Below are 144179 nucleotides of genomic sequence, written 5' to 3'. Positions count from 1 at the left end.
TGATGAATTCACCTACTTTCATGACGATGCAAATGTAACGAGATTTCGAACTGTTCTGTTGCACACGTTGGGACTCATTTTATTTTTCTACAAAAATCATTTGCCATGACGGGAATCGAACCCGGGCCGCCCTGCGTTACAAGGCAGATTCCTATCCGCTAGACCATTTGGGAAGACTTGATATGTACACCCTAAGATATCTAAGTGTCATTTCGATGAGGTCTGTAGCAGAGGCCACAGAGCACAGCAAACAAATAATCATGTGTTTAAATATCCTTGTCGTTTTGAAAAATTACCATTGTCACCTGCACAGGAATGCCATGCGGCCAACATTGAAGAAATGTGCTTCTCAAATCTGTCATTAACACTGTTTTCCACACGCTTTTTTCATTGCATTGCCATATAATCAATTGGTCATTGATGCGTCACGAATAACGACAATGCGTCGAAAATTAAAGAAATGTAAACATGAATTATGTTATTACTGTCTAAGCATCGCAAAGCTGTATGCGTAAAGGCGTCTGACGTCACAGTGGCTTGCCTGAAACAAAGGAATTAGAGAAACATGTGCTTACAGGGGCGTCGAACCGACTTCTCCCGCTGATGGAGCAAAGTTGCTACAGTGACAAAGACAAGCTCCGCGCTCAGGGGCAATTTATATGGGGCAACTGTGCTGCGAGTATCTAAGCAGTCGTCGTGCATGGATAAAATGCAATGTTTCAAACAGATCTGATGAATTCACCTACTTTGAAAAAGTGTGCGTTAGGGAGTTCTTTTGACACAAAGCGAGAATCTACAGTCAAGCGTCAATCAGCAGACAGCCGTGTGTTCTTTAGTCATGAGCCTGTTGTCAAAACGGCAGAAAAAAATGGTCACAAACGAAATATTGTTTCTACACTTAAAATGAACAAAGAAAAAATGAGCTAGCCTGATATAAGTCATGTTCATGATGATGCAAATGTAACGAGATTTCGAACTGTTCTGTTGCACACGTTGGGACTCATTTTATTTTTCTACAAAAATCATTTGCCATGACGGGAATCGAACCCGGGCCGCCCTGCATTACAAGGCAGATTCCTATCCGCTAGACCATTTGGGAAGACTTCATATGTACACCCTAAGATATCTAAGTGTCATTTCGATGAGGTCTGTAGCAGAGGCCATAGAGCACAGCAAACAAATAATCATGTCGTTTTGAAAAATTACCATTGTCACCTGCACAGGAATGCCATGCGGCCAACATTGAAGAAATGTGCTTCTCAAATCTGTCATTAACACTGTTTTCCACACGCTTTTTTCATTGCATTGCCATATAATCAATTGGTCATTGATGCGTCACGAATAACGACAATGCGTCGAAAATTAAAGAAATGTAAACATGAATTATGTTATTACTGTCTAAGCATCGCAAAGCTGTATGCGTAAAGGCGTCTGACGTCACAGTGGCTTGCCTGAAACAAAGGAATTAGAGAAACATGTGCTTACAGGGGCGTCGAAGCGGCTTCTCCCGCTGATGGAGCAAAGTTGCTCCAGTGACAAAGACAAGCTCCGCGCTCATGGGCAATTTATATGGGGCAACTGTGCTGCGAGTATCTAAGCAGTCGTCGTGCATGGATAAAATGCAATGTTTCAAACAGATCTGATGAATTCACCTACTTTGAAAAAGTGTGCGTTAGGGAGTTCTTTTGACACAAAGCGAAAATCTACAGTCAAGCGTCAATCAGCAGACAGCCGTGTGTTCTTTAGTCATGAGCCTGTTGTCAAAACGGCAGAAAAAAATGGTCACAAACGAAATATTGTTTCTACACTTAAAATGAACAAAGAAAAAATGAGCTAGCCTGATATAAGTCATGTTCATGACAATGCAAATGTAACGAGATTTCGAACTGTTCTGTTGCACACGTTGGGACTCATTTTATTTTTCTACAAAAATCATTTGCCATGACGGGAATCGAACCCGGGCCGCCCTGCGTTACAAGGCAGATGCCTATCCGCTAGACCATTTGGGAAGACTTGACATGTACACCCTAAGATATCTAAGTGTCATTTCGATGAGGTCTGTAGCAGAGGCCATAGAGCACAGCAAACAAATAATCATGTGTTTAAATATCCTTGTCGTTTTGAAAAATTACCATTGTCACCTGCACAGGAATGCCATGCGGCCAACATTGAAGAAATGTGCTTCTCAAATGTGTCATTAACACTGTTTTCCACACGCTTTTTTCATTGCATTGCCATATAATCAATTGGTCATTGATGCGTCACGAATAACGACAATGCGTCGAAAATTAAAGAAATGTAAACATGAATTATGTTATTACTGTCTAAGCATCGCAAAGCTGTATGCGTAAAGGCGTCTGACGTCACAGTGGCTTGCCTGAAACAAAGGAATCAGAGAAACATGTGCTTACAGGGGCGTCGAAGCGCCTTCTCCCGCTGATGGAGCAAAGTTGCTACAGTGACAAAGACAAGCTCCGCGCTCATGGGCAATGTATATGGGTCAACTGTGCTGCGAGTATCTAAGCAGTCGTCGTGCATGGATAAAATGCAATGTTTCAAACAGATCTGATGAATTCACCTACTTTCATGACGATGCAAATGTAACGAGATTTCGAACTGTTCTGTTGCACACGTTGGGACTCATTTTATTTTTCTACAAAAATCATTTGCCATGACGGGAATCGAACCCGGGCCGCCCTGCGTTACAAGGCAGATTCCTATCCGCTAGACCATTTGGGAAGACTTGATATGTACACCCTAAGATATCTAAGTGTCATTTCGATGAGGTCTGTAGCAGAGGCCACAGAGCACAGCAAACAAATAATCATGTGTTTAAATATCCTTGTCGTTTTGAAAAATTACCATTGTCACCTGCACAGGAATGCCATGCGGCCAACATTGAAGAAATGTGCTTCTCAAATCTGTCATTAACACTGTTTTCCACACGCTTTTTTCATTGCATTGCCATATAATCAATTGGTCATTGATGCGTCACGAATAACGACAATGCGTCGAAAATTAAAGAAATGTAAACATGAATTATGTTATTACTGTCTAAGCATCGCAAAGCTGTATGCGTAAAGGCGTCTGACGTCACAGTGGCTTGCCTGAAACAAAGGAATTAGAGAAACATGTGCTTACAGGGGCGTCGAACCGACTTCTCCCGCTGATGGAGCAAAGTTGCTACAGTGACAAAGACAAGCTCCGCGCTCAGGGGCAATTTATATGGGGCAACTGTGCTGCGAGTATCTAAGCAGTCGTCGTGCATGGATAAAATGCAATGTTTCAAACAGATCTGATGAATTCACCTACTTTGAAAAAGTGTGCGTTAGGGAGTTCTTTTGACACAAAGCGAGAATCTACAGTCAAGCGTCAATCAGCAGACAGCCGTGTGTTCTTTAGTCATGAGCCTGTTGTCAAAACGGCAGAAAAAAATGGTCACAAACGAAATATTGTTTCTACACTTAAAATGAACAAAGAAAAAATGAGCTAGCCTGATATAAGTCATGTTCATGATGATGCAAATGTAACGAGATTTCGAACTGTTCTGTTGCACACGTTGGGACTCATTTTATTTTTCTACAAAAATCATTTGCCATGACGGGAATCGAACCCGGGCCGCCCTGCATTACAAGGCAGATTCCTATCCGCTAGACCATTTGGGAAGACTTCATATGTACACCCTAAGATATCTAAGTGTCATTTCGATGAGGTCTGTAGCAGAGGCCATAGAGCACAGCAAACAAATAATCATGTCGTTTTGAAAAATTACCATTGTCACCTGCACAGGAATGCCATGCGGCCAACATTGAAGAAATGTGCTTCTCAAATCTGTCATTAACACTGTTTTCCACACGCTTTTTTCATTGCATTGCCATATAATCAATTGGTCATTGATGCGTCACGAATAACGACAATGCGTCGAAAATTAAAGAAATGTAAACATGAATTATGTTATTACTGTCTAAGCATCGCAAAGCTGTATGCGTAAAGGCGTCTGACGTCACAGTGGCTTGCCTGAAACAAAGGAATTAGAGAAACATGTGCTTACAGGGGCGTCGAAGCGGCTTCTCCCGCTGATGGAGCAAAGTTGCTCCAGTGACAAAGACAAGCTCCGCGCTCATGGGCAATTTATATGGGGCAACTGTGCTGCGAGTATCTAAGCAGTCGTCGTGCATGGATAAAATGCAATGTTTCAAACAGATCTGATGAATTCACCTACTTTGAAAAAGTGTGCGTTAGGGAGTTCTTTTGACACAAAGCGAAAATCTACAGTCAAGCGTCAATCAGCAGACAGCCGTGTGTTCTTTAGTCATGAGCCTGTTGTCAAAACGGCAGAAAAAAATGGTCACAAACGAAATATTGTTTCTACACTTAAAATGAACAAAGAAAAAATGAGCTAGCCTGATATAAGTCATGTTCATGACAATGCAAATGTAACGAGATTTCGAACTGTTCTGTTGCACACGTTGGGACTCATTTTATTTTTCTACAAAAATCATTTGCCATGACGGGAATCGAACCCGGGCCGCCCTGCGTTACAAGGCAGATGCCTATCCGCTAGACCATTTGGGAAGACTTGACATGTACACCCTAAGATATCTAAGTGTCATTTCGATGAGGTCTGTAGCAGAGGCCATAGAGCACAGCAAACAAATAATCATGTGTTTAAATATCCTTGTCGTTTTGAAAAATTACCATTGTCACCTGCACAGGAATGCCATGCGGCCAACATTGAAGAAATGTGCTTCTCAAATGTGTCATTAACACTGTTTTCCACACGCTTTTTTCATTGCATTGCCATATAATCAATTGGTCATTGATGCGTCACGAATAACGACAATGCGTCGAAAATTAAAGAAATGTAAACATGAATTATGTTATTACTGTCTAAGCATCGCAAAGCTGTATGCGTAAAGGCGTCTGACGTCACAGTGGCTTGCCTGAAACAAAGGAATTAGAGAAACATGTGCTTACAGGGGCGTCGAAGCGGCTTCTCCCGCTGATGGAGCAAAGTTGCTACAGTGACAAAGACAAGCTCCGCGCTCATGGGCAATTTATATGGGGCAACTGTGCTGCGAGTATCTAAGCAGTCGTCGTGCATGGATAAAATGCAATGTTTCAAACAGATCTGATGAATTCACCTACTTTGAAAAAGTGTGCGTTAGGGAGTTCTTTTGACACAAAGCGAAAATCTACAGTCAAGCGTCAATCAGCAGACAGCCGTGTGTTCTTTAGTCATGAGCCTGTTGTCAAAACGGCAGAAAAAAATGGTCACAAACGAAATATTGTTTCTACACTTAAAATGAACAAAGAAAAAATGAGCTAGCCTGATATAAGTCATGTTCATGACGATGCAAATGTAACGAGATTTCGAACTGTTCTGTTGCACACGTTGGGACTCATTTTATTTTTCTACAAAAATCATTTGCCATGACGGGAATCGAACCCGGGCCGCCCTGCGTTACAAGGCAGATTCACCGCAGCCGCAACAGCAGCCCAGCGTCGATCCGGGGGTCTGTTCAGCACAAGTCTGAAGAGACGATTATCAGGGTTGCCTTTTATACAGTTTAAACATAATGGTAGTCGCTGCCAAGGCTATCGGCTGATGGGCTTGTGCTTACATGAGAGAGGGCGGGAGAGAATGAACAATGGGGAGACTTTCTTACTGATCAATCAGCGCTTTCTTACTGATCAATCGGCATTCAACATTTCACACCTATCGGCAAGATATGTCTGTTCCCCCATTACTGTGCTCCCTCACCACTCCCTCCGAAATCACCGCTGTTCATATGGTAAATTATACAGTGCTTCTCAGAACAATGGCTATAGAACTTTAGAGGTGTGGCAAGAGAAAATGTAATCACAGTATTTACACAAGTTGTATCATATGAAAGTGTATAACCTGAAAACAGTTAAATCAATGTATTTGGTAAAAAAAAAAGTTCCTTCTTCGAGCCGGATTTGAACCAGCGACCAAAGGATTACTGTTATTGAACATACAGTCCTGTGCTTTACCAACTGCACCAGGGCTGGGGAAGACAAGTTTGTCTGTTAAGGGGGGGTAAGAAGGTGTGAAAAAGAGGGAAAGAAAGAGAGAGAGAGAAATTGAGGCTTCTTTTCCATTATCTACTAGTTTATTTGTCAGTATGTATTCTAAACGATTAAAGAAAAAGAAAAAATGACGCCTTTTCCGTTTTTTGAATAGGGGGAAGAGTGGATTCGAAGGTCACCGGTTCGAATCCCACCAGCGCCAGAAATAAAAACAGGCAAAGTTTCCCAAAGTGTTGTTTTGTGTAAATTCAAGATCCCTTGAGCCAATATGTTGCTTCTTGTGACATAACAAACAGACGTTTATGTACACTCGCTGTTGTTTGACTGCTATGGGCCTACAGGTCTGTTACTTGTGTGTGTGTGTAACTTTGTTTATGCATCTGAAATTATCAGTTATAAAATTATCAGACCTCTGTTTCTTTCTCTTATGGACTGCATCACTCGCTATTAGCAATGTGTCAAATTGATTGAATAAAACTCAGATAAAAGATTTATATTTGAAAATAGAATTTTTTTTATTGAAATAAACACAAAAAACCTGTGAGCTGCCTCCTACACATTGGGCAGCACACCCTGACCTTCCACAGATGGTAGGGCATCCTCGCCAGGAGCCTGTGGGTGAAGAAGTGCTCTGGTGTTGGGGCCTGGTTGTAAATGAGCACTGGTATCGGTGCTCGTACCAGAGCTTCAAGTTTGGCCGCAGCCTCTGGTTCTCCCACAGAGTGGAGGCAATCATTGGCTGGCTGCTGAAGACATACAGATACAACAACAATCGATACCACTGATAATGGGATCCTTTTTCAGCATGACAAATATGCTCAATGTCATGGCATATACAACCTACCTTATATCTGTTTAATCTGTTGGTGTATTTCTCAGACAAACTTCACCTTCTGGTAGAGAGCATACCACCTCTTCTGACTGGGGGCTGGCCTGTCCTCTACATCAGAGGGCCAAACCCCAGTGGTGGCAGAGGTCTTGAGGCGAGACAGCCACTCACTGTCCTGTCCCCCATGGCCCTGTGCTTCTTGGTCGCCATCTGAGGCCAACAAGAGGAAGAATGTCAATCTAACTGTCAAAGTCTGTCATGGGACGAGGAGCAATATATCTAACTGTGAAAGTCTGTCATGGGACTAGTATAATCAATGAAATCTGTCTACCTGTCATCAATCATAAGCCTTTATCACCATACACTTAATTGTCAATAGAAATGGTTATGAATCAAATCAATCTGTCTAGAATGGATCACTCTCTGCACTTAACGGTAAAATGAAAAGACACAGCGGACAGTTTCAACATTTCGGCAGCAAACAAGTGACAAAACACATATTTCATCATCGGAGATCTTATCTTAGTGATTCAACTAATATAAGGAAGTTATTCAAGTTGGTTTTAGTGACTTGACACAGATTTTCAGCAATCGTACAGCTAGCTTACCTTAGGTAGCACTCGAACTCGCTCGTATCCGTCTCTCGTTAACAGCGAACTCATAGTGTGTTGTTATAAACTGATTAAAGTATTAATTCAGCATAACATTTCCATTGATCAAATCAATATATCATTCAATCAAGTTTTCAGCGAACGTAGAACTAGCGTCTGTCTCTCGTCAACAAACAACGAGAAGTGCTGCAAGTGTGTTGTTATGAACTGATAAGACAAGAAAGTATTAATATATATAAACAATTCCATTGATCAAATCAATATATCAAGCCAGGTTACCGTTGTGATCTGAGCAGTGTGACAAAAGCCCACAGTTAGCCAAACGTCACCCGCCCACAAAATGGCGCACAAATGGAATGGAGCGCTGCGATTGGCTCTGCTAATGGGCAGTAATGGCGCACTAACGGAATGCGGCGTTGCGATTGGCTCTGCTAATGGACACTAATGGCGCACTAATGGAATGGGGCACTGCGATTGGCTCTGCTAATGGAGCTAATAGAAAATTTATCAGCCTTACGTGCTCTGTTTAGCGCCAGCCGGGCCACTTGGTATTGTCGAGAGCCTCCTTGAGACCGAGGATTAATCCCCCTTCTGAAGCTCTGAGTGACATTCCCAGGTGGAAATGCAGGTCGGGAGAGGGCCAGACTTTCGACAGGGGACATAGCAGAGAGGGAGAGAATAGAGATTAGTGTTGGCATGCCAGAGACCACTCAGTACACCAGATGAATTAGTCTGACCCTCTGGTGTCTTTAAACTCAGGATGCCACTACCTACCAGTCAATTAAAAAATAATAAAAAAACATCAAATCAAATCAAATCAAATCTACTTAACCACAGAGTTGGAGAGCAGTGTTGGGATTCATTTATTTTTTAAAACATGCACAACGTTAAATTAGCGCCAATAGGCGGGCAAAAATATTTTCGGTTGAGTGGAGATAACGATCATCAGCTAGCAATAGCAAAACATCTTTTCATATACATTTACATTCATGTTTTTAAAATGCTTTTTAACAGCCAATTAGAAGGCTTGATATTAACAGCCAATAAGAGGGCTGTATTTAACAGCCAATCAGAAGGCTCGATATTAACAGCCAATCAGGGGGCTGTATTTAACAGCCAATCAGAGGGCTCTATTTAACAGCCAATCAGAGGGCTCTATTTAACAGCCAATCAGAAGGCTCGATATTAACAGCCAATCAGGGGGCTCTATTTAACAGCCAATCAGAGGGCTGTATTGAATAGCCAATCAGAGGGCTCGATATTACAGCCAATCAGAGGGCTGTATTTAACAGCCAATCAGAAGGCTCGATATTCACAGCCAATCAGGGAGCTGTATTTAACAGGGCTCTATTTAACAGACAATCAGAGGGCTGTATTTAACAACCAATCAGAAGGCTCGATATTAACAGCCAATCAGGGGGCTCTATTTAACAGCCAATCAGGGGGCTCTATTTAACAGACAATAAAGCTATTATACTGTATTTAACAGCCAATCAGAGGGCTCGATATTAACAGCCAATCAGGGGGCTGTATTTAACAGCCAATCAGAGGGCTGTATTTAACAGCCAATCAGAAGGCTCGATATTAACAGCCAATCAGGGGGCTCTATTTAACAGCCAATCAGAATGCTCGATATTACAGCCAATCAGGGAGCTGTATTTAACAACCAATCAGAAGGCTTGATATTAACAGCCAATCAGGGGGCTCTATTTAACAGCCAATCAGAAGGCTCGATATTAAAAGACAATCAGGGGGCTGTATTTAACAGCCAATCAGGGGGCTCTATTTAACAGACAATCAGAGGGCTCTATTTAACAGACAATAAAGCTATTATACTGTATTTAACAGCCAATCAGAAGGCTCGATATTACAGCCAATCAGAGGGCTCGATATTAACAGCCAATCAGGGGGCTCTATTTAACAGCCAATCAGAAGGCTCGATATTAAAAGCCAATCAGAGGGCTGTATTTAACAGCCAATCAGAAGGCTCGATATAATATATACCTTACAAAGGACCACCACTGGAACAACTCCAGATGGAACTAAAGCAGTACATGAAACAACTAACTGAGATACATAAAGTTATATATTCACAGGAAAAAGACAAGCAGCCGGAGCCAGAGCCACCCCTGCCCAATCCGATAACTCCAGGAGACCAGGTGTACATCAAAGTCTTCCGGAGGAAGTGGAACGAGCCAAGGAGAGAGGGACCGTACGAGGTAGTGCGAGCCACCCCCACTGCAATACAAGTCCGAGGGAGTCTAACCTGGTACCACTTGAACCACTGCACCAGGGTCCCGAGGCAAGAAGAAAAAGCAAACCAGAGAAGAAGACGAAGGAACGGGTAAGATCGTACAGGAGCACAGAGGAAATGAAGGAACAGGTACAGAGGCTGAACAGGGGCCGGAAATCCAGCCCCCAGCCGAACGGGAAGGACAGTAGAGCCTGGGGGATCCTGGGGAAGTGACTAGTGATATATAAAGTAATAATACTAATCTATATGCTGTCCCAAATAGAACAGGCCCTGCCTAGAGAATTGAGTCAGGAAGTGAAGCAAACACAGGTTGAAACCAAAAGAGATAGGGACAGAGAATATAAGGTAAATACATTATGGGAACAGGCAAAGCAAACTTATTGGTATAAATGGGGAGAGTTTACAGCCCAGTCAGTAACAGAAGGAGATTGCCTCATGTGTAGTCCATCACCACTTAAAAAACTACGAGTTGTACCTAACCCACACACATACCAGGCATGTGCACAGTTATATAAAAAGTCCTGTCCCATAGAAGAATCAAAACGACCATATTGTCCAGCCGAATGTTTGGGTATCTTAAGCAACACCAGATACCAACCGTTTTATGATCAAACTTTTAGAGACCAATGCAGAAAAATAGATGTGAGAATAGATGAGAAAAAGAGGGAGATCCCCGGATTCAATTGATTGGAAGCAAAAGTTTGAATGCTTCGACAAACCACTTAACACAACATATGGCACCGCAAACCTGGGGAAATTTAAAGGGGACTGTCACGTCACGTGGCGTATTGTACCTTGGAATATGGAACAACCTAGGCCAAAAGTACCTTATAACCAAGCAATATACCAATGCGACCCGTAAGGTAGTACTTCCCCCTAACATGTTTGAGACAGAAGAAGAAGTATCCAATGAGAGGCGCAGGATAAAACAAGATAGGCAAAGAAACTGTTCTGGACCACTGGTACTGAGATTAGGGGCTCCTGGGGCACCAGGAGGCATACCTCTAATCGATATATATCTTAGCCAGAATGAGCCAGTGGCAGATTACTAGTGGGTATGTGGAGAAGGAAGGCTAATGGCGGCATTACCCGCTGATTGGTCAGGAATATGTGCTAGGGTTCGGAATCGGAATAAATATCATGACTTTAAAATACCTCTCCGCACGTTTTAAAGTTTGATTAGTCTAAATAGCTTGAACGCTGTAGGAGGAGTAGCATACCAAAAAATCGGAAGAATTGGAATAATAATGATAAGAAAAAGAAGAATAAGTATGAGCAATAACAATAGTTAGACTCTCTCTGAACCACTCAATATTTGTTGTGAAACAACACAGCACAAGTCCAAAATGCATGTAGGTGACTAGCAAGCTAGCTAGTTCAAGCTAAAGCTAACAATGCTACCATTGCTACTAACTGACAAATAGTCATGCCATTACCCAGATACATTTGTTGACTGTGTCTACTACTGTAAAATGTAATTAAACGTCACATACCCGCTTCGAAGTCGCTCTCGCTGTCCTCCCAACGGGAGCCCTGCAAAAAAGAAAAACAACAACAACAACCTGTCGTAGAAACGGCTGCCCCAGTCCACGCACAGCCAATCCTGAAAAACACGAAGGCATTTTTCAGGCCTTCCTTGCTAATGCTAATGTAGTAGATTTTAAGTTATAATACTTTGAAATAAAATACCGTTAAACAGAGCTGTTGATTCATTCAAAGACTTTATTCCCGCAGAACATGTAGCCGACCCCGTTATCTCCTCAGTCACCTGTCTTTATAGATTTCACACAGGTTAACGCCTTCTATTCAACGTGTTTCTGATTCCTGTCTACATACACCAATAACATTCAAGAACTACATTTCGTCATCAAGTTGTCTAATCAGGCCTTTTGCCTTTTGACTTTGTTTATTACTTAATAGTCTTAGTCTTGAATGTTAGTCTTGGTTGCGATAAAAGTTTCCTCTGCACAGCCTCAGCTTTTAACCCACTAACAAAACGGTCACGGAGTGCATCATTAAGATGTGCACCAAACTCACAATGAGTTGAAAGTTGCTTCAAAGCTACTATGTAATCAGACAGACTCACCGTCTTGTTGATTTTTTTTTTGGAAAACGGAAACGTTCCGCGATGACAAGCGGTTTCGACTTGTAATGCTCACTGAGCGACTCGCTTAGCTCCTCGTAGGTTTGTGTGCTAGGTTTTTCAGGACTGACTAAATTCTTTGCTAAGTCTGTAGGCATCCGCTCCGATTACCGACAGAAACACGCTGACCTTTTTGTCAGTGTCCACCTCGTTTGCGATCATCCACTGTTCCATTCTTTCCAAGTAAGATTCGAAATCTTCCTGTCCTTCTTTGTATTCAGCTAACGCACCGATTTGGAAACTAGTAGCCTTTAGCTACTTAGCTTCCGTTTGCTAGCCTCTTTCTTTCGAGCTACAAAGTTCGTTTATTGCGTTCTACTTGCTGCAAAGTTGTCTCTCGTCACTGGGATCATCTTTCATTAGATATCCCATCCTCGTCGCCAAATTGTAATATATTTAGAGTTATATATATTCACGGTTTCAATAACGGAGACCGAACATTAGGTGGATGCTCGTTTACTGATCAATTTTAAGACAGAGTACAGCGCATGTGCACAACAGCTAAGGACTCTTACACAGCCAATAGGGAAAGCCCTTATTAATACATTGGAAACACAAAGTTGTAATAATGCCAATACATTAGTGACGTATTTTTGTGTTGAAAATACATGTCATGCATCATTATTACAGAATAATTAGTGCTACTGACAATTGTTGTTGCTAGGATTGCGTCTTTCTTGTGCCATTTCCCCAGCAACGTGTGTGTAAGACTAGAGTGGTAGGTTAGAACAGAGCCAAATAAGGTGTAATTAAGCCATTACAACAACAACAATCAAATGACCACACAAACCTGACATCACTGTCCTGCCCTCCCATCAGGCAGAATATCTAGCATGTGTGTGTGTGAGTGTTGTACATAGTCAGAAGGTAATCCTTAGATGATGTACCAGGAAGAACGAAACCCAGATAACAATTCCCAAACCTATCACTAGGTAACATAGAGTAGGCCATTAGAACACAAATCCAATAAGTGTTGTTCAATATGCTTCAGCTGGGTAGTTGAGACCTAGTGACTTTGGAGTCTGCTATTGATGTCTGTCAACATGAAATCTGTCAAGAAATCTGCCTTATTTCACTCTATGGGAAATCCCATACGAATGATTTTTGTCCAGTGGAGAGATAGAAATAGAAATGTAGTAAAGTGTCTTATTGGTCAATAATGGTCTGTAATGACAGTTGGTGTCATTACAGATTCACACAAAACAAACTCAAGCAGTAGTCAGTCACCATTTCAAGTTATATTTAATAGACTAGGACAGTTCAGATTAAAATACATGTTCATCTGGGTTTAAAGATGAGAGCATAAAACCTCTTCTGATAGAAAGGGACTTCAAAAATGTAATTGGATATAGGGCCATCGCAGATTTTGTCCACAGCCACTCCCATGGCAGTCATTAAAAAACAATTTAAAAAAACATTGCTAATTATGTGAAACACCAAATTTCCTGATTCATGGCTCATTCTGAGAATTGGAATCATATACCAGCTATATACTAACTATGTATAACTTTGGTTTGTAGTCTCACTGAGGTCCAGCTCTCCACCAAGGGCACTGCAGAAGGACACAGCATGCCTCACCGCCCCCCTCTCACCTCCCACAGGGACCAGGTACAGGAGCTGCAGGAGGAGGGCTTTGCTGGAGCTGAGGGGAGACAGAGGAGGGAACGTACATTGTACAATGAGAAATCCTCCTCCCTCCTCCTCATCAGAGATCAGTGTGTCTGTCCTTACCCCAGACGGACTGTGTCTAAGTGGGATGAGCTCTGTACTGTGTCCCTCTGCTCCTATGCTGACAGGTCCACAAAGGAGGAGCAGGAGAAATCCAGCCTGTGCTGCAGAGCCCTGAGCTGCTCTGCTGCTGCCCCCCAGCAGGATGTGTGAGGCAGTGCAGCAGTGGAGGAACCTCAGCAGCAGCCTCCTGTCAACACTGCAGCAGGGGATACAGGGTCAGCTGTACCTGGTGGAAGACCTCGTTGACGAAGATGATGTTGTCCCGCCAGTCGGAGAGCGTGCTGCTGTTGGAGTGGCTCTTCTCTGGCTCGGCAGGCCCGTTGGGCTCCCCCTCCTCTCCAGTCCTTCTCCTTCCCCTGGAGAATTGCACAACTTTTTTTTTATAGATTGGAGTGTTACAAATTCTTTAGCTGAGTAGTTTTACTGAGTTAATACCTATGTCTGATCTAAATTTCATGTGAATGGATGCAATGGAAATATGTTGAATTAAACATTTGTTGATGTGTTGAATACTTATTTCCCCCACTGTATATACACACTCACCGAGCACGTTATTAGGAACACTATATTATACTGGGTAGGGCCTCCCTTTGCTCTGAAAACAGCCTCAATTCTTTGTGGCATTGATTCCACAAAATGTTTATAACATTTCTTTGACATTCTGGTCCATGATGACATGATTGCATCACGCGATTGCTGTAGATTTTTCAGGTGCACTTTCAAGCTGTGAATCTCCTGTTCTACCACATCCCAAAGGTGTTCTATTTGATTCAGATCTGGTGGCTGGGAAGGCCACTGAAGAACACAGAACTCATTGTTATGTTTCTGAAACCAGTTTGAGACGACTTTTGCTTTGCAACATGGTGCATTATCATGCTGGAAGTAGCCATTAGAAGATGGGTAAATTGTGGCCATGAAGGCGTGCACATGGTCAGCAACAATACTCAAATAGGCTGTGGCATTCAAGCAATATGATTGATAGGTATTAACAGGCCCAAAGTGTGCCAAAAAAATATTCCCCACACCATTATACCACCTCCACCATGAGAATGTGTACAGGTGTTCCTAATAAAGTGTTTGTTGAGTGTATATATAAAATATATATATATATATATATATATATATACAGTGGGGGAAATAATTATTTGATCCCCTGCTGATTTTGTTAGTTTGCCCGATTACAAAGAAATGAGCGGCCTATAATTTTTATGGTACTTTTATTTTAACAAATGGAGACAGAATATCAACAAAGAAGTCCAGAAAAAACACATTCTATAAAGTTATAAATTCATTTGCATTTGATCGAAGGAAATAAGTATTTGATCCCCAAGCAAAACATGACTTAGTACTTGGTGGAGAAACCCTTGCTGGCAAGCACAGAAGTCAGACGTTTCTTATAGTTGGTCACCAGGTTTGCATACATCTCAGGAGGGATTTTGGTCCACTCCTCTTTCCAAATCCTGAAGGTTTCAAGGCTTTTGCTTGGCAACTCGAAGCTTCAGCTCCCTCCACAAATTTTCGATAGGATTAAGGTCTGGAGACTAGCTAGGCCACTCCATGACCTTAGTGTGCGTCTTCTTGAGCCACTCCTTTGTTGCCTTGGCGGTATGTTTTGGGTCATTGTCATGCTGGAAGACCCATCCACGACCCATCCTCAGTGCTCTGGCTGAGGGAAGGAGGTTCTCGTCCAAGATCTTATGGTACATGGCCCCGTCCATTGGCCCCTCAATGCAGTGAAGTCGTCCTGTACCCTTAGCAGAGAAACAACCCCAAAGCATAATGTTTCCACCTCCGTGTTTGACGGTGGGGATGGTGTTCTTGGGATTGTAGCATTCAGCATTTCTCTCCCTCCAAACACGAAGAGTCGAATTTATGCCAAAGAGTTCAATTTTGGTCTCATCTGACCACATCACCTTCTCCCAAGCCTTCTCTGAATCATTTAGGCGTTCATTGGCAAACTTCAGATGGGCCTGTACATGTGCCTTCTTGAGCAGGGGGACCTTGCGGGCACTGCAGGATTTCAATCCGTTACGGTGTAGTGTGTTACCAATGGTTTTCCTGGTGACTGTGGTCCCAGCTGCCTTGAGATCATTACCAAGCTCCTCCCGTGTAGTTCTGGGCTGATCCCTCACCCTTCTCATGATCATCCTTACCCCACGAGGCAAGATCTTGCATGGAGCTCCAGGCCGAGGGCGATTGATGGTTATTTTGTATTTCTTCCATTTTCTAATAATTGCACCGACAGTTGTCTCCTTCTCACCAAGCTTCTTGCTGATGGTCTTGTAGCCCATTCCAGCCTTGTGCAGGTCTACAACTCTTACCCTGATGTCCTTTGAATGTTCTTTGGTCTTGCCCATGGTGGTGGAGAGGTTGGAATGGAAGAGATTGATTCTATTGACAGGTGTCTTTTATACCCATAACAAGCAGAGATTAGGAGTACTTTTCCTAAAGTGACAGGACTAATCTGTGTCTCATGGGCATATAACCGGTCTGTATGAGCCAGAATTCTTGCTGGTTTGTAGGGGATCAAATACTTATTTCCTTCGATCAAATGCAAATTAATTTATAACTTTATATAATGTGTTTTTTCTGGACTTCTTTGTTGATATTCTGTCTCTATTTGTTCAACTAAAAGTACCATAAAAATTATAGACCGCTCATTTCTTTGTAATCGGGCAAACTAACAAAATCAGCAGGGGATCAAATAATTATTTCCCCCACTGTATATATGTATTTATTATACTACAGCATGTATTATACTCCAGCACTTTCATATTTATTTGTGTCTCTGTGTGTGGTTTACATATGTATGTATATATAGTGTGTGAATTTCTCGAATTGTAGGACATCAGCACTTATTACCGTCTACCTTTTTCTAAAATGTTTGTTAATATATCACAGCACTTACGCATGCCCAGTTTATTATGGGGGTTTTACCTCCTTTTATGTATAATTGTCTTTTCACTATGCTTATTACCAATTTATTACATGTCCCCAGCATTTTTTTTTATCTTATACTTGTTATTATCTATTTATATAGGCAGGCCTGCTATGATTTTAAAATCAACACCTCACTTTGCACTTTCATGCACTTAGCACTTCTTCTCCTAAAGCATTCACACTCTGATGGCTCAATAGCGTTCCAACAAATTCCTCTTGATTGCCCTCTAGTGGCCATTTTTTTTGCAGCAGCACACAGTCCACCCTTCAGACCCACTCAGGCCTAAATGAATGCACCACAATAACATAAAATAAAATAAAAGGATGAATGGTCGTTGTAGTGGCCAAAGGAAGAATAGAGGGGGGGGGGCTCTGAGGGACTAGCTCTGATGGGGGTGGGTGTGTCCAGGCTGTGGGCTACTGTAAATGTAGCTGTGCACACCAGTTCGTGAATATGTTGTCTGCTGTGGTGCTGGTCCAGTGCGTGTTGTCTGGTGCAGTGAAGAATGTGTCATGGGGTATTTCTAATAGGTTGGGGAGGTGTGTAGTGATGTAGCTGTTTAGGATCCTGAGGTTGTGCTGTCCTTCCTGGCGTTGGGGTATGTTTCTGTGGCCTGTCTGTGCATGGTTGCTAATTGTTTCAGTGATGTCTGCCATGGGTCATGGCCTCTGTTATTGATGAACGACTATGCGGGCATGGGGGTGGATGGGGGCCTTTTCCAAAACTTTAGTGAAATGGTAGAAGCAGGTCCCAGGGTAACTGTCAATTTAAATGTTGGGGTTGGTGAAAGGGAGAATTCGGTTCAGGTTATAATCCTCCTATATCAGTGTTGGTTTGTGGCCCTCAAAATTCCAATCCGTCACCTTGTGTTATGGTCTGGCCTTGTGATACCAGGGAGTGTATTGCACGGAGGTGTATGTGGACGCTGTGATGCCAGCCTGAGGGGAATCTCGACTGGGCAAGTCCCTGATGGTGTAAGTAGAGGGTTCAGAATGGGCCTGTTTGGGAAGTTTAGCTTTGTTTGTCCCTTTCTGCCCAGTTTTAGATTTTTCACTCACACTGGCGTCACCTGTGGATGAAAGGGAGAGAGGTGAGATGACATCATCAGTGTGTATGGGGATGTTACTCTATCTGTGTAGCTGAAGGGTGCACATGGTTGTTAGAGGGATAGAGATAGCTGCTACAGAAGCCCTAGGTTGGCTGCAGTCTCTGTGGTGGACCTCCACAGCAGCCTCTATGGTCCGGTGTCTTGTTTGAGACAACATCATCTGTGTGTGTGTGTGTGTGTGGTGTGTGGCGTGTGTTCGGTCCTCACCTGTACATGCGTGCTGTCCATCTCCGTGGTGAGCAGCTGCTCTGGGTCTCTTCCACCTCGTCCTAGCTGCTCTTCTCCGGCTCCATTATGAAGGTGGGCTTCTCCTGCAGGATCAACTTCCTGTACACCTTGATCACCTTGCGGGTCGCTGATGCCTCACAGGACGGCAACAGGAAGGCCTGCAGGGGGAAGACATCAGGAGATTTACTAGAATATACGTTATGTATTATAATGTATTATGATAATACATTAGAATTATAATTATTATAAGGAGGTTGTTCCTCACCTTCTCCTGACTGCACACACACATGATCTCTATTTTCATCCTGAGAATGAGTGTGTTCGAGTCAAATTTCTAAGAATGTGTCTTCGATGGAGTGATACAGTCAGTCCACTAGAGGACAGTCCAATAGAACTCATCTCATCGGGTCATTCAGATCAATACTGCATTCAAAAGCAAGTGGTGACCGTGAGGAAATCAAATGAGCATTAAACCTACAGTAATGCTAACATATTTCTGTCGTATCATATCTTTCTACAGTGAAAATACGAGATGTGAATTGTAGGTTTGTTTCATTTGTTTAATCTGGTAACTCTTCTAAAACGTCTAAAAACGTTACTCTTCATATTTTTAGATAACATTAAACGATAACAACTTGAGCCCATGGTACTTCTGCACATCTGTACCTGGTGGAAGAACTTGTTGACGAATGTTGACGAACTTGTTGACAATGTTGTCCCGCCAGTGGGACAGCGTGCTGCTGTTGGAGTGGCTCTTCTCTGGCTCGGCGGGCCCGTTGGGCTTCCCCTCCTCCCCAGTCCTTCTCCTTCCCCTGGAGAATTGCACATAACTTAGTCAAGTCTCACCCTCCTCCTCCTTTCCCCTCACCTAGTCAAGTCTCACCCTCCTCCTCTCTCCTCACCTCGTCAAGTCTCACCCTCCTCCTCTCCCCTTACCCAGTCAAGTCTCACCCTCCTCCTCCTCCTCCTCTCCCCTGAACTCAAGTCTCACCCTCCTCCTCTCCCCTCACCTCATCAAGTCTGGAGTTGGTTTCTTATTGGCGAGTCCCGTTCCATCCTAAATGGCCATCATGACAAAGATTATTTTAGATTTTAAAATGAGCAGTTGGCCTACATGTGTCCAGCAATATGATCATGAAGTGTCATTGAGTTGGTCAATAATGGTCTTGAGAGTTGAGATTCACACAAAACAAACTCAAGTCGTAGTCAGTCACCATTTAAAGTTAAACATCTACGTTATATTTAATAGTCTAGGACAGTTCAGATTAAAATACATGTTCATCTGGGTTTAGAGATGAGAGCATAAAACCTCTTCTGATACAGAGGGACTTCAAAAATGTAACTGGATGTAGGGCCATCGCAGATTTTGTTGCCGTCATTTAAAAAAAGAAAAGAAAAAAGCATCGCAAATGATGGTTAAAACTGTTTGTAAAACACCACATTTCCTGACTCATGGCTCATTCTGAGAACTGGAATCATATACTTGAGGGCAGTCTAATGACAGTGGAAGTTTGTTTTTACTATACCTGAAAACTTTGTTTTGATTATGTCATTGATTTTATTATAACATGTGAAAAAGAGCTACTTTGAACATACATCCATCAAATGCAGCCCTTACATTACTAATTAGAGAGACAATCTACACAACACAACTCCATAGGCTCAAACACATGTGTTACAGCTTGATATGATATCACAATTATGTGATGTTCCATACGATGACATCATACATGGGTTGCCATAGGGTAGTATTGGGTATGTGAACTTCCCGGGCATCAGGTAGATGGAGAAAGACTCAGCATTGGTAAGTCCTCTGTACAACATTTTACAAACATTTCAGTCAAAAGGCCTTAATTGTTATAAAAATGTTGTCTTTGGTGTGAATTTCCAGAAGTAATTAATGGTGAGCAACATGTATTTCTCTTGTTTTTGGGGTTATGGTAATATGCATGAATTTGAAAACAAAACCAAAAAGACACTATTCAACCTTCTCTATCCTACTAATTCAATCAAAAGCAATCAAAGGATCAACACGTCTAGGTTTGAGATAGCACTAAATCAGGACAAGTGGTATATTTTACGAGTGGTGTATTTCCTTGGTGTATATATCACTTGTACAAATTATGAGAACTGAAATCATCAACCTGTGAGGTGGTCTTATGGCAGTGGTAAATGGTTTCTACAGTACCCCAAACTACTTTTGGATTTAATTTGCTAATGTAATAAAAGAGCTTTTGCATAAATACTGCAATGTGAGTTCCACCAATCTCAGCCCTTGGATTAATACAGTTACAGTAACTACAGAGAAAATACCCAAACTGCATCTTTACAGGCACAAGTACAGTTTGATGTGATGTCACAATGATATGATGTCACAAACAATGCCATAGGGATAGTCTTGGGTATGTGAACATTCTGGTAGTCAGGTAGTTGGAGAAAGACTGACCATTGACCAAATGTTCCAAATGTTTCATTGAAAAAGCAATGATTGTTATCAAAATGATATAATGTCCTGCTAAGTTGTACAGTATTGTGCACAGAAAATATTCAAGTTTTGTCTTGGTGTGCATTAACATGAATAAATCAATTAATTGGTAAGGAGCATGTATTTAACCATTGTTAGATTTGATGCAATCTGGAATTTGTAATCATTGTTTCTGAACAACTTGCGTTAATATGCTTTTTTGAAAAGAATATCTCTAAAAAGACTTACGAGTGTTCCATGAACATTTTGTTTGCTATTTAATACATTGGTAGTACAAAGAGAAAGCTGGAAAAGTGTTTGCTAACAGATAGTTGTCGATAGGGTGTGTATTTGTTTTGGGCTGACTTATGGTAAGATCTATCAATATGTGTTTGCCACTAAAATGTCAGCATTACTGAGGGCATTGGAGATGGTTTTATTGAAGGCCGATGCAGGCCTAGCCTAGTGCATGGTTGTATACATGGCTATAGTAATTTAAAATGTTCAGCGTGGAATGAACCTGCGTGCCACTGTTACATTTCATGATGTCACAGTGACATCATCAGAGGTGCCATGGTTATTATTGCTAGGAGATGCGAGATACAGTACAACAAATATGACAGAATATGTTGTAACACAGTGATATCACACAAGTGGTAACCATTTGACGCCGGCTACCATGGTAACCTACTGTAGGTAAAATTTTAAATGGCATTACACATATAGCACACTGCTTTTACACATGCAGTTCACTATAATACTGTAGGGAATAAGCTGTTATTGGAGATGTAAATTGTTACATTGAAAGTCATATTTTCATACCTAATATTAGAGAAAAGGTACTGGGCAAATGCATGGAATGTAGACCTACACATTTTCCATTCACATTCTGAGCTGATCATCAGTTCAATGGTGCTCGTAGAGTGAGTTGCAGGTCAAACTCTTTATTATTTAGCTACTTTATTGTAGTGGGTTGATGTAAATGTAATGCTTTTGACTATGTACTGTATTTTGGAGATGTAATGTACCGTTACTTTATGCAATGTTAATGTGCTTAAATGTGTCTGATTAATATTGCCTTTATGCACCTAACACCATAAACAAAGTACCTTCTGGAAAAATAAACTTCTTCTAATCCAAGCCAGCTCTGCGATATTCTAGAAGGTCAGAGTTTAGCAGTTAGCACAGCAACATTGTTGCGAAGAGGTTAGATGAGTAAGTAAGATATCTTTGAATGTTTTCATATGTATCAGGCCAAAAAAAAAGTATAAATATGATCAGTCTTTTTTCTGATAAAATAGTTGTTGTTTTTTTGTTTAACAGTACCACTTTGTCTGTTTTTCCATTTTCTTGAAGCATCTGCACTCGATTTCCAGCCAGCATCATAGTCATGACAGTGAAAGTGTCCAAACAGGTGACATGAAAAAATATCAAAAGGGGGATGAGGAGAAGAAAGCGGATCTCCACACTGATGAAACATGGGCAGATGAAGAAGATACTAGCGAAAGAAAACAAAAACATGGAGAGGAAAAACTGTCTGTGGAGTATAAGGCAGCTATTAAAGAGATTGACAACATTTGGATGAACTTTCGTTCATCTTGGTCTAATAATGGAAATAGTCTAGTCGTGGTGTGGGCCAGGAGTGACTGCAACCTATAATAAGCCTTCTTTACTTTGCTACAGCCATCGCTGGCTGACATTGTCATTCACTGCCATCAACGGAAATCAATGTTTCCCACGTTATATTTCATGCCAACGTCAATCAAAAGTAACCTCAAACCAAGTACTGTAACAAAGTGATGAAGGCTTATCAAAGGTTACAGATGCATAGTCTTGAACCAAAATAAGAAAAACATACAATAATGATTGAATGGGTGGACTATGGCTTTAAAAGACCCAGAAAACAACCAAAATATCGTATGATGAAAAGAAAGAGATTCCCCAGACTGATGAAGAATAATGGACAGATGCCAAAAATAGAAATGAGACTTTTTTTTTTTATATATTCACTTTCTTACCTCTGTATCTATCTACAGTTTTCCCGTCTTTTCCAAGGGTAAACAGACCCGAGTTCAATACCCAACAGCCACACTTGGCAGAGTAGACAGCGAACACAATAAAAAGGTGGGCTAATGGAAAACTGTTTTGATAGATTCAACAGTTTAGATTGTAGATTCATTGATAGGTTGGTTGATCGATTTACATTGAGCAGGACCTCTCTCTTTATGTTCCTTCCTCAGATGTCTATCCACAGCTGGACAATGGTAATTTGCTGAAATGAACTGTGTATTAACAGTCAGGAGAATTCAAAAGGTAAGAGGAGACTAACAGCAAAAATATGTATAAAAAGTAGCTTGAGTAGAAAAAATGTGAAACAATAAGCCTACAACAAAAACCAAGTCACCAGCGTGGCTGAAGCCATATTTATTTTGAATGGCCATACCTGAATAAAGTATTCATTCAGTAAGTTATGGTTTATAATGTTTGTAGAGCGCACACATACACTCACCGGCCACTTTATTAGGTACACCTTGCTAGTACCGGGTTGGAATCCCTTTTGCCTTCAGAACTGCCTTAATTCTTTGTGGCATAGATTCAACAAGGTGCTGGAAACATTGCTCAGAGATTTTGGTCCATATTGACATGATAGCATCACGCAGTTGCTGCAGATTTGTAGGCTGCACCTCCATGATGTGAATCTCCCGTTCCATCACATCCCAAAGGTGCTCGATTGAAATGAGATCTGGTGGCTGTGGAGGCCATTGGAGTACAGTGTCACTCATTGTCATGTTCAAGAAACCAGTTTAAGATGATTTGAGCTTTGTGACATGGCACATTATCCTGCTGGAAGTAGCCATCAGAAGATGGGTACACTGTGGTCATAAAGGGATGGACATGGTCAGCAGCAATACTCAGGTAGGCTGTGGCGACAAAGAAACAAACATCTGTTTATACTTATAGACACCTGCTCTGTCCTCATACATAGCTGAACACCTCTAAACACCTCCCAAGAGTCTGGAGACAGAATGTCAGTCTGACTTCAGGTTTATTGACTTAGAAAGAGTGAAACTGAGAAAGAGAAACAATAATCAATGATATGGTTTCACATCCACACATTGCCTTGCCATACATCACAGAGATGATCTAACAAAGAAATAGCGACATATAGCTACAATGTGTTGTATTAACATTGAAATATAGTATCCTCTCTTAGCTAACATAACCAAGAATACCCAATGTGTTCTTATATAATGCTAGTATGGTCTCACATGAAGAAATAAAAGGTAAGTTTACATAATCACCATGAAAGCCAATAGTACAAGCTAAACTAGCATCTTCCACAACACAAACACTTGTCTACAGTGGGATATTACTGATATCCTCGCCACAGATGTTGTATGATGCAACAATACACAGGTAAAGATCATTTTATGCCACGTCCTACACATTTGGGGGAGTCAATGGTCCGAGGAGAAGCACACCTGTTAACCATCTCAATGCCTCTCCTTTCAGTCATAGGGTGAGGGTTAGGGTAGGAGTTTCTCATAGAAGTCTGTCTGTGTGTGGTAATGCTGATCTGCACTGTGACTGCAGCCTTTTAGGAAGTGAATAGGTTGGTTTCACATACACTAAAATATGTATACTTAAAGTAATCTTGTCTGTCTACAAGAGGGCAGCATATCATCATTTCAGATCTGCGATCAATGAAGGGGCTCAACAGTTTAAATAAATCATATTAATATCTATTGTTAAAGTTGAAGGGTTCTCCCTCGACAGACTCTCTCTCAATGTGAAGAATTACTTTGATGTATTTGAAAATAATGTTCTACATGCAGATGCATCATTTACTACTATGTAGTAGTTGTCATTCACTCATGGCCTGTCTGAAGGTGTTGAGCAGGACAGGTCTCAGCACTCATCCACTCAAGATCTCTGATCCAGCACTCCTTCCTTTCTTTCTCTCTATCTTTAGGATCGATCCCCATTAGCTGCCGCCATTAACAACCACATATACACTCACTGAACACTTTATTAGGAACACTATATTAATACTGGGTAGGGCCTCCCTTTGCTCTTAAAACAGCCTCAATTCTTCGTGGCATTGATTCCACAAGATGTTTGAAACATTCCTTTGAGATTCTGGTCCATGACGACATGATTGCATCACGCAATACCTATAGATTTTTCAGGTGCACGTTCAAGCTGTGAATCTCCCGTTCTACCACATCCCAAAGGTGTTCTATTGGATTCAGATCCAGTGACTGGGAAGGCCACTGAAGAAAACTGAAGTCATTGTCACGTTCATGAAACCAGTTTGAGACGACTTTTGCTTTGCAACATTGTGCATTATCATGCTGTAAGTAGCCATAAGAAGATAGGTAAATTGTGGCCATGAAGGGATGCACATGGTCAGCAACAATACTCAATACAATAGGCTGTGGCATTCAAGCAATGATTGATTGGTATTAATGGGCCCAAAGTGTGCCAAGAGAACATTCCCCATACCATTACACCACCTCCACCATCAGAACGTGTACAGTGTGTGTGTGTGTGTGTGTGTATGCATATGTGTGTGTGTATATATATATATATATATATATATATATATTAGGGCTGTCAAATGATTAAAATTTTTAATCAGATTAATCACAGCTTAAAAATTAATTAATCATGATTAATCACCATTTGATTCGGTCCAAAATATGCCATTTACTTCTGTATATTGTTGCGGGAATTGAAAGATAAATGACAGAAGGCGGATATATACATTTAACATACAATATGTATGTATGCATGTTTATTATAATAACATCCACAGTGTGGTATTAATATTGAAAAATATACACCAAACTGCTGTACAATGACAACATTGTTATTGCTATTCCTCGAAACAAAGTAGGATGGTGTTAAGAACATTCTTTTTGTAACACACTTACTTGGCCATTAGCCAAGCCATTTCTCTTATTTGAATGAAACCTTTTTCTTTTCTTTTTTACAATAACAAACTCTTTCTTGCAGTATGTACACATTACTATTTGTTTATTCATTGTTCCATCTTTGTTTTTTTTTAACTCAAACCCATCCAGAGGGCCAACCTGTTCGTCTTGCTCCATGCTGTGACTTGTTAGCATCCGCTCGCCGCTCAGCTGCACACTGGAGCGACATCGGGTGGAATTATGGGATGTATGGGTGGGGGGTTCTGCGCATGCGTTAAATGCGTCAAATATTTTAACGTGATTAATTACAAAATTTAATTACCGACGTTAACGCGTTAATTTTGACAGCCCTAATATATATATATACACACACACACACATACTGTTTTATATATTTGTATTCATTATACTACAGCATTTATTATACTCCAGCACTTTCATATTAATATTTGTCTCTGTGTGTGGTTTACATAAATGTGTATATATTGTGTGGTTTTCTCGAATTGTAGGACATCAGCACTTATTACCTTCTATCTTTTTTCTAAAATGTTAGTTAATATATCACAGCACTTACGCATGCCCACTTTATTATGGGGGTTTTCCGTCCTGTTATCTATAATTGTCACTATCACTATGCTTATTACTAATTTATTACTATCCCCAGCATTTTCTTTTTATCTTATAATTGTTATTATCTATTTATATAGGCAGGCCTGCAATGATTTTAAAATCAACACCTCACTTTGCACTTTCGTCCACTTAGCACTTCTTCTCCGAAAGCATTCACACCCTGTTGTGGGCTACTATTGTGGGCTACTGTCCAGGCTGTGGGCTACTGTAAATTTAGCTGTGCACACCAGTTCTTGAATATGTTGTCTGCTGTGGTGCTGGTCCAGTGTGTGTTGTCTGGTGCAGTGAAGAATGTGTCATGGGGTATTTCTAATAGGTTGGAAAGGTGTGTAGTGATGTAGCTGTTTAGGATCCTGAGGTTGTGCTGTCCTTCCTGGCTAAGTTGGCGTGAAAAAATTGATAACTGGAATGTAAATGTTTGCATTGGGGTATGTCTCTGTGGCCTGTTTGTGAATGGTTGCTAATTGTTTCAGTGATGTCTGTGGCATGGGTCATGGTCTCTGTTATTGATGTCCACTGAGAGAACCACTATGCGGGCATGGGGTGGATGGGGGGCCTTTTCCAAAACTTTGGTGAAATGGTAGAAGCAGGCCCCAGGGTAACTGTCAATTTATATGTTGGGGTTGGTGAAAGGGGGAATTTGGTTCAGGTTACAATCCCCCAATATCAGTGTCGGTTTGTGGCCCTCAAAATTCCAATCTGTCAACTTATGTTGTAGTCTGGCTTTGTGATACCAGGGAGTTTTAGATTTTTCCTTCACATTGGCGTCACCTGTTGATGAAAGGGGGAAAGGTGAGATGACATCATCAGTGTGTATGGAGATGTGACTATCTGTGTAGCTGAAGGGTGCACATGGTTGTTAAAGGGATAGAGATGGCTGCTACAGAGGCCCGAGGTTGACGCCTCGCAGGACGGCAACAGGAAGGACTGCAGGGGGAAGATAAAGACATCAGGAGATTTACTAGAATATGTGTTATGTATTATAATATATTAAGATAATACATCATAATTATCATTATTATAGAATTATAATTATATAATATAATTCCAGGAGATTGTCCCTCTCCTTCTCCTGACTGCACACACACAATCTCTATTTTCATCCTGAGAATGAGTGTGTTCAGTCAAATTTCTAAGAATGTGTCTTCGATGGAGTGATACTGTCCGTCCACTAGAGGGCAGTCCAATGCAACTCATCTCATCTCATAGGGTCATTCAGATCAACACTGCATTCAAAAGCAAGTGGTGACCGTGAGGAAATCAAATAAGCATTACACTATGTATGAATATGTATTTCTATCATATCTTTCTCCAGTGAAAATACAACATATGAATTGTAGGTTTGTTTCGTTTGTTTAATCTGGTCCGGGTCCTTATCGTGTAAAAACGTACTTTTAGACAACATTAAACAATAACACCGAGCCCATGGTACTTCTGCACCTGGTGGAAGACCTTGTTGACGAAGATGATGTTGTCCCGCCAGTTGGACAGCGTGCTGCTGTTAGAATGGCTCTTCTCTGTCCCCCTCCTCCCCAGTCCTTCTCCTTGAGAATGGCACATAACTTGATTTATAGATTGGAGTGTTACAATTTCTATTGTGGCTTCTTTTAACAACATAACGAAATAACAAAAACACTCCTTTCAAATAGCCACTGTCGAAGCTGGAGCGGGGTTAATAACACACAATCCAAGATAGAGCAAACGCGGAGATCAAGAGTTAGAATTCAAACCAAAATAGCATTTATTATGCATTAACGTTCAACAAATAATATCTGTGGCTCTTCAATGCCATAAACAAAATATATTGATCCCGAATTGTTTCTTTCAATTTGTGACAATAACTTTTGTTAGTTTGCAGTAGCTTGTGGTGATTGTTTGTGGTCAAAAAGCTGTTCCACTTCCCCGTCTAACTCGGATTCTCTCCAAAAACAGGTGCCGCGGCTTTCCACCAATTAAATAGACACCTCCCATAGCAGACCCAGAATCGAAGAAAAAATAATAATAATAGAAAAAATAATTCACAGGTTCTTGACAGAACAAAAGCAAAGATGTAGAGTAGTAGACCGTACATGAAGAGTTTGACTGTAAGACATGGTTATGGTACAGTATAGCACCATGCTTTGTTAGTCTACTGGGGTAGGCCAGGGCAGTGAACTCACAGGTCCTCAGGGCCTCCTCGGCTTTAGACGGGGGGATTCCAAAGGCGTCAGGTTCCTGGTGGTTGACGGCGATGCCCTGGTGTGACCTCTCCTGGAGGAAGGGTAGTCTGTCTACCAGCTCACCCTCTAGGAAGGCTCCTTCTTCCACCTCCTGCTTCTCCTTTTCCTCCTCTCCCCTATCTGGCAATGGCAACTCTTCCTCCTCCTCTGATTTTGGAATGGATTGGACCCTGTGGGCGGGGCTTGCAGACCCAGAGAGGAAGTGACTTCTTTTTCTAAGGGACACAAAGATGTTGGTGGAATCTATGTTCTTTCAGAAGTCAGAATTAAAGCTCATACCTACAGAGAGGGGTTCACAACTTTAAAATATTGTAAAATGTAAAAATCAAAATGAGAAGTGTACGGTACAATGAATTAATTCAAATGCAGTATTTTCTCTCTGCGCTAAAACACATTTCATTCATGTCAACGTACCGATTGGCTTGTCTTTGTTGACCTTCCAGGAGAGAGGTCCCTCATGCACCATCTTCCTCTTGGTGAGATCCATATTCGACAGGAGAATGTGAATCATCAAATCACCATCAAAACTTTAGTTTCTTCTTTTCTTTTTCTGAACATTTTTGGCTTTTACAGAGTAGAAAACAATCATAATGCCAAACAAGAATACAAGGCTACGGATAACAGACGCAAGGGAATAACTTACAGAAATTCAAAATAATCAAACAGGAACCTTAAAGGGAAACTTTCTGATTAGAAGTGAATGGGAGAGTAGTGGAGCGCCTCCTCACCTTGAACTATGAGATCATTCTCACTCTGCTTCAGTAAGGACAGGTCTAACCGTCTCTGGTAGTGCACACACACACACACACACACACACACACACACACACACACACACACACACACACAATCACACATGTTGTCCTGTGGTAAATCATTAATCATTATATTACTAACCAAAACATTGAACATACCACATAAATAATGACAGGTGCTTGCTAATATGCATTCTGACCAACTTGTGCAGCTCAGTGGCATTCTAAACGACCTGCTCCTTCATTTTAAGCATTTAAATCACAGTCCTGGTTGTCCGATCACAAGTATTATCCGATTACCAGTATCAAGTCCTAATTTACGGAAACAAGTAATATGAGATCGGCACACCCCTCATCAGCATGTGACCACCAATGTTGGGTCTAATCAATGGCGTCTATTCACACGGTCCTGGTTACCTGTTTGTTCTCTGCCTCTTTGACGGCCTGGTTAACATAGTTGAGTATCTTCCTGCAGCAGTCTCCTGTCCTCTTCACCTTGTCCCTCTCCATCTCCTCTAGGGGTCAAAAACAACAACCAAACGTCAACCAGTCATCCATCAACTCATCATCTCATTGTTAATGTGGGCCGATAAGTGCACTACACCAGAAAGTGAACAAGTGTTTTGAGCTGGAGGGGGTGCGTTGGGGGGTGTTAGGTAAAGGGGGCGGAGGTGCAAAAAAGGGAGGTGAAAGAGAAAGCAGTTTTAAAAAAAGGCTTGTAGGAGAACCTCACCACAGGAACATACATGAATTGTATTCGTTGTGAAATCGTAGTAGTATATGGTACATGTGTACTTGGCTATGCTCTCAAGCAGTAGAGGATACTTGGTCAGCCTCTGCATCTCCACAGGAATGATGTCCTTCAGCTGCAGTCGGCGACACTGGCGGTTACTCTCGGTTATTCTCCGCCGTACCATGGTGGGCGGACAGAGAGGCGGTCGAAATCCACATCAACCTGCTCAGACAATAAAACTATAGGACACTGGTTAGAAGACCCTAGCCTACCTAACTTGCGGTTACTTTCCTGATTCAACTTTGTGTCTACCTTCTTGATTCAACTTGCTTTACCTTCCCTGGCTCCCCCTTCCCCCTTCCTCTTTCATCGTTAGCTGCTCCGCCTTTTTCTTGTTGTGACCGTCTAATTGTCACCTCCGATTTCCATCCCCAAACCTTCCAATCTACCTTCCGCGACCCGTTCCGTAACTTCTTTATCTTACCAGCAGCATGGTGCAAACAGTCGACCTAGCCCGGTTAGGATTTTCACCTGCTGACCTGGTCCAACCAGGTACAAACAGTCGACCTAAGCCCGGTTTAGGATTTTCAACCGTACGAAACAGTCGACCTAGCCCAGCTAGGACTTTTCAACTGCCGACCCGGTCCAACCAGGGATTTACAAACAGTCGACCTAAGCCCGGCTTAGAATTTTCGCGAGCACCTAGTCCTACACAGATTTTTAATTCACAAATATTGTGGACTCACCTCTTCTGAGTTCAATGTCTTTATGGACTCGCCGTGCCTGAGAACTCCGTCCCTCTCCTTTCAGGCGCCTTTCTCTCAACCTTTGCGTTCTGAACTTTCAAAGGGAGGATTTCGGATCCAGGAATATATCCTGTCCGTATACGAGTTTTGACCTTCTTGGCAGAGAGACGACGAACTCAGGGCGGTCCCGTACGAGCTCCCAAATTGTGGTGAAAGTCTAGGATTTACCACTCTGTACTTCAGCTCTTCGGAGGTAAGAATCAAGAAACAAGTCCTGAGTAGCCACAATATCTGAGTCCGGTATTTATTGCTTGCAAACAAGAGACAAGAGCGTAACAGCAGCCCAGCGTAGATCCGGGGGTCTGTTTAGATTAGATTCAAGATTAGATTAGATTCAACTTTATTGTCATTGTGCAGAGTACAAGTACAGAGACAACGAAATGCAGTTAGCGTCTAACCAGAAGTGCAAAATAGCAGAAAGTGCAATGAACAGTATTTACAGGTAGTGCAATATATGATCAGTAGTAGTGCAGTATAATATAGCAGTGCAGTATAGCAGTATATGAGTAACAGTATGAACAGTGTAGCAGCATATGAGCTGTATGGGTAGTGCAGTCTAGCAGTATATATGTATTAACAGTAGCATGAGGTAGATAGCAGAATAAATATAAATATGGAATGCCTTATAAACAGTATAAACAGGTATGTACAGTATGTGCAGTAGTATTAAAGAAAATATAAGGATATGTGCATTATGTGCAGTATGAACAGTATGGACAGGTATGTACAGAAGCAGTGGTATGAGTAAGAGCAGGGGAGGGGAGTGGAGTAATAGTGCAATAGTGCAATTGTCCGGGGGGGGGGGGGGGGGGTTGCAGGGGTAGTAGGTTGTCAGGTCGGTGCAGTGTTCAAGTTCAGTAGGGTGACAGCCGCAGGGAAGAAGCTGCCTCTGAACCTACTGGTTCGGGTGCGGAGAGACCTGTAGCGCCTCCCGGAGGGGAGTGGGGTGAAAAGTCTATGGTTGGGGTGAGAAATGTCCTTGACGATGCTGCGTGCCTTACGCAAGCATCGTTTGCCCTGGACAGCCTCGATGGAGGGGAGTGAGGAACCGGTGATGCGTTGGGCAGTTTTCACCACCCTCTGCAGTGCTTTCCGGTCCGATGCCGAGCAGTTGCCATACCATACTGTGACACAGTTGGTAAGGATACTCTCGATGGTGCAGCGGTAGAAATTCACCAGGATCTGAGGAGACAGATGGACCTTCTTTAGTCTCCTCAGGAAGAAGAGACGCTGGTGAGCCTTCTTTATCAGGGTGGAGGTGTTGAGGGTCCAGGAGAGGTCCTCAGAGATGTGGACACCCAGAAACTTGAAGCTGGTGACTCGCTCCACCTCAGTCTCGTTGATGAGGATGGGGGTGTGTGCGCCAGCTTTAGACTTCCTGAAGTCCACAATGAGTTCTTTGGTCTTCTTGGTGTTGAGAGCCAGGTTATTGTCGTTGCACCACACTGTTAGGTGCTGGACCTCCTCCCTGTAGGCCGACTCATCGTTGTTGCTGATGAGACCGATCACCGTTGTGTCGTCTGCAAACTTAACAATGGTGTTTGAGCCATGTACAGGTGTGCAGTCGTAGGTGAAGAGGGAGTAAAGGAGGGGGCTCAGCACACAGCCTTGTGGAACGCCGGTGTTCAGGATGAGGGTTGAGGAGGTGTGGTTGTGAAGCCTAACAGACTGCGGCCTGTTGGTCAGGAAGTCTAGAATCCAGTTGCAGAGGGAGGGGTTGATGCCCAGTTGCCTGAGTTTGGAGATCAGTTTGGAGGGGATGATGGTGTTGAATGCTGAGCTGAAGTCAATAAACAGCATTCTCACATAAGAGTTAGTCTTGTCGAGGTGGGACAGGGCGGAGTGAAGTGCCGTTGAAATGGCATCCTCTGTACTCCTGTTCTGCCGGTAGGCGAATTGAAAGGGGTCCAGTGTGGGTGGTAGGCAGGTCTTGAGTTGAGCTAAGACCAGCCTTTCGAAGCACTTCATGATGATGGGCGTGAGTGCCACTGGTCGCAAGTCATTTAAGCTCGTTGCAGTGGAGTGTTTTGGCACCGGCACGATGGAGGTGGTTTTGAAGCACGCGGGGACAGCTGCTTGGGCTAGGGACAGGTTGAATATGTCAGTCCAAACCTTAGTCAGCTGCACAGCGCAGGCCCTGAGGATGCGTCCGGGAATCCCATCAGGACCAGCAGCCTTGCGTGCGTTAGTCCTGCTCAGTGCCGCACACACGTCGGTGGGAGATAGAGTGAGGGGCTGGTGATCCGCAGGGAGCACAGCCTTGATGGCCACCTCCTTGTTGTCCCTGTCAAAGCGGCCGTAGAAGTGGTTCAGCTCATCAGGGAGGGAGGCGTCAACGGAGAGGGGTGAGGTGTTAGTTGTTTTGTAGTCTGTGATGGCCTGGATGCCCTGCCACATGCGTCGGGGGTCAGAGTTGTTTCTGAAGTGATCCTCTATCCTCAGCTTGTGGTTGTGCTTGGCCTTTTTGATGCCCCTCTGCAGATTAGCCCTGGATGAGCTATAGGCCCGAGCATCCCCTGATCTGAAGGCAATGTCGCGTGCCTTCAGCAGGAGTCGGACCTCACTGTTCATCCAAGGCTTCTGATTAGGGAAAGTGGTGATCCGCTTGAGTGTGGTGACACTGCTGATGTGGAATTGATGTAGTCCAAAACAGATGAGGCATATGAATCAATGTCTGTGTGGGAGTCATGGGTGGCCTGAGTGGCAAACACACCCCAGTCAGTGTTTCCAAAGCGCTGCTGGAGCGCTGAGTCAGCTCCCTCTGGCCAGACCTTGACTGTCCTCACTGTAGGTTTCACTCGTTTGATGAGTGCTGAGTACTTGGGCAGTACAAGTCTGAAGAGACGATTATCAGGGTTGCCTTTTATACAGTTTAAACATAATGGTAGGCGCCGCCAAGGCTATCGGCTGATGGGCTTGTGCTTACATGAGAGAGGGCGGGAGAGAATGAACAATGGGGAGACTTTCTTACTGATCAATCAGCGCTTTCTTACTGATCAATCGGCATTCAACTTTTCACACCTATCGGCAAGATATGTCTGTTCCCCCATTACTGCGCTCCCTCACCACTCCCTCCGAAATCACTGCTGTTCATATGGTAAATGATGCAGTGCTTCTCAGAACAATGGCTATAGAACTTTAGAGGTGTGGCAAGAGAAAATGTAATCACAGTATTTACACAAGTTGTATCAGTCATATGAAAGTGTATCACCTGAAAACTTCGAAATGGAACTTAGATCTTAGGGTGCAGATATCACGTCTTACCAAATAGTCTAGCGGGTAGGAATCTGCCTTTTTACCCTGGCGACCCTGGTTCGATTCCTGTCATGGCAAATGATTCTTCTAGAAAAATAAAATATGTCCGTACAACGTGTGCAACAGAACAGCTCGAAATCTCTTTAGATTTGCATCGCCATGAACATTAGTTATATCAGGCTAGCTCTTTTTATTTCTTTGTTCATTTTAATGTGTAGGAAAAATATTTCGTTTGTGACCATTTCTTTTGCCGTTTTGACAACATTCTCATGACTATAAAGAACACAAGGCTGTCTGCTGAAAGACGCTTGACAGTAGATTTTCGCTTCGTGTCAAAAGGACTCCCTGATGCACACTTTTTCAAAGTAAGTGAATTCATCAGATCTGTTTGAAACATTGCATTTTATCCATTCACGATGACTATTTAGATATTGTCAGCATGTTCATGTAAATTGCTCATGAGCGCAGAACTTATCTTTGTAAAAGTAACAACTTTGCTCCATCAGGGGGAGACGCCGGTTCGAGTTCCCTGTAGGCACATGTTTCTCCAATTCTTTTGTGTTTCAGGCATGCCACTGTGACACTAGCTTCACCATACACGTCACAATTTTGAAGACCATAAGAAGGTCTTTGACTTACAATGAGCAACATAAAGCACCTTACAGAATATAGAATTGTAAAATATACCAGTAACATTGAAACACACTTGGGTGCATACAGTGAAACATACTGTACATGTAATAACTACCCAGTAATGAGGGAACGGTATGCTGACCGATGTCTTATGACACAGGTGAGACTGAACCTGCCTCACCTGACCGCCCAGGTGCTAAAACAGCCAAGACAGAAACAGAATGTCACACACTCATACTCCCATACTGAATCTGCTGCAAGACCTAAAACTCAGCTTCCTTCTCATCTCAAGAGGTTGAAATCTCACCTGAATGCCAGTAACAGATACCACTGTTGTGCTAGTGTATGGGTAACCCTTCAGAAACAAACAGAAGAGTGAGATCATCATTCATTGAGAGATGTGGGTTACAGGACAGATCTGGGATGTCTAACTATCTCTATGTATGTTTGCCACTTCCACCAGAACTTTCTGATTTCACTTATCCCAACTAGAGTAAATCATCTTTCTTCCTACCTCTGGCGTTAGCCTTGACCTCTCCACAGACATCACCCACCACAGTCGGCCCCTCGCACCACACACACGGTGCATCGTAGTCTCCACCTTCTGGGGAGTGAGAATGGAAACAAGGACATGTGTAGTAAGTGTGATCCTAGAGGAGGTCAGTGATAGAGCTACATGGAGACCTGACATGAGAATATTCACCAACACAGAGCAAATTGAATGGTCATACTGTATACAGTAGAACAACCATGCTCTAAGATGGTACTACAAGGGCTTATTAGATTGGTTGTTGAAGGTTGTTCTACGGTACCTTGGACCCAGTGACATGAGACCATGAAGTCTGGAACTGGAAAATCCTCTCTGAGCTCATCAGCACTGTCCGTGCATGTGTCCGTCTGAGAACGAGAGGAGAGGAGACATCAAGAAATGTTCCAGGACGATTATCACTTCAGTTAAAATAGGGAAACATTAAATATAACAGATGTCAGTCTACAACCCCTATGTTATTTCTGTGACTGAAACATAGTAAAATAGTATTTCTTTTTTCCACCTAAATCAAGCATAGCTAAGTATTTATAATGTGAACCCAGGTCTGCTGTGAAATCAATTGGATTTTTCACCATTTGGACATTCCCTTTTCAAAGTCCAACTAGGGACTGATGGTGAAAGTTAGCACAAGCTAAACCTAATCAAGCTCTAGAGCAGGGGTGTCCAAACTACGGCCCGCGGGCCCGTGATCCATTTTTAATTGGCCCGCAGCAAATTCTAAAAATATACTGGAATATGGTCCACACATGAAACTTGGCTTAGCGGTATTGCATTTCTTAGTTTTAATACTAGGTGGAGCTACTGGGTTGAACAAGGCAGCTCCTCCACAAAACAAAATTAAGAAAAGAAAGATTTTGCCACGAGGTACCAAAAATGGCAGAACCAAAGAAACGCAAAATAGCAAGTGAGTGCAGAAAATTCCAGACACGGTGGCTGTTAGGGCTGAGAGGTAGTGTGGTGGACCCAAAAGCGGAGAGATACTCAGACCACAGCGCGAAGTGTATGAGAACGGATATCTTTAATAGTAACGGGTAGGGACAACGGGAACAAACAAACACTGGGTCAAAACGATAAAACAAAGGCGGAGAAACCAGCTCCGTAATAAAAGCACTCACTTAGAAAGTGGAATAATATAATCACAGGAACAGGCGATAATAGCTGGGCTACGAACAGACAGACGGGCACTATGCACAAACGGGGAGGACACGGAGAGAATCTCGGACAGGGACAAGAGGGAACAAACAGGCTAAATAGCAACCGGGACAGAACACACAGGTGAAGCGGATGAGGGTGATCCCGGCAGATTGGGAGGCCCTGACCCGTGTGGCCGGAGGGGGGCGCCAGAGTCACCAGACAGAACCCTCAGGCGTGACAGGTGGCAAAATGAATACTTCTTTATGGAAGTCAAGGGGAAGTGTGTCTGTTTGATTTGCAATGAAAGTGTTGCAGTGATGAAAGAGTATAATCTACGACGACACTATGAAACCAAACATCAGACCTACACGTCCTACACTGGTGTGGAACGAGAACAGAAGGTTAAGCAAATGGCAACTAGCTTGCTAGCTTAACAACAGTATTTTTTCCGTGCTAAAAAAACTCCACAATATGCCACAATAGCCAGCTATGAGGTAGCTCAACTCATTGCCCAACATGGGAAACCTTTCTCAGATGGCGACTTCATAAAACAGTGCCTCACTTAAGTCGCAGGAATAATGTGCCCAGAAATAAGTCAGGAATGCGACAGCGTTAGCCTGTCAAGAAACACAGTTGTGCAGCGAATCGAAGACTTGTCAGCTAACGTAAAACATCAACTGTCAGATAAAGCGTGTGCTTTTGATTTCTTCTCGATTGCATGTGATGAGAGCAGACACCACAGACACCGCACAGCTGTTAATTTTTTTGCGGGGAGTTGACAATAACTTTTGCATTACGGAGGAGCTGCTTGATCTTAGCAGTCTAAAGACCACAACAACGGGTAAAGACATGTTTGAAGCTGTGTCAGATGCAATTGACAAGAGATGGGACTTAAATGGGACAAGCTGTGTGGAGTTACGACGGATGGGGCTCCAGCTATGACAGGCGAGTGCAAAGGAATGGCCTCTATGGTGTGCGCCAAGGTGCGGGAGAGTGGAGGTGAGGCTGTTAAAATGCACGGCATCATCCACCAAGAAGCACTCTGTGCCAAGACAGTCCAGCTTGGCGATGTGATGAACACTGTTGTGAAAACGGTCAACATAATTCGAGCACGAGGACTCTACCACAGAGAATTTAAAACTTTCTTAAGTGATGTTGATGCTGAATACGGGGACCTGCTCTACCATTCAGAAGTGCGCTGGCTAAGTCGCGGCTCTGTGCTTCGGCGGTTTTATTCTCTGAGATCAGAGATTGACCAGTTTTTGAAAGAGAAGGACCGACCTCTTTACCAGCTGAGTGACCCTCTATGGTTGGCTGACCTGGCGTTTTTAGTTGATCTTACTGATCACCTTAACACATACTGAACAAGAGTCTACAAGGCAAAGACCAACTTGTACCGCAGCTTTACGCGCACATGAAAGCATTCTGTGTGAAGCTCAGACTCTTTGAGACACAATTACGCACCTTCAATGTTGTGCACTTCCCCACACTGTCTGAAATCAAATTTGCTTTTCCAAAGGCCGATCTCTCTGATAAAAAGGGGAAATATGTGTCTGTGATCACATCTCTCATGACAGAATTTTCTCAGCGCTTCCAATATTTTTCTGTCATTGAGAAAGAAATCAAGCTGTTCGCGACTCCCTTCCTGTGTTCTGCAGGTCTCCTGTTGTTTCTATTAACCCTCCTGTGGTGTTCGGGTCAAATCTGGCCGATTTACAACTTTAGCTAATCATAAATATTGTGTTTTTCATTTGATTGCCTCAAGATCTTATGATATCCTCCACACTAGGCATTTGAACATATAAAATTGCTTATCACCACATTCATTGAATTTTGAGTGGTTTAGTCAACTTTGTTACACTATGGTAAATTTAAAGACAATATAAGGGTTTGCAATCCCACACCTAGGGAAGAAATCACAGGAAAACAGATGGTCCTAGAACATTTGGAGAAGGCAGTAAAGAGGGGTAAGGTCAGATTGAGGGGTTGCTATAGGTGAAGAAAACAAAGGATCAAAGTGGGAGGAAACAGGATAAAATAATTAAAGATAGGGGAATTAAGTAATAAACAAAGTTGAAAACAAACAAAACAAAAGGCTTTTGAAAAGAGCCGGGGTGTTAGAAAGGCCGGATTAGACAAACGGACGCCAGCCAGGTGGGCGGCGCACACCTTGATGACGAAATGTAGTTCTTGAATGTTATCGGTATGTAGACAGGAATCAGAAATACGTTGAATAGAAGGCGTTAACCTGTGTGAAATCTATAAAGACAGGTGACTGAGGAGATAACGGGGTCGGCTACATGTTCTGCGGGAATAAAGTCTTTGAATGAATCAACAGCTCTGGTTAACGGTATTTTATTTCAAAGTATTGTAACGAACGGCGGGGTAGAGTAGCTTGCCTTAAGCGGGTATCGAACTCGCAACCTTCCGCTTACAAACCGGCCGCGCTAGCCACAACACCAAGAGAGTTAACTCTCTTGGTGTTGTGGCTAGCGCGGCCGGTTTGTAAGCGGAAGGTTGCGAGTTTGATACCCGCTTAAGGCAAGCTGCTCTACCCCGCCGTTCGCTACATTGGTGTCAGAAGTGGGATGGCGCCCGTGAGGCCATCGGAGAGGCGTGTCCACATGAGAGACTTGTATAGTGAAGCGTGAGGGCACGCTCTCCCGAACGGAGGGGATAGTGTAACGACCCTGTGTAAGGCCCGTTAGCAGCTCCGCCAAGAGAGTTAACTCTCTTGGTGTTGTGGCTAGCGCGGCCGCTTTGTAAGCGAGAGGTTGCGAGTTCGATACCCGCTTAAGGCAAGCTGCTCTGCCCCGCCGTTCGCTTCATTGGTGTCAGAAGTGGGATGGCGCCCGTGAGGCCATCGGAGAGGCGTGTCCACGTGAGAGACTTGTATAGTGAAGCGTGAGGGCACGCTCTCCCGAACGGAGGGGATAGTGTAACGACCCTGTGTAAGGCCCGTTAGCAGCTCCGCCAAGAGAGTTAGCTCTCTTGGTGTTGTGGCTAGCGCGGCCGGTTTGTAAGCGGAAGGTTGCGAGTTCGATACCCGCTTAAGGCAAGCTACTCTACCCCGCCATTCGCTACATTGGTGTCAGAAGTGGGATGGTGCCCGTGAGGCCATCGGAGAGGCGTGTCCACGTGAGAGACTTGTATAGTGAAGCGTGAGGGCACGCTCTCCCGAACGGAGGGGATAGTGTAACGACCCTGTGTAAGGCCCGTTAGCAGCTCCGCCAAGTGAGTTAACTCTCTTGGTGTTGTGGCTAGCGCGGCCGGTTTGTAAGCGGAAGGTTGCGAGTTCGATACCCGCTTAAGGCAAGCTACTCTGCCCCGCCGTTCGTTACATTGGTGTCAGAAGTGGGATGGCGCCCGTGAGGCCATCGGAGAGGCGTGTCCACGTGAGAGACTTGTATAGTGAAGCGTGAGGGCACGCTCTCCCGAACGGAGGGGATAGTGTAACGACCCTGTGTAAGGCCCGTTAGCAGCTCCGCCAAGTGAGTTAACTCTCTTGGTGTTGTGGCTAGCGCGGCCGGTTTGTAAGCGGAAGGTTGCGAGTTCGATACCCGCTTAAGGCAAGCTACTCTACCCCGCCGTTCGCTACAGTATTATAACTTAAATTCTACGACATACTTGGCGTCACAAACAGGATTGATGTCAAAGACTCGCATTAAGACCGGCCGTTGAGAAAGCGCCCTGGACGGATTGCAAATTAAATGGCCATATTTACGAGGTAAGCAGCGTTACTGCCTTATAATAGGAAATTTGTGTAGTCCGTTCTGGGTCTCCCAACTCAGCGGTAGGTAAATGCATGAGTTTTATCAATAAAGAAACCAAATTTAGGATCTGACCTAGAGCTGTTGGGGATTTCAGAAAATGTGCATGCACTAACTGTAAATAAGTTAAAGATTAGAAAGCCCAATGTTGGGTCACATGTGCAAGTCCCGTGGATAAACGCAAATATAATCTGGGCAGGACGGATGGGCACGTTTCAGGGCTGTACGGATGAGTACTAATCTGTGGGTAGCGCTATAGTATTAAATAAATATTATAGGGCTGAATGGACAGATTGCTGCATGGTTACCGCTGAAATATCGCTGTGTAGTGAATCGTCATATTAGTACTGTGACGTAGGCGGACGTAGATAGCAGAAGGGCTTGAGAGCGCTGTGTTATGAAAGAAAACCGCCGCCTGTAGTTTTAGTGAAATATTGCTGATGTGTAGTGAAGCGTCATATTAGTACTGTGACGTAGGCGGACGTAGGTAGCAGAAGTGATTGAGAGCGCTGTGTTATGAAAGAAAACTGCCGCCTGGAGTTTTAGTGTAAAAATTGCTGTGTCGTGTTGTGAAACGCTTGTAAAAGTCGCTGTGTTGTGAGTGTTTGTAAAAGTCGCTGTGTTGTGAGTGTTTGTAAAAGTCGCTGTGTTGTGAGTGTTCGTAAAGGTCGCTGTGTTGTGAGTGTTTGTAAAAGTCGCTGTGTTGTGTTGAGAGAGTGGATATATTGTTGTGCTGTGTGGAAGTAGAGCGACAAAAGGCTCGAAACAGAGAGAGATATTGTGTATAACACTGTTGGTCGAGAATTGAGGACGACAGTTAGTATATAAAATAAGTGAGAGGACAAACGTCTAATCTAATAGATATATTGTAGACATTAGGTACAGAAGAATAAAGAGTATACATTTTTAGAGAACGGGTCAATGTGTGAACTTATTTTGCCTCCCAGAGTACAGAATAATGAGAATATAGTATGATATATAGTATATCTGTGTATACGGATTTGGAAGAAAGCCATCGTTTCCTCTTAAAGGAAACGTAAGATACTTTTTGTAAAAACCAAATAATCAAAAGTAGGACTAGTTGAGTGAGTTGTATATTGTGTTTCACAATGTACTGACACCATAGCATGTTCTTTGTCTGTGTGCTCTGATCATCTACTATGCTACATCTATACTGTTCAGTCATCAGCTTGATCCATATTTGGTAGTCTTGTACTATATTTGGCAATAATAAATATTTGTGTTACTTTATATTGCATTGACAGCAGACTAGATGTCTGTGTTGCTCAAGCAGATGTAACCTCACAAACAAACATGAAAAGTAAAAGGTTGACAATTGTGAGCGAGCGATTAATTGAATTGATATCTGGTTATTGTGATAACATTTAATTATATCGTTTGTTTATGTGACTAATCTGAATACATAAGAATTGTATCATCAGTAGATCATTCTTATGTTTCCAGCACTGTATGTGTATGCCTTAATATGCTTGAATACAAATTAAGGGACATGCTTGTCATCATAGGTTTCTTGTGTGCTTTTTTTGTCTATATCTTTGTCTTAATACACACGTTTACTTTGAACGTTACTTTGTTAATCCTTCTGGCATTTGTATTGGTACACATATGCATAGTCAAGGACACCAGCATAGTGCTTTTCACAAGTTTGAATTCATACCCAGCAATGACTTTCATGTAAATGTCTATAATTTAAAAAATTAAAATGAAAACATCAATAGTTATGTTGTCTCAATATTTGTTGTTATGTAATTTGTTGGACAAAAGAATCACTCACTTTTCAGGTAGTTTATTTTAGTACCATCATAATTGACAAGAACAACAGTAAACAGCATTGAAACTTTATCATATAATCATATATATCATTTATTTGTCATATAATTGGTGTAAATATCATAAAAGGCGTATTTCAAACAGTACAAGTGATTTAATTCAAGACATTACAGTCATTACAAATCTTAACCAACAACATTTAGAACACACACACAAAAACAAAATCTAAAATGTTAATCATTTAAATTAATTGGTTTATATATGCATACATTCAAGCATTTCATACAGTAGATTGCTAATGTTTGATGACCATGTTTCCCTGAGAGTCCTGAGTGAAGAGCATCTCCTCTTCCTCCTCATACAGGGTAGCAGCAGGAGTTCTGTTGTTTCTAACACCAGCAGAGTTAGACAGGTCCTTTAGGGGACTCCTGGACAAAGGACCACGATGTGCTATCACCCTGAAGCCTTCAGAGTCCTGAGTGAACAGCATTGCAAGAGTGTCTCCCTCAGCCTCTTTTAGAGGTTGTTCTAGAACATGTTCCTGTCTTGAATTACAGGATGGTTCTGTCCAGCTATGCAGGTGAACAGGGCTGACAGGAGGACTCTTTTTGGGGGATGAAAAAGAGGCTGGTGGGTCATTCTCTTTCCTTTCACCCTCCTGTGACATCCAGGGGTTCAGGATAGGCCTCCTCTGGGTGGAGGTTTGTCCTTCTAAAATCAGCCGAGACCTAAATCCCCCCTCACTCTGCAGGCTCTCAGGAAAATGGGTGCCTGAGTCACTAGCCAGCTTCACTTTCAGGAGTTCCTGGTGTGTCAGTGCATATTGACGCTTGGAATATTGGGTAGCGTTGTCCCAGGGCATCTGATCATCTGTCTCAGTAAAATCCTGACTATACTGAGGGCTGCTACGGGCACTCCTTGGGTCCTGGGTGCACTGCTCTACCACGGCATCAGTCTCCACTGGGGGTGAGAAGTTTGCAGAGAGCCTCCTCTTTCTGTCTGGTTCTTCCATCTCCTCGTCCACCTCAAATTCGTGGTTAATATATAGAAGGTGGCTATGTGACTCCCAGTCTGCACTCTCATTCTCCCTGACAGTCTCTCTGCTCCACCCACAGCCGGCGCCCTCTCCCTTAGGGCTCAACTGTAGGGTGCTGGTTTGGGCTCCTGTTTTCTGTGACCATAATGTTTCTGAGACAATCACACGTTTTCGTTTTGTCCCAACATTCATAGGTTTGGGTGAAGTTGAAGCACATCTTGTGGAGGTGGAAGGTGGATCCATACTTGGGTCAGGAGATTTGACCACTGTTGGGAAAATTACAGGGGAAGCCTTTGAATCATCTGGAAAAAGGACACTATGCATACTACCGGTATACTGTAATAATGGAGTATAACATATGTAGATCACAGTTTGCAAACTAGAGGGATTAATTCAAGACAAGCATGATAGCAGAAACATTGCGTGATTCATCTGTGCAGCAGAACTTACCTTTGCACTGTGGAGCAAAGAATGAGGATATGGAGCTCTGTTTGGTGACAGGCATCTGTATTTTGGTCTGTGTGAAGTTCAGTGCCACTGCAAGACTGTAACCTCCAGATCGTGCCAAAGGATTCAGTAGTTTGGATATGGGCCTGAACGGTCGTCTCTGGAATAAACAATGAAGTGTATTTTCTAATCTTAATTAAAAATGTTCCTAACACTGTTAAAGCTGTATCAGAGACATTGTCTACTACTATTGGGCCACTACCACTGTGCCAGGACATTTCCAAGCTACATTACTGAACCATACCTGTTTTGCCTTTTCTTTTAGGTCCACAGTGTCCAGCCAAACCCCGCAGTCCTCCTGCCTGGAAGCTTGTGGTGCTGGTTTAGAGTTCTTCATGACAGAAGAACAAGCTATACAGCCCTGATGGTGGTTCGTTTTTGGAAGGCAAATTTAGGTAAAAATGTTGGTTAATAAGTTATCAAACTAACAATGGGATAGCGTATCTTGCCATTACATTACTGTTTTTCCTGGCAACACTCAACACCAACTGTTCATTATTTGTAAAGATAGCCACATTGGCTCATTTCTCTCTATCAAAACGTAACCTAAACAGTTACCTAAACTTTACTGTTAAGATAGTAGCTGTATTCGCACGTTTCTGTAAAGGAACAAAAGGATACTATGTTATAATATAAATAATACGGTGCGATAACACGGAATTTTGATCATTATTATTGCCATACCGTTGTTGAATGTTGTGTCTGTATTTCAAGAATCGCGCGCCACAATGACGTGGCCAACAATATTGGAACGCCCACATACTTCGGCTGTATGGAATAAGGATTTCTTCATAATAAAAGCACCCACGATAAATTTGTTGAATGATTTACAAATAGTAAATATATATAAACGAACCACACATTATATTTGACTTATCTGTGGAATTAAACATTTAATCCTCTCAAGGAATTATTTTGTTTTTAATTATTTGTATTCTTCTAATATCCTAATTACTCTGATGAAAGACTGCTGGACTGCATATGGCACATATAATGGTTGTACACAAATATTTTTCCAAGGCGAAACTTGATATTTAGTACCAATCTACTCAACAACACTTGAATATGGAACAAGTGAATTTCAACCATGAGTGGTGTCATACAAAGTGTTGATGGCTTTTTACTGTGGCCGAACAGAAGTGTTGAAAATACTATGATCCGATCATTTTCCATTTTGACTTGCGCCATCATTTTCAGTTGCTTTTATTTTGAAGTCGCGAAAACGAAATCGGAAGTCTTAATGTTGGAGCTTTGAGTCAAGGGAAATTTGATTAAACATTTTTTTTACTGATCCATGATAATAATCTTATTACAGTCTATGACTGTACTAGCAAATAGGGTACATTTCATCGTCTTTGTTACTCGTGATCCATTCGTCTTAAATTCGATTCCATCATCTGCAGTAAGGCACCTTACGTTCTGACGTTTCTGGGTCATTCCTCACGAGGGGTGTGTTTATGCCGACGTCACTCTCCAGTTTGCTTAGGGAGGTGAGTGAAATATTTCCAACAAATGTCGATTTCTTATTGAAATGTAGATGGATTATTGTCTGTGTATCTTATTCGCATATTTGGAAGTATACCAACGATCTGCCTCACCTATCTAGCCAACAGATTGTGTCCATATTGATTGTCTCCGCTAAAATAAATCACAAAGGAAATGTTGTTAGCTAGCTGGCTGGCTAGCTAAAGTTAGCTAGTATCGAGCCAGCTGTAGCTATTTAGCTAGCTACTAAGGGAAGTAGCTAAAATGTGTCCGATGTTATGTCATATATCGCTTAATCATCAACATTGTCTCCCATTTGATAACTGAAGTAGCGAGTTTATCAACACAGTTAGCTTAACTAGGGGCTACCTCATTAACACACATTTATACTTCTCATCGTGAGTACATTGCTAGTTAGGTTTTTCCTCATGACAGTTGAACATCAGATACATGTCTTGAGTTTCATTATTTTTGGTGTTGTTAAATTTGTTGTGTAATTAAAATGTTGTGCTCTTATGGCTATTATAACCCGTGATGTAGGCTAGCTCCACCAATTTCAACAATATATGTTTTTTTCCCCACAGATCATCGCCTGAGACGACAGCTGCTGGCATCATGTTCCATGGAATACCAGTCACAGGAGGGATGGGAGGAGGTAAGTAATACTGATTTTGTATATTAACTTTCTTTGAGAAATCTTGAGATTTGTTCTGGACACAGTTGGGATTTTTCATACAGTCATGAGAAGTACCCTTAACTGTTGTCTTACCTGTTTCTGCATCATAGCCCCTGCCAATAAACCTGAATTGTATGAGGTAAGTGCATCTTTCTTTTAGTGTTTGTGTCATTGTACATTATGGTGTATTTGGTGGAGTTACACACTTTTGTGAGAATACTATTTCACAAATTATAAGTGGTGCAACATTGTTTAACAGTGTTATGTGACTGTTACCCCTTTGTCATCTGTATTTTCTATTATCCACCAGGAAGAATATTTGTTGTGTAATGCTGTGTTGTCTCTGTTTTAAGGAAGTAAAGTTGTACAAAAATGCAAGAGAAAGAGAGAAGTAAGTGCTCTTTAAGTGCCCATTATGTCACAGAACTGGGCTACCACCTACAGTGCAAACATTTGAATTAATAACAATGTGGAGTGTTTCGCAATCTATGCATGTAAGCTTATTTTGTACTTCTCTTTATGAAGGTATGACAACATGGCAGAGCTGTTTGCTGTGGTGAAGACACTGCAAGCTTTGGAGAAAGCTTACATCAAAGACTGTGTAACCCCAAATGAGTGAGTTTTTAATCTTTGAACCATGCGTGCCTATCTACATCTGTCTCTCTGTCACAGAATAGGGAAAGTCTTAACCCCTAGACTCGAGTATGAGTCTGATTACTGTCTTCCATTCAGGTACACAGCTGCTTGCTCCAGACTGCTTGTGCAGTACAAAGCTGCTTTCAAACAGGTCCAGGGATCAGATGTGGGATCCATCGATGACTTCTGCAGGAAGTACAGAGTAAGTCATTCCTTATTGAGTAATGTTCAGAATGCTGTAACCCACTCAAAGTAATAGTGGTTGGCAGTGGACACTAGTTCAATTTCTGAATATGAATGTTTATATGTCATACGTTTATGATGTAACAATACTCCTCTTCCCTCTGGTTTCTGGCAGCTGGACTGTCCGCTAGCTATGGAGAGAATCAAGGAGGACCGACCAATCACCATCAAGGATGACAAGGGCAACTTGAATCGCTGCATTGCAGATATAGTATCTGTATGTCTCTTCAGCATACCCACGACATAAACACTGAGATAGTGATTTGATTTAGGGCTTTAGTTTGGGCTGTATGCCAGTAGAGAAGCCATTACGAGTCCCCTAGTGATTGATTTATAAAGTGTGTTCTGTTCCAGCACTTCAACTAAGTAATTTACTTAATTTGATTCATGCTCTGGTCTGTCCCAGAGCATTGGATGGGGGGGGGGTGGGGGGGGTGAGTGCTAGAGCAAATTGCATCCAGTTTAAAACCTGCCAAGATCCAACAGGATCACTGAACAGAGAAGAGCTACTTAATATGCTGCATGCGTAGTAGAGATGCGTCGTCTTATAAAAGAGCTATTTTATAAGACTGGTAAAACTCTATGTTTGAAAGAGTTGGCCTGTACTACAGGACATCTGAGGTCGCAGACGGTGACACATGTAGACAACGTACATGCTGTTATGTCCAGACGGACACTGTGCAACTTTTATAATCGCAGACCAGCCCGACCAGCCCATGATATTATCTCATAATGCAAGATACATTCTCTATGGCTGTCTATTATTTGAATGGGAATGGGAATTTGTAACGTTCACAATATTTTTCTCTGGAAATACCAACAAGGTAGCCGTGCTCCTACCAGAGTTCTAGAATTAGAATGTATTGTGTATTAGGAAGTATTGTATTTGTATTGTGCACCTTGCAGTTTTGTACAGCACCCTAGATTCCCATTGGTTGAAGCTCTCATCGCTTTGCAGAACTTCTCACACTGCACAAGTAGAAAGGAGCCACGACCCAAACATTCTGATGTCAGAATTCCAATTGGACATGATCATGCCTTCACTTTGTGTTGTTGACCAACTCACACAGCGAGTAAATGTGTCAAGTTCCCTGCAGATGACCTGCGTTTACAGCTGATATGAACATTGTGTCGTGGCTCTTAAAAGTGGCTCTTGGCAAAATCCTGGCTGAAACCGTGATGTCCGCCTGGCTCTATGTTTTTTTTTTCTTCTTCTGTTATCTCCAGCTCTTTATCACTGTGATGGACAAGCTGCGACTGGAGATCCGGGCGATGGATGAGGTAAATATATGGACACCTCAGTGTTGACGCGAGGACTTAGACAAGTGACAGTTCTTTAACTTCAAAATTGTATCATTGTTTGATGGATTGATTGATTGATTGATTGATTGATTGTTTGACCAGATCCAACCAGACCTGAGAGAGCTCATGGAGACCATGAACAGAATGAGCAACATGCCATCAGACTCTGAGGCCAAGGACAAAGTCAACCTCTGGTAAAGTTATATGTCACACATTTTCCGTCTATGCAATTCAGGGTTGACTTAATGGCAAAACTAGTAGAGTAATTAACAACGTGGTGTCATGCTTTCAAGCACTGTAAACAAATGCTAATTAAACCGTTGGGTCACATTTGATATTACATTTCTCTGTGCCTACAGTAGCCGGTTTTGAGAGCCTTCTCAACTCACCCGTCACAGTTGTACTTTGATCAGATGTTTGACATTTGAAAAAAGATACAGATGAACGGCTGTATGGTGAAGTTTACTCTTCAACCCATAAATGGCCAGATATGGTAACTGTACAGTGAAAACGTGAAGACAGGGATTTATTCAAGTGTCTAGAGTAAAACCTGATCAAAGTTTAACTGTAATGGGTGTTTTGAGAAGGCTCTCCAACTCCGTGGCAAGGGCCATGGAGTCGGATAATCCAGCTATACCAATAGAGAGCAGCATTCATTCAGTTGCTCTTATACCTGAGTAGTAACACTGTTATTACTATATTTACAACATTGAGTGAACATTATCATGCATAACTTGTAGATGTATGTTCATTTTTACTTTCCATGTATCCATCTGTATTTCTCCACCAAACATTCATAGCATTGTCTCTTAACTTGTGTTCTCTCTCTGTAGGTTGACAACTCTCAGCAGCATGTCCGCCTCTGATGAGCTGGACGATTCCCAGGTTCGCCAGATGCTGTTTGACCTGGAGTCTGCCTACAATGCCTTCAGCCGCTTCTTACACTCCTCCTAAACCACCCAACACCCGGGACTGTGCTGACCTTTCAAATACCATGTATCATATCCTACCTACCGTATCTCCCCTCTCTGTACACATCCAATATCAGCCCTTATATTTGTGTTCTGTGTCACTCCAATGAATACTCCTCTTCCACCATCTCTGGTGCAATGCCTGTCCTCTCCTACGTTCCCCAGCCAGACATCAGTGCTCTGGCCTTGTCCAGGGGGGGGGGGGGTACTGCTGTTTAGTGAGAAGCCTCGTTCAGATTTGAGTGACAAAACCCCTTGTGAAGGCTGGTCAGCCTGTGTTCCAAGACAACTGTTTACATCTGATTTTGTAACTTCACTCTTTTATAAGTTAGTTTAGCAGGAGACAAGACACTTGAAAAGTGATCGGACAAAGTGGCCCACGGTGTCTTTAACACGTTAGATTGGCCAAAGTTTCAATATGATTGAAAATATTATCTTGAGAGAAGAAAATGAACTGTAGTCTTCTGTGAAATATGTGGGTGCTTCCTATCCACCCTTTCAAATCACAAATATTTTGGGATGAGATGTATTTTTAAGTAAATCTAAGAGCATCACTGTGATTTGAGAAATAATCTGTAAACTATCTGTAATTCTTTTGTCAATTGATTTTTCCATTCAGATATTTCACTTAGATACCTTCTCCACCCCTCAGATATAGATCAGTGTAGTGTCTCTACTGGCGATGAATATTAATTTAATTCCATATCTTAGCTGTTGGACAGGTAGGCCTTTAAGAGCATTGGAGTGCACAAATTGGTGATTATGTTGAAACATTCTGGTGACGGATATGTGTTGCTGTTGTCTATGGTTTGTTTTCATGTTATTTGAGTACATTTTAAATGATAGTATTTCAGTTAACATGCATAATTCAACTTCTCGTTAGACATGTGGCTTTTGGCCTCATTAGATGGGCCATGGAAAGAGGAGGATGTAGAATCGCCCTATCCTTTTTGAATGCTGACTAAGATGTGTTTCACCCCTCTCTTTTAATTAGGGCGAGCATATTTATTAAGATTTATCATTGTAAATAATGCAGTTTTGAATAAAAGCATGTAACACCTTTTTAGAAATAAAAAAATAAATCTACCTCCAACTGTGTGTCTGCAGTTTTCGTATGACATATTAAACCTGAACCTGAATCAGTTAAAAGAGAAAGTTTGATAGCTTCTGAAATCAGCTGTGAGTGTCTTAATGTAAATGTACTTACATGTCTCTCGGCGGTTCCTTTAAGAGCGGATATGGCAGCAGTTGCGTCTCCAGGACGACGAACAATTACAAAACGAACCGAAACGCTAGTTTATTGTATCCAGCAGCCAACACCAGTCTAGTATAACACGCAGCAAGGATTTATCAAACCTTTTTCAGTGCTTTAAAATGGGACAGCCAAATCGCTGGGATATCGTACAATGGATTTATGATGTAGAAATGTTTCCGCGACCATCGACACACTGATTGATCTCTATCGGTCGGAGTAACCAACATTTGCTCAGTTCAAGGAGTTCTAAGTTCAAGGAGGTTAGCTAGGTGTATCAAAACACAGAATTATATATATATAGATTTATATATGTATATGTTTTTATAGATGTTGATTTTAAAAATGGGATTCAAACAAAATAATATTTGTAGTATTTTAAGGGTGGGCATGTGAAGATTCCATATTTACAAGAAGTTGATACAGTGTTGCCGTTAATCACCTGTGTTGAGAACGCGTTCATGATCAAATGTTTCTTTGCAAATATTATCGACACACGGGACTGTGATTGTTATTGTGAACAGTAGATGAAAATTATTGGATTCTCTCAAAGTCTCCAGGCAAAGAATAAAAATGAACATTACTGAAGTGGAGGATCATATTTCCTTGAAATATGAAATAAAAAGAAGACTTGGGAAGGGGGTAAGTAGAGTTTTTCCATTAATTCAGCATTTCCTGGTAAAGTCCTGGACTAGCAGTAATGACAGCACACTTTGCTGTCAAGGTGGTGGAGCGTCATGCCTAAATGGTACGCTGTAATGATTTGTTTGACACTTGACACCAGACGAAATGGTACTATTCTGCAATGAAAATGGCTCGGACATCTGCCTGTAGTCTCGAGATAGGCCTAGTTATATCCTAGTAATTTGATGATTCAGATATAGGCCTACCACTCTCATTTGCACACATTGCTGCTTCTGAGTTGACTCAACTTTTAAACATAAATAGAAATTATTTTTATTCATCAGACATTCATCAGATTTACTTGGTCCCTGTGCATACCAGTGCATACACAAAGCTGTAAGCTGCAAGCTGTTTTTAGCAAGCTCAACTGGACTTTGAGGACAGAAGTGTGTGTGTGTGCCCCCCCCCCGCCCCCCCCACCCCCCCACCCCCACCCCCCAGTGAAAATGAGCAACAACAAAAAATCACTAGGAAAGTCTCACCTTGGAGTAGGGAGGCCTGGTCCAACTCCGAAAAGTGGCCAGGTGGCAAACCAGGCACTCTGTTGAGTCATCACACAATACCTTAGGGAGGGAGATGACATGGGTCCTCTTACACAGGTGTTTCACCTGTTTCAGTTAGTTACATTACATTCTCTTTTATTGCCCTCTGTGACACATGTGTGTGTGTGTGTGTGAGAAAGACAGCTTTCTATTTCACTATTGGTCTGAATTGCTTGGGTTTTACTTGAATAGTGCTTAAGTGCTGTAGTGAGTGCATATATTTCAGTATATATGGTCCTAGCAGGAATCAAACCCACAACAAAGCGTTGTTAGCACCATGCTCTACCAACTGAGCCACAGAGGACCACACCTATTATTATTATTATTATTATTATTATTATTATGCCTATTATTTAACTTTTCTTCTATTGTTTCTTTGATTTTTATGTACAGCACTTCAAGCTGCAGTCTCTGTATGAAAATGTGCTCTATAAATAAATGTATTATTTATTATTACATTTTGTCCAGGGAGCATGAAAAAAATTTGCTGCCCACGGAAATTATGTATAAAACGTTTTGGCACTACACTTAATGACATGTGCACAGTACAGAGGAGTTCCATCGTCATCATAAGGATACATGTTAATTAATCATAAGGATACATGTTATATGACAGATTTATCATAACAGTTCACTAATCTACACTCATCCAAAATTCTGTCTCTGTTTAAGACTCAGTTTGTCTTATAAATGCAAGCCTTGTTTGGTAAGCAGGAAGTCAGTAACGCCAGGTGGGGACCAGCCACAGAGGGACCAGTGTTAAGTGAACCTGATCTGTGTCTCACTCAGCTCAGCACTGCACAGCCTGTCATGGGACCCATTGTCATAACCAGTTCGCTCTAGTCCACTGACTCTCACTGCTTTGTGATGTTGGCCTTACCGCCTGCTCCACCTCTCCCTCCAGTGTTTTATTTTCCCCTCTCTACCTCTCTACCCTTTATTTGCTAATTTTCCAGACACGTTTTTCTTATGGCAGTTTGTTTTCCCTCCACCAATGATTTGATAAAAGTGTATCTCTATTCACTCTGTGTCTAGGCCTATGGTATTGTATGGAAGGCTGTGGACAGACAGACAGGAGAAGTGGTGGCTGTGAAGAAGATATTTGATGCGTTTAGGAACAGGACTGATGCCCAGGTTTGTGCTTGGTTCAATGTGCTGTCTTGCACTATACTCCAGTAGGTACAACTACAGATGTAAGGATGTTCTACAGTAAATAGTTGGACCAATGTACAAAAAGATGTGTTGATGTCCAACCTGGCTTATACCTGACCAGTATGCACAAATGATAGCCAGGGACTCTGTGACAACTTGCCTATTTTTTTCCAATGAAAGAGAGGAGTTGTTTGTTTGAATACACCGTCAATGAAGATTACATTTGCCCTTCCTAACTGTGCGCAATGCCTTGTTTCCACAGCGGACATTTAGAGAAATTATGTTTCTTCAGGTAAGGATGATAAGAATGTGTTTGTGAGGATGAAAATGCTTGAGTGGTCTGGGTCTCTGGTTTGGCATTGCATTCTGGGAATGGGATAGGCCTACTGTGTTCACAGTGTAGCCCAGAGGTTATATACAGCTCTACCTCGACGACCTCTACTACCGTCTTTCCTTAAGTTGGGGCTCAGAAAAAGAATGAATTAACTCTCATGGTCATTACTTGTATGCAATTGAATGGATTTCCTCGGGTGAACACATTTAAAGATAACCTTCAGGTTGTTTGAATGTAGTGCACCGTGGTCTCAGCTCCATAGCAATAGTGTTATGCCCTTTTTGCCGAGGACATTGAAAGGAGGTGAATGTTTGCATACCGTAATGTAAACAGTAGATGGCGGCTCCTGTTCTCTCAGAGATGGTGGTGCTGTTTGGGCCCTGCTGAATGTTAAACTGGCTCATGTATTGAAAGCAGGAGCGCAGCCTGTCCCACTGCAATGGTCATGGACATATTTGTGCCGTTCAGGATTGTGTACTAAATGCATGATTTAGCAATTCTTGGTCAGTGTACTCGTGGTCTGAATTTTTTATTCAGACAGAGCTCAGTTTTTCTTTAACTGCACAGAAGCCGCAGTCCAGTTCACTTAAGCCCTTTAGCCCTTAATACACAGTCAGAGCACTGATTGCCAGGTATTCTGTTTTTGGTGCTTAGCTTATAATTGAGAGGATTTCTTGGTGCCAAGTGTACCTATTAAAATACACGGAACTGGTGACATAGGGACAAGCAAATAATGTGGTCAGCATTTTCTCTCTCTCTCTCTCTCTCTCTCTCTCTCTCTCTCTCTCTCTCCCTCTCTCTCTCTCTCTTTCTCTCTCTCTGTGTCTCTCTCTACACCTTCCCCTTTAGCCAGGGTATCAGGGCGGTCCCTCTAATCAGCTGTTTCCATCTCCCACACAAACACTGGCACCCTATCCAGAGATTTACACAACAAAGCATCCAAACATAACCCCACACAGACAACCACTGACTGTTATGGAACTATTGCTAAGAAGATTCTCTTCATTGTATTCATAACATGGATATCATTCAATTAATATGTTTTAAGAAGTTTGTGTGTGAGACCCCCTTGCCTGTGTGTCTGTGTGTGTGTGTGTGTGTGTGTGTGTGTGTGTGTGTGTGTGTGTGTGTGTGTGTGTGTGTGTGTCTCTCTCTCTGTTCTTCCACCAGTAATCTCTCCTGTATGTATTTGTCCCTGCAGGAGTTTGGAGATCATGCCAACATTGTTAAACTGCTGAATGTCATCAGAGCTCAAAATGACAAAGATATCTACCTGGTCTTTGAATATATGGGTGAGACCTCTTTACTATGTGGATTTTGTTTTGACATCCATACAGCTGACATACAATATCCTGTTGGCTTTTCTTGTAGACATTGAAAATACACAAGACATTGTGATGTGAGAGGTGATAGTAGCACCCTGCACCATATAGCATGCCATAACACACACATGCCTCATGTTTAGCATAATCAGTTGTGTAGCTCAAATTTGCTGTTCATTCATCTCTAGGATACTCTTGATCTTGGGTTCAACTACACAGAATTAGCACACTGCACACTACACTTTTTGCACACAGTCACTTTCATGGCATGATATTATTGGCCACCAACCCCTTGGGTAATTGAATGGAGCCATTATGAAATAACAACACAAAAAGAAATGTGGACCGCGAGTGGCAAGGTTATTCAGCAGCTGGCACCAGAGTGGAGGGCTCCTCTTGGCTGCCTGCAATGCCTGCTGAGTCCACAGATTGGACTCTCTGCAGTCTAATCTCTGACTGTAGGCCAGCATCATTGCACACGGTGCCCCAGGCACGTCCTCGCAGTCACACGTGCCAATGCCTCCTTTGTCCTCCTCCCTGGCTAATTTTGGGGGCACTGCAGGAGTGGGTGAATTGAAACATTATGTGGTTTGTTGTTCGACTGTGGTCAACTGAACAGCTCTCAACCAATCTTGTGTTTCTAGTTCATTGTTGGTTTATGGGATAGTCTTTTTCATGTGTCATGATCTTGAATGGTTTTCGATCGAGATGATTCAGCCCAGTCATTTGTCTGATTAGTTGTGTTTTTGTGATGGTAATCACAGACACTGACCTGCATGCTGTCATAAAGAAAGGGAACCTACTGAAGGACATCCATAAGCGCTACGTCATGTATCAGCTCCTTAAGGCCACCAAATACCTGCACTCAGGCAACGTCATCCACAGAGATCAGAAGGTACAGCTTATTTTTGGAACTGTCAATGGACAACATTTAAGGGAGATGAGTATGACATGAATTTTCATGGAGCATTGTTTTTCCCGGTCCTGCAGCCCTCCAATATTTTGCTGGACACAGACTGCTTTGTCAAGCTGTGTGACTTTGGCTTGGCGAGATCGCTCTACCAGATCCAAGAGGATGCTGGGAACCCAGCTCTGACAGAATATGTGGCGACGAGGTGGTACCGAGCTCCTGAGATCCTGCTGGGCTCTGCAAGGTACCCTGGTTAAACACCTGGAAATCTGGCCTACCTTTCTCATTTAACTAAACTAAATCTTGAGTCCTGAATACATTTCTGACGCAACTGTTGTCATGTAAGCACATGTTCCTGTCTTGATGTGAAAGCACTGAAGTAGCCATGCATATTGGATGTGAATGCCTGTAAAACTGCTTTGATCTCTTCTGCAGGTACACTAAGGGTGTGGACATGTGGAGCATAGGTTGCATTCTGGGAGAGATGTTACTAGGGAAGCCTCTTTTCCCAGGAACCTCCACCATTAACCAGATTGAGAAAATCATGAGTGCCATACCACACCCCAGCCCAGAGGGTTAGTACAAACCCTGCCCAGTTAACACTAAAGATGTCATTTTTATGGAGGGATAAAGCTATCATGGCATGTGCTAACTGAGGATGTGCTTTTGTTTTAGACATACTCTCCATTAAATCAGAGTATGGTGCCTCTGTGATTCAGAGAATGTTACTGAGGTAAGTCATTCTTATGTCGATTGTTTGGTATGTTTTAGCAGTGATGTCTGTCAGACTGCCTTAGCTTAGTGTTTCACTGTGATTCTCTCACTTTGAACTCCCCCCCCCTCTCCTTCTGCTTGTTCAGGCCCCAGGTGCCATTAGAGGACCTGCTGCAACCGGCTGTGCCTCCTGATGCCCTGGATCTGGTGTGTCGCCTGCTGGTCTTTAACCCAGACAAGAGACTGACCGCAGAGCAGGCCCTCCAGCACCCCTATGTGTCCAGGTATAAAGGGAGCTGTTGTTAAGTGAATTAATTGTTCTGAAGTTCACCAGGGAAGAGTACATGTATTCTATCATATTCTGTTCTGTTCTGTTCTGTTCTGATGACAAACCGTTGTCATCCTTTAATGCTACCAATAGTCTGATTTAAAGTGTATGTCTTTCTTTGTGTTATCTGTCAATGTTGTAGCCAGTCATGGTCTTTGTGTTCTCTGTTCATGCCATTGGAGATTCCATAACCCAGTTAAGGAGCCAGGTCTGGATTATGATGTGATTCTGCCTGTGGATGATGATGTACAACTGTCTGTGGTTCAGTACCGCAACAAACTGTATGAGGTGAGGGGAGTTAGCATGTTTATTTATGTTGTGTTATGCATGTACTGTATGGTTTGCTAAGTGGGGACTATTGTTGGCAATAATTAGGTAAGAGTGTTACAGAGTCTGATAGAGTGTTAAACTAATTATGTATTCAATGGCATTATGGCAGTATCGAAGAGTCTTTTTCACCAATTTCTTTTCTCTTTCCCACTGTGAAAAAGATGATTCTGGAGAAGAGGACCAGCAGGAGGATGCCACGACAGCTCCAGCTGAAGCAGAAAGAAGGGACCGGCTCTGGGGCTGGGGCTGGGGCTGGGGCTGGGGCTGGGGCTGGGGCTGGTTCTGTGTGTGACAATGGGGACAATGGCAGGGAAAAGTCCAACGGAAAGGATAAAGGAGGGCAGGACCCTGCAGCGAATGGTCATGGTGGAGGGGACCGTGCGGGGGAATCACCTCATGATAAGAATGACCAACAGAAAGCTTGCATAGTTATCACCAAACACACCCCAGCACCCATGCCCACCACCCAGCCTGTTCTGGAAAAGACGAGCCCTGCAGCCAGCCCCATCATGGGGAAGACCACCTATAACCCCATCACACACGTTCCCAGTGAGTCTCTTTATACACATATGCCAACCTGTGCACATTCCACTAAACACACACACACACACACACACACACACACACACACACACACACACACACACACACACACACACACACACACACACATGCCACCTATGCACCTATGCACACACACTCACACATCCATACCAACTCCCCCATTCACATCACCATTTACTCATACACCACTCCCATAATCTCAACATCATCTTTTTACTTTTGTCATTCAGATGGTTTTGCTAGGAGTCCAGCTGGGCCACCTCACTATTTTCGCTCTGGTACTGCCGGCAGGAAACTGGTGCGAGAGACGAGTACTGAAAATGTAACTGTATCTCCAACAGAGGGCGCTAACGGCACTGTTGTAAGTACCACAGGTCCCAGCCAGCATGTTCTATCATCATATTAGGTTACATTAGGTACACATTATTATCTTACATGGGTAACAGGACATGAAGGGTGGATCCATACATGCGACACAGAGCAATTCAACAGCACGATAGTACAATCCAGAACAATATATAATACAATGCATTATATAAAACAGCCTACAGGCCTACAGTGAAGATCATTCCTATAGCAACTACTGGTCATAAATAAATGAATAAATATGGTATTTAAGTGAATGAGACAGATCATCCATTATACAGTTTCATTGCTGTGGTAGCAAACACTTTCTTGTAACTTGTGATCTTGCATTAAAGAAGTCTACCCCTTGTCAGGCTGCGACTACTTCAACAGAACCGTCAACCTGTTAACCTGCAGCCTATCAACTACTACCAACACCCTACCTCTCACTTCTTCAGTATACTGATTGAATAATGCTTGAGTGTTAGCTGCAAAATATGAATGAAAATAGTTAATATGATGATTTTTTTCTCTTAATCTTACCAGTTGTTCCCTTGTTTACCATCCCCCTCTCTCTCTTTCATTCCCTCCCTTCCCCTCTCTCTACCGTCTCTCTTCTTGCTTGCTCCCTCTTCCCTCTTTATCAGTCTATGGAGCAAATTCTGCAGCGTGGTCGCTCAGCTCCGGTTTCCCGTACCCGTTCTTGCTCCCTGACCCTCTCACACCCACAGAACAACCTGTTGGTCCGAAGGGACGAGCCCCCTGTGTCCTCAGGGATGTGTGTCACGTCTGCGCGCCTGGTGAGTGTGGCATGCCACTGTAGGCCTTGTAAACGCCCCCCAATAATGTGCATTTTATCACCCTGTTTCTAAGTTTTCACAGCATTTCCACCCTCATAACATTGAGAGTTCACCCTCTAACTGTCTGTTTTGGTAACATAGAACCACCGCTCCCAGTCTCAGACACGTGAGGCACGGCCCCCACCCAGGTTCAGCAAGAAGGTCTACCAGAGCAACTCCAATGTTGCGGCTGCCGGGGACCCCCGGGCTAAACTAGGCAGTTACTCTCAGGCCTACGGCACCATCAACAAGACAGAGCTAGACAACCTGCTCCGGAGTCGCCAACACCAGTAACCACAGCATGGTGGAGCTCTAGTGGGGATTGGATGCATACAAAGGGCCACATGGGAGAGGAAGAAACTTGAGAGGAAAATTGGCCTGTCTGAGGGACAAGTATAATGAGCTCAGCAGTACAGGATAGATTCAAGTAACCATGGAGATATGGAAATCTATGGATGGAGTGACTGTGGCTATGATCGAATGTTTATTGCATCACTGTGACTTCCTGTCACCTTAAAGCAATTCCCTTCATGAAATAATGACCTGGTACGATTTGGAACCAATAATTAATCCTTATGTCATTACAACAAATATTTAAATGGATTTACATTGAAATACATACCCGAGGGTACACGGTACCAGTGTATATAATGATTTAACATGCCAGTAGATGTTTTATATAAAACAGTGAGATACAACTTTTTTCTGAATGTAATGTGTACAAATTAGTATTTTAGCAAGCAAATTCAAGACAGACAAAATAGCGCTTTCAATGCAGAATGTTTTAAGAAGAAAGCTGAAACAAATGTTTAAATATAAAAATATTTAAATGCAACCTGGATGAGTGACAATGGATGGATGGAATATGATAAATAACTCGAGGTTTGATAATAAAAAGATGACACACAACCATTGCGACTTATTTTTGTATTAAACTTCAGTGGCCTGGACGGTGAACTAAATTTGTAGACGGCTCTCATGGTTCTTGAATCTGTTGAGCTTGAATAATGATATTGAGACACCCGGTTTTGACAGGGGACATGATTTTTGTGGAACGTTTTGGTGATTCCCTCTCAGCACATGACACCATCGTGAGCTGACGTCAGTCACTGAGACGACTGTACTGGGCTTTACACCGCCGAGGAGATATTCCAAAGCGAAACCGCAAGCGAAAACAGTTACGGGAATTTTCATTAAATAAGCGTCTAGACTAATTCTGTACGTAAGGTACAATCTAGAAAGGTAAGTACGGGTGTTTTTCACTTGGAAATTGTTAGCTAGCTACATCGATTTCGAATGTAAGCTGAATGATGTACACTGTACAGTTACATTGTTGACTCTGACATCGTTTTATCGGCAGCTAGCTCGCATAATGTCGTTGGCTTTATTCTGTCACAATCTGTCCGTCATGTTCAGCCATAACGTTAGCTTGTCATATTATATAACAAATGTAGGACAGTGTCTCACGGGTTTGACACAGTTGGCGATGAATTCTGACATTTCTCTCAACAGACCCGGGGAGGATCTACGCTCCTGAAGGCTAGCTAGCTAACGCGCTTGCTACACAGCTTAGCTAAGATAGCCAGATAACGCAGGATAGCATGGTGTGACCAAGCTCGTCCAATATTATGACTCTGCAGCTAAATTATGTATGGGATATTGGTTGACAAGCTACATCTTTATTTTTCAGTTTACCCATTTCCTTGACATTTGGATACATGTTTCTGATTATACTACACGTCAGTGGTCGCGTTGCTTGCTTTATAGCCACTGAACGATCTCGTTTGACCACAGACTGACTTGCAACCATTGTTTGCAACCCGCAATGCACGTTATTTCATCACGTCATTTTGGATGTTCAGTCTTATATGGATGAACTGTGATATTATAATCATGATTTATTTGTATTGTTTTACTGATCAGCATACTGCGATTGATAACACCTGCTTAGAGATGTTTCCTGTCACACCGCCGTCGGGGAGTAAGCGACGCTTTAAAAAAAGAAACAAGCGTCTCATCTGATAAATTTATCAGGCGGCTGTGGCTAGGTTTATCCGAGTGATGTGAGAGTCTAGGCCTTGTTGCTGGTTGTATGAAAGCACCGCGCATTTTGATAGATCTGTCAACGAATGCATCGTAGCAATTGCTGTTATCGTACATGAGAGAGGGGAAATGTTGCGAGATGATGATCACAGCGAATGTCCATTGGCTGCTTTCACTTTATTTAGCTATTATACAAATCTTCTGTTCCCCTACGTTTCAGCCAACAGCACCGGGCATGCTGCAGAGAGATGTTTTAATTATCTTGCGAAGACAGTTATGTCTATCAACATTTAAACTTAAACATAGTAAGTAATCTTCTGTGTTAGAGCAGCCTGGACAGAACAGAGATAACATTACACAAGTCTGTCATTGTCTCTGTTCTGTTCTGTCTATATACAGTCTATGCAGAATTGTGAACCAATCATCAACTTTATAGTCCTTTCCTTTTGATCCACTTGAATTTTACTCAACATTTAGAAAAAACATTTAGGCAACAATCTACTCCCAATGAATAGTTTATTTTACGGCCTGCTCCTGTTTTACAGTTCAGGCTGGATGGTTTACCCTTATGGCTTAGCTGTTGACCAGTGGAATATTCCTGGAACATAGGAGTAAAAAAAACACATGTCCATCTGATACACGGCCCCTCTGTCCTCCTGGTGTTGCCCCTGTGTTCTGGACATGCATGATGTTGTCTGATGCAAGTTGGTTTGCGCTAGCCTACCTTCTCCTCTACGTCCTGGCTGGCCTGTTGAAAGTCCTTTTCTGGGGGGGGATTTTTTATAGCCTTATCTGCCTTATCTTTGTCGCCCCCGCTATCTGTAAACACTCAGGAGGAGAAAGATGAGTTCATTGCTAATAGCCGCTCTTGGATATTTCTGGCGTTGTGACACCGTGGCTCTGTGTGATGGACATGAACCAAGCCCAGGGATTACTGAATCTCTGTAACAGGCATGGAAATATCTGTTAAGCCCGCTTCAGGTTTATATTAGTCCATCACTTTTACAATCAGAGAAAGCCAATGAATGGAGACAGGAGAGGCCTCATTCCAGTATTGTCCCTGGGTCTGCATTGTCTAGCCATTCCTAAGCACTGCACATGTCTGAGACCAAGAGGTTAGGGGTCTTCAGGTTTACATGGCTTGAATTGCTGCACTGCAGCTGCTGCACTGCATGTCTTCATGACAACATCCTGTTTGACTCTGCTGCATTGGCAGACAGTGAGGACTGACCATGAACTGAGCTCAGCTCATTGGCCACAGCCTGCCTTCTATAATGTTGAATTTCCAGGTGTTAATAATAAGTGGCATAGTTTTATGACTTGGCTGAGGGTTTTTCCCCTTTCCTACGGTGAAATGAAAATAGTAGTCTAGCTCACAATGCATTCTCAATCATATAAGACCTAGTCCGTAGGCCTAGAATATTTTCATGTGCATCTCATATTCTAGAAACAAACAACCACATGAGACGTGGGGATTCACATCCTGATCATGAACTGTTGAATTCACCATGACTTCCTTCCATTTACGCTTTTGTGCATCAAAGATAACACCCGACCTATTTGTGGTCCTCTGTCTCCTAGCAGTCGAGGGACATTGCTGACTTTCATAACTAAGCCCCAGTGCTTTGTGCTGCTGTGTCGTGTTGTTTCTATGTTGTCCTATGTTGCTCAGTCATGCACACAGCTTGTTATACATGCATTAGCCCAGTTATTGTGCTAATTGTATGTAGACAAGCTACAACAGAGAGACAGTGAGTTCCTCCCCCTAATTCCTGTGGTGAACTATACCAGCAGGAGCCAGAGATAGTGGCACTGTCTTTATCCGTGGACCGGCTCTCCTAAGAGGATTTGAGCTATCCTTTGAACCCTTATGGAACTGAACAAACAGTGCCACAAGCATTGTTCTCCTTCCTCACTCTAATTGCCGTTGTTGTTGTTGTTGTTATTGTTGTTGTTGATGATGAGGAGGAGGGGGGAAGAGATTAACGTTATTGCAATGTTGAATTGGGGAATTGCAATGGTGTGTGGCGGAACATTAGTAAGGAGAATGGATATTATTGCGATTCTGATTCTGTTGAAATTAAATGCTTTTGTGCATCCAAGATGTAGGCCTAGGTTGCACTTTGATTGTAAACATTTGCATTGGCTTGTCAAGTGTGTCTTTAAACAACTAAGTTTAGCAATCAAGCAGCAGTCTTATTTTGAATTGTTCCATTTAGGCTACTCCAGCCTGCAATGGCCTTCACCCAGGTTTTATATCAGAAAACTGTAATGGAAAGAAAATTGTTTGTTGTGACAATAAAAAAATAAAAAACCTTTTGTGCTGGCCCTTGTGATGACTGTGTCCATATATAGGCCTGTTTAACTGCTTGGTGTGTTAAAGCCTCAAATTGAACTAAGATTACATTTTAAAGCATTCACTTGACTTGCAACATATAGGCCCAGTCTTGAGATTCACTGCAAAAAGAGCCTGCTTCTTTTCCATGTTTGTCTGTAAAGATGTTTGAGGAAATGTACATAACTCCTCAATATATATATATATTTATGTTGATGATAATGGCACATGTATTATATTTAGTGTAGGCCTAGGCCTACATCATTGCAGATTCTCTTGAAAGACGTGGAAATGTTGAAAACACTTTGCATGGTAAAATATTTAACAGAAACTGAAGTGATGCTGAGTTCATCACATGGTATGGTTGTGTCACATGATGATTAGTCATGGGAGTTATTTGATCAGGCTCGGTTCTCTGCTGTTCTGCTTGATACGTGAAACAGAGTCTCCTCTACTATCAGCTGTCACTGTAGATAAGTGTTAATTGTGGCCCTGCACTAGCAGATAGGCCAGTGGTGTGTTAAGTAATCTCACATTCCCATCCATCAAAAAAAATACATTGAAATAGGCAGATAGAAATTAACTTTGACCCATGACTGAAGCTTATTCTTATGTCAGGTGGTTTGGCCTATCATATCACAGAGGTTAGGGTGTCTCTTATCTAAACACCATGCTTCTCCCTGCTGGACTAGTTAATAGAGCTGGGTTGTGGGTGTATGTGTTATGTGTGCTGAGGGGGAGGGAGTGTCTGTCTGAGTGTGTAATTTATGAAAGAGTGATGGGGGGGGAGAGGTGTGGATGGAATGCTTGGTCTGTCAGCAAAACTACTATTCAGCTGTTCTGAACTGGTCCGCAGTCATTCATTTGTCTACAGCCAGAGTTCACCCATGATGTTCTATTGATGTTTTCACAGGTGACGAACTATGGGCCAGTCCTAGAGGAATTGTACTGGTATAGGTTAGCGCTCTTGTCTCTAAGTCTTGTCACAAAAGCAAAGTTAGATTTTCAGATAGAGGTTTGCGATCCATTGTGGTCTCAATGGAGATGGTGTAAGGCAGAACGCTAAGCGTAACCAGCCAGGTCTCCTGTCATGACTGATGGACACAGACAGGAGCAGGGCACAGGATTTGGCAACCAGATGAAATGGGACAGTGTTACATAACTGTTTACAGTTATTCAAGGCCTGGGGGTGACAGAGGGAGGGATAGAGAGGAAGACGACGCCTGATGTTGTAGTGATCTGATATGCCACTCCGCTGCTTTCACTTGCTCATCCGATTGCATGTGTGATAGAGGCAGGATTAGAGCTGTGTGTGTGCGTGTGCGTGCGCACGTTGAGGGGGACCAGCCAGCCAAGTAGTAGAAGTCAGCAGTTTTGCTACCCTCCTTAGCAGAAGCATTCCTCTATGTAGCCTGAACACTCAACACATTTGAAATGGATCCTCTCCAAATCACACTGAAGGGCTAAATTGGACTTAGTTTTATGGTTCCCTAACCCTTAAACGCATGGCTCTGACCTGCATGTAGCCTAAATGTGAAGTTCCTTGGAGCATATCAAATTGGGTGTCAAATAAAAAGGAAAGGGAAAGAAGTCAGAAATAAAATGTTGGACCATTTTCCTTCATAAAAATTAGGGATAAACAAAGGCTTTGACTTCTGGTCAAACATTTGGAAAAAAGTCAAAGAAAACAACTACTATAAAAAGTATTTGAAGTATATCAATGTTCAAGTATAGACCCCAGTCAACTAATATCAACACTTATACAGTATTTAGTTTTGAGAAATGGTTGTGTAAGTGTGTAAGTCTCTTGCCAAAACAAAGCAGATGAATAATGCATTTAGTTACCAAGGCACAACCTGCATTGTGTCCATGGCAACAGTAACTTGGTGCAAGAATGCTTTTTGGAGAAACACGGTTTCCAGGAAAGTCTTTGGACGTGTGGATGATGTCTCTCTCTCCTCATTAGGTAGGCATTACGCGCTCCTGCACAGAGAGATCATGTTTCTTCTTTGTCATCAAATGATAGAGATCCTCTTGTTTCAGTCATATTGTCCAGAGCTTAGTTCAATGTTCCAGATCACCCATCCATTCTAGAACAGAATTTTTTTTCTGTCGGTGACTCCTCCGTCTCCTTAGAGGAGAGTGGTGTAAGTTTCTTAGCCGTGTTTATGGAGGATACCTGACGCCCAGGGACAACTCTGACTGGACTCGGGAAGACGGTATTGGCCTCCTGCCTCCAAACCTTTTCTCTAGTTGTCACCTTTCTAATCAGCCACACATTGTTTGAGTATTTGCCGTGGTGCCGGTGGTCAAGAAGACCGCAACATCCTGTTGTCCCTTTTTCAGAGGAAAGTGAGCAAAACAGAGATTAAATTGGTTCTGTGTTCTGATGTTGATCTAAGATGTGGATATTTTCTGTTGACTTTTAGTGATGAGAATCTTCGAGGTTCGGGAACTTGTGGTCCAGCATGCTATCTCTGATGCCATGGTCCCCACCAGGCAGTGGAATGTGCATGTGATGACATACACGTGTAACTCATAAGTTTTGTTGTCTCTCTCTCTCTCTCTCCCTCCCACAGCGCGTTCTCAGGATCGCAGTGACACAGCCAGACCATGTCTCAGGACAAGTGCAGCTACCCTATCATGGGGGAGAACAACCCCCTCCACACCAGTGTCTACGGACCCCCCCAAACCGGGTTTGGGATGCCGCCGGCCCCGCCCAACTACCCCCCCAACTACACCCAGGCCCCAGAGGCACCCCCAGCAGCTTATGGGCAGCCTGCGTTCCAGCAGGGAGGCCCTGGGTTTGGACAGGGGGCCTACCCACAGATGCCCTACCCTCAGACGCCTTACCCCCAGGGCCCATACCCTCAGGGACCCTACCAGCAGGGACAACCTCAGCCAGGGTTTGCTGTGGACCCCAACGGTGAGCAACAGGGTTGATTGTTGAGGTCCTCCTGAGAAAGTTCACTGGTTGAAATCGAGAGGGCTCACTTCCAAACCCTGGACTGACTCTGAGTGAAGATGAAAATTACAACAACAGAATAAACATGAATTGGTTACAAATTAAATCAAAGAAAAGGGGAAGAATCAATTTCCTGATTATGTCCTGGAAAAACTGTGGCTCTAAGTTAAAAAATCCAAAAGGTCTCTCATTACAGCAGATGTTTGAGTCTATCGCCTCCTTGATACAGTTTGAGGTGTTCATAATTAATAGCTAATGTCCATATATATTTTTTTTTATATAGATTATTTCACAAAAAGAGCCAGATTCGATGAAGCAAGGTGAAGAGTAGCCTTTAAAGCACACACAGCCACAGATAATAATCATTTAGCAGTTGCGGGGGTAATGCATATATTTTTGTAATTTAGAGGAATCTGCCGCACGCCCGATTTAAGCTAGTGTTAGTTCAGTCAGGGCACTCAGTCCACGTCACAGCTGTCCCTCAGCTGACGGAACAGCTGGTTCACACTGACGTACAAACACAGTCACATGTTCATGGGACAGAGGCTTAAAAACAGCCAAGTTAACGATCCTCCATAGCATCCAACAGTTACATGGTTGTGCTGACGATGAGAGGTACTGACTGAGCGCTAGTTTTGTGTGGTTACCCCGCGCCCCCCCCCCCACCACCACCACCCCCAGCCTCCACCCGACAGGTCGCTCTCTATGTGTCCTACCTACAGGGGGGGTCTGTTAAGTTATGCCTGCCATATTTTATACCTGCAAGTTGTGGTTGTTTAATTCCAGGCAGGGAGCTCTAAAGAGTGGAGCCATCCAAATACGCCAGGCATGCGTTACCATTTTTCATGCAGTGAATGGTTAAACTGGCGTGAGTGTCCTGACTACTCACTGTAGCTGAGGTGCAGGAAAGGGAGAGTAACAATTGAAGGAAGTCTCTGCACACTCGGGTTCAATGCAAAATTGTGATTTATGGGGGTCTTTCCGTCGCAAGACCTTCCTTGGAGCATACCGCTGTCATTTTGTAATGAAGATATGTTAAATGCAATTTAAGTGATTTAGAATGCGGCACTATTAATTCACTGCAGTCAGCAGCAAATTAGGGCTAAGCAGTAGGAAAACACACACAGGCTCTGGAGGGACAGAGCCAGAGAGAGGTAGCGTAGACAGCCGCAGGCAGCAGAGGATCACCAGTCTGAGGCAGAATCTGAGCCAAATGAGGGATGGGTGAGCTTGACGGTTGGAATATTAAGGGATTTATTGACATCCTGATTGATCAACATAGATAATAACATTTAAAATCTTAGCATAGGCCAGCCAACTGCTTTTTAACTTATTTTTTTATACAGTAAGGCTGGGATAGGTTATATTTCCGGTTATTAGTAATTCTAAGATGTTAAACCAGCTTCCGGAAGACCACCTTATCAGACAGTAGTATTTTGAGTGTATACCAGACAACTTCAGGTTAATGAAATTGACCTTGATTCATGATGTCCAGCATTAATTTCAAGCCACCAGAATTGACCATTTAACAGCTGTCTCCTAAAAAAAAAATCTTCTTAGGGGTGCATTCCCCTTAACCCCCGTACTGTAGCTGTCGCAACTCCGCCCCTCTACCCACGCAATGAGGGGTTGCTGCATTGTTGTAGAACACTGTTTTAAGATCTTGTTTTACCTCTCTCTCTTACACTTGGGACAAAGGCACATTTCGGCCCATAGATCTGTCCATATGAGCCTATTTCTCCTACCGTGGGATGTGCTGTTTTTTTTTTTCATTAGGGAGCTGTACTACCTTCATAATCACCAGTGCCATTGTTTTAGAGTGTGCTCAGATACGTTATAATACTGTTACACAACTCCCCTTATGTGCCATAACATTCTATAATTTTCCATGTGAAAGGCACGATTTGGAAATTCTTTCTATTTAGGTCGCTGTTTGGTTTTCCACTTAGAGGGACGTATAATTACCCAGAAAAACTGCTGGCTGTGTCTTTTTCACTGTCCCTCATTAACCCAATGTGCTGAAAAAATGCACCACTCGCTCTCTGAAGGCCAAACCGCCTCACTGACCGACCAATCAATAGTGATCAATTGAGCTCATCAAATGACCTATGTTAACCACATAACCACCGGGCTGACACACATTAATTCGCCAATAGTTTACACCCTTGTAGTTGTTAAACTCTTTGTTGCTGTTTTTGACTTGTCACTGTTATTTTCTATTCAGCTCCTATGGGCAGCCCTGGTTACCATGGAGACACGCCACCCTCCTACTATGATAACGAGGAGTTCACCAACTCAGGCTTCGAGGACAAGACCATCCGACAGGCCTTCATCAGGAAGGTGAGGGAGGGGGGAAGGACAGGAACTGAATGACTAAGGAAAAAATAAGTCTCTGTGGTATGAATGAGACCACTTTGTTATAGTAATGATGTAATGTGATGAACAAAAAAAAAAAAAAAGGTTGTAACAAAGCTGAGTGATGAGCCTGGGACCTTCAGGTCAGCTAAATGTGATGTAACAATTCTCTCTAACTCTCTCGGTCTGTCTGTGCTTCTCTCTGTCTTCTCTCAGGTGTTCATGGTCCTGACCGTGCAGCTGTTGGTCACCTTCTCCTTCGTCGCTGTCTTCACCTTCGTGAAAGATGCCAAGGTGTTTGTGCGCCATAACCCGTGGACGTACTACGTGTCCTACGCCATCTTCTTTGTGTCTCTGATCGCGCTCAGCTGCTGTGGAGACCTCCGCCGCAAACACCCCTGGAACCTGGTGGCATTGGTGCGACTCTTCACTGTCCCGTGCTTTTTTTAGCTGCACTGTCCAATATATAGGCTCCCATTGTTCATAACATACCAGGGTTGGGTTTGAGAATTAAACTTGCAATATGTCAGACTTATTAGAAATTAAAACAGAAAGTGTTATCAGTACTGTAGAAACAATCAACATGAAGATCGTGTTGATGGTGATCGAAGTGTTGCCTTTCTAAGTGTGAATGAAAGGATGAGAAGAGTGTGTCCTGAGAGTGACCCTTACAGTGCTGTGTCCTGCATGTGTCTCTCTCAGTCTATCCTGACCCTGAGCCTGTCCTACATGGTGGGAATGATTGCCAGCTTCTACGACACTGACACGGTCATCATGGCCGTGGGCATCACTGCTGTGGTCTGCTTCACCGTCGTGCTCTTCTCACTACAGGTCAGTACACACACACATACAGACACACACACACACACACACACACACACACACACACATTCTTGAGATCCCTAGATTTATATTTTGTTTCAAGTGATAAAGGTAATGTGCCACATATATTTAGTCTCCAATCCACATCAATCTGTTTTTCAGACACTCGACTATTTTCTTTCTCTCTGTCTCTCTCTCTCTTGCCCACAATCGCTCACTCTTTCTCTCTCTCACTCTCTTTTTTTTTCTTTCTGACTCACCATTTCTCCTTCACCCTAATGTGAAACTGTGCTGTGAACATGTGACTGTGACCCTTTAAACCTCAACTCTCCTCACGGCAAGATGACTCGACATATCCATCCTGTTTGTCTTTTATTCAGAGCAAGTATGACTTCACTTCCTGCCGGGGTGTCCTGTTCGTGTGCCTGATCGTCCTGCTACTCTTCTCCATCCTCTGCATCTTCATCCGCCACAGGATTCTGCACATCGTCTATGCCTCGCTGGGAGCCCTGCTCTTCACCTGTGTAAGTGGAGCAACCGGATGATTTTATACAAGGGAAACAAGCTGGCTCACAGTAGCCATATTCCAAGTGTCACAGTTATGCTCATATATATATATATATATGAGCATAACTGTGACACTTGGAATATATATATAAAAAAGGTTTCCACCGACATGGTCTTAGTGAGATAGTAGCACACAGGAAAGAAGGCTTCTTCAGTTGATCGGTATATCTGACTTGTCTTGTCTTTTATGACGCATGGTTGATATGCAAATGGTCAGGGAAAGTCTTTCTTTTTCAACTGTTGTGAAGCATTGTGGGAGCTGAGACTGAGTCTGGACGTCTGACCGGGCTATCAGTCAACAGCCAATCCTGGAATGCTGCTATTATTTGAGTTCTCTAGCTCAGATTGAGCCCAGTCTGCCCCCTGCACTTAGAATTGAGGCTAATTTCATCTGCAGAGTGGAAAAGTGAGAACGAAACAAGAGTAAAAAAACATAGATTTTGGGAACCTCATGGGAAATGTGACCCTGGTGATGTGATTAGTGAAATGGAAACAGTGTTGTGCCCAAAGCTTTCATTTACCTTGAACTAAATGCCTTAAAAAGACACAGAGGGAGCAGGAGAGGAGTGTTAGTTGCAGTTGGATAGGGGAATGGGGAATGACATCTGGAGAAGAGGCCTGGAAAACCAGGCCTGGTGTCCTGAAATTATCCCTGGAGGAGAGAGTGGAAATGGTGACATAAGACATGAGAGAGGGATGGAGAGGGAGAAGGAGATGGACAGATGAGAGGAGGGAGATGTGGAGTGAGGGATTAATTCCAGTGGTAGTGGGATGCGGTGGAGTAGTGAGGGAGGATGAGGAAGAAACAGAGACGTGAGGACATTGATACCTAACTCTTGAGTCGCTGTGATTATGTCAGCCTGATGTAGTACAGCAAAACAAACAGCATTCCAAACCTTAATCGGTTCCACCAACAACTGAATCCCAACTTTCCATACAACTCATTTTCTCCCCCATACCCCATAGATGTGTGCAATGGTCAGAGTTATGATGATGCCACATACGGTATTATATGACTGAGTATGCTTCAAGATCTGACTGACTCCATGTTTGTCTGCTTGCAGTTCTTGGCTGTGGACACCCAGCTCCTCCTCGGCAACAAGAAGCTGTCTCTGAGTCCAGAGGAGTACATCTTTGCCGCGCTCAACCTCTATACCGACATCATCAACATCTTCCTCTATATCCTGGCGATCGTAGGCCGCTCCCGCGAGTGAGGGCCCCCTCTAGCGGAAATGGGTGGAGGTCAAAAAACCTCATCAGTGTGGAATTTTGCTCTTTCCCCCTCTGTCTTTTTCTATCATTTCTCCACTTTGAGGTTCCCTATCTCACCCTTAAGTCACATTCCCCTCTCCCCTTCAGCAAACAAATTGGGTGGCAGAAGACTGTTCTGCCATCTGCAACAGCAGGTCTGTCGTAGAATGCAGCCAAGAAGGAATTTTGTTTACTTGTTTATTTAAAATCCATCAAAATGTGTTTATCACAATGACAGAAGTTACTCCGATTTTTACAGTCCTTGTGTTGACCGCTCTGCTTGCTCTATCCCCTTGAAAATCTGCCTCTTCTTCCATGGAGATGGTAGCTACAGTATTTCTCTAAATGTCCATTATATCTGAACCCAGTAGACCTCTTCTGTCTGTAAGCACTGCAGAGAGACTGAAAGCAGTGAGTGAGGGAGTTATGGTACCTGATGGTGAATGCAATGCTTTGGTGCAGGCAAGCGTTTTTAATTGAGTAAACCATTACTAAAACTAAAACAACCCCTTCCTGCCATTTCTCTCCCTCCCCCTCTTCCTCCTCTACTTGCCAATGTAAAGTAACTGCATGGCAACTTAAACACAGCTAAAAAAGACAACTTAAACACACCAGAGAGATACCTCTCCTAGCCTGCTTGTTATGTAGCTGTATATAGATCAGTGTGTTGTTGTATATGATGCTAAGTTACTGACCAGCTCTCTAGGCATGCTCAAGCGAGTGTATGGCTGTGATGCTTGATGGGAAAATACACTTCACTAGACATCACTGCATAGACAAACATTACAAATACCAAAATACTTATGAAATAAATGAAGGAAGTTTGCGTAAACTTGGATGTATGACCACAATTATACAATATTACAGATGAATATATAGTCTATATACTGTATATTCTTTGTGGATCCTTGATTGTTTATTTTTCTTTTCAAATGAAGGGGAGAGCTGGGTGATTTTAAATTATTTTGTTTATGATAACGAAGCTAATTGTGGAATGTTCTATTGGGTTCTTTTCTTTTCTTTTTTTTTTGAATCTATCTTTCTCCTTTCTTCACTAATTCCCTTATTCCTTTTGTTTTGTCTTTCTGTAGAGTTAAGTGTTGTGTTTTTTCATTATAACTAATGAAGTATTGGAATTTCTGATCATTTTTATACAGAGCTGTTAAAGATATCACTAGTTGCTTGTGACTTATGACTAACAATTAGATGGACACCGGGCTTGAAGGACTCCGTAACAAGTTATTAATGAACTATTTATTAAAGTTGCTGTAGAGTGCAGGGCTGCTTTGAAGCTGAAATTAGCAGGAAATATGCCACTCACTTTTCTGTCCTTCTGATGTGTGATGTTAAAAAGGGCCTTCTTGGCCTTATTGAGGATTTACTTTCTGTGAGGCCTGCTCAAAGATGAAGGATCAGTGTAAATACTTGAACACTCTAGTTTAAGGGGATACATAGATGGGAGCCCTAGAGAAGACAGGAACAATTCTTAACACTCCTCTACTAACAGTGATGGATTGCTAATAATATGCTGTAACCTAAAATGTGACTAAATTACCCACTACAATATGAAAGCCATATTGAAAATGACAAAGCCTTGAATCTCTGAATTTTAATTTCACTCCTGTTGCATGACCCTTCCCTATCTCTGCATGTGCTGTTATCGCACACTGCATACTGGATGTTTCTGAGAGACACATGGTGAGTATTGAGAGTATTTTATTGTGCTGCAGCCCTGTTTTGATAATTTTGATTTCACTTTTGTGTTAGTATCTAACTAAATGTGTATGTATATATACAACTCCTTAGTGGTTTGATGTGTATAGAGTAATTTTGGGCTTTGTAGTTCTGTTTGCACTGTACATTTGCATTAAATTAAAAGTGGAATTGCATTCCTCTACATTACTGTTTGCGTTCCATTAAAAGAGATACAATGAGGAAAATCATTTATTTGAGTTGTGTCTGTTAATTTTTTTCACAGTTGTTAGGCACATGCGCTGCATCAGAGATAATGATTGTAAGATTATGACAGCACAGTTGTAGTGCTTCTTCAAACAGTAGCTATTGTATAGTATAAATGGGTAAACAGACAGTGAGTATGATTTGGTATAACCAGAGCCATACAACATTTTGTTGCGTTGGAGCCTGATATTTTAATGCATTTAATTTTGATTATTTATTTTTTTTAAACTGATCTACACAGTCTACTCCACACATTCAAAGTGAAGCCATTTTTTTATAGAAGTAGTTAAATATGAATAACCAATATGTCCTGTGTGAATAAGTATATGAACCCTTAGCAATGGCAAACAAAAATTTGTACAAAGCACTGAAATAACCCTACCAAGTTACACAAGTTGGAGGGACTCCATCTGTGCACAAATACAGTGGTTTAAATTTTTTATTAATAAACATTAATCTCTGAACGTTTCCTGTGTATCATTAAAAAGTGGATAGTGCGTACTACATCAGGCCAAGTGAGCAGTCGGAGAAAAATGAAACGTTCATGTGCCGCCATGAGGCCAAAGGCGACTTAGAAAGAGTCAAATATTAAGATGGGAGAAAACTATCCATGGGTCAACAACATCCCAGTCACTCCTCAAAACTGGCCTGTATGACAGAAAATCCTGCACTGAGTTTGTCTGCAGTATATTTTTTCAGTAATGGTTATCAGGCCTCTGTCATACAGGTAACATAAGAATCAATGGAAGTACATTGATCATCAAAACTGCCCCTATGCTCAGATCAACCTGTACTTCTTTCTAGTACTTTTGCCTCCCAATTCTCCACCGTTTTCCAGAAGTGTGCACTTCTCCACATGGATTTAAAAGCATGGAATTATTTTTCTAATTCCTCTCTTACACATGTGCATTTCCTTGAATAGCCATGTGGGGGAGCGCTAGAGGGCAGATTACTCCACCACATAAACACACTCACCGGCCACTTTATTAGGTACACCTTGCTAGTACCATGTTGGACCCCCTTTTGCCTTCAGAACTGCCTTAATTCATTGTGGCATAGATTCAACAAGGTGCTGGAAACATTCCTCCGAGATTTTGGTCCATATTGACATGATAGCATCATGCAGTTGCTGCAGATATGTCGGCTGCACATCCATGATGCGAATCTCCCGTTCCATCACATCCCAAAGGTGCTCTATTGGATTGAGATCTGGTGACTGCGGAGGCCATTGGAGTACATTGTCATGTTCAAGAAACCAGTTTGAGATGATGTGAGCTTTGTGACATGGCGCGTTATCCTGCTGGAAGTAGCCATCAGAAGATGGGTACACTGTGGTCATAAAGGGATGGACATGGTCAGCAACAATACCCAGGTAGGCTGTGGTGTTTAAAAGATGCTCAATTGGTACTAAGGGGCCCAAAGTGTGCCAAGAAAATATCCCCCACACCATTACACCACCACCACCAACCTTTGAGTTACTGTTGCCTTTCTATCATCTCGAACCAGTCTGGCCATTCTCCTCTGACCTCTGGCATTAACAAGGCATTTTCACCCAGAGAACTGCCGCTCACTGGATATTTTCTCTTTTTCAGACCATACTCTGTAAACCCTAGAGATGGTTGTGTGTGAAAATCCCAGTAGATCAGCAGTTTCTGAAATACTCAGACCAGCCCATCTGGCACCAACAACCATGCCACGTTCAAGGTCACTTAAATCACCTTTCTTCCCCATTCTGATGCTCGGTTTGAACTTCAGCAGGTCGTCTTGACCATGTCTACATGCCTAAATGCATTGAGTTGCTGCCATGTGATTGGCTGATTAGATATTTGCATTAACAAGCAGTTGAACCTAATAAAGTGGCCGGTGAGTGTATGTTTCCTTTGACAATCATTGTGAAAGGGATACATTATGAGAGGTCCTTGTAGCAGAACCCATGAGCCCACTACACTTAAGGGAAGCTCAGGGGATGACTGACAATAGACTCCTGGGATTCTGGAATATTACCAGACAAAAATAATGACTTGGTTACCGTGACAACCTAATGTTGTCAACTGCCTTCAGTCTCCTATGGTCAAAGCAGCTACTGTATGCCGCAGGTGGTAGAAAGTTGAAATTGGGCAACAGAATGTGATAAATTGTGACTATTTGTTAGGATAAGAAATGCATGCATATTAGGAGGGTGAGTATCTCTAATGATTTGAACCACGGGGTTCATACATAGGCCTACTTTGATATTCCATCGGTAGCCTTTATATTAACATGTGAATGATATCAAATCCCATGACATCGGAGGAAAAAGTGACATTAGGCTATACTTTTCTTCCTCGACTTTCTCCAGTTTGCCTGTCAGCACCATGACTATAGGAATCTTTGGCACATGGGACCATCAGCTCTCCAACACGGAGCAAGCGCTCACGGACAAGATCAAGAAGAACCCCAGCTATCCATTCACTCAAGAAAAGAACTGTGAGAGATCTAGTCATTCACTCCTCTCGCTTGTATTTTACTGGTCTTTTATTTCTGCCTCAGTAGTGTCTGTGTTTGTTTTCAGTTTTCCTTCGGGCTTTGCTGTTTCATTTGTTTGTAATGTAACACAATGTGTTGCAGTGTTTGTTCTTGAATACCTGCATGAAAACATTGGAAAAGGATCACTGCTACTTATTGCCTCTACCATTGGAACGGCCACTTACATGAACATGGAGCTAGGGGTGAGTGACTGTGGGACAGAATAGCAAAAGAAACTGAAACTGAGTGACTCTTTGAGTCCAGCCCAAACGCAACATGTGGGCTATAAGCTAATACTGTAAACATGTTCTCAGTGTGTATTTATGTATCTCAGTCTGTGATTTCTCTCTTTTGAAAAACTATAAACACTTTTAAACACTTAACGTTTTCCCATTTATTCAAGTTCTCAGTCTGGGTGACCGTTGCAATTGATTCTCTCTCTCTCTCTCTCTGGTTCAGGACCATCATAAGTATGCAGGGTTTCTAGTGTTCAGTCTGTGTGTCTCTCTATGGCTGATCTGTTCTGGAGCCTTCCGCCGTCGCCTTGTGATTGATCATAAGAAGAAAGAGTATCGTTACTACATCTACACCCACCTACGCCATAGGGCCCCTCTGCATCAAATCTACATTCGAATGATCGCCCAGAAGAGTGGTGGGTTCACTGATTAAACTTTAAGTGCTGGTCAATCAAATCAAAGTTATGGTTATGGATATGATGGCATCTGAATCAGTAGACTAATGTTTAAAGTTTACAGTCAGGTACTAGGTAATACCTACAGTAGTTGTTTACCTTGGATAATGGATAATCTCAAGGAAATGCAGGCTCATGTTTATGACATAATTTCAGGGCAGGGACGTCTTATGTACAAGCTGATGCTGAATGGACACAAGATTGAAGAGAGGGAGCTTAGTGGCTTCTCTGAGAAATATGAGGTATCCTTGTGAAGTGAAATGATGAATGACTGTCTAGAATAGATTAATGCCCTTATAACAACTCCTAGGCCTGCTCTTCACTGAGGAAGCAGAGCATCTACCTGTTCACATATTTTAACTACTACAGGAGGTAGATTAATGAAAATATACATTCCTCAACTCATCCACTTGCATTAGAACAACTGTAATTTCTCTCTTCACAGTTGTTGGAGTGCCAAGGAAGGAGAATAGCGAGCAAACTGAATCTCAACTACTTTGACTATAGAGACACCTCTAAACATCACGTAGTGGTCCACAAGCCCAAAATTAATCTCTTTGCCAATGCTGATTGCAAATCACCTGTCTGAGGATGTTCTTCATGCACTCACAGGCTACTAATGAATGATCAGCCACTTGGGCCACTTCCTCTATCCAGATTCCATTGACAGCCTACGCTCAGAATTAAAATGTGATGTTGCAAGGTGTAATCCAGTCTGTGTCATGTGTCTTCTCAACAATCCTCTCCTCTGAACCTGTCCAAAATCACTAATATCTATTTGTCTCAACTATATGTAGGGGCCTGTAATGTCCCCTACACCTGTTTGAGTCAATGGTACAATTTGGCAGTCCCCAGTGATGTAATGCAACAGTTCTTGTGAATCTAATTCAACTTCGACAAATGCATACTGACAAATCTGACATAATGGCAAATGCAATCATGAATGTGAACATGTAACAACAATGTAACAACAATGAAACAATTTTTCAGATTCACTACATCCCGCCTCTTCCATTAATGTGCCAATGAAAACACAGAGACCTGCGCACGTATAAGGGCTTTGATTCGGTCTGTAAACAAACAGGGGCAAAGGCAACTGGACCGCCTCCTCTGATTTCCACCATAGACTTTGCACAAGGCAGCTTTGCACAAGGCAACAGCTAGCCTGTTAGCTGCTAACTTACGACCTACAACTGTGTGGGAGAGACATTTCTACCAGCTCTCCTCTGTGTTTCCCCGAAAACGGGTCGATATGTCGGCTTTTTCCGAGGCAGCTTTGGAGAAGAAACTATCGGAGCTCAGCAACTCCCAGCAAAGTGTTCAGACACTGTCATTGTGGCTCATCCATCATAGAAAACACTCGAAGACCATCGTTAGCGTCTGGTTCAACGAACTGAAAAAAGGTAGCTAGAATGTTAAAGCAATCGATATATTCATAAATGTAATGTTTACCTTCTAACGTTATTGAGCTGTTGAACTACATATGAATGATTGCAATCAGAAATATATCCCTGTAGCGGTGATTAGCACTAGTACTTGATAATGATGTGCGATTTCTTGTCAGCTTGACTAGCTAGATCTGGATAGTGAGTGTCGTGCTGCAACCACAACCTACCCATCAAAATGCATCATATAATATGTTGTTCGCTCATCTCTTATCGAGCTAGTTAGTATTAAAGCACTGTAACATCATCAGTCTGTGGCTATGTGAACTTGTTTTTGTGAATGGTGTTGTTTTTCTCAGCTACTATGCCAACGGGTAGGGGGGTGGGGGAAATCTACTAGCTAGGTCTTGTTTCAGAGATGTGCTAATCGACACGAGGCCCGAGTCTCGCTTCCAAGTCATTGCCATAAAGTCATAAAAGGTGGTTTGACACAAAAACACACACCATCTGCAGATACACGCCTCATCACTGTACAACGATATCCAATTGTTAGTCTAGCTTGGTCACATTTCATTGAGTAATTGTTCAGTGTCTTCAGAGAGGGGGGGCATTTGTCACAGTGAATGCTCACATCAGAATTATGACAAAAAACATAGTGCTCGACAGTTTCCTGCACATTTTCACACACAAGTCATTTGTAAGCACCTGGGGGTTCCTGTTGTATGCCACACCCATTTGTTGTGTTGTTGCTGACCGTTTTCAGCTGATTGAGCTTAAAATCGCCTGATTGTGGTGTTTTTTCATGCCAAATTGATGTTTTGATGTGCAAAGTAAGGGGGTGTTATCTGCACGGATATAGACTAAGCATTTAGAGTGTCAGGTCTATGCTTATCTTATCTACTGCTCAGTGTTAATGATGCATAATCAACAGGAGCTCATCATGTGCACAGACATCAAGTGGTATTCTGATGTTTGCAGTGTTTTCCTGTGGGTACGAGTGCCTAATGACATCCCAGGTGGTCATTGTATTTTGGGAGCTGGGATTTTTCTGGGGACTTGGAACAGCATTTGGTGCTATTTTAGCGAGGGTTCCCAGTACTTCTGATTAGCATTATTGTGTTCTCATTTTGTAGCATTCAGTGGCCTCTTCCGTTCCCCGGTTATCACTGTTGAGAACTCATGTTGAGCCTACTTCAGGAATAAATAGGTGTCGGTGTTTCATTTTCTATAATGACTAGAGTGCTTCTAGCTGGCTGTATGGGACTGATAAATCAGATGTTATTCATACCGTGTCTAGGCTATAGGCTAAGCATCCAGTAATATCTTACATTTCTGTTTTGTTACATCAAAGCTGTAAGACAATACTAGGCCTTCACATTAATGGAGTGGGGGTTTAGATGGATCTTAAAATGTGCTCTTCATCATTGGGGCTCCTGTGTAACCATGGTGAGTGTGTGTTTGCTTGAGAGATTGTCCTTTCATGTGGGGCTGATTGCTGGGGTTGAATCACTCTCTTTAGCAACATTTAGCATAGTAACCAGGGAGAGGCATGGCATGCCTTGTGTGTTTGTTCAGAGCATGAAAAACTTGTTTAATCTGTAATCAGATCACAACACAATGGTGCTTTATTAGTTTGAGTTCATTTAGCATAGGCCTATGATAATTTACAATAGCTTAGATAGCCTAATTTACCTTAAATTAGACTTATGTGAAGCTTTCTGCTCTCATTTTCAGTCAATGTAGAAATGTTTTTTTGTTTGTGCACGTGATTCAATCCCAGCAGATGGATTTGTTGACTCCTCCTCCAGGTGGCATGCTTCCTGATTGAAGTTCAATAAAGACTGTGTGTTTTGTAGCTGACTGTGATCCCTCTCTGCAGCCCAGGTGTCACGGAAGCTCACCTTCCTCTACCTAGCCAACGATGTCATCCAGAACAGCAAGAGGAAAGGACCAGAGTTCACCCAGGACTTTGCTCCTATCATCGTTGATGCCTTCAAACACGTGTCCAGGTGAGGGATGAGAAAGGCCTTAAAACAGTCCTAAACCAGAGGGTCACCAGAGTTACTTTATTATTAACATACATGTTGATTTTAATGTCATTTTTAAAGGAAATAGGCCTACATATTTCTAGCTGGCATATTTCTCTATCCTAACTCACTATTGTGAATTGAAGTAGGCTAACTACAATGGAGAAAAAAAAAAAAAAGCTACAGTCAATAGCTAGTGTAGTATCAGTTGCGTCAAATGATTGAATCCATTGAAAACTTTCAGCCACCATTTTCCCCCCCCCTCCCCATACGTAAACCTGTTGATGACTAATTGAACTCGGCTTTGCTGCCCTGTGTGTCTGCAGGGACGGGGAAGAGGGCTGTAAGAAACAGCTGGGTCGGGTTCTGTCCATCTGGCAGGAGAGAGCTGTGTACGAGAACAACCTGCTGGACAAGCTCTCGCAAGTCCTGCGTAAGTGTAACTGAAAACGCAGGTCAACTGCATCTCAATAGTTTTCTTTTCTCTCATTCTACACCTTCTACAGCCACTTCCTGTAGTTGTAAAAGGTTTCGACAGGTAGAAGCAATGTGATGATATCTGATAGGCAAGGTAGAATATCTCTCTCTTTCCATGTTCCATGCTCACCCCTTTTCTGTGTTCCACAGAGGGAGAGAAGAAGGCGAAGAAGAGGCCGTATGAGGAGATCAAACTAGATGACGAGGACTTTGCCTCCCAGAGCTCCCCAGCAGAGCCCCCACAGGTACAGGGCAACCCTACACCTACATGTGGGTGGAGGGGTGGATTGGGTGTTGTGTGGTCAGGGCTGTGAGATGCAATGGCAAGATGTTTTGAACCAAATAGAGGTCCTTTGTATTAAAGTGACATTTCACCCCTAATTTTTACTTAAGCAGTAGTTTGCAAATCTTACAAGTGGCCCCTGTGCAGGTATTACGGCATGAATTCTGTATATCCATCAAACCATTATGAGTCACATTTTCCTAACGGAATGGGAAAGTCCAGCACCATGATGGTTCCATTCAATCTGTAATCAATGTTTCTCAAAATCTGCAGTTGTTGGTGGATATATACTTATATACTTATACTTAAGTATATACTATATAAAAGGTGATACACCAAGCAAACTAAATGTGACAAGTTGTCCATCCTAAACACAGTATTTCAGTCAAATGGTGTTGTTAGCATTGGTAGATTGCCCTAGCCAGCTGACTCCACATCGTGGTCACCACACACAAAAGTATACAACTTTCAGCCGATAGAAGGGAAGAACATTCAGAATGCAACTTTGAGAAACATTTATTACGGATTGAATTAAACTAACCTAGTGCTGGCCTTCTATTTGGAAAATGTGACTTGTGACAGTTTGATTTACAGAATACATGCTGCAATACCTGCACACAGGCCAACGACCAGGCCGAGGTATGCAAACGATTGTTAAAGTAAAAATTAAGGTTGAAATGTCAACTTTAACCTCTTGTTTCCACCCATCCCAATTGTTTTGATGGAACCTTTTCTTGTTTTGAGGACTGATTCTACCTAATTTCTAACTGCTGTATGGGCCTCTCTCTCCACTCCTATTCTGCCAATTCTTTCCCCTATGCCTTTCTTCCCCGTTTCCTCCTCCTCCTCTCCTCTCCTTCCCTCCCTCTTATCCTCTCTCATCCTTTCTCCCCTTCTGTCCTCCCTGCTCAGACGGCAGAGTTAATCCGGGCCCTGCAGGAGCTGGAGAATGCAGCGTCTGGAGACTCAGCGCTGCGTCAGCGGATCTCCTCCCTGCCCGCTGAGGTGCAGGACACGTCACTGCTGCACAGGATAACAGGTAAGCAGGCACAACCCACCTTCCGCCATGTAGCTACAGAGAAAACACACACACACACACACTACTGACACCATCGGTTTCACCAAACCATTTCAGCTCAGATTAAAGTATTCTCTGCCCCCCATTCGCTGTGTGTGTCTCAGATAAGGAGTCGGGGGAGCGTCTGTCTCGGTTGGTGGAGGAGGCGTGTATGCTGCTGGCAGACTACAGTGGCCGTTTGGCAGCGGAGATTGATGACCGGCGGCAGCTCACGCGTACAATCACGCTTTTTCTGCACAGCCAGAGGGACGGCCTGGTCCAGAACGAGCAGAAACTAGAAGTGCGTGAATAATCACTTATTTTCTTTCTCACATGCTTTCCCGTCCCTGTCTTGTCAGTCTTGCATGTCTCTTATCGTCTCCTTTGCACGTTTTGTCTCCTTCACCAACATTACTGTCAGCCTCGCCATTTATTTATTTATTTGTTTGTCTGTCTCACCTTCTGTTATGTCCCCTTTACACTTATGTGCCCTGCTTTCTGAGTGATGTATTTCCATTCGTGTCATTTAATAACCTGTGATATTTTTTCACCAAGTTGTATGTTTGGAGAGTCCCCCTGTCTATACTGGGAAAGAATAGTATTTTAGTTTAAGCTCAATGGGCTGAATTTGAACTTGAGATGTGAATGCTTAATTAAAACTCGACCATTGATGTGAATTGGATATCGATGCAAAAACTCAGGTTATGATCATGTATCTCAGGTAAGGATTCATAACCCTCTATATATTCATTAGTGTAGTTCATTCCTCCTGGTAAGTACAGGCCCAGAATGCTGTAGCCAAACCTCATCTCACCCCACTTTTGCAAAACAACTACACACAATTTCCATAGTTTCCTACTGTTTCTGCTATGGGTTTTAATCAACTTGACCTTCTGAATGCTTAACTGTCCAGCCTTTATCCACAGGAACTGAGCAAGATTAAGTCTACTGGTCTGTGTGTCTGCAGTTCAACAAATCTCTCTTGTAATAAAAGAAAGAAAGAGGAAATAAAGAATAAAACTGAATCTGTGAGAGTGCTGTTATTTGCTGTTAAATATGTTCCTACTGGTGATGGTAACATGAATCCAGTCCAGTTTGTTGGACTTCATTTTTGAGTGTCATAGCAATAGACATTAACAAACAATCAAACTTCTCCTATGTTACGAGGTACTGCACATGAGTACCAAGTTAGGCACACTGTTGATTGATGTGATGCTATACCTCAGTGATTAGTGATTGAAACATGTTTTCAAAACCATGTTTTGAAATTGTCATGCGTAAACAAGTACTATTTGTAACAAAAAAAACAATCAAGCCAACAAGAATAGAACACATCTTGAATAAGTAAGACTCTTGTGAAAATTGTCTTAGGTTTATGCTGCTTCTAATTATTTACCTACACAACATTCTCACAAATGTAAGAGTTATTGTAAGCAATCCTACTTAATGACAACAAGCTTCCATGTGATTTGTAATCCAGTTGACAACAAATTGAAACAGGCAGGGCAGTCTTTAAACTTACCCAGCCACTAATGTAATTGGTGTCCAGCTGTAAACCCCCTACTCACTACCCCTATGAGACCTGAAAGGACTGAATAGGTGTGAGCACTGCAGTATGGAGAAAATTCTCCCTAGCCTATCAGAGCGCAAGGATGAGTTATTACTATATTGCTTGCTTACACCCATCCAAACCCCTCAGATACCAACAAGTGTATAGAGGATTGGGGAATTGGGGTTGATTAGTGAATGTTTTTTTTTTCCATATGCTATGCTAGTTGAGTTATAGGATGTATTAGAAGGCATTCTCAGTTTAAAAGAAATCCATATAGATACTGATTTAGTGTTCAGTAAATATGATTGCACATCTAGCAAACATACAGACCAGACGCAAGATGCATTCAACATGCATTTTCACATACATCCATTTCTCCACCCTTCTCCGGAAGAATGCACTTTCCCACATGGATTTAAATGGGAATGAATTGGTGTAAGTGCCCATTAAAAATGTCCTTTAAAATGTATGTGGGAATGTACACAAGTCCAAACTGTAGAAGTAGGGTGGAGAAATGGGTTGTAGCATTAGTGCCAGGACTCTGGCCACTTTCTGGCAAGTCTTCAGGAGTGAATACAGAATTGTGCTGCACTTTTCATCAATGCATCCATTTTCTATTATAATAGTGATGCTTATTTGAATGGTTAGACTTGTCACACAGGCCTAAATAAGGCTAGTAAATCAGACACTTGTAGGTAAACTGAATGGTTGTCGGACATTTTGCCTAAATCATCCAGGTTTTTGGATGCCACATATGGTGAATCTTGATCTTGAAGGAACCTTGAATATAAACAGGGATAAATAGACAGCCTGAAATATGCTTTTCAGTGAAAAAGCCACTTTCTGACAGTGTGACACTACTTGTGAGGGTAACTGACCTCACATTATTTGTAAATAATACAGGTAGTTGACCTAAAACGATTTCTCTTTCTCTTTCAAAGTCCCTTTGGGTCTTTAACAACCACCCCTCACCCGAGAGAAATATTCCTAAAATTGGAATGCCATGCTTTTCTGAAGTCATACATTAACAATATACTGTATTCCATGTGTTATCTAGATCCTCAGTTGTACCTCAAAATGATTCTGGTTTTAATAATCACACCTATTTTTGTTGTTTCAGGAGTACAAGCGTAAACTGGCACGTGTGACCCAAGTACGGAAGGAGCTGCGCTCTCGGCTGAACAATCTACCAGACCTCTCCCTGCTTCCCAACGTGACTGGCGGACATTTGCACTTGCCCTCTTCTGGCAACCTGTACAACCCCTCAGAATGACATCTCACCTGTGCTCTTTCACCCCTGACTGACTGACCACACTCCTTCTGATTGACACACCTCTCGTCCTATCATTTATTATGTTGACATCTCTATGATCAATCACTAGATTAAGAGATACGCACCCTTACCATGTGTATGCATCTTGCCATTACTCTTAACATGTGAAGTATTTCTCATCTCGTCTTTCATCAGGTAGACATATTTATCATTGCTCTTCAGATTGACAACACCTTAATCTTGTCACTCAAGTGTTACACTCTTTTTGCTTATATCTCTCCTTCTCATTCCCCAAAATAGAAATGTTCTCTGTAGATCACTCATACTTTGACTGGCATATACTCTGTATCTAATGGTTCCACATCTATTGCTAAAGGCACGACTCTCATGTTTTACATAATGCACACTATGAGACTCTCCTGTTGTCCCTCTGATACATGCTGAATTGGCCTTCACTTTCACTGACAGAGTTGTCATGCTATTCCTCTCCTGCTTCCACTCTCTTCACCTAACCCCAACCTCCCTAAAATGGTCAGAAATATATTGTTGTGATATTATTTTTGTATTTGTAGCGAATTTAGATATACATTAGAAAATAACATTAGAAAAAGTATAATGCAGTCCCGATGAGTACATCCCTCAGTGTGGTATATCGTTATAAACAGCTGCAGTATTTTTATTACGATTATCATCTTTATGTTTTCTTTTATTACTGCTGTAACTTGTGTCCTATAAAGCTTATACAGCTCACTAAGTTTTAGATCATGCTGCTGGGTGCTTCACTAATAGCAGGGATTGTACTGCTTATTTAATATATGAATGGCCTTAAAATAAGGTAAGCAGGGCCTTTTCAGAGAGGTTCACTTGCCCAGATTTAATTGCGAAATCATGTTAAAAATGAAAAGGAAGTGGCATAATATGTTGACCAACTCATTTGGGAATGTTTTACTGTTTTGGAAAAAAAATATCCATTGGTTATTGTTCACATTATTCTTGAAGTGGTAATCCAATGTTTTGTTGGTATTTACCACAATGTTGTATGTAAATACTAGGAACAAAAAACAGACTTGATTTACCTGTCTTTATGATTTCAACCAACATTATTAGGGCTCATTGTGAAATGGCAGTCATTCCCCCCAAAAATGCTGGGGTCTCACTGCAGATGTATCTCTATAGAAATGTGATATCTCCATACTAGCTCCAGCCTTTCCCATATTGGAATAACTGGGTGGAGACATCGGTGGTGCGTGCTTGTTTACTGTATTGTTACTGCTCCCTGGTTTTAACCTCTACTGAATGTTGCTCATCCGCCTATGACAGCTATGGTATTTAATGAACTTGAAGGGGCCCACTGTTTGCAAAACCAGAACTTATTTCACTGATTTGTAAGTGTACATTCAAACACAAATTGTTGTAAAGAGTTCAGTTCTCAGAACCAAATAAACAGCAACGGATATAAGAATGTATTAACACTTCATGTTTTTCTGCCTCATGCCTGCATTCTTTAGTGTGCTATAGAATTTTTTTAATTTTTTTAAATTAACCTTTAGTCTCATTGAGAGCTGATCCATGACAGCACATTATCTCCCTTTCATTGTTGTAGTGCAGCTGATATGACTCCAGTCCAGTAGGGAGCGGTAAGTGTGGAACAAGCAGGGGAGCAACACAGAACTTGATTCAAAAGGAAGTTGGTCAGCCAAGTTAACAGGAAGTAGAATTTCAGGCTCCAAATAGTAGTAGCACAGAAATAGGATCCAGTGTTTATGATGTACAATCCATAAAACTATCTCGACACAAACGCATATTGGCAAAATTAAACCTATTATTTACATAATCATATACATCTCATCATTTCCTCCGTTTCTCACGTAGACCGCGTAGCATGATAGAGATGTGAGATGCAGGGTTCGATCCCTGCCTGGAGCATGTTTTTTTGGGGGGGGGATTTAAGTAATTAGTAGGGCTGTCAAAATTAACGCGTTAACGTCGGTAATTAAATTTTGTAATTAATCACGTTAAAATATTTGACGCATTTAACGCATGCGCAGAACCCCCCACCCATACATCCCATAATTCCACCCGATGTCGCTCCAGTGTGCAGCTGAGCGGCGAGCGGATGCTAACAAGTCACAGCATGGAGCAAGACGAACAGGTTGGCCCTCTGGATGGGTTTGAGTTAAAAAAAAAAACAAAGATGGAACAATGAATAAACAAATAGTAATGTGTACATACTGCAAGAAAGAGTTTGTTATTGTAAAAAAGAAAAGAAAAAGGTTTCATTCAAATAAGAGAAATGGCTTGGCTAATGGCCAAGTAAGTGTGTTACAAAAAGAATGTTCTTAACACCATCCTACTTTGTTTCGAGGAATAGCAATAACAATGTTGTCATTGTACAGCAGTTTGGTGTATATTTTTCAATATTAATACCACACTGTGGATGTTATTATAATAAACATGCATACATACATATTGTATGTTAAATGTATATATCCGCCTTCTGTCATTTATCTTTCAATTCCCGCAACAATATACAGAAGTAAATGGCATATTTTGGACCGAATCAAATGGTGATTAATCATGATTAATTAATTTTTAAGCTGTGATTAATCTGATTAATCAGCCCTAGTAATTAGATTTTAATGATCGAGTTGAACAACGCTTATGGCTGCCTAATGTTTAATTGGATAAATACTGTAGTGACTCTCTAGATTTCATAAATCTAGCCCGGAAATGAGAAGCCGCGCAGAGCATCTAAGCATCTAAGCACCCCGAACGCTACATGTGCCATTTGTGCACACGAGTCGGATACATCCCGACACCGGAGGGTTCTCACTCCAGCATCCATTTCCTTCTGCTGTCGGACTGGGCCGTTTTTTCAATGCTGGAAAACAATAGGAAGACTGAGAACATTAGTGTTTTACTCATGTTTGCACTTTGTCCTTATTGTTGTTAGCTTAACGTGTGTAATGTCTAGGGTCTAACGATCTCTTCGCCTCACAGGACGAAACATGTTCGCCTATGTATATGTTAAGAATTTTTTTCAGGGAGATTGATTGCTACGCACATGCGCAATCTCACGAGATCCTCTGCCCTTCTGAATAATTGCCGATACGCATCAATAAAAACATTTGTCACACAATTTAACATACCTTCTCACTTACTTGCACTTCGTTGTCCATGTACTTTCACAAATGTATATTACGAAATATGACGATGAAACCTATCACTGACAAACCTTTCTGCGCATGCTTGCAGTGGCTACATTGTTAATTTCCGGGGAGTCACTCAGCCGTCTTCTACTTATAAACATCTTTGGTAGTATCAAAGAACGCTTATATTATAATATCGCTTGAAGAAGCGTCGGTTCTAGTTAAAACACTGTATTATATTTGGTTAAACAACGTTGTTTTACTAGTACAGCTACTAATTTGGACAGGTTGGCTTGCTAGCCCGCGCCTAATACAACCATATTAACTCAATTTAGCTATCACAGGACAGGAACAGCAATGGAGGGTCTCGAAACGATTTACGTCGATGATGGCAGTGCTGTTACTTTCATTGAGTGTAATGTAAGTAGTTTACTATTCAAGATTAGTATTATGTATTCCTAAAATCGCGACAATCTAGTATTGTATATGCTCTCTCTACTGCGCTAGATAATAGTGTATTAGTAACGCAATGTGCGTTTGTCGACTCTACAAGGCTTTTGTTTATTTGACATACTGTATATACGCTATCAATACAGACAGAGAAGGGTCATCTGGCTAGTCTTCTAGCTACCATCTCGCTTTTTCTCACTCCTTACCTGTCTTTTCTTTTCAGATATGCAATAAATCGATACGGGGTGAAACCCTGTATAAAATACACCTGACAACATCACAACATATCAAGGTAACACAATTATTTAGCTACCTGTCAAAAATAATTATAGCTTCTGAAAGTCAACTCTTAAGATACAGCTCAGGTTTCTTTTTGCGTAGCCGGGATCACTGTTTACTATGATGATCTGAAAAAAGACCACAGGAGGTGGTACTGAATTGACTTATATGTATTAAAACAACAGTAAGTGAATAAGCTATTTCTTAATTCCAGAGCTCAGCATCATAAGGACCAGCAGCGATCATTTGTGCTTTGATGATTTTTATTTCCTGTTGCCAACAAATTGCCTCAATGAAGCGAAACATACAGGAAGATAATGGACTTTTAGTAAATCTGGTTGATGAAGAGAACTTCTGAAGGCAGTTGTACTGCCATTAAGAGTGAATGCATTAAGGCTATCTAAGAATCCCAGAACCTCTGGATGAACTGCATTTCTGTTGTTTCTTGATTCTTCTTACTCCCAGAACCAACTTAAGCAGGGAGTGCTATCAACACACTTTGTGTCATATTGCTTTGTGTCCTAGGTCAATATGATGGTTGAACAGAAATTTGAATTCTTGAAACACGAGAATAAAAGAAATACTCCTGCATACACGATTTACGCCTGCAATAAGGATTTAATGTTAATGTTTCGGTCTGTGACCTTTTTCAAGACCATCACATACTTGAAGCAGTCTTCGTTTTGGAACATAACTGTTTCCTGATTATCCTTTTGTGTCAGTCATCAAGGTCTCATGGAGCTGGTTATTGGTGCTGATCAAGTTTGATACACAGCATTCCTCTGTATTAGAATACTCCTTACTACTCATGCTGAGTCGTGCTGATGTAGGAAGAATTGCAAATTGACTCATCATGGCTATACTTCCATCCTCTCTTGGTTCAGATGAATCCCTTTTACCTTTTCCATGACTATTCCCACCTTGCTTCTAATGGATGAACATGGGCTGCTTTCTTCACCTCCCTGCAGCTTCGAAGCAATAATGAAAGACACAGTGTACTGTCTCTCCCCTGTGCCTAACTCATGCTTCCAACCAGGTGAAACGACTAAGTGTGGCCATTCAAGATAATCCCTCTGTTTTAAAGAGGAACTGAAGTGAAAAACAACATTTTCCGGGTTCAAATGGTCTATGTAGCATCTGTAGTAGTCATATACAACAATTCTTGCACCAACATAGACTAAAAAGTGTAAAAACATAACTTTGGACATAAACCCAGCATTTTCATGTTCATTCTAAATCAAGTCAGTCCAAGAACAGGCCGTGATTTGCGGAGAGTTGTGACACGTCTCCTTTCCCTGACAAATTTGAAGGTTGGGCTTTGGACGGTACATCAGTTCTCAGTTGCATTTTTGGAAAATGAGGTGGAGGAAAATCAAGGCGTAATCCGATGGTCAAGTTGCTATTGGACGGTTGAGTTTGCCCCCATGATGCACACGCCTGGGTGACAGAGCAAAGCAGATTTCTCAGGCTGGGTAATGATGCCTTCTTCTTTTACTGACTATGAATGAATGTGTCACAAAGTTATGGATCTTATTCTCTTTCTGAGTGCAATCTTCACATTCCCTTTGCACAATTCAGCATCAGTCCTCCAATTCCGTAGCTGGAGGCCCCTTTGCCGTGTTATAACGACGTGTGAACCTCAGTCTTTCATTTGAGGTTAATTTCAGAAGGAAATTTATCAAATGGGTCAAGGAAACATGAAATCCAATTCCATATTATGCAAATAAAAATGAGCAACCAGTTCATAAGTTTGTCTCAAACCCCAACAATGAAAATGTAAAGGGTAAATACAAGGGCAGGAAAAGCCTCAAATGTCAGAGTCAAGCTGGAAATGCTTGTGTTAATTTGAATGATGGAATTTTATTCCCAAATGGCCCTTCACTACACCTCAAAAGAGCTGTGGTTGTGGCGTGATGGGTACTTTATTGATCCCCGAGGGGAAATTAAGAGATATCAGCTCACATCACAAGCAACAACAAAAAAATAAATGCCAAAGGACCTGAGCCTCCTCAGGAAATAAAGCTAGCTCTGGCCCCTCTTGTACAGGATATCTGTGTTACCAGTCCAGTCCAGTTTATTGTCCAGGTGCACCCCCAGGTACTTATAGCTCTGGACCACCTCCACGTCCTCTCCCTGGATGGAAACAGGAGACAGCGGGACCCTAGTCCTCCTAAAGTCCACCACCATCTCCTTTGTCTTGCTGATGTTGAGTAACAGGTGGTTCTGCTCACACCATTCAACAAAACTGTCCACCAGTCCTCTGTACTCTCCTGGCCTCCACTGATACATCCCACAATAGCAGAATCGTCCGAGAACTTCTGCAGATGGCAAGTATCTGTGTTGTGCCTGAAGTCCGAGGTATAGAGGGTGAAGAGGAAGGGAGCCAGAACTGTCCCCTGGCCAATGCTGCTCACCACCCAGTCCGACACACATCCCTGCAGCCGTACAAACTGTGGCCTGTTGGTCAGGTAGTTCGTAATCCAGGAAACAATGGGGGAGTCCACCTGCATCCTCAGCAGCTTATCCGCAAGTAGTAAGGGCTGTTTGGTGTTAAATGCACTGGAGAAATCAAAGAACATGACACTCACGACCAATCTGTTATGTGTGTATGGTTTGTCTCTACATCCTAACTCTATATTTATATGTAGTACTTTTAGCAGGGTTGCTGGTTAACAACCAGCAGCAAGTCCATCCTGTGGTGATTGACTTAACTGTACTGTACCTGTTTTTCTCGGTTGCGCCTCCCTTCGCTCCCGACAGAGAAAGGACGCCTTGGTTGCTACTGGTAAGTAATGTTCCCTCTTCACTTCATTCCCTGAATCTTGATGAGCTCGGTCCATCCCTGACCTCAGATTTATTAAAAGTAAGTCTCTAATTGTTGTCCTTTCTCCTAGCACTGGGGTAAAAAGGCCTCAGAGTACAAACCAGATTTCATGAGCAACCGTTATTTCTTAGTCTGGGTGCTCAGTGTCACACATTCAGAGGTATTGGAGAGATTGATTCACCAGTGGATTTCAAATGGGCATCGAACCATTATTAGTTTATCCACCGGAGTCAGGAAACAAACTTGTTTTTTCTTTTCTGTTTTTGTGTGTGGGGGGGGGGGGGTTGTGTTTTGAATGTGGAAAAAAAAAAAAAAAATCTGATGAATGAACTGACCTAAGTTGATGTAACTTATATTATGTAAGTATGTGATTCTGCATTTTTCCATGGAAGGACTATACAGATGCATGTGTCACGTGTGCTTCCTGCCAATGGAATGCTTTTACCCAGAGCGCAAAAGCAGTAATGGATGTTGCCCTCAACTGACATGCCAGTAATCACACAGCCCTTCCTCAACGTTCAACAATGATTGGCCAAGTGGCAAAGCGAGTCCTAGTGGGAAACTCCCATTCTCCCCGACTGCAAAACCAACTCCAGATTTGATTGCCATTTGATTCAGGACTAGGGTTTCTCTTACTAAGACACCCCCCACTGTGGTTTCAATTGAACTGTTTCAATTGAATGTTACTTCAATTACCTTTTTGTCCTAGGTAAATATCTGGTCAGGACATCAAGGAAGCAACCCACATCAGCCTTGATTATGGAACATTTGATAGTGCTCACTCCTGTGATGATGTTGACTGTCATTGATGCTTGCTCACAGGATTGCAAGTTCCAACCCACATCCAAACAGCTACTCCTGATTTTACTACATTTGCATCCAATTCCGGCAATGGAACAGTTGGCTGGTGTATGTAAAGACCCTGCCTCAACCAACATGAGGAACACATGAAGATGCTGACAGCTGAAGGACCATAGTCACATGGACCTGCTGAAAGAGAACTGCTGAATGCATCAAATGTTCTGCTCAGCAGACCAATCCATCTTCTTGGATAATATTTCCAACTATGGATCTCTTGTATACACATGTATACACATATGGACGATGATAAGAGAATATCCATGCCAAAACCAAGGATGTCATTACATTCCATTTTGGTAACACTTGTCCGACTCCAGCATTCTGTTGTTGTTGGACTTAAGTTTTCCTCTCGTTTTTTTTTTTTTTTTTTATATGAGTAGGGAAATGGCCTTGGAGACCTCAAACGTGTGACTTTTTAGAGATGTGGTAATCATTAGGTAATTACATGCATAAGGAGATGTTTGTGTTATTACACAAGTAGAATAGGGAACAGTGCTTATTCCACTTATGTAATAAGATATACTGTTCAACTCCATTACTAGTCAATTACAAAGAAATTACCAATGTATTATCTTTCAGCATGTCAGTACAATTTTGATACCTGTGTAATTACAGAGTTGGAACGGGGCAACTTAATGTGAAGTGTGACCAGTTTTTGTTATTAATCAAGTGAAATGGGGACCTGATCACTTTTACGGAAGTACTAATGTACTACGTAACAAGGTCTCGTAACAAGTAACAAGGTCTCTCCTGAAAGACGCAATGAGACTAACCTAGACACATGGTTAAATGAAAACAACATGTTAATAACATGTCAATATTGTACACACTTATGTAGGCGTAGAGCAACAATGTCAAATTTTGCTTCTAACTGATTTTGTATAAATATGATTTAAAAGGACAAATTGTGAAATGTAAGACGTCTGCATTAGGTATATACTTTATACATATATACGTATATACATATTATTTTGTTCAAACAATCAATTTTCTCCTCATCCTAACTAGCTATCAGCTTTCCCAGTGCCAAGTTTTGTTGGGTTTGTCAGCATTTAGTATTTTGTTTAGGCATTCTGTCACTGATTTTGTTACATTGATCTAACTCAAGTTGTGTGGGTCTCACAGGTCAAGCCATCAGGGATCACACAGTTCCAGATTTCAGGGACATCAAACAGTACCTGAAATACCTAAAGCTTGATGAGCCCATCATTGGTAATATGTGTTTGACTTTGTTGGATTGTTAATGCCAAGAGAAATACCCTAGGAAATGAAACGTCAAAAACAATTGTCATGAATATGGTTTTATTTTCTCATATTATTGAGAGTGCTTTTCTGATCTGTATGTCCTATTTATTCATTTCAGGTTTGAGCCAATTGGAGGAGGAGGATTCTGATACCACTGACCCTCAGCCAGGCCCTAGATACATATGTATGCTATGCGATCTGCATGCAAACTTGCCTAATATGGTCAGTCATATTGTTGGGCGCAGACATCGGCAAAAATTCCTGGTAAGTAGGTAATTTACTGGCTGTAGTTTAGAAACTGCCAAAGACCAACTACTAGCCAGTGTCGGTACAGGAACCAAAACGATTGCTTATGTTTCAAGAAAAGGGTTGTACTTAACTTTGTCCCAACCTTCTAGTTTTGTATGCTCAATTAAAGACACAAAATGAAATGATCCCAGAGTCCCAGTCTGCAATTTTCCTTTTTGGAAGATTTTGCACTTTTATTTGATGAAATGTATAACGTACACAATGGAGTAATAGTTCTTTAGTGTATGTTTTTGCTGTCGTAGGAGACTTTTTAAACAAGTATGTTATACAACTGTAATGCTGCTCTCATGGAATGTCAATTAATTGATTAATACAGATACATCTTGAAAAACAAGTGCTATTTGAATGTGATTGTTGTGTTCATTGTTAACATTTTTATTTGTGGCCTACTCTCTGATGATATGCACAAATAGCAGAATGTGGCTTTAACTGATTTTATTCCCTTCTTCCAGGAGGTGAAACGGAAAGACCTGGTGACCTGGGACACTAAGAGTATCCTGGCTCAATCAGGAAAGGTTATACGAGCCAAGGCAGAAATTGTAGAGAGACAGGATGGACAAGGAACTCCAAAGGTGGGTTAAGACTGTGATTCACTCTGGTATTTCTGTATTTAAAAAAAAAACATAGATATACACATATCTTTATATGTCTGACATGTAAACATTATCTCATTCTTTAGATTACAGTATGCAGGTATGGATTGGGTTTCTTATAATCGTAATTGTTTTTATGTACATTTTAGCCATTAAGGACAAACAGAAATGTGGGAAAATCAAATATCTCAAGAGGTGAGTTCTTTTACTTTTCTCTTTGTTTATTGACACATTGATACATTTTAACCTATAAATTAGAGAATTCTCATGGACGTTTATGGGTGTTTTGTAACTAAATTGTCTTCTTTAAAAGACTGTAATCTAAATAAAATAGACACTATCTATTAGTCACCAAACGTAATTGTTGACTGTTTTCTTTCAGTTGTCCAAAAGCAGGAGAGGCTTAGAAACAAAGGGGACAAGAGGCAGGAAGGAGACCAGGCTCCTCGGGGGCGGGATTACCCAGGGGAATACCTGCACAGAGGGGGCCATCCAGGAGATGATCTGTATAGACCGCTCTTCCATAAAGATGATGCTTACATGTTGGGGGATACAGAGAGAGGGGCCTATCTGAGGGAAGAACTCCTTACACCAGATTTTGCAGAGGAGGAGCATCGTAGAGCAGACTACCTGGAAGAGGACCTTCATAGACGGGAGTTTTTCAACAATGATCATCGAAGAATGGACCAGCTTGATAGACAAGATTACTTAAAGGATTTGCATAGACGAGACTTCTTGGAGGAGGAAGTTCAAAGAACAAGCCACCCAGGGGGAATCCCACAACACCAGGCTTACCCTGAAGATCATTATTCCAAGGAGGTTATTCGCAGGAGGGCCTACCCAGAAAATGATCCCCTCAAGCAGTTCTATTCAGAAGAGGTTCTTCGTGGGAGAGCTCGCTCCGTTGAGGCCCTCCAAGAAAGGACCTTTGTGGAAGATGAATCACGTGGGCGTGCCTATTCTGAAGAGGACCCTGTTCAAAGTTACTTTGAAGATGACCATGGGAGGGGATACATTGAGGATGTGACCCATCGAAGAGCTATTCCTGAAGACCCTTACACTGAATCTGCCAATAGAAGAGGCTTCGTCAAAGAAGATGCGAGGCGCAGGGCTTACCCTGAGGGGCAACCTGGTGAGCTAGCCTACTCAGAATCTGACCCTCATAGGCGGACTCGTGACAGGGATCCAAATGGGAGGGGATATTCAAAGAAGGCACTCTGGCAAGGAGCTGGGGAACGGGAGGCAGACAGGAATAGGTTCACAGTGCCAATGGATGAGGGTGGTCAACACAGTAGAGACCATTTGTTAGACCTAGTTAAGACCATTCGTCAGGAGGGGAGGGGACAGCGCCTCGAAGCCAGCAGAGCACCCCCTCAGAGGCCAGCAGAGGGCGGCAGAGTGAGATCTGAGATCCCAGAATTTTTCAGACAATTCCTGTCTGGGGCCACAGTTGGTAACAAGTGCCCTGAGAAGAGGAAGAAGAAGAGCCGGTTCTCTGATGCCACAGAACAGGAGCTGGATGTGGTTAAAAGAATGTAAGTGATAATGCAAATGTACATGACCATACATGCAATCGACTTTTCCATCATGTTTTGGGCCCTATTGTGCTAAATGGTATCCTGGCCTTATCTGGGATTTAAAAATATATGTATTTTTTTTACTAAATGCTCTTTATTCTTCCCTGCAGACATGTTGATGACTGTAGAAGACCAAGACAGGAAACCTTTGCCAAGCCACAGGTAACCCTAATTGCATTGTTAACCCGCTGTTGATGGCAGATATGTTTGAATGGTTTTGTTGATATTCTGATAGAGAGTATCTTATTGTGACGTTTTAGGGTGTCTACCAGGGGACAAGCTCCAGAGCGACGTCAGATGTGACTCCAGACACAGGCAATGTTTTGGATGTGTTGGTAAGCTCAAAAGGGTTAGAGATGTGATACCCTTTGTGTAAAACAACTAATTTAGCCTTCAGTTGACTAGTGGGCATTGGTGAATTTTGCAAAGAGAAACTCCTAAATTATCCTTCCTTATTCCATCTACTCATGTTGTTGTTTGATGTTATTGTTTTCTCCTCATAGAACAACATACAGATTGAGAATGTGGAAGAGGCCAACTTCCTGAAGGACAAGCTGTGTAATCTTCTGAAAGAGTTCCAAGCCAACAAATCAGAGAAGGTTGCGGTAGGTTTTATTGTGTTGCACAGCATGTGTTGCATGTAGCCTAGGCTTATCATGGAATGCAAAACATTAACCGGTACCATGCAAACTCTATAAAGGAGCTTGGTTTATTTGAACAATAAGGTTGTCCTTTCCTCATTCTCCTTGTAGTACAAAAGCCAAGGACCAGCAGTCGTCTCCAAAGACTACAATCACATGAGCAAGGGTCATCTGGAATCTACTAGAGACCAATACGAAAGAAACTTCAGAGAAGTACAAGAGGAGAGACATTATGAAAGCCAACCCAGGCGGTCACCGGAACTCTACTCCCTAGAAACCACACAGGATCCCTACAGAGAGAGACCCAGAGAGGCAGAAGAGCAATTGGAGGAACACAGCCATGCAACTCATTCTGAACCCAGAGGTTCAAGGAGAACCCATTATGAAGGTAAATAATGGATTTTTTTTTACCTTTAAGAGATTTTTCAACACAATGTTGCATGTATTACTTTTTCAGTCCCAGAAATACCATGGTTTTCAGATGACGTAATAAAGATGGCTACTTGCAGTTCCTTCCTGCCAATTCATTTTATACACTTACCAACTGCCAAATTGCAAGCAGTTTTTATTACTGTACAACCCCAAAATGGTACAGTAGTTGTTATATACATTCAGTGTTTCCTCATCTAATAACTCAACTACAATGCCTCCTCTCTTCAGAGGTCTTTGGACAGGTTGACAGGTACCCACCGTCCCTTGCCTGGCAGGAAGAGCCATTGAAGTATCCGGAGAGGTCCCAGGGGTCCATATACCCGGACGACTATGCACCTGCTGTGGAGGAGTTTTATGACCCGTACCAACCTACACCCCCCAGTCGAAGGGAGTGGGGATATGGGATGCCCCCTGGCCCTCAGATCTCCACCAGCCTAGACAAAATCACATCCACTCTCTTGGAACTTGTGTCACGAAAATCATGATTTTATTGTAATTATGCACAAAGTGTATAGACATGGAAAATGTAATACTTCTGTTATGTTTGAAGATAAGATTAAAGAAAAAGATTAGGTAGATATTGTTTGACATAAGTAGTAGTTGGCTTTGCACTGTACATGCATGTCTGATAGAAAAGTAATACATTTGTTTAGATTCAAACTGTTAACTCTTCAGTAAAGTACTGCATTGTAATCCTACCATCACAATAAAACATGTGTTTGTGAAATCTGAATTGTTCTGACTCTTAATGATAGTTTATTACAGAAGAAATGTTTGGTTCTTACATGAAAATAGGAATAAAATGGAATACATCTATCATATAATGGGGAATATGATGTAGCAGCAGATATGTGACAGCCCCATTGCTGACCACATATAGTATTGGTTTGTATTTGTTTATGAAGTTCAATTCACATGTTTGTCACAGTTGTTTTCATGATGTTGTGTACTCTGAATGATTGAACCACAACCTAAATTAACCAATGATTTATTAGGCTGTCCTCAACCCCAGAATTACATACATACATACATACATACATACATACAGCACGCACTGAGGTAATATACAATCCTGTTCGTATATTTCTATGACAGTACACTGCATCTCAGGACACGCAGTAAGTTCAGTAAGTAGGAAAGGACACATCTTGGGCTGGGATTCTTATCCCAAATTACTGTACAGAGAATTTTGACAGCGTCAGAGCGCGTACGTCAATGTAGCACTGTTTCCGGTTCGTTCAGAAGTACGTGGCAGCCATCTTGTTTCCCGTTGCCACTTGAATAAAATAAATAATACACTGAGCCGGACTTCACTGCGAGTGCGAACCCGTTAAAAAAAGTGAGTAAGAAATCAAATTATATACCTGGTTAATATCTATATGTGAAAGCATTTTATGTCACTCTGAAGTGGGGGTTATTACTTCACAATTTTTCAATTGCTCTTCTTGTCCAATAGACGATTGTTTTGGAAGATGAACATAGGCGCCATTTCCCTCCCCGCTCTCTGAAGCGCTTATTGGTGGCCAGCTGATAGGAACATCGGCGGCCAAGAAACTGCTATACTGTGTCCACCATGTTGGCTCTTGTCTAAACTCCGCTTAGCATGATTGGCGATTTCTGTGAGATCCCGAATGGCGTCAGTTTCAGAACGAACTGAACCCTTAGAAACCTTGATTGGTGGAATCTAGTCCGAGGTTTGATTGGTCTGAAGGACAGATCCAAACGTAGTCTTTATTGGTTAGACTGCCCTTCCAAAGCTTTGCAAACTTTCCTTTGATAATCACTGCTTTTTGTTCGGTGCTAATAACGGACCATTTGCTTATTATTAGAGAGATGATTAGGTAACTAGCTTACGCTAGCTATCATGTTAGCCGGGGGTATAACAATGAAACCAGCTGCTGACTTGCTTCTTGCATGTGTTTTTAAAAATATTCTCATTACCGGTCCTTAGCAAGCAGAAGTGTTCTAGCTACTGTAGTAACGTTAATATCCAATGTAGGCTTTCAGTCACTAGTACTACGAAGCAATATGAAAGTACCTATGATTGCATTTTTCTACTGAAGCCCCCAGTGTTTTAGTCGCATCAGAAATAATATGTAACTCCTTGCTTATGACAAGTGGAGGTAAATGGACGTTTGCTAGGTCTCATTCCTGTATTGACGTTGTCAGCTCTTTTATGAGTCACATTTATGCGTGTGCACACACTCTTCGAGTAACCTACTTGAAGTCCGTCCTTTGTCCTATGTTGTTCAATATGCCAACAGTTCCTAACCATTCTCCTGTGTCTACGCATTTTATGAGTTGTAGCCCATAGAAATAGAATTATCATTCTATGTCTTTGCTGTAGCCTACCTTGCCTTGAGCATGCAATTTATTGATTAATAATCGAACATTATTTCAATCATTAGGCCTAGTTCTGTTTCAAGATGCATTTTGGAGAGTACAAGGCAAAATGGTAATTGCATTAAATGACATGCAATGGCTTGTTGATATAATTATATTTACATGAAGATATTGCATTTGTTTTAAAATCTCACATACCCTTAATCTAGAGCAGGAGGAGCCAGTCATTTCAGGAGTTTCACACTTACCGGTACGGTTAGCCCTAAACATGCCCTACATGTTTTTGCATAGGCCTCTACTCTAGGCCATGAGCTCGTAAAAGTTTGCAGTTTAATTTTGGACAATAGAATATCACATGATTTGGAGTTGAGGATGCTAGCTGTCCAAGAAGGCCTCTAATGAGTCATGGCAGAATATTAGTTTAAGAGAGGATTTTATGTGGGTCAAATGCAGATGGTGTAGGCTAGGCTATACAATTCTCTAAGGTAATGGGTGAATATCTCTGCACTCAGGAACATGCATTGTCATTATGGTTTGTTCTCTGTATTTCTCAGTTCAGTTCCGCACAGATTTCCCCTGTGAAGGTGCCCAACACTAGCAGCATTTTCAGCAAACCTGATAAGTCTCTTCTAGGATTTTATGCTGGCCTACAGTTGCAATGTGCTCATCATCTCAGTCCTCATTTTATTTGTACGCACAATTATTTTTCTTTATGAAAGATATCATTGCCCCATTTTAGTTTTTCTTTTTTATCTCTAGAGGCAACAGTCGGTTTTACATATAGACTAAAAACAGGGTGTCTGTCAAAATATATATTTTAATCAAAGGATTTGCGATCAGTGTACCTATTTGAGTAGGCCTACGTTTAGTAAGTTTGTATGCCGGTGTGTTTGTGTGTGCGCATGACCGTCAGCCCTGATGGTTCTGCTTTTTTGTGTGTTTGTGAAACTGATAGCCCATCGTGTGTGTTTATCTCTAAACAAAGTCAGTGAGCAAACATGTCCTAGCTACCAGCACAAGTCATGGGAAGGTCTCGGTTGCAGTGTGACCTTGCCAGGTGTCATCATGGAGGCATTTCGAGTAGCTTGCGCAGGGAGAGAAGGCAGCACTGCCACGGCATCACAGCTCTGCTCGCATAGAATTATCTTTGTGCTGTGCTGCTCTGTAATCATTGACCAGCATGCTACCTGCCCTGTCCCCCTTTCTACTAAAATAGAAAAGGGAACATTTTGCTTTGTTTCTCTTGAGTCTCTCTTTCTCTCCGTCCCTCCCTCCCATCCTGTTAGCAGCGCTCTCCTCTCTGTCCTTCTCCATCCTTCCGGCTCCCCTCCCCCCGATTTATTCATTGATGGAGCAGGTTTGTTCTCTCTCTCTCTCTCTCTGGCTTGTTGTTTCTCGGTACAGTGGGGATTTGCAGTAATATGCAGGATAAGCCTCAGGTCATTCCACCATCCTCTGTGCAGACTGCCAGCTAAAAGCAACTCTTTCAGCAAATTGCTCCCCCTCAAATCTCTCACTTCAGTAGAACTACACTTAATTTCCAGGGCATTACAATTTCTTAATCTCTTGCCAACCTTATCTTTAAGTATTGCTATAGCAAGAAGGTGCACGTACAGCATGCATGTGTGCGTGCAAGCAAGGTTAGCCTTGTGTGTAAAAAGCATGCCTGTCCGTTTAACCTGTACCATGATAACAGAAAGGCATGCATGACATTGCTGGCATGGTTTTATGATGACATTTTAATTACAGAAGTTGCTGTGACCATAGTTTTAAGGTCAAGAAGGCGACAACAATGCTTGCATTTACTGACTTTCTCCCATATCTGTAAAAAATCTTGTTTACCCACAAACATGAGCACAATTTGGTGAACTTTTGTTTGTGTTCATGCTGCTTTATATGATCAGCCAAACAAGATGATTTCTCTGATAACGTTTTGTGATGACCTATTTGTCCTTTTGATAAGTTTGACTATAGGCCTATATATTTGAATTTTATAAAGTAGCCTATGTTTCATCTAGTCTAAGTTGAAATACCCACATTTTATCAGCAAATTCCATAGGCTAATTGTAGCCTACTATTCACATAAAATGCATTGCCTATAACTTGATGTTTATGTGGTGCTTACCTGTGACTCTGAGGAAGGATGGATGTGAGAGGAAGGACGTGTGTGTATGTGTATATGTGTGTGTCTGTGCAGACATGCACAAATGCCTGCGCACACGTATGAGACGGCAAGTCTGTTTAATATGCCGTAGCTCTTTAAATCATGTGGCTGCAACATGCGGCATCCATTCTGACACTCCCTGCGTCCAATCAGAGACCGCAGAGCTTTTTGCATCACTAGCCTTTCAGCCAATCCAGGTGGTGGGGAGGTGGGACTTAGGGAGACATTTAGTTTGACATTGTAAATAAGCAGGGAACAGTTGTCAGACAGCAGCCAGTGGTTCCTTTCTTCCCTGTCGAGCCATGAGAAACCCAAGATCAGCTGGAGGACACAGAATGCAGAGGCAAGCTACCACAGCACTTCCTTACTTTCTTCATATGATGTGCTTTTTATAACTTTATTTCTCTTTTTCCTCTGTTGCTCTTTTCTCTCTTCCTCTTTTCTTTCCCTGACCCCTATCCTGCAGCTCAAGGTAACTTAAAACAGGAAGTTGGCTGTCGGTGAAAGGGGGTTGGGTAGAGGAAGGGGGAGGAGCAGAGGAAGTGTCAGACCAGACAGGCAGGCATCTCGACCAATAGAATCTGAAGGTTCTTGACTCTCATCAAGGGAAGAGCTTAGAGTTGGGCAGGAGCCCGGTCAGAGGCGGGGTTTGAGTATCATGTAGCAGGCTAGATTGTATGTTAAAGGGAAAGGAGGCAGAAGGAGATTTTTGTCTGGGACTCGGGAGTGCCGCTGAGCTGCTGCCGCTTTGCTGCCTTTCTGTTTCTCCTATTTTTTTCTACTTGCCCTCCCAAGGGCTGTGGCAGGGGTCAACTGAAAGACAAATGCAAGGGTCACTGCTGGAGAGAGAGAGAGAGAAAGAGAGAGCAAGTGATAAATTGACAGACTAGAGAGAGAAAGAGACAGGGAGACATTCAGCTATGGGGCATTTGAGGGGACTTGGTCAGAGGAGAAACAGGAGAGAGGGGGGTGTGTTTAGGCAAGGGGGGCAGGGGGGGGGGGCTGGAGGAGACAGGGTTGTGTAGAGAGGGGGAGGGGTGGAAGAAAGGGGTGGTGATCGCTCTTCTTTCTCTCTCTCTCTCTCTCTCTCTCTCTCTCTCTCTCTCTCTCTCTCTGTCTGGCTGTTAGCTTTTTAAAGGCAATGGAGTGCCTTTTGTCTGTTTTCTGGGGCCGGGGCCTGAGGAAGTGGAGGCTTGAGAGACTTTATTTGTCGCCCCCCCCTCCTCTCTGTCGCCTCTCAAGGAGACTTGTACAGTAGAGCCTCTCTCTCTTCCTCTGTCCTGCTCTCCCACAGCATTCTGCACAACATGAAGGGCACGGGGTAAGTGTGACCACTGCACTCACACACACACACTCCTAACCACAGACCTGGCAGTGTTTTATCTCTCCGCAGGACTCCTCTACCCTTGTGTACTTTTTTCTTGTCTTTCTCTCTCTCTCTCTCTCTCTCTCTCTCTCTCTCCCTCTCTCTCTCATTCGCGGTCTTCTCTGCAGAGATCGGATGCTCTCTCTGTCCTCTACAGTACTCCTCCCCCTCCTCTTCCTCCTCCTCCTCTCGTCCTCTACTTTTCTCCTTGGGAGAAATCTGAGTGCATGTTTTGGTTGTGTGTGTGTTTTTTTTTTTTCTGCACCGGACAGCAGTCTGCCTCGTTGGCCCGTGTCCTTCAATTGTCACTCCAGTACAGTAGTGTTGACATCTGTAGCATAAATTTGGCAAACTCAAAAGTGGTGTGATTTTGTGTTTTTTGCACAGTTCATTTGATTGTTGAATGTTCAGTTGTTTTTTCTCCTTGAGTTGATTTTGTTATTTGCAAATGAGAATTCTCTTTGTTCTGCATAGCAGGCCTAGTAGCTTGTTTGTTTGCAACCCTGCTAGTGTGTTTTGACTTTGGACCAGTGAGTAGGGCAGAACTGGGCCTGTGTGTTATTGACTCTGTAGTGGTAGGCCAGTGCTACACTCAGATTCTTCAAAGTCATTCAGAATGGTCACGTCACGGTCGTGGCTGTGGTTGCGGTCCAGGGCCTGTCCAAGGCCTGGTCCTTGGCGTGTTGTTTACATTGGAGTGACAGTGATGCAGAGCAGAGTCCAAGATGGCTCTGGTGTTTGGGGGGACATATCAGGGGCCAGATAGTTGTGTGTGTGTGTGTGTGTGTGTGGGGGGGGGGGAGGGGGCCTTAGGGGGGTTGAAGTGTGTCTGGTGGTGATGGCTGGTACAGAATCACGCTCCTTAATCGCAAATGTCACACACAGTCTTGTCAGCTTTTGATTTGATCTGTTTTGATGGAATCTTGGTCCATCTCTGTTCCGTTCTACCTCCCCGGCCGTCCTCCCTAATTGAACGTTTCCATCGGAGCCTGTGACAAAACCAAGTCCCGTTGGGGAGAGAGAGAGAGGACTAAAAATAACTCTTGAGTTGAAGCCCTGGCTGCCAAATCCCTGTGCCGGTCGCCGTTTGCATGAGATTTGAATATAATTTATACTTCACCGTAGTCACAATGGGGGGGAGGAGATCAATGAAAACAAACACACACACTCTCACAACCTCATACATATGCACACTGTACACACACATGCACACAAGGTGATTGCCCCAGCTGTGTGCCTATTCATTTTCCCTTTGCAGCCCTGCTTTGTGTATGTTGTCAGTACATGATCCAAGTTTAGTGGTGCTGGTTTTGTGGCTGAAATGCAGGTAGCTTTGGCCCTGCCCACCTTGACGCCAGAGCTGGGCCTAGTGCTGGATGAAGGTCACAGGAATGTGAGACTGGCTCCCGCAGTCTCTGTCAGCGAAGAGAGGGACAAGCAGACAGAGAGAGAGATGAAAGGACAGTGCAACGGAAGAAGGACAGAGGAAGGGAATGGACTAAGAGAGATGTGTTTTTGTTCTCCGAGCCCCCTCAGAAAGTGAAGAATATACCATGGGGTTCTGCAGTGAAAGTTGAAAAACCTGTCCTGTCTCCCCCGCGCTCTCTCACTTCCCTTTCCCCCCTCTCTTTCCTTGCTCTCTCCCCCCCCCCCCCCTCCCCTTCCCTCTCCCGTTTCTCTCTCCTCTATTGAATGACCTTGGGAGATCAGTGACTAGTGCTTCCTGGAGTTGGTTTGAAGCAGAACCAAGGGCAAAGTTTGCGGGGGCGGCTTTGACACGGGTCAGGGATAGCTGTCAGGCATTATTACAGCACCGTCTCTTTTCAAGCACAAAATCCACCACAGATCAGAATGTATGCAGGTTTATGTGTCGGTTAATCTGTAATTCCTGGCTAAGAACTCCTATGTTTTTGCAAGAGTAGATCATTTACCTGTGCTCACTGCAACATGGCCAGTTTTTTTTTTCTTTTTCCGCCAGCTTTTTACATTTGCCCTGAATGAGTATGCTGCTTAGTCCTTAATAGGAAGGGCCTCTTTTTTTTAAAATTATTATATATATATATCTTTTAATATATATAACTCTTTTTAGTTTTTTCTCCTACTGCTTTTTCATATTTCTATAGGGTTGCTGAGTCATGTACAGATGTTGTTAGCTTTTCCACAGATTATTTGGAATACTAAAATAAACAAAATATAGCCTATAAGTTAATACTCTGACTGAACAGGTTGTAGTCGGAGCTAACCCAATGTCGTTACCCATAATGTGAGAAGAGAAAGTATGTCACGTGTAAAAGAACCCACTTCTGCTGGGAAAATGTCATGAAAATGTCCCAGAAGCTGCAGGTACCGAGTTACTTTCCTTGAAGTGACCTTTTTCCATTGTTGATGTTGGACTGTTGATTATAAGGGAGGACAATCTCCAGCGCGGTCTCTCTCACCCCCCCCCTCTGATGGTTTACCTGATAAGGCTCTGCGTCTGCCCTCATTGGTTAGTTGTTTTCACAACAATCAAGAAGTGGAGGATGGTAGGGTTAGGGTTGTGGTAAAACAAGAGGGATTGACACCTAGAAGATGTCCTTGGTGTTAGTCTCATTTGAACACAGTCTGTCAGTATCAGAAATGACTTGACTTCATTTGTGAATAGACCTGTGATAATTTGGCTAAGATATGTAGGCCTATACAAAGTTAGACAAACAAGTTCAGTGTTTGCATGAAATGTATCTAGGACTAGGCAGGGCTGTATTGGTGCAATCACAGCCTAGGCTACATGGGCCAAAGCATTATAGTACTGTCTTGTTAAAGGCACACATTACAGACGTTTGACCTCCAAAATCGTTTTGAAAACGACAAGGAGCTTTAGGAGTGAGATCACCGTTTCTGAATTAGCTACCGTCTGGTTTGTTTACATCCATAAGCACCGCGCTAGGACGTACATCTCTCACTTGTGTTTACGAACGAGCATCTCAGCTCGTGCCTCCATTACTGGCTGGGAGGCGCAAAGCACTATGGACGTTGTAGGAAGTTCATCATTCTAACTATTACTTCCTGGTCCAATAAAAGGCTATTTTCTCGCTTAGTTGCTCAATTTTTTTAAAAATATTTCCTGGCTATTTAGACAATAAAGACCACTCATAACTTTCTGTTTAGTCGTGGTGACAATTGGTGAAATGTTCCTTTTTAAAGGTCATTCCAGTTAGGGCTTTGCTTAGGCTAACAGCTTGGGCTAACAATTAGCCTAATGATGTTAGTGATGAACAAAATGCCTGATATCCTCTCCTGAAGTCTAGTTGGCCATTGAATGATCAGCCAGGATATTGTTGTATTTCTTCACCCGCTCCCCCAGTGTAATTGTGCAGGCTGTGAATGGTGTCTCAACAGGCTGGATTAATGAGTTAGCCAGATAACTTCTGTACACATTTTGTTCCAAGTCAGGAGTCATGGTACCATGACTTTGAATCGGTATCCCTTTAACCTGCCTAACTGTGTTTTCAAAGCCTTTTTGAACGAATGGCACTTCATTAGTCAATTAGGCCTTTGTCTCTTTGTGGGCATGGACAGTAGATTGTATGTGTTCTTTTGCTGTACGCCTGGCAATGTTATTGTTCCCTTGGTGCAATTCAGGTCAACTACGAGGATTTGTTCCTCTCGCTGCCTCCAGTAGGCCTCCAGGTTTCCTATGTCCGCCTTGGCTCATTAACCATCAAACGACACCAGGATAAAGCAGTTTTCTCTCCCTACGCATTTCAGTTAGTCATTTTCCATCGGCCCGCGCATTTACCCGGCCATCTCCCCCCTCAACTTCCCCTTTAGGATTCAGAAGAGTGCATGTCTGTTAGTAAGCTACTCTTGTGCTTTGTGAGTAAGTTCCAATCTGAAAACTTCTTTGCCATTGCAGACTCTCCCTGGCGGATCTGAATGGACTGGACAGGTGTACGTATGGAAATGGCGGCGGCCAACTCCATCTATCCTTCTAGGGGGTTCGGAGAACTTTCCACCATTTAGCTTGCACCTATCCAGTCCTTTCAGGCTTCCTGGGGCGAGTCTGCAAGGGCCCAGGTAAGGCAGTGTCATTTTCCTGTTGGAACACGGCCCTGATGCTGCCTGATGTGCCAGGGGGGAGCAGCAGAGGCCGGGGCTGGTAGAACAACAATACTGCTGATTCAGCTCCTGCTTGCAGAGCAGCATTGACTTTCTCGGAGGAGAGAGAGAGAGGGGAAGAGGAGTGATGGTGGGGCTGTCAGTGACGGTGGCGCGGTCAGTGCCGACGAAGCACCGGCACAGCGCGCAGGTCAGAAGAAACCCAATGCTATCTCTCGCTCTCTCTGACCTGCTGAAGGACAACGGAACCGCAGAGAGGAGCACAGCACGGCGCGGCGGAAAACAGCACCACACAGCATAGACCCAGCAGACACCTAGCATTATGTAGCATAGCCCAGCACCGCGAAGAACGGCATAGCACAGGGCAACATCATTTGTGCACAGCGCAGCACAGTACTAGGACAAGAGCGCATCACTGCAGAACAGAGTACAGGCCAGCAGACCAGAGCAGCGTTACAGCACAGTACTAGGACAAGAGCGCGTCACTGCAGAACAGCGTACAGGCCAGCAGACCAGAGCAGCGTTACAGCACAGGGCAGCGCAGCATAGCATAGTACTGCGCAGCACAGAGCTGGGCGGGCGCAGTGTCCTCGCAGAGACATGAACACCAGTTCAGCCAGCCATGGTGTAGCACTGCGCCTCTCCGGTTCCATTTGCAGAGGTTAGCCAGGAGCCTAATGCATTCACCTACATCAGGACTGGTTCAAGGTGTGCAACTGATATTATCGTCCTCTAAGAATATCAAAGGAAAATTTGGGGCGAGGATTCACCCGGTAGGCGACGTTATCCTGAGGCCGTACAGAATGTGTAGGGCTAGGAGTCGAGGTTAGCAGAGGTTGTGTTCTTGCCTGTCTGTGGCCTGAAAATAAAAGTTTCCATTGATGTGAGGACGGAGAAACTAGGCTATATCAATATAGGTAGAGTATGCTGTACGGCCGATGCTCTGAGGCATGTTGATGGGGATCGACTCTATCCAAACTCTCTCTCACGCACACACACACACACACAGAAAACACACACCCTTTCCCCCCTCCCACTCTCATTCACCCGCTATCTCTCACACATACACATTTCCCATCTCTCTCTCCCTCCCTCCCTCTCTCACACTACCCCCTTCCTCCCCCTCTTTCCTCTTTCCCCCTCTGCATGTATATTGAAGGTTGTAGGGTCACAGAGAGAGCTGGGGAAATTAATCACGCGGTCTCTCTTAGTCTCTCTGAGAGAAAAGCACAGCTCCTACGGTAGTGTGGTCAGCTGGGTGTTGGAGTGTTTGAATGTCGGTAGAGACTGCTGCTGTGGTTAGGCCCTACTTGTTGTATTTATATTGTTCATTAATTGAAGTGTTTGCTCTTAATTCCCCCCCCACTCCCCATTCTCCATTTCCCTGGTCCACGGTGAAAATTTCACTGTTGCCGTGGTAATTTCTCATAAATTCTTCTGTAATGGTGTTGAGTGAATCTTCTATTTATCATTTCTTATCTTAGCTACCAGTTGAAGAGCCCCCCCCCCCCCTACACACACACACACACACGGATGTCCTGGTGATATCTATCACAAGATCATCTCCTGATGCTGCTCTAAAAACATTTAGAGCTGTAAAAATAGACTAACAAATTCTTGGGAAAAAAAATTCTTGGAACCAGACTTGTTACTGTCCTTTTACATGTGATTGCATTGTTATGCTCCAGCCCAGTCAGAACAGATGTCCCTGTCTTGTCCCTCAAGACAGGGACAGTAAGAGGGCATTCAGTCTTCGGGCTTAGCCTATCCCCAAATGACTACAAATCCCATCACCATTACTGTCATCTTTGCCCTCAGGAATGCTGGGATTGTTTGTTGGGAAGCTGGTTAGGGATGGCAGGATTTCATGCAGCTGGAAATGACTACAAATCCTATCACCATTTCATGCAGCTGAACCATCACACTCATTTTGGAGGTCAATCGCTGTCCTGAAACTGCTCTCATCCATGTAGCCTCCTCCCCTTTACCCTTATTTGTCATTGATACTATATTTGAAAATAAATAACAGAATTGATTGGTCAGGGTTTAAAGCGACTTCCTTTGTTCTGCTCAGGTCTAGGCTGGTAGCAGAGGACTTGAGCTGTGTATTGAGAAGCTTGCCCAGCAAAAGGAGAGGGAGAAGGCACTCCCCCGTCCTCTGTCTTTGTGCTGTCATGCTTCTCTCCCTCCCTCCCTCACTCTCCCTCTCTCCCTCGCTCGTGTTTGACCCACATAGCTGCTTTGCATCGCTGTCTGACTGAGGCCCTGTCAGTCTCTTACCCCCCCCGTTAAAGCCTTTGGCACATTGTCTTAGCATTGGATTATTGCTGAACTGTACAAGTCACTTGACACACACTCACAAACACACAGACAGACAGACGTTAAATGGTTTCCCACCCAGTTATTACACTGTGTCTCCCCTCTTGTCTCTCTTCTCCTGCCTGCAGAGAGAGGGAAAGAAAGAAGAGAATGGAACAGAGAAGTTTACTTGCAGACACTCCAGCACTGCAAGCTCAGGCAGGCTGGCCAATATTCACAGCAGATTCCTGGCATGCCATAGTAACCTGGCGTCTCTTCTTACATGCTGTCAGACCCCATATATAAGGGTGTGTGTGTGTGTGTGTGTGTGTGTGTGTGTGTGTGTGTGTGCGCGCGCGCCATTGCCATGTTGGGCACTCAGGACTGTCCTCAGACAGAGGGTCACTACCCTACAGTGGTATGAGCTTTTGTTTCATACTGTGAATGATGGAGACATTAAAAATCATGCAGCATGTAGCTTCGTCGTTAGGCATGTCAACACTTGGGAAGGACAGAAATAGAAGTGGCCTAGTCTTATTTTAGATTTCACTGTATTCTAATTCTAGGTTATCCGATGTAGTTCTGGGAGCGCTGGGCAGTAGCGGCCAGTGACGTTCAGCTCTGGTGTTCAGTGGCTGAGATGGGTTGTCCGTCAACTCTCTTCTCCAACTTAACTAGGCTACTAATTGTGTAATTGTGTGGATTGTACCTGACCTTGTACCTGACCTTCTCTCTCTCTCCTCTCCCCATCCTCCTCCTCCTCTTTCACCTCCCTCCCTCTCCCCCTCTCCCCTCCCCTCTCTCGACAGCAGTGAGCATGTCTGCGGATTCGTTTGGAGCTGGGGGGAGCGATGCCCAGCAGAGCCTGCAGTCCTTCTGGCCACGCGTCATGGAGGAGATCAGGAACCTCACTGTGGTACGCGCTCCATCTCTCACTCACTCACTCACACTTTCTCGTTGACTGACCTGATGCAGTAGGTGTGTTGATGTGCTGCCTGTATGTTGAGCTGTACTGGTGTGTCCCCCCCCCTAACGCCACTTGGCTCTGTTTCAGAAGGATTTCCGTGTGCAGGAGTTACCTCTCGCCCGTATCAAGAAAATCATGAAGCTGGATGAGGATGTAAAGGTAGGAGGCGAGGTTTTCAACAATGTGTCCACATCAACACTTGATCCTGCCATTCAAGACCATGCCATACACAGTGCCTTCAGAAAGTATTCAGACCCCTTCACTTTTTCCACATTTTGTGGACTCAATTTAAAATACATAATAAAAAAATAATTTGCCATCAATCCACACACAATACCAATATGACAAATACCAGAATGACAAAGCGAAAACAGTTTTTTTGAAATTTCAGTAAGTTTATTCAAATTGAAATACAGAAATCCCTTGTGTACATAAGTATTCAGACCCTTTGCTATGACACTCTTAAAAATAGCTAAAATGCAAAAATAATCTACAGGGTGTAATTGATTCTTATGCAAATCAGAGACCATATAAAAAGATATTAAGATATTATATTAAGATATAAGATATTAATTCCAAAATTACATGAACTATTATCCTTGCATTAAGATGGACTCAATTCAGCTTATTGAGTGATTTGTTGGTGACATTTTTGCATTTTGGCTCATTTTAAGAGTGGCATAGCAAATACTTATATACATGAGGTATTTCTGTAAATTGTAAATCTGAAATTTAAAAAAACGCGTTTTCGTTTTGTCATTCTGGGGTATTGTGTGTGGATTGATGGCAAATTCTTTTAATTTAATCCATTTTAAATCAAGCCTATAATACAACAAAATGTGGAAAAAGTGAAGTGGTCTGAATACTTTCCGAAGGCACTGTATGAGCCTATTAGTCCGGGCTGTTCCTGTTCTGTAGGTAGAGCGCGCAAATGCGTGTGTGTGTGTGTGTGTGTGTGTCAGGACGTGCCTTGTCCAGAGCAGTGTCCTATAAACATCAGCTTAAGTAGGCGGAGGGTTAAAGGGGCACTTAAAAGATCAGGAGATCACTGATATACTCTAGGCAAGACTCTTTTGCTGGCCATGACGCAGCTGATTCCACTGCACGTGTGTTGGGAGACGGGTTAAAATGGGACCATCACTTTTCATAGGCTTACCATGGCATAGTCTACAGTGCTTCTCATGTTGGGGAAGAATAACTGCTTAATGTCACTACATGAGGTGTGTGTGTGCGTGCCCGCCCCCGTGTGTCAATGATTTAATTCACGTCTCCCCAGATGATCAGTGCGGAGGCTCCAGTGCTGTTTGCCAAGGCAGCTCAGATCTTCATCACAGAGCTCACTCTCAGGGCCTGGATCCACACTGAGGACAACAAGAGACGCACGCTACAGGTGAGAGACACAACCTTCCGTCCTCTCTCCTCCCTCCTCCCTCCTCACCCATCACATTCATTCTCTCCTTATCACCCCCTCACCCAACCTCACCCAACCTCCGTTCCTCCTACTCTACTCTCCTCCACTGGTTCTCCTCCCAGTCCACACACAGCCCTTTACGCACCAGTTGGGTCACTGCGCCAGTTGGTGTTTGATGGACACACACACGGACACACACACGGACACACACACACACACACGCTGCGTGCACATACAGTACACAGTGTGCTAGTCCCAGTGCATGTGTGGAGGCCCCACACACCGCCATCCCAGAGGACTCCGTCTGTTAAATTCTGTCACTCTCAGTTGGCTCTGAAAGCAAAGCTCTGCGTCCGTGACCCAGTTTTCCAAATGCAATTTTTCCTGCACGGAGCCACAAAATAACATGGGTTCCGAGGTGACACTGGAGGAAACTTTTTTTTTTTCCTTCCCAGGGAGCGTTGATCAGAGTGGTTTGGAAAGCCAGGGCCAGCCACACCTGGGTGTCAGAGGGGAAGCCACAGACTCAAAGTGCCCCCTTTCTCTGTTTCCATTCACATGCCTCTAAGACATTAGTTGTGTGTGTGTCTGTGTGCATGAAGCAACTTTTCTTTTACAATTTGTTTCCTCCAAAACATCTTCTAAAACAGTTTTTAAATGGGCAATTCTGAGAAGCAAACCACAATCTGCAATTTAGTGAGAATTTTATTTGTATGTTAGAACCTAGAAATAGCTCACCAATTTACCTCAAGACCCTCACATGTTAAACACCACATTTTACACCACAGATGGTGTGTTAGGTGTGTGTGTGTGTGTGTGTATTAATAAGACAGATTTGTTGGTAAGCCCCCCCCCCCCCCCCCCCCCGCTGCCACACAATCAGGGCCAGGGTTCCATTGTGCCGATGGCATGACGATCAGGGTCGCCATGACGACGCTCATCAATATAACAGTTATGGATGTGACCTGGTGTTACCAGATATTAATCACAGTGCTAAGAATAGCCGCTGATGTGGGGGGTCTTTACTGCCAATATCCTGTGGAAAATTCCACAGAGACGCATGCTGGGGTGGGCTGGGCCTGAAGAGCCTGGTGATGTCAGAAAAACGTCACAACTATCTTGTTCCTCACACAGTGTAGCTGAGAGCTATGATTTAACGTTCTGTTATTTTTGTAAAGTGAAGGTCTTGCCATTTGTTGTTTCTGTAAAGGGGGGTATATATTACTCATTCTGAGTGTTGACCTTCCTTTAGCTCCGTTTTCAAAACTGTAGTACTGTATGTTCTAGCTTAATCTGGATTGGAAGTTTATTTAAACTCTTCAATAGCTTTCAGATGGCTATTTTTGGAAAGAACAGAACCCCAAGTACAAACTGCAGTTTTCGATCCAGTTCCAACTAATTCATTCAACCTCTATTCCATTTCCTGTGTTTCAGAGGAATGACATTGCCATGGCGATAACAAAGTTCGACCAGTTTGATTTCCTGATCGACATTGTGCCCCGGGACGAACTCAAACCCCCCAAACGACAGGTGGGAAACCAAACCAGGATGAGGCTATCACTCTCTCTCACACACACACACACACACACACAGAATGAATATTGGGTGTCAAATGGGAAAAGAGGAGAGAGAAAGGGGTTAGTGCAGAGGTGAACACTGCAGCCAGCAGCTTTGCAGCAGAGAGTGTAAGTCTCAGGCCAACCGTCAGAGGGAATCACTGTCTAACAGACATGATGGCACTGCACCCCAGGTGTATGAGATGCAGCAGCAAAGGAGCCTCTGCCAACTGCAGTTCCAGCTCTGACAGCCTGGAGGCGCTGTAAACATCCTTGACTGGAAGCTGGCGTTTGGCGAGGGCTTTCAGTCGGATGTTTGCAGCGTCCGGCTGCCCCTGACCAACATAAACAAATACCACCATACATTAACTGTCTTCCTGCCCTGTTTCAAGCAATCAAAAAAAAAAGCAATGTTTTAAGCCAGGGTTCGTTCCCAGGGGAACCCAAAATGGGTCAGCTGGAGCCACCATTTCCTTGAAAGCCACTCCAAGCATCATAATCACAGTCATGAAAACAAGGGGAACTGTATTCTACTGTACTTGTTTGTGAGACCAGTATGGTTTTGACCACGAGTCGTCAGAGAGTCTGTGGCCAGGGGTGTAAACATCCTACACTCTCAGCTGTGACATCACCGAGCTGGGAGAGGGGTGTTTACGCTCATGGTAACGGGGAAACCGCCGCCGCTGACCCTTCCCAAGCACTGCTGGCCCACATACCTCGGAATGAAGATGAGGCTGTGTGTCCCTCCCTCTCTTTGACCTCCCAACACTCATAAGTATGGATATCTTGTATGTCTTCATATATTGTATGAAGACACAGGCACAAATACATGGTGTTCAAAAATGTGTTATCTGTCACTGAATTGGCTCTCCCTTCACAGTGGATGAATACAAAATAAACTGATATTGTTTCAAGGTGTTTTTTCATGAAAGAAAAGTCTCTTAAGTGTCCTTGTTTTTTTTTTTTTTCATGTACCGTAAAGTATTGTTGCTTAGTTGGTGAAGATGGTGCTGACTCTACCAAAGACCAGAGTCATCATTGTTCACCAGTCTGATCTGAAGGTCTCCCAGTGTGAAGGGATCAACCATACAGATTGCATTACTCATCCAGCCTCAGGCCTATTAGTTATTCATTGGGCTTCTTGCCTATAGTGTTACAACAGCAAAAATAATTGATGGAGATGTAACGGACTGATATGCCTCTCTCTGTCCTCCTCCTGCAGGAGGAGGTACGTCAGTCGGTGGCCCCAGCTGAGCCGGTGCAGTACTACTTCACCCTGGCCCAGCAGCCAGGAGCCGTGCAGGTCCAGGGCCAGCAGCAGGGCCAGCAGGCTACAGCCCAGACAGCTACCACCATACAGCCTGGCCAGATCATCATCGCTCAGCCACAGCAGGGACAGGTACATTAACACACACACACACACACATACACACACACACACCACAATGATGCAACCAACAGATCATTAGTGGCCAACTGCAACACCCTCACATTTAATACACAGACCAAATCCTCAGAAGTCCTGTGAAGCCTCCTATAAAATGGTGTAAACGGGTAATGACACTCAGGTTTTTATTGATAATGGCCTTGGCAGACGCTCTGTATTCACATTAAAGCCTGAACACTTTCCCACCAGCAGGGATGAATGACCCACACACACCCAGCTATTCAAGCACAATGCACACACACACCCTCCCACACACCTCGCAGCCAAGCTCAATGGCCATGCTGGGAGAACATTTGAGTCATGCAGTGTGAACCGGTGGGTGTCCTGCAGTCTCAGCCCCCTCTCAGACATACACACACACACACACACAGTCGTCACTCCTCTCTTTCTCCTCTCCAGTGAGTTCCACGACACAGTACAGTGTATAGAGAGAGCCCCCCTCTCCAGAGCAGCAGACATGTGGTTTGCCCCCATATGGGTTTGCTCTTCTGACCTCTCTGCTCCCTCTCAAATCCCTTCCTTGGTTCCCTAGCTCCCTTTCTGTTTTGCTCCCTGGCTTTATTTTTCCCCTCCCTATCCCACACTCTATTTCCCCCTGCTCCTGCTAATGTCTCCCTCTCTGCCCCTCTGTCCCCGCCACAGCCCCCCACATTGCTCTCTCTTTGTCCCCCCCTCACCGGTCTATGCCCTTAGTGTATTTCACTTATTGTTCCCCTCTGTTTCTGCCTTTCTCCCGTCCTTCCTGTAGTTGAGTGTGTAGCCCCTTGCGTGGTGGAGCCTGTTCTCTCTCCTGGCTGATGAGTGCTGCTTCAGCAGGCTGGCTTTAGCTGAGCTGTCACACTCACATGCAGTCAGACCAGCACTGCTGCAGTCCTCTCAGAGAGCAGTGGAGGTCAGCCATTAGCACAGTCTATAGTTCTCTAACGGGTATATACATCTATGTCTAGTTGGATATATATCTAAATAGTATCCAGTGGTGTCCTTTCCTTGTCTCCTTTCCTTCAACACATTTAAAAGGGTGGAGTGAGAGGAGAGGAAGTGGGTAAAGAGACGGAAGAGATGAAGGATTAAAGATGGGGGAGAGAGATTGGAGGATGTTAAAGGGGCAATTTGGGATTCCAACGACACCAAAATGGTCACTTTTTTGTTGTAAAAAGCTGAGAGACGGGGCTGGAGAAATATAACCACTTTCAAATTCATATACGGAGCTATGGATGCAAGCTATAGATCCATCCCATGAGGTCAAAATGATAGTTAAATAAAGAGTTTATTTATTTTAAATATAGAGTAAAACAAGCTTATATTTTGGGTTCTGGGGACAGTTGTACTAAGCTCATGAGGCGATTAAAAGTTTATCTTCTTCAAGAATAAGTACAAAAATGTATATAGAATGAATGCCCCTTTTTAAATGGGGAGAGTGAGAGAGAGAGATATCTTAATCCCTAATTCATTGCTGTGTGTGTGTGTGTGGGGGGGGGGGTTTCGCCAGACTTGCCTGCAAAGAGCATTCAGAATCAATGGTCGTCACTGTTGCACCAGTTCTGTCATCTCCCTCTCAGGTCCCCAAATGAGTTGTTACGAAACCACCGTTCCTATATCTTTATGTACATGAACGTCACTCCACATAGATTTTTACAACTTGCTGTCATGTCTTCCATTTAAAGTCCTGTCTCTGTTGTCGTTGTTAGAGATGAGGGAACACTTCCTTGTCTCCAACATCACTTCCTTCTGCTGCCTCAGTTGCGCTTGTGGCTTCATTTCATTTTGCTCATATGCTCATTATTTGCTGCTTAGCTATGAGACCTCGCTGTTTTGTATATGTGGATCCGGCATACATGTAGTGTACATACTTGCACATATGTGCACACGTATGCGTATACACTTGTCCCTGTGTGCTCTGCATGTCATGTCTGCATCATTTGTAAAGCTCCTCTCCCTCTCTCTCTCTCTCTCTCTCTCTCTCTCCCGGCCTCCCCCCTCCTCAGGTGCTGCAAGGGACCACCATGCAGCAGCTACAACAGGTGCAGGTAGCCCAGTCACAAGCCACACCCATCACGGTAAACACTTCAAAACCCCATCCCCATAACCTACACACACACACACACACACACACACACACACACACATATCCTGTCAATACATACAAACACAGCCCTTTTACCACCCCGAGAGATAGTAATCATGATTTAATAATTTGCTGTTCCCTCCACTACGCCAATGTTGTAGCGTTTCTATAGTGCTCTAGAACAGCCTCAACATTCAGCTGGCCATCATTCATACTACATTCCCTCAGGGAAGCTAGGAGAAGTGTCTAAGCGAGCGTTTGGTCCGCCTGCTCAGTACCTTGCCTATCTCGGCAGTTGATGTGCTCTCCACTTGGCGCTACAGGCCCGTAGGTCACAGCTCTGTCCTCATCAGGTGACAGGAGCTCAGCTCACCGCTTCATTAGTGACTGCCCGGTCAGATCAGGTAGCCCAGCCTCTCCTGGAGGGGCGCAATGGTCCGCTTGCAGGATGAGAGAGCGAGAGCGTGTTGTGTTAAACGCTCCTCTGTCACCTCCTCTCCCCCCCTTCTCCTCGATCCCCTCTCCTTTCTCCTTCCCCTCCAGAGTGCTCCAGTGACCATGCAGGTGGGTGACCAGCAGGTGCAGATCGTGCAGGCGCAGGGCCAGGGCCAGACGTCCCAGCCTGCAGGACAGACCATGCAGGTCATGCAGCAGATCATCACCAACACTGGGGAGATACAGCAGATACCGGTAAGAGGGAGGGATGGACGAGGGACAGTTTCTTAAGCTCAATATTTGCGCTAAATCTGTTGAGAGCTAGTGAATTTCCCCCTGAGAAAAAGATGTTGGGGCGCTCAGTGGTGTAGCACACTAAGGCGCATACCATATCATCGCAAGGTCCCTGGTTCGATTCCGGCCATCGACATATCCTGCATGTCATCCCTCCTCTCTCTCTCACCCATGTTTCCTGTCAATCTCTACTGTCTCTATCCCAATAAAGCAGAAATGCCGTAAAAACATATTTAAAAAAAAAGAAAAGAAAAGATGTTATTCTCCCCCATATTTTTGCTGTAGTTGACTTGACTATGACCTCTGTGCTGTACTGTTTATGAATGACCTTAGCCTAAGCTTGAGTTTGTCTCCCCCATGTGGTGGCCCTGTGCAGGTGCAGCTGAACACTGGCCAACTCCAATACATTCGGCTGGCACAGCCTGTCTCTGGAACGCAGGTTGTTCAGGGACAAATACAGACACTCGCCAACACCCAGCAGGTACACAGCACTCATCTCTCTGTCCGAGTATTTATTGAGCAGGGACCTTTTAAAACTAAACTATTGAACCGTATGAACTAAACTACTGCATCAGAATTAGACACTTTGCATGGCCACTGGTCTGGTATCCCAATAAATTGCATGATGCAACACGACAAAGCAAATTATGCGTCAAAGAATATGTTCTTAGCTGTTTTAAATTCAAATGCAGTATTTTGAAGTATGCTTAATTCACTTCAATGAATAAAAATGTGTCGTTCACTGACTCAAGTTGTATTTGGACATAAATTCCAGATTTATAGCGGCCGTGTGAAACAGTGTGTGACTGACCTGCCTTTGGTTGTTCTCAGATTACACAGACGGAGGTGCAGCAAGGCCAGCAGCAATTCAACCAGTTTACTGACGGACAGGTAATAGGAACCTGTGACCTCAGTTCAACCCAGTTAGATTTCTGAACTCACATTTACGAAATGAATTCTCTTGCACACCACACAAGCACATGTATACACTCACACAATCACTCTCAAATACCTCTCTCACTAACACTCACTCACTCACTCACTCACTCACTCACTCACTCACCCTCACTCACCCTCACTCACCCTCACTCTCTGTCTGCCCACAGCAGTTGTATCAGATCCAGCAGGTGACGATGCCGGCAGGACAGGAGCTGACCCAGCCCATGTTCATTCAGTCAACTAATCAGACGACCGACGGCCAGGTCACCACACAGGTCAGCGCCGACTGAGGCTCTGGAACCATCCGCCAGACCCGCCCCCCAATAACGCCAGGCACCCCAACCCAACTACCACACCCCTAATTTCAAATAGGACAACACTGGCTCATATCCCCAAAGGACTCCCCCACAACACTCAACAACACATTCTTTCATCACACTGGTCTTCATTGACATCCAAGAGACTCTGATAACACTCTGTTTTTATTCAGTGCACTGGGTCGAATACCAAAGGGACTCCCAACAATGCCCTCTCATTGCCATGTCACATATAATAGTATGGATTTTTTTTATTTATAAAGCGCATTTCTCTCACCCTAGGTGCTATACAACATGTGACCATATTATACACCCCCCCCCAGAAATACCTCACCCAGTGCCCACTCACCAGGACCCATATCTCCTTTTAGTGACCAACTCTCTGTTCTTCCTCTGTGTAAACACACCATCCTTATGTCAGTCTGTCCATGCGTGCGTGTGTGAGAAGTATATGATGTTTCTGCTCTCTGAAAGGCTTTTACTTTGGACCCTCTTGTGTTTTGTCTGCGAGCTGAGAGAGCATGAATCATGCCCTTTGTTGTAATGTTTTAATGAATAGGTGTTAAAATAAATTGATAAAGCCATACCCCTTTAATTCACAATAAATCATTGTAAATTGTATGAGGATCTCCACCAGCTGTGATAGGTCAATGAATAGAGTTTGTTGTACTTCCTTTTAGTTTTCCATTTTTATGAGATTTGACATTGATGTAAGGGCTTCTAACTGTGTGTGTGTGTGTGTGTGTGTGTGTGTGTGTGTGTGTGTGTGTGTGTGTGTCCATTATTAAAACCTAGTATTCATCCACCCATCATATTAGAGCAGGGATGGTTTAGCCCTCTCCTCTGCCTCTATGCAGTCTGTCCCTCTCTTTCCTTCTGACTCACACACAAGTGGTTTCTGGGTGTCCTTCCCTGCCCTTATGGAAGGGCTCATGTATGAACACCACTTCCCCTGAACAGGAAATGCCCTTTTATAGACTTTTTTTTGTTTTTGTTTGTTTGTTTTTAAAGCAGTTGTAACTGTCAAGGTTTGTTTTTGAAATGACCTCTCCTCTTCTCCCTCCTTCCCCTTTTTCTTATTTTATAATGATCATTATCATCGTTCTTATTCTTGTCGTTTTGCATGTAGTTTAAACTGCCAGCATGATATGCAATAGATAGGTACAAATTTTATTTTTGTTGTTCCTTTTTTGTAAACAAATTCTGTTTGTGAGAAAAATAAAATGAAAACCGGAACATGCTGGTGTGTCCTCGTTTTTGTTGTAAATGAAGTTGCGATGACATTTTTGGATGAGAAACACCATTCCGTTTCTAGACCTGGATTAGGCTCGTCACAGTTCACATTCAGTAAAGCCAGTATGTATTGTATACGAACAGGGAAATGTCCAGCACTTAGGGCTAGTGATGCAAGGTTGACTCACAACCCGCGAGTTTAATGTATGTCTGTGGTGTTCAGGGCAAAAGATATTGGGCTTGTTTGATTTAAAAATTGAATCAGACTAGAATTAAGGCGGGGCTAGGCGATAACACGCAGGGGCAGTCCATCTCTGCAGTCTCAGTTAGACAAAGAAGCGCAATTCTGACCCCACAGCTTGGAAACATGGCAATGACAACATGACGGCGATTTAAATCCTCAATAAATGTCCAATTTAATAATCACTACATAACAAAACCATCAACAAAACAATCCATAGATCTCTCAAATACCATAATTTGGATTTTAAATCAAACAATTACTATGAGGTTAAAGTAGAGAATCTTAGCTTTCATTTGATGGTATTTATGTACATATTGGTTTCACCATTAAGAAATGACAACACGTTTTTTATAAATAGTCCTGCTTTTTCAGGGAGCAGGTGCATCATGCAACCAGATCAGCTCTGCTCAACCACTTTCCCTGTGTTGATAAAGGTCCAGTCGGATGGCCAGCGAGTTAGATATTAGGGGAAATCCTGCTGGCCACGAGCAAGATGGCCCATAACCTGAGAGCTCCGATTTTTCATTTTGTAATTTAATCCTCTGTCAACTCATTCAAACAGAATTGTGAATACAACAAGAACTGAGCTTTTTTACATTTTTTTTCACCCTCTTGGTTCACCCGTTTAGGGTGGAATCCTAAATCGAGGTCTGTGCGCGTCAAGTCGAATCATCGCTTAACATTTCCAATCGACATCAATGCAAGATTTCAAATGGCTCGAGTTAGGATTCCATCTGTAAAAAGTAAAAAAAAAATAAAAAAAAAAAGGTCTGAAAGGGATCAAGCGTGAAAATATCCTAAATGTGTGTGCGATATGAGTGAACAAATCACTTACGTGGGCCCACTCCATTGCCAGGGTAAACACCTGGTAGAAATGCCACATTGAGAGTTAACACTCTGGCCACAGGGTGGCGACTATGAACCACCTAACGTGGTACCGTGTCGTAGCCTGATTTATTATTTATGCTCATCAGGATTTAAAGCCCATTTCGTAGAAATATGCCAAGCTATACCTTTTGTAACAAAGACATTTTAAGTGCAGCGCGGTTTCTGGGCAAAAATCCACCTCCATACTTGAGGTTTAGAACAATAATAGGCCTACTGCTTTTGCCTAGCGTACTGGAATAAGTTCTTCAGTCTAAAAGGGCAAGCGGGTAACAATAGAGTCACGAGGTAGTTGGCTAGAGGCGTCTCACAGCTCTGTAGAGATCAGACTGCATTCCTTATCCGACCTAAATCTTAAAAGAAAGAGAGGTAATTATGCTGGGACAGAAAATTAGGGAGAAGGAGAGTAGCACATTCTGAGTGCGCAAGTTTCCGCACTTCAACTCGAGGAACTGGCTATCTTAAAGACCACACTTGTGTTAACTCAGAAAGTCAAATATCATCAGTTGGGCAACTGAAGGGAATTTTTTCACAATCTTTTTCCACATTTTTTTTGTGTGGCTTCTGCCTCTTTGTAAAACCAGGCCAACACTAGTTCCTCTTTAGTGGTGTCTGATCAGGTTTTGTGGAGGTTAGAAACACAGGTAAACAGTGACATCACAGGCCTCTCTAGTGGACACGTTCCCCTCCCTAATCGACTTAATCGCTAAACAATAACTGCATTAACGAGTGCGGACTCATGCTTGCTCCATCTAATAAGGGCAATGAGGATTGCGAGAATGTTTGAGCGTAAGCGATGCGTGCATAGGATTCTCCAGGGGTATTTTTCTTAGCTGCCCAGTCCAGTTTGAAAGATTAATTGGCGCTGACTGCCCCTGCTCGACACTGGAACTTGTGATGCGGCCACAACATCGGTTCTCACCAAGTTAACAACATACACTCACCGAGCACTTTGTTAGGAACACTATACTAATACTGGGTAGGGTCTTCCTTTGCTCTCAAAACAGCCTCAATTCTTCGTGGCATTGATTCCACAAGATGTTGGAAACATTCCTTTGAGATTCTGGTCCATGATGACATGATTACATCACAATTCCTGCAGATTTTTCAGGTACACTTTCAAGCTGTGAATCTCCCGTTCTACCATATCCCAAAGGTGTTCTATTGGATTCAGATCCGGTGACTGGGAAGGCCACTGAAGAACACTGAACTCATCGTCATGTTCATGAAACCAGTTTGAGACGGCTTTTGCTTTGTGACATGGTGCATTATGCTGCTGGAAGTAGCCATTAGAAGATGGGTAAATCGTGGCCATGAAGGGATGCACATGGTCAGCAACAATACTCAAATAGGCTGTGGCATTCAAGCAATGATTGATTGATATTAACGGGCCCAAAGTGTGCCAAGAAAACATTCCCCACATCATTACACCACCTCCACCAGGAGAAGGTGTACACGGAATAAAGTGTTCCTTGAGTGTAGATCCTAATATGACTTGACTTTGAATTAGATGGGGTTTGATCTTATTGTATGATCCTTTTTTTCTTCAGGTGTTAGAGATTTTCTTTTAATTAATGTCAACCGTCACTGTGACTTTTCATCCATGCCTAAGTAGAAACATTAAAGTATCAGCCTGGTAGTCCTACTCTACTCACATGTTACATGAGCTCTCATTAGATGCATGTTATAGCTGGACAAACGCTTAAAAATCAGTGCTAGTCTACCTAATAGATAGTTGGTTGTCAGTCTGTTTCGCCATTGACCAACTGCTTTGTGGTTGGTAAAAGCAGAAACAGACTGGCAGCCAGTCTACCTGTTGCAGGCAGTGCGGGAGCCAGACCCATGGAAGTCGACAGGCAGGCATGGCAGGCAGGCAGGCAGGCAGGCAGACAGGCAGGCAGGCAGGCAGGCAGGCAGGCAGACAGGCAGGACTGAAGAGTCACCAGCTGGCAAGTACTGGCTGTTCCGACAGGTTACACCACCACCTATCTGTAGATGTGTGTTTGTTTGGTCAAACATTTTATAGCAGAGACATATGGAAACTTGTTTTAGGCCATGGAGGTGAGGGTGTTTCTTCATATAAGTCCACCTTTAAAGGTCCAGTATGTAACATTCAAGCTTTTTAAAAGATTCCTAATGGTTGTTATGACTATGTTTAATCGGTAGCGATCACAGGGAATGAGATCCCTTGAAAGAAACATTTCATTTACAAACACTGTCTCGGTCCAGCAAAATCGCATTTATAGTTGAAAAAAGGAAACATTGAGTTAAGGCTGAGAATCTCTACGTTATAGTAATTGTTTGATTTCAAATCCAAACTGTTGAAGTATAGAGCTAAAACAAGACAAAATGCTTCCTCTTTCCAATACTTATGGAGGGGCACTGTATTATTGTTAGGGAGGATGAATTTCGCTGTGGTGGCCAGAGGTGGCAGATTTCTGACAAACTTCGGCCCTGCTCCTTTAACACTCTCCGCTTCCACTGGTTTAAAGCAGTAGGCTTTACATATGCCACAGTTGAGGCTTTCTTGTAGTCATAGTTTGTTGTTGTTATTGTTTAAACCGGGTAAAGGGGGTGGTGAGGTACATAAGCTCCTTTCACTGGTTATGAATGAAACTGAAGATTAAGTCTACACCCATCCGACAGTGGCATACTTATTCTGGGATAGATTCACTCCTTTCTGACATTTCACATGCACATGACTATATGATTCTTGTAATAGATTTGGAGGGGATCCTGCTCGCAGCTCAGACACGTTTGATAGAGGGAGATACTGCCTCATCTCATCTCTCCAAAGACTAATTACAAGGCCTATCACAACATCCGACACAACAAACACTGTATCAACAAATTCATCTGTGAACTTTTCCTCTTTTTTTCCCTCTCTGATGTTTTCCATTCAGTGCAATGTGGGCTAAAGACGAAACGTAGATTAAGGGACGGAGAAAAAAAGAATTAAATAAAGCCAAACAATGATGCGGTCTGAGAAAGCCATTCGGCGGCGTAAGTAAAGCTCTAAGTGCGCAGTGGAAATACAAGGTTGGGGGCGTCGAGGGGTCGCTCGGAGGGAGTTGTGCTGTACTGTATGGGACTGCTGATGCTGGTATTTTTAAGTTCCCAAAGATTCCCTGAGCAGCTGTTGGCTCCTGCAGCTCAGCGGGCTCTGTGGGACGTGAGTGTATGCTGGTCCAAGCGCGGTCTGGTACAACACAGAGAAGAGCAGGGTGTAAGAGCACAACCCCCTGTCCCCCCCGTCCCCCTGACTCCTGCTGTCCATTGTGTCACCCAAAGTAATTCCACCCAGGCAGAGAGGGCGGCAAGGGGTAGGAAGTGTTAATGAGAGTGCGTGTGTGTGTTTGTGTGTATGTGTGTGAGAGAGTGAGTGTCTGTGTGTGTGTCTTTTGAAACAGTGACCTTTCCCAGCTGTTGTTTGTTGTCAGAAGTGCACCCTTCAGCATGGGAGCTGTGGTGTTTTACCCTGATCTGTCCCGTCAGTGTGTTAATTACCAGGATTGGGTGGAGATGGCAGCGGTTGCTAGGGCTGGAGGCTGTGGCTGCTTTTCCCCTTGCGAAACGTTGATGATAATCCCTCCATATCAGGCCTGTCTATCATTCCCTTCTCTCCTCTCCCTCTACTGGATACCAGGAGACACTGTAGGCCAGATGATTGATATGTTGACATGTTGATGCCCACTCCACTACAACATGGGGTATACACACTCAATGTTATGGATCCTCCTCCCAAAATCTGTATCTGTATTTATCTGAGGACTGCAGTCTGGACATTTCCCTCAAGTGTTATTCTCTGCATTACAGCCTCATACAATGATAAGTTAATTTAATAGAAATTAGGACTGACAGCCGTACAGGATGACCATGATAAATCGTGGGGATTGTATAACTTTGTATGCTCTACTCATTGTATGTCTATGGTAAGCCAGTTGAGTTGTGATGTGGTGGAAAGAGTTAGTGGTGAGCAATGTAAAGACGTGACTTGCGAGAGAATCCATGTGGCCCCATGCATTCCCATGCAGCTAATTCCTCAGCACAACATGTTCCATAAACTACAGCAAGGACTTGTAAATGCACAGTGAGATAGTTTGACTTAATGCCACTTATTAAACTAACCAACATTGTGATGGATGATTGCATGTATACAGTATTGGTTTTTCTTCTTAATTATGGTGAGCATTCTTTGGTCACCCACTGTAAAAGTCTTCCTTGGCTTACAAGCCTGTTTGCGATTGCTGAGCTAACCAAGTGTTTTCTTTCTTTTTTAAATGATGTTACAAACTGTTGATTTTGGTGATGTCTCGTTGGTCCTCATGTTGACAGACAGCAATAGCAGAATCCAAAGGCAAATGCAAAGCCTAGAATCAATGCTCGACATTTACAGTTCTCTTATGCCTGCACAAATGGTCTAACCCACCTGACTAACCAGAAACACCTGTCAAGCCAATATGAATATTTGTCATTGCAATTGGGGGCATATTTCAGTTTAAAAAAAAAAAAAAGACTTGGTTTGATTTTGGCCACTGTTGTTGTACTGTTTTAACACAGTTTGATCAGATTAATTTCAATGCTTTAGGCTGACCTGATCTGTTAAATATATGTATCTGCATTCCTCTGCAGTTGAGTTCAGAACATAGATCAGTGTTGATGAGGCATCTGTTGATGTCATTCATGGCATGCTAGAGATCTACGCTAAACAGGCGGTCGTTCTACAGGGCATTGTGTGTCATAACCATAGAATGTGTGTCATAACCATAGATATAGAACATGACTATAACTACATAACCCTCTCTGTGTCAGAACATCAGAATTAGAATTCCCATTATATTCCTATTGTCATAACTCCATGTGGAATCTGGTCAGGCCACTACCCCGTGCATCTGCGGTGTTCCCTGCCCTGTAACTATGGCTACAGCTTTCAGATGATAAAACATTTTCATCAAGACACGGTAGAGTCCCTGCGTCATGACAGATAACTTCAAAATGAGTTCAAGTATAGATTCATTTTGGTCACATCAATTCTACAGGAAATCATGACATACACCCTCCTTAAATCCTCGCTACATCAAAATATGCACTCTCTTCTACTGTCAATATTATTATGACATATTCACTGTTGAATTTTAAAGATATTGATCCGGAGACCAGAGGTCTAGTATGCTTCCATTCATAGCCTTCCGAATTACCAGTTCTGAGTTGTCCGACTTTTATTAGGACATTGATTCCACAAGATGTTGGAATCATTCTTTTGAGATTCTGGTCCATGTTGACATGATTGCGTCACGCAATTCCTGCAGATTTTTCAGGTGCACATTCAAGCTGTGAGTCTCCCGTTCTACCACATCCCAAAAGTGTTCTATTGGATTCATATCCGGTGACTGGGAAGGCCACTGAATTCATTGTCATGTTCATGAAACCAGTTTGAGACGACTTTTGCTTCGTGACATGGTGCATTATCATGCTGGAAATAGGCATGAATTGTGGGATGCACATTGTCAGCAACAATACTCAAATAAGCTGTGGCATTCAAGCGATGGTTGATTGGCATTAACGGGCCCATAGTGTGCCAAGAAAACATTCCCCACACCATTACACCACCTCCACCATGAGAAGGTGAACAGGTGTTCCTAATAAAGTGTTCACTGAGTGTAGGTCTACGTTAGTGATAACTTGGCAAATCAATCGACGTGGTGCCCTATCAAAAACATTCAACAAATTAGACTACGCTACTTGGCAAATACACCATTATTTATCAGGTAGGCTATATTTATTTAATCTCCACAAGTAAACATTGTGAAGTAGTCGTATCGGCCTCCTTATAAAAACATTATTAGTGTTCGCTCAGACCTTATGCTAATTAGGCACACTCACTGTGGGCAATTGCTCTCCAACTCTCCCTGTCATAACTGCGTTCATCCTATACCCTTCTGTCCACTATTTGCCACGATAGGAACAGATCTATAAGTGCGTGCGAAGTCGTCGGTTGCGCTACGAATAAACTATGCTTATACCTCGCCTCGCTCAGGATCCTTTGTGACAAGTCAACGGCAACCCGGGAGTCGTCGCTGAGATAACAGAAGTTTAATGTAGAGTTGGCTCCCTTTCTATATATCCCACGGACTGTATTCGGCGCTCCTCCCCGCGAGTGCGCCGGACAAGCGAGACGCACAGGAAAGGAGGCAGGAGGGCGAGTGGGTTGTTTGTTGCCGCAAACCTCAAGCAATTACAAAAATATGAGTAGCAAAAGGACATTTGACTAACGAATAGACTACAGTCATTTTTAGGAAAGAGTATCCTAGTATAGCGGTCTTTGGAATTGCTTGTTCGATATATAGGCTAATTTGGTTCTATTAGCCTATATTTACGTCACGCTCAAAGTGCAATGCTCCTTGGGATTATTGCGTTAATAACTTTTCTGCAACCCTCTGAACTTTGCATCTGAGTTTCAACAATGTGTCTCGAAGGTCACGTTTTATCGTCCTGCACTTATCTGCCATGTTTCTATAGCGGTCGTGACTTAATTTACAGATAAACATTTTTTTTTCTTATTTTATGAACTCGAAGGCCAATCACTGAAATCGGAGGGATGACATTTGCTCTTGGAACCGACCGGCTGAAAGTACTATAGCTTAGGTTAACTGTGCAGATATCCCAATCATGTATTCGATTTCATTCGGCTAAAACAAAGAAAGTATGGTCTCACGGTTAATTAGGTGAAATATTATTATCATATTATTGTTTCATAATTTGTTTTGATCATCTTAGCCATGTTAGGGAGTCCATCAAATAACGGCGGCATTAGGATGTTGGTGCCCCCTGCTTCTAATGATGATAGACGGGTTGAGTTTGTAGCTCTCACCGCCGTTCACACGGAGAGGAGCGAGCCGTCGACCCCCGAACGGGGACACCCTTGTCACCGCACCGGGCTCCTCGGCACCCCACGACCCGGACCTCCTGGACCTCGGGCGGGCACCTCCGCTTCCAGCAAGCAGTACAGAAAGTTACAGAACTGCCTGTACAACGTGCTGGAGAGACCACGAGGATGGGCTTTCATATACCATGCGTTCATGTAAGTACCGTTATTTTGTACACAGCATCATATCTATCGGTCCTAGCTTGGTTGTTTTTGCACAGTCTTCTCAATTAAACATGTTCTGGAGAGTTCGTGTAGGCTGTTTGAGACAATTTGTATTTAATCAAGTCTTAACGGTACCTAAAGTCCTCTACTTCCTCTACTACCAGAAATAATGTTCCCATAGCAACATGTAAAACTTTAATCCGACAATAAAGACCTATCCCTGCCTTGCTGCTCAGTTCCCAAACATCCTCATCGCGTTTACCTCCCAGGTACAACTACTTTCACCCACAAAGGGTAGATGCAATTAGTTTGGGAATGGGACTGATGATGCTCCAAACTTGCACAACTAATTGCCTCCACCCTTTGTGGGCGGAATTGGTGGTACATGCGAGGCGTCTTAAACGGTGGATTAAAGTTGCATATATTGCGATCGAAAATTGTTTCTGGGTAGTATGGAAGAAGGGGACTTTAGGTTCACAATGAGGTATCGTATTCGGGAATAGGATAACGTTAATACCGCCTGTAGGACGACTTTGTCCTGTAGGCGTGAACGCCCTCATCAGCCAACATAGGGGAGCCTCGGACCCCACATACGTACAGGTGTGAGGTGCGCTCGGGCTAGCCAACTACTACACACCTGCAACAAACCCATCTGAGGAATCTAGGTTATAGCTTCATTGAATAGGTGAAGTTGCTTATTCAGCAATTAGATCATGCGTTTGCCCTACTACATCATCCCAACATGGTGTCTCATACTAAATTTCCCCTGTCACCATCTGATTTAATCACAGTAAGAACGTTGGTTTCAAATTAAATTTGTCCAAAGTCGGAGGGGGGTAATTGGAATTTTATCAGGCATTGTTCAATGTCTTCATCTTGAAGTCTCAAAACCTACTGCTATTCATTCGTCGTTTGTCATAAACTGAGACGATCATCAGTTTTCTGTGTACTAAACAAATAATTACAGTGGCGGTGGATGAGCTGCGCACAATGTTGGTGTTATGGCCATGTGCACGGTGAGTGATGGAATCCCCTGAGAAAAACCACGGCGTCGCCGGGTTGTCATGTGAGTGAGAGGGGTCATTGAAGGGGTAATTGTTTGAAGAAAACAGTTCCACTGCGCATGTTTCGTTTGCAACAGCAGTTTTGTGACAGTTGTGGTAAATAATACATGCGATAAATGCTGTCACTAAAACGCCAATCGAAGGGATTTTCACCTGTTTAAAATTGTTAATGTAATATTTAAGGTGTCAGGCACCTGTTAAGCACTCAAAGAATGGCAATAGTATTCCCATACTGGCATAATAAACCTGTGTGATCTGTACTGTAAGTTCTTCTTCCTTTTTCCACTCTTAAAGTGATCTATCATTGGCCCCTGTGAATATATGCCCCATAGTGTATACAGTATACGTAGCCCTATCCAATACCATGACTTATCCTATGTAAACATTGGCGAGGGATGATGTCATCGCCAACTCTGGGCTCCCATACAGGCTGTGCATATCCAAAACCAGAGAGCTGGACCTGGAACCCCGGGCTTATGAGAACTGCATGTCCCGCCACATGTCAACAGCACAGATGCTGATACAGAACAAGGGCTGTTTTTTTTTCTCAATCACAATCTAAGCTCTATTGATATTACAATTAGTCAGACAGAGTTTGCTTGTACAGTGCTCTGATCTGAAAGACTTTGGCTAATTTTCATCTTTCATTTCCATCTCTTTCTCCTGACAGTCATTTGGGGATGGGGTGGGGAGATGGCAAATTTATGGCAAATTTCTCACGGAATGCAGACAATTGGGTGACTAATGCCTTTATCCGTATCTTGTATGTACAAGAATGGTAAGTCATGAAAAAGTTGGAGTGCTCCAGGTCCAGTACTTGTGCACCGTCAGTCCCAGTGTTTTACCCTGCTCTTGTTTACACAGGCACAGCTGTCTCCCTGCCAGTGTCACCGAGTGTTTATACCAGAGGGAAATCCAAGGAGGGGTAGCGTCCACATGCACTCTCCTTAATTCTCCACACACACACACACACACACACACACACACGCACACACAATGCAGTTTTCTTGTCTGCATGCATCGCGCCATCTCAACCCCCATAGATATCTCTTAATAAGACCGTCGCTGGTGGTCAATACTAGTGCTATTCCTCTGACATTACAGCTGACTGTGTCTCAGAGCTGTGAGGGGATGTTGGCAGTTCTATTGTTGTTGTGATTTCTCATTTAGAGTGGCGGGCGGGCGGGCGGGTGGGCGGGCGGGCGAGGTAAGGGCTCATGTTTCAGATGCCGATGCCCTCGGTGGCTCTCATCTGTTTCTGTCCCTCTCTCTCTCTGCCCGGCACTGTTACACCCATAGGCCTACACACATGCGTTAATCTGTTAACGGCCGACGCTCACTACGTAACGTCGTACGCACATCGTACGTATACACAATGTGCTGACATGATTGTTTGTGTGCATTGGGTTTTTCTTAGACAAAGTCTCTGTATTTTGGTATGCAATCTATTAGGTGCACATGTGCCTACCGAGCACATTTCCCCCTTGATATTACCCTGAGCTGTGCATTTGTTTTGATTAATTACAGCAGAGGTATTCAGCATGCAGATAACTGTGCTTTGTAAAGAAGCTGTGCTGTATCAGGGAGCTGAATTAAGACATGCTTAATCTATCATAATTGAATCAAGCCGTACAGCGCTGTGTGGGGACATCAGGATGGAGTGTTAATGTCCCTAGATCGTTTAATTAGGCCTACTCTGTGAAGGGGGGCAGCTGGAGCAGATGTCTTGCTCCTAGAGAGCCTCTATTGGCAAGTATGTGTGTATGTGTGTGTGGTGTGTGAGAGAGAGAGAGGGAGAGTGTGTGTGAGTGAACGAACGAATGGGGTGAAGTAGCCCTCTACTACGTCTCTCCTTAGGCATCCACCATAACCCCTCTCTCAAGCACTCCCTTCCATTGCAACAGCTGCACTCAGAGGCAAACCATTCACATGGAGTTGGATATACCCTTTAGAAGCTAAGGCCCGTTTGACCCTCTAATGGATTAAGGGGAGGGTAAGCCAGATATGTGCTTACAGGCAGCTTTTACCCGAAATACAAGGTCTCTCCTTCCACAGACTCCTCAACCCCTCTCTCAAGCACTTGCTTCCGCTACAACAACAGCTGTGCACAGACTCAGCGTAACACCATTCAGAGGGGTTCTTCTGATTCTCTCGCCTGGGTTCAGATCAGCTCCACTCCAGACTGCTAATGTGTCAGTGTTTTGACTAGAGCCTGGCACAGCCTGGGTGAAGACTGAGGAGGCTGAACTAAAAGCTTTGTTCCCAGAGACAAAACTGGGGAGTCGTTAAAACAGAGAATCAGACCGAGGAATGCCTGCTGCTCTTTCCCACCAACCCAGGTTGTGACGAATTCCTCTGTTCACCAACCTGATCGGTTGCTTAGACACACGGGCCACTCTGACGTACAACGTCCATCCGTTTTAAATGGTGCATGGGCCGTAAAAATGTTAAGTGCCCCACATCTTAAAATCAATCACATCTTTAATTGCATAAATGCCTAAAACATCTTTGTCACCTTTCAACCATCTCTTTTCACCTGCTGTTAACTCATGACATCAGTGGGTTGGCCAGAGAGGCCTCAGTAAAGTGTGTGTGTGTGAGAGAGAAAGTGTGCATGTGTGTATGCACAGCACAGTAAACCTGGCAGATGCCTGACATTCGGTTGGAATTTCCATTTCCACTCAATCCACATATAGAACATCACATGGCACTGCTCCCATAGCTCAGGTCTAAAGGGAGTCCCACTGGGTCACAGAAGTCATTCTAAAAGCAGGTCGCTAGCTCATACTGTCTGTACCACGCAGTGCCAAGCGGTGATCAGGCAAAGCCAAGGCCAGAGGTGTTTAGTAATGTCTTGATTTTGGCTCAGATACTCACTCTAAGCGCAATGGACTGATGCCAGTGTGGCCAGACTGGGAAAGGAAACGAAACCGAGGGCTGACCAGCCGAAATGAGTGATTGGTTTTACGGAGTCATACCGGTCATGTATTATTGATGCCTTGGAAGCAAGGAAACGGAGGAGGAATGGAGCTGTTCAGAAATAGTTGAAAGGCATGACTAGATCTCTCCATCTTGGTAAGATACAGTATTTGTAGGTCTAAGAATAGAGGTGGTGAGTGTGGGTGAGAATTGGGAAAAAGTGACAGAGAGCTGGTTTTATGACGTGCCAAATTACACAGACCAGCAGAGAGGGCAAACCGATATTAAATTGGTCATGAAGCACATAACAGTATAACACAGTTGTAACTTGTGTTGGTTTCAAAATGTTTTCAAATTATTCAAATTGTTTATGAATTTCTAATAGACATGTACTGTAGATAATTTAACAGACTTTAATAACCGTACACATTTCAACTGCACAGACACACACACACACACACACACACACACACACAATCGTGTTTTAGCGTGGCTGTGCTATTACTGTGTTTTAATAATGCATTGTTTGTGCTTTTAAAGAAATTATACAGTGATCATGAGTCCGATGGGGATATGTTCCCGCTCTCTGTGTGTGTGTGTGTGTGTGTGTGTGTGGGGTCTTGGATCTCTCTCCAGTGGCACTGCCCTGTCAATTAGCCCAGGACTCAAACACACTGAGAGGATGTGGAGAGAGGTCCACAGCCGACCTTGGTTAAAATGCATTTGATGTGTGCTTTATTTAGTTTAGAGTTTGCACATTTGGGACTATTCCATTGGTTCCATTATTTCATTGGTACCAGCCAAACTAAACACGGGCATCTCTAGTAATTAAAATAGGTCTGTCAAACGATTAAAACAATTAACTGAGTGAATTGCATGGTTTGTTGTAATTAATCTCAATTTTGATTTGGTCTAATTTAGCCCTAATTAAAGATGTTTTAATTAAAAAATAAATAATCTGCATTAGGTTGTAGTTGTCATATAAAGTCACAAAATAATCTGCGTCAGATGTTTTTCATTAATTAGTATCTTCTCAGCCAATAACAATTCAGCCAGGTGTGATAAAGGTATCTGTAACTGGGTAAATAAAGTTAAATGAAATAGAAAATGATCTCACTTGTATCTACTCCGCCATATGCATGGTATTCAAAATGACAAGCTACTATATACAATGAGATTGGACGCATGGATCTTCAACAACAACAACAAAGAGCTACAACAACAACAAAAATTCATAGGGAATAGCCTAATAAATTCCCCATGTTTCTGAATGAATTACTGTACTAACTTGACATACTGTCAAATCTCTTCAGCATATGACAGGAACTGGGCCTGTATGAAAATGTAAGGAGGAGGCTAGTGAACCATGCTGGACACAGACAGCACACAACATGATTGCTGCAGCAAGACTACTGCCCTTTGAGCATCTGCCCTGGGCCGCACACAATTTGCAAAGGTCTGATTCCCTCCCAGACAGCTTCCACGTTTGATGGTCAGCTTGAACAAGGCACTGCAAAATGACTGATCTACAAGTCACCTGCTGCAAGAAATAACCACCAGATCAATGTCAGCAAACCTGCGCAGTGCCTTGCCGAGGCTGATAATCTAAAACGCGGAGAGCGGTTTTGCAAACCCCTTGGCTAAATACGCAAAGGCTGTGGGCACTTCATCAGAGTATCTGTTCGCGTGTCCTTCTCCATTGTTGCGTGTCATAAATAGAATCCATGCGCACAGTCTGAGAATATAAAAGTATAGTAGCTACAAATGTACTGCAATATGGTAGTCCATTGGCAAAAAGATAAAGGACAAATCTTGGACAATAACAATGACTCAATATTGTGATGTGAGGTCATCTGTTCATGTCTGTTTTTCATTTTACACACCTCCTCCCGATATTCACATGTATAAGGCTCTCTGGGAACCCCCCACTTTACCCTTGTATGGCTCCAGCTTAAAACCACATTAGTTATCCATGTGGATGGATACATTCCCACAACACTCCCACAACGTTCCCGAAGGACAGAGGATGATATCAGAGATTATTATTCCCAATCTCATTTTAGCTCTTCAACTGACACTTTTGCCCAGAGTTGCAACATATAATCAGCATGAAACTGCATGAAACTAGTAACTCAAGAGTAAGTTCTAGTGAAACATCCAGCAACAGATTGACATAGAAAAAGAGCACAACCATACATTACAAACAAGGGTACAAGGGAGTTCAAATGCTGGTCCAAACAAACTAAGCGAATTACATATGTGAATTGACTCTGACTAGGACTGGGCACTGTAGAGATCTGAGCTGCCCGCCTGACGTCTATAAATAAGCCAAGTGCTCTTAACCCACGCAAGCATGCTGATACGGAGGCTCTCTCCATCTCTCCCTCCATCCCCCTCTGTCCTCCATTCTGTCCTGGGTTCAGTGGGGTTCGATTGAGTTGGTCTGACAGGGCGCCAAACAGTCAGGGTGTGAACAGTTTGGTAACAACATTTCTCTCTCTTTTTTTTTTTTTAACCACGCAGCACAGACATCACTAAAGCTTCCCCCCTCCAAAAAAAACGCAACATGTCTAGGGCTGTGTTTTTATTATTGATGCACTAAACAACGTCATAAGGAGCTTTTTGTATTGATGTTTGCCTTTCCAGTCAGCATGAATGTGTGTTTATTGATAACTAAGGAGGGAGAGTGAGCAGCAACAGCATAAAGCAGTAGAGGGGGTAAACCACTTGGCACTTTGTCTGGGTTTTAATCCACTGTAGGCTTGTTGCTCATTTAGCACATTTTTTTGTCTGTTCACCTCAGTGGGATGTGTAAATTCTGCTCCATTCACAATCCTCAAAGGCTGCTTTTGTTTTTCTTCTCTGCACTCCCCCCCACCTCCTCCCTCCCTTCCTGTTCCTATGTGGGAATATCTTATTCACTCAACCACCCTGTTTAATTGACTTCCTCTCTCTCTCTTGATTTGCTTGTTCTTTCCTCTCCTCCGAAGCCCTTCTCTGCCTCCTCTGTTGTCTGTATGCTTTCTCTTTTCTCTGTGAAATGAGGAGAGGGAGCATCAAAGATGGAAGGACTTTTCAACCTTGCAGAGGCTTAATGTGGCATCACAAGACCTAGTGGTGAACAACACACACACACATAACAAAAAGCCAAAAATAGAAACTTTCTGACTAAAGGTCACTTCCGCAGATCAAGAATTATCTTGTGTTCTTGAACCTCATCCTAAGAGAGCAACATATACTGTACAAGTGCTGTTCTTCCTGTGTTTTAAGGTGTCTGAGTTCTGTTTTAATTGTCAGCAGAGCATGAACTCCTCCTAGCCCTGAAACGGAGACTAAGAGGGAGGCCAGGAAGTCTCGTCAGACTCTGGACTGTAGGTTTTTGGGGGCTGAGGTTGAAGTACCTGAAGCTGACAGAGCTTAGAAGGTAAATAGGGTAAGATGTCTCCTCCACTCTCAGTGAAACCCTGAGTGTCTTTATCAAGACTTATTAGGGTCTACTGTGAAGCCAAGACCAGTAGACAGCAGAGACAGCAACTCCTTAACTGCTTCTTTAACAGAGCACATCCTGGGCTTTTTTTAATACACCACTAACATCCAATTGAGCAACAAAGGGAAAAACTAATATCCAATTGAGCAGCTAATAAGATTAAGGTCAGAGTAACTGGATTGAATCAGAACTGAAAGCAGGTGATTATTTGGGATGGGAAGAGGGGGGGGGTGAGGAGGGGTGGTAGGGTGGGGGGCAGTGGCTGGTCTGTTCCGTTCCTCAGACCTAAGAGTATTATTCTGGAGACGGCCACTGTGGTCTGGACTAGCCTTCTGGAATGGACCTGTGTCCTTCAGATGGTCTCAATGAGATTTATCAGTCTATCTCTCTCAACATCTCTCAACACTTTTTTCTTTCACCTTGAAGATGTTTATGCATCCATCTCCCCCTTCTTTTTCTCAGCTTCCATCTCTCTCCCTCCCTCCCTCCCTTCCTCCCCTTGTCCCTCTCTTACCCCAGCACCCGGCCTGTGTGTGTCTCTGTCATGTGTCCTGACGTCTCTTTCGGTGCCCTGTCACATTCTGCAGCAACTGTCTAAGCTCCTTGTTGGCACAGCCTGCACCCCCAGTCTGCTGCTACATTGATTCAAGAGAGACACTCGCTACACACAGAGAGAGAGAGAGAGAGAGAGAGAGAGAGAGACTTTTAGCAAGGATAGACAGTGTAGTAACATAAGGTAAAATAGAGGGGGAACTAGAACGAGGACAAGAGAGGTGGAGGTAGTGATTGTGACATCAGAGTGAAGGAAAACAAGTTATAAAACGGGTTCAGAGAAATACAGGATCTGATTGGCTAAAACTGTGCATTAATCTCTGACAATCACACAACTGAGAAAGGGGTGCCCTTGCGGTTATGGGTTAGCATACGTATACATGCACCGACCTGATGGCTTTTCAAAACAAAAAAACATGGCCGACATCAGTCTCGCCTCAAATGATGTTACCACAAAACAATGATTTCAATGTCTATATCTGTATAGAGAGCAGGAGGTAGAGGGGAAAAGAGAAGGAAAGAGAGAAAGAGAGGTAGCAGTGCCATGTCCTCCACTGGGTTCTGAGGGAGGGGGGCGGGTGAGGTGAGGTAAGGGGGAGGTGAGGCGCTGTATTAATTTCCTCTTTCAGAGCAGAATTTGTCCCCATGGGAACAAGCTGTCTGTCCCAGCATGGGGCCTGCAGGGGTTTGGTTTCCCTGAAAATGACAAGCTTATCTACAGGACTGCTCCATTCTCTCAGGGTTCACTTTCACCCTGGCCAGTCCCAGGACAAACCTGAGACCAGTGGTTGGGAGGTAGTTGTTGTTTTTGCTTAGTTCAGACTCTCAGACCATGGGTCAAGACTGCAGCTCTGTACACTCTGGATAACAATGATATTGTTTTATGATAAATTGTATGATCGATCACTCGCACACACACGCACACAAACACACACGACTCATTTGAAACACGAACTGAGACCTTGAACCACAGAGAACGGCCTCCCTTGCCTTGTGATCCTAAAGCTGGAGAGTTATGTGACCTGTGTGAGTGTTGACACCCCCTAATCTGCAGTAATCTATGTTTATGTAATGTTATTTTAGCCAAGCCAAGAATATTCTGGTTTTGGCACAAAGGCCACACCAGCGGTTTATTTTGGGTTTATGAAGCCATCCAATCACACTAGAGCAGGTTTCACAGCCAGGGCAGGCCAGAGACAAGGGTATGCCACAGAGAAATACTCCACTGCTCTCCCTTGGGTCTGAGTTAGGACTTAATGCACTCCTTCTGAGGCTGGAATCCCAACAGAAGACTTCTTCAGTATGGTGAAATGAGCAGCACAGTCACCACCGTGGTTCGACATTTCCCTGTTTTAAGTCAACGTTACAGTGGGCAGTCAAGCCTGGCAAGTCTTTGGGACGGGTAGACTGGTACAATTAGGAGGATGGTGTCAGAAGAAGGGACTGCCAGTAAAGGTCTACGCAGGCTTCTTGGGAAACGCATTGTGTCTAGTTGAAACGCGTCACACAGTTAAAAGGGTCACAGAAGGTACGCAGTGCCCAAGTTTTAAATCCGGTTTATATACAAACAAAGGCAGTGAGTGTGTCCTCCATTTGCGCAGACTTTGATCTTCCGCAACTGTCCCTGGGTTTGTGTGTGCGTGTGCGTGTGCCTGTGCCTGTGCGTGCGTGTGTGTGCGTGTGCGTACACATACATACTATAACTATCAAAACTCAAAAATGTAGCTTTTCTTCATACAATTATTATACTGTATACCACTTTTGTTAAGGGAGCCCTCAATTCCTTCTCATTTACAATGCCTAGAGAAACCAAAAGGAAAAATGTCTTGCTCACTGAGGTCTTTTTATCTCCTGAGGAAAAACAGTTTAATCTCAATTTGGAATCATTGTGTGATCATTAATGTCTGAGTTATTGCCCCTTAGGAGCAATACAGAGATAAAACAGAGATGGAATTTGTGAGACTACTTTAAGACACATGAACTTTGATTGCGATATATTAACTAAGTATGATCAACAGAGAAGATCTTATCATTGCATGTCCAAGATTTAATTCATGTCTGATTATGTTTTTTCTAAAAAGAGCATTATTTCTCAAAACGTTTCTCACTTTTTACTTTTGAAAACATTGTAAACAATAAAGTAACTGTTCAAAATGGTTCTCCACAGTTCGGTGACAGTGAACGTAATCCCGGGACTCTCTACTGTAGTCAGATGACCTGCAGTACCAGTGTTCCTGCTGAGAGCAGTGAGAGTGTGGGTGAACACCACAGCAGTGCTTAGAAAGCAAGCCCCCTGCTGCCACCGGTGTAAAGAACACGCTGGGAGTAAAAATCAATCAATACCTTTACCTTGCCATTATCTTTGAACACGCGCGTTTCTAACAGAGGTCCTTGGCATGTCAGCTATGAGAAATACAGGAACCATAGACCCAGGTGGAAAAGTTCTATAACTCCCAAAGCATTCACCCCAGTCTAGATTGTAACTAAACATAAGTGATTAAGTTGCTCTGTTTATTGCTAGTAAAGTTTTTAGAGTCCTTACATATCTCCTTTATTGATGTCTATCTATCGATTAGCTGAGCCTCACTCCCTCCTCAGAAACCTTTAATCTCAGCCCCTAACCTGACCTTTAAGTGTATCTCAGAGATTATGTTGAGCACGTGTTTTAACACAACACCCTCAGGCACGTGTCCTGGGGGTATCGGTGTGGAATTTAAGTGGTTTGTGGGTCTGAGCTATGAATGATGGAGTTGATTGGTGGTCAGGGTTTGTGAGATGTACTGTGTTGTATGACCATTGCACTGCAAAAGCATGTGATGATTCACACACACACACACACACTCACACTCACACACACTCGCACACACTCGTATGTTTTTCTTATTCTCTCGCTCTCGCATTTGTAATGGACACCACTGTCAAGTGCTGTTTGACATTGTCATTATTTACTCCAAAGGAACCCTAATAAGAAGGAAGTGTCAGATGCGTCATTACAGTGATTACATTCCTCGTGTGCTGTTAACGAATCCAGGGAACCCCATGTTCTCTGGGATGTCCCAGGTCACTCTGTCTCTCTCCTGTTGTCCCTCTCCGGGCTGCACCCGTGTAGAAGAAGGCCCTGCTTCAGAGTTGTTAAGACCATTTTAATTTATAGTGGCAGCTTCTGTAAACATGCATGAAAACCTCACCATGGAGACAGAACTAAAACACAATCATAATATAGGCCCCTATTTATAAAGCCTGCCTTCCTTGTGCAGGGACCTTGTGTGTGTGTGTGTGTGTGTGTGTGTGTGTAAAAAAAGAAAAAGCCTGACCAGTTGCATTGTGGACTCCACATAAACAGTAATTCAATGTAATTACACGCAACTGCTACATGTTATATTGTTTAATCTATCGATTGTGGAATCGCCTTCTAAAATAACTGTTATTCTGAGTGTTGCTCCGCTCTCTTTTCAGTGTCTTACTCAACCCATCTTCCTTTTATTTATTTCCTTCTCACCTCTCTTTCTCAGTTCCTCCTTCTCTCACTCTCTCTCTTCTCTCACGCTCTCTTCTCTCACTCTCTCTCTTCTCTCTCTCTCTCTCTCTTCTCTCTCTCTCTCTCTTCTCCCACTTTCTCGTAATGCCCGCTCTACTGTATTACCCTACCCTTCTCTCTTTCAATCTCTCTCCTTTCCCCCAGCCACCCCCCCCTCCCCCCTCTCTCTTCCTTTTTCCTTCTCCTCCCTCCCTCCATCTGATTCCCTGACACTGCAGTAAGTCCTTGTTAACCGGCTTCATTATGAGGGGAGTCGGGAGAAAAACATTGCCCAAAGGTCAGCCTGGTCCTGCTTCCAATACTGCTACATCTGCTCCTTTCGTTTCCATTTCACGCTCCAGATTATGCTCTGTGTATGGAAATTAACAGAATTCTTTTCATTCTGTAAACAGCAGATGAAATACTCAAATTCCATAGACAAATATCCCGCTGATTGTACAAAATCTAAGTGTATAGAATATGTGTGTGTGTGTGTGTGAGCAGTACGCTTGAGATATTTTAAGATGGGTGTGTTCTGTTAGTGTGAGCGCTGGTGGCCTTTATGGTATTCTCTTGGCCCTGAGATTAAAGCACCATCAGCAGGTGTGTGGTGAGACCTCACAGATGATACTTGATGTCTCTCTCGCTCTCTCTCTCTGGCACTCATCTCCCTCTCTGTGTCTCTCTGACTGCAACTGCTTGCCTGTCCCCTCTCTCTCTTTCTCTCTCTCTCTCTCTCTCTCTCTCTTTCTCACACACAACTCAACATTTTCTCTATTTTTTGCTCTTCATCAATGTCTATCAAGCATTTGAGCCGTGCTCTTCAGAATGTCCATTTCCAGTGTCCTCTGCTGCCCCGGTGTTGTCAGGCCTTGGTGCCGCTCAGATGATGAGTGCATTGTGAAGCACCACCAGGGCTCAATCACTGTGAAGCACCACCAGGGCTCAATCACTGTGAACTTTGGAATTCAGGAGAGAGAGGGAGGATGGGAGAGAGTGAGAAGGGGATGAATAATTCAGAGGAGTATTATCTCTCCACTCTCATCCTCCCATTCCCTCTGTGGCCTGTCACTGAATTTGTTGTAATGAGGTAAAGAGGGTAACAGAGAGAGACTGAGAGGTCTACAAGTGGCCCACTTTGATCCTGGCTGAGGTTCAGCCTGCTGAGAGGGGGAGGGTTAGGGGGAGGGGGACAGGGGGGCTCCAAGAGTTACACAAGTGTTTCTGTAGATGTTTAGGCATGTCCCACCTGATCACATGATTGCTTCATTAGCCTAAAGGACATTGGCATCATATGGTCAGTTAGAGGAACGGCTTGCCCCAACTAAAGACTTCTAAGACTCTTTCTTGAAAAGTGTTGTTGCCCTTTTGCCCACTGCTTTGTGCTGTGTTGAACTGCTTCATGTCCAAAGGGAGCTCTATTTTAAGAAAACTCTCCAAACTTTAGCTCATTGTGATGGCACGAGGGGCAAGGCTTTGGCAATGGAGCCCAACTGTAACTTGTGAAAGTTTTGCTATCTGCACCAAGACATTAGGTCATTGAAACTGCTTTTTTAGTGCACACCTATTGTGTTTTTGGGGAGTATCTGGACTGGTTAACCAACCCTAACCCATAACTGGTTAACCATTCAGTTATGATTCCTAGAACAGTGAACAGCAACTCTGAAGATGGTACAGCGGGTGGTTTCCTGGGGGGAAAGAGGAAGGGAGTCTCTGTGGTGTTTTACTGGTCTCACTGGAGTCTGAAGATGGTGATGTTAGCCCTGCACATGGCTCTGGGCTGTGTCTCTCTCTCTCTCTCTCACACACACACACACACACAGAGTGTACACTGTAGGCTGAGAAGCAGGCTGGTGCACCACCAGACCAACGCTCAGCTAAACACTGTGGCCTTTCATGTCAACCCAGCGCTGTATGTTTGAAGTCTGGGATAAAGACATTAGCCAAGTCATCTCTGGAATAATAACAATGGAGATAGCATTAGTGGTGAGATAGCAGGGGTTCTACACTGGGTCCTCTCTGCAGACCTTGCTGCCACATATCTCTCTCATGCCAACAGGGGTATTATCAAAGACGAAAACTCCCACCTCCGGGGTCATGGGCTCACTGTCATAGCAACCCAAACTAACAACACAAAGAGGGTACAGTTACAGTATGTTCTGTTTGACTTGTTGAAGTGCTGGACAGGCCAGTTGTAATTCAATATTTGCTAGTGATAGATAGATAAGTAGCATACAGAAGATTGTACCTGAAGGCTAATACAAGATTGTCATACTTGGTTGGATGTGACCTATTGTAAATCATTGGTTGTGCTGGTTAAAGTGTAGTTGTTGATGAAGTCCTTGCGGCAGGTGTTTTTAGTGTTAGGTACATTGTTACAGTAGTTTGTATCTCCTAGTTATCTTCCACTTGGGCATAAATGTAACAATCTAAGGCCGCTTACGGTACTCTACGTTTGGCGGTGTACAGATAAGAAGTACGTCAAGCTCAGTTAGCTATTGTTACAGATAACACAATGACAAACACAGTAGCAAAACCATGGTTAAGATGTGCTGTAATCGTTTAAATGGGAAAGTCACTAGTTGTCAGTGCTGTGTTCCCAACCTGTCAACTTTACATTGGGGGCATTTTATAAGCCTGATCTGCTGACCACCAAGGTTGTGTGTGCCCCCAGCCCTTTTCTCACACCCTGGACTTCAAACGGGGGCCAATCCCATTACCTCCAGTTCAAAATGTTAAAACCACAGATTTTGTCCTGTTGTTTTCCAGTCCTCTGGTGAGTTGGGTCTGATGGGCTCCAATCCATCACTGCAGATCCATGCCATGTTAACCTCATTAAGCCTGTCACAGAGTAATGATCATGTCCCCAAAATCCACTCATGTGCTGACCGGAGGAACGAGACACGGTTGTAGTTTCACAAAATCTACTATTACTTTTCCTACCGTGACGGGCATAATGGAGGAACATGCCATTTTCATTATTTTGCCTTAACATTATTTTGCATTAACTAGGGCCAAAGAAAACCTGTGGGGAGGTTTTCCAATAAATACCTTCAAAGCAGAGTATTTGATCAATTAAACTGTGTTGTGAACATTTTCTGACAGAAGGCTACTTGGGTGTCCATTACTGGTCATGAGACTGTCTGTGAAGGACCTCTCAGAGAAGCAACGCACCTGGGAAGTTATTACATCTGTGCAGAAACCAAAGCATACTTAACCAACCCCCCAGCTTCCTCCCTCCTTCTCCCTGTCACCGGAGTTCAGATGAAGCCATTTCACATTTTCACCCCGCTGTTTTAAGGTGTAGGCGTTTCACAGCTGTTTGATTTAGCCATGGTCTTGGTTTTGCAGGGTGTTAACGGTGCATTTAGTGGTGAAATGTCAGCGTTACAGTATATGAGTGTGTGACTGAATGTGTGTGTGAAGTGGTGACTCCTATAGAGGTTTGCAGACCGTGTGCTAATTGCCTGCTTGTGGTAACAATACCATCTGTAAATGTCAGGGCTCTCAGCACCTCCCCTTCACCAAATTAGCATATTTTACACCGCTTACTTGAGTTTCCACTGACGCCAACTCAGCAAGTATTAATCGGACAATACTACACACACAATGGGCCTTGATTAGATGAGCTTGCCCTCTCTGTGTGTGTGTGTGTGTGTAGGTCTACAAAATGGTCTTCATTTGATCACAAACTTCCCAACATATTGGACAAGGCATGAAAATATTGTGGACCATTAATCATAGGGTATATATTGTACCTATGTAAATCCAGGCCGAATATTTGAATCGTCTTTGATATAGAGTTGGACTTTATAAGTCCTATTTTCTATTATGTGTATGTCACAGATAGATTTTGTGAAATGTTACTGCTTCATTGGGCTTTTGAAATCGATAATCAAGGAATTTTGTGGGCATTCACTGTTACACACTGTATGTGTGTGTGTGTGTGTGTGTGTGTGTGTGTGTGTGTGTGTGTAGAAAAGACTCTGCTGTGTGAAAGACTTTACGAAGCAAGACTCCAGACTTTACTCTGTTCGTTCACTGTTTAGGTATCCTGTCATACAGTACCACACACACAAACACACACACACACACACACACAAACACACACACTCTTGTGTACATTAACACAATCCACAATCACGACACCAGTTGATCGCTATCGCCTTAAATTAACTGTAAATTGACCCTCTTTTGTGGAAATGTGCATTTAGCTTCGCTTTCTGGTCAGTAATCTCTTTATGTTTAATGTTCTGCCCTCCTAACCATTTGTAAATGTATTATACAAGTTAATGTGATTGTCTCGCTGACAATAAAATGTATGACATTTTAAATGTATTTATGTAATCTATACTTAATCTGTAAATACATGGCAATATAAACTAGGACAGCTCTGTTGAACATACGGCTACATATTATTATTATAGTCCTCATGACACACTGGGTTGTGTTAACAGACTTGAATGTGAGTATTATGAAGAGGAATGCAGGGTCACGTCGCCGAGTTTAGCTCCATAAATCATTTTGTTTCATCAATCAAACTGAAATGGGGAAAATAAACCCTGGGGTAATTGATGAGCCAGATGAACGTCACATGGTGATGCCAGGCTGATGTCCTCTATAGGTAAACGATACACCTTTATACAGCTAATCATAATATTATACAGTAGTTTAAACAAACATACACATATACAAATTAATCATGCAGTGTATTGCACGCACACACACACATACTAACACAAATTATTATCTTGAATAAGTGTGCTTCACATTGTATACATGTACATTCTGCCCTCTCTTAACTGCTTGCCTGCCGAGGCCTACAGCAACTATCGTGCTGCCGTTTTCCAACTTAAGATGATGAATTTCAAACAGTTGATGTTCCATTACATCAATTCACTGTTATTGCAGACCTGTAAACATCAGCCATTACAACACTGTTACCGTACCAACGGGAGGATTGGCTGGGCGCCAACACTCATGACTTGATTTGTGGACATTGCATCTCTACTGTGCATTTAAATGCCCACATGCATAGGCAATGACCTGGGGCCCCATTGACTACAATGCAGACCTGACCCCTAACCCCTGACCCCTGGCACTGTAAATCCCAGTTGGATGAAGGCACTACAGAGGTCAGCGATAGGAAATATGAAGAGTGAGAGGCCTGATGTTGAATTGCACACTTTTGGTTAAAGAAACATAATTCATCAATATATATGGCAAAGAGCTGTGCTGCTAAAATAATAGATGTGGATTAATAGATTAAGCTGTGCAATTCGTATGTAGAAAAATAGGCTAGGTCAAGTCTATGTAAGAGGCTAATCTAGGCTTTGCTGATGGAAATCAAAATAGCCCATACCCTTCTATTTTTTTGTAAGACCATGCACCCATGTACTAGGCCTAGAGCATTTCAGCATTTTTGATTAAGATTACCATGCCTTAATCCGTGGTAGACAATGTGTTTTTGTATGTACTCCGCGAAATGTATCCATGCATGTCTTTGAGCTGGTTTGCATTTATCTGACGGAAAACGTAAAAAATCGAGTCCCCTCCTAAATGTGGCGTTGCACCCCTAGACACAACATGATTTCGGTATTGTTGTTAAATTACCTCTGTCTTACTAGCGGTGTAGAAAGGAAGATAGTTGTCAAGCAGGTTTGAACAACGATGTTGTTTACAAACATTCTGATCTCTTGTGTTGTATTTCATGTTCTTGTCAAAGCTCTGGAAATATTGTTGTACTTGTATGCCGCTTGTGTTGCTGTTGGATACACTGTCAACTCTCATGTATTTTCATCTCATGTCATCAGTTTGTACATCATTCTGTCATC

The 144179-nt window shown here is 43.0% G+C and overlaps 8 protein-coding genes across 25 annotated transcripts in view; 7 read left to right on the top strand and 1 right to left on the bottom strand.

The window, feature by feature from the left end:
- Positions 1-41830: 41830 nt before the first annotated feature.
- Positions 41831-43455, bottom strand: aunip (aurora kinase A and ninein interacting protein; the record flags this gene model as incomplete). Its single annotated transcript, XM_083680740.1, has 3 exons — positions 41831-42877; positions 43062-43218; positions 43363-43455. 3 exons carry the CDS (start codon positions 43453-43455, stop codon positions 41871-41873), a joined length of 1257 nt encoding a protein of 418 aa, XP_083536866.1. The 3' UTR covers positions 41831-41870.
- vps28 (VPS28 subunit of ESCRT-I) lies at positions 43388-49518 on the top strand. Of its 3 annotated transcripts, none has more exons than XM_083680738.1 (10): positions 43388-43513; positions 45188-45258; positions 45390-45418; positions 45633-45670; positions 45805-45894; positions 46012-46117; positions 46274-46375; positions 47386-47439; positions 47563-47654; positions 48294-49518. In XM_083680738.1, the coding sequence occupies exons 2-10, from the start codon at positions 45219-45221 to the stop codon at positions 48412-48414; spliced, it is 672 nt and encodes a 223-aa protein (XP_083536864.1). In that variant the 5' UTR covers positions 43388-43513; positions 45188-45218; the 3' UTR covers positions 48415-49518. The 3 variants fall into 3 exon arrangements, with proteins under 3 accessions (XP_083536864.1, XP_083536863.1, XP_083536865.1); XM_083680737.1 differs by lacking the exon at positions 43388-43513 and adding an exon at positions 44515-44608; XM_083680739.1 differs by lacking the exon at positions 43388-43513 and adding an exon at positions 44889-45001.
- A 254-nt stretch (positions 49519-49772) lies between these two features.
- mapk15 (mitogen-activated protein kinase 15) lies at positions 49773-58644 on the top strand. 2 transcript variants are annotated; one of them, XM_083679910.1, is made up of 15 exons: positions 49773-49946; positions 50237-50325; positions 51945-52043; positions 52324-52353; positions 53597-53687; positions 54482-54612; positions 54708-54871; positions 55063-55202; positions 55303-55360; positions 55488-55625; positions 55852-55957; positions 56161-56548; positions 56794-56924; positions 57556-57708; positions 57850-58644. In XM_083679910.1, the coding sequence occupies exons 2-15, from the start codon at positions 50257-50259 to the stop codon at positions 58039-58041; spliced, it is 1890 nt and encodes a 629-aa protein (XP_083536036.1). In that variant the 5' UTR covers positions 49773-49946; positions 50237-50256; the 3' UTR covers positions 58042-58644. The 2 variants fall into 2 exon arrangements, with proteins under 2 accessions (XP_083536036.1, XP_083536037.1); XM_083679911.1 differs by lacking the exon at positions 49773-49946 and having other exon boundaries at positions 50154-50325.
- A 242-nt stretch (positions 58645-58886) lies between these two features.
- Positions 58887-72030, top strand: grinaa (glutamate receptor, ionotropic, N-methyl D-aspartate-associated protein 1a (glutamate binding)). The gene is made up of 7 exons (XM_083680020.1): positions 58887-58989; positions 64705-65051; positions 67315-67430; positions 67662-67862; positions 68148-68276; positions 68648-68791; positions 69899-72030. Exons 2-7 carry the CDS (start codon positions 64739-64741, stop codon positions 70046-70048), a joined length of 1053 nt encoding a protein of 350 aa, XP_083536146.1. The 5' UTR covers positions 58887-58989; positions 64705-64738; the 3' UTR covers positions 70049-72030.
- A 4344-nt stretch (positions 72031-76374) lies between these two features.
- Positions 76375-84740, top strand: LOC310812454 (regulation of nuclear pre-mRNA domain-containing protein 1A-like). Its single transcript, XM_083681027.1, has 7 exons — positions 76375-76643; positions 78505-78634; positions 78979-79085; positions 79280-79374; positions 80325-80451; positions 80595-80770; positions 83142-84740. The coding sequence occupies exons 1-7, from the start codon at positions 76493-76495 to the stop codon at positions 83292-83294; spliced, it is 939 nt and encodes a 312-aa protein (XP_083537153.1). The 5' UTR covers positions 76375-76492; the 3' UTR covers positions 83295-84740.
- Positions 84741-86587: 1847 nt separating this feature from the next.
- Positions 86588-96372, top strand: LOC310812020 (uncharacterized protein). Of its 3 annotated transcripts, XM_083680410.1 has the most exons (13): positions 86588-86863; positions 87117-87185; positions 89933-89957; positions 91983-92069; positions 92221-92366; positions 92864-92983; positions 93154-93199; positions 93387-94539; positions 94692-94743; positions 94842-94916; positions 95085-95186; positions 95334-95610; positions 95883-96372. In XM_083680410.1, exons 1-13 carry the CDS (start codon positions 86801-86803, stop codon positions 96137-96139), a joined length of 2472 nt encoding a protein of 823 aa, XP_083536536.1. In that variant the 5' UTR covers positions 86588-86800; the 3' UTR covers positions 96140-96372. The 3 variants fall into 3 exon arrangements, with proteins under 3 accessions (XP_083536536.1, XP_083536537.1, XP_083536538.1); XM_083680411.1 differs by lacking the exon at positions 89933-89957 and having other exon boundaries at positions 86796-86863; XM_083680412.1 differs by lacking the exons at positions 86588-86863; positions 87117-87185; positions 89933-89957 and adding an exon at positions 90278-91294.
- A 578-nt stretch (positions 96373-96950) lies between these two features.
- nfyc (nuclear transcription factor Y, gamma) lies at positions 96951-118594 on the top strand. Of its 13 annotated transcripts, none has more exons than XM_083681011.1 (11): positions 96951-96993; positions 108736-108839; positions 108981-109049; positions 110167-110280; positions 111736-111831; positions 113080-113256; positions 115290-115361; positions 115913-116059; positions 116475-116579; positions 116930-116989; positions 117205-118594. In XM_083681011.1, coding segments are annotated over exons 1-11 (1068 nt in total). In that variant the 5' UTR covers positions 96951-96992; the 3' UTR covers positions 117328-118594. The 13 variants fall into 13 exon arrangements, with proteins under 13 accessions (XP_083537137.1, XP_083537136.1, XP_083537135.1 ...); XM_083681010.1 differs by having other exon boundaries at positions 96953-96993; positions 108978-109049; positions 115290-115325; XM_083681009.1 differs by having other exon boundaries at positions 96953-96993; positions 108978-109049; positions 115290-115331.
- A 7901-nt stretch (positions 118595-126495) lies between these two features.
- Positions 126496-144179, top strand: part of kcnq4 (potassium voltage-gated channel subfamily Q member 4) — a gene marked incomplete at both ends in the record, with an annotated part of 40337 nt that continues 22653 nt past the window's right edge. The window contains one exon of the mRNA XM_083680414.1: positions 126496-126797. Within this exon, the coding sequence (XP_083536540.1) occupies positions 126496-126797 (302 nt within the window). The remainder of the gene's footprint in view (positions 126798-144179) is intronic.

The sequence above is a fragment of the Argentina silus genome (genome assembly GCF_951799395.1).
Source record: "Argentina silus genome assembly, chromosome: 11".
NCBI lineage: Eukaryota > Metazoa > Chordata > Actinopteri > Argentiniformes > Argentinidae > Argentina > Argentina silus.
The sequence above is the reverse complement of the archived record's forward strand: the minus strand, read 5'-3'. Positions and strand labels throughout refer to the sequence as shown.

Bases quoted from the DNA above. Each gene is read 5' to 3' on its own strand.
- vps28 (XM_083680738.1), top strand. From the start codon at position 45,219: ATGTTCCATGGAATACCAGTCACAGGAGGGATGGGAGGAG. The intron at 47,440-47,562 runs GTAAATATATGG...TTGTTTGACCAG, and splicing joins AGATCCGGGCGATGGATGAG to ATCCAACCAGACCTGAGAGA. The intron at 47,655-48,293 runs GTAAAGTTATAT...CTCTCTCTGTAG, and splicing joins AAGGACAAAGTCAACCTCTG to GTTGACAACTCTCAGCAGCA.
- mapk15 (XM_083679910.1), top strand. From the start codon at position 50,257: ATGAACATTACTGAAGTGGAGGATCATATTTCCTTGAAATATGAAATA. The intron at 52,044-52,323 runs GTTTGTGCTTGG...TTGTTTCCACAG, and splicing joins GGAACAGGACTGATGCCCAG to CGGACATTTAGAGAAATTAT. The intron at 53,688-54,481 runs GTGAGACCTCTT...TGGTAATCACAG, and splicing joins CCTGGTCTTTGAATATATGG to ACACTGACCTGCATGCTGTC.
- grinaa (XM_083680020.1), top strand. From the start codon at position 64,739: ATGTCTCAGGACAAGTGCAGCTACCCTATCATGGGGGAGAACAACCCC. The intron at 67,431-67,661 runs GTGAGGGAGGGG...GTCTTCTCTCAG, and splicing joins GACAGGCCTTCATCAGGAAG to GTGTTCATGGTCCTGACCGT. The intron at 68,792-69,898 runs GTAAGTGGAGCA...GTCTGCTTGCAG, and splicing joins GAGCCCTGCTCTTCACCTGT to TTCTTGGCTGTGGACACCCA.
- LOC310812454 (XM_083681027.1), top strand. From the start codon at position 76,493: ATGTCGGCTTTTTCCGAGGCAGCTTTGGAGAAGAAACTATCGGAGCTC. The intron at 79,086-79,279 runs GTAAGTGTAACT...TGTGTTCCACAG, and splicing joins CAAGCTCTCGCAAGTCCTGC to AGGGAGAGAAGAAGGCGAAG. The intron at 80,452-80,594 runs GTAAGCAGGCAC...TGTGTGTCTCAG, and splicing joins ACTGCTGCACAGGATAACAG to ATAAGGAGTCGGGGGAGCGT.
- LOC310812020 (XM_083680410.1), top strand. From the start codon at position 86,801: ATGGAGGGTCTCGAAACGATTTACGTCGATGATGGCAGTGCTGTTACT. The intron at 89,958-91,982 runs GTAAGTAATGTT...TGGGTCTCACAG, and splicing joins GGACGCCTTGGTTGCTACTG to GTCAAGCCATCAGGGATCAC. The intron at 94,540-94,691 runs GTAAGTGATAAT...TCTTCCCTGCAG, and splicing joins CTGGATGTGGTTAAAAGAAT to ACATGTTGATGACTGTAGAA.
- nfyc (XM_083681006.1), top strand. The intron at 110,281-111,735 runs GTGAGAGACACA...CCTGTGTTTCAG, and splicing joins ACAAGAGACGCACGCTACAG to AGGAATGACATTGCCATGGC. The intron at 116,580-116,929 runs GTACACAGCACT...GGTTGTTCTCAG, and splicing joins CACTCGCCAACACCCAGCAG to ATTACACAGACGGAGGTGCA.